Genomic DNA, 110,382 nt, shown 5'->3' on the forward strand with positions numbered 1-110,382 from the left:
CCCCCTCTATATACACAGCCCCCCTCTATATCCACAGCCATTCCTCTGTCAAGGCTTCTACTCACCTCTTCATAAAAGCAAATTAGATTGGTTTGACAACTTCTATCCTTAGTAAACCCATGCTGGCTATCACTTATAATACTATTATCCCCTATGTATTCCTGTATGTAATCCCTTATAAGTCCTTCAAACTATTTACCCACAATGCACGTTAGACTTACCGGTCTATAGTTTCCTGGGGAAGACCTAGAGCCCTTCTTGAAGATTGGCACCACATTAGCCTTGCGCCAGTCCCTTGGCACAATACCAGACACCAGAGAATCTCTAAATATCATGAACAAGGGTACAGATATTACTGAACTTACCTCTCTAAGAACTCTTGGGTGTAGTCCATCCGGCCCTGGAGATTTGCTTACATTTATATCACTTAACTTACCTTGTACCATCTCTACATTAAGCCAGTTCAGTACATTACATGATGTGTTACCAGCACTGACCTGTACATGATGTGTTACCAGCACTGACCTGGCCAATGTCAGCTCCTTCTTCCATAGTATATACAGAACTAAAGAACCCATTTAGTAGCTCCACCTTCTCTTGATCGCCCGTGACAACCTCCCCATTATCATTATTAAGGGGTCCTACATGCTCTGTCCTTGGTTTTTTTGCATTTATATATCTAAAAAAATATTTAGGATTAGTTTTGCTTTCTTTGGCCACCTGTCTCTCATTTTGAATTTTTGCTGTTTTTATTACATTTTTACATATTTTATTAAGCTCCTTGTACTGTTTAAATGTTATCGCTGACCCATCAGATTTGTATTTTTTGAAGGCTATTTTTTTGTTGTTTATTGCTCTTTTAACCTCATTTGTCAGCCATGTAGGATTTAGTTTTAATCGTTTATATTTGTTCCCCTTTGGTATATATTTAGCTGTATAGTTATTTAGAGTTGATTTAAAGATGTCCCATTTACCTTCTGTATCAGTATTTGAGAACACCTCCCCCCAGTCTATGTCCTGTAGTGCAGCCCTCAGCCCAGGGAAGTTTGCCTTTTTAAAGTTATATGTTTTTGCCTTCCCCGCCTGTCTTTGTTTTCTACATTTTAAGTGAAAAGTAACTATATTGTGGTCGCTATTACCAAGGTTTTCCCGCACAGTTACATTACCAACCAGCTCTGCGTTGTTGGAAATGATCAGATCCAACAAGGCATCACTTCTTGTTGGGTCCTCCACAAACTGGCTCATAAAATTATCCTGCAATAAATTTAGGAATTGTCGCCCCTTTGTAGTTTTAGCCAACCCCGGACCCCAATCTATATCTGGATAGTTAAAATCTCCCATTATTACCACTGTACCTGCCCGGGCGGCCCTCTCTATTTGTTTATGAAGCCGAACTTCTATCTCTTCAGTGATATTAGGGGGTCTGTAGATTACCCCAAATATTATTTTTTCAGTATTTCCCTCCTTTTGTAATTCTACCCACAGTGATTCCACCTCCTCAGAATCATCACACACTATGGCATCGTTCACACTGACTTTCATACCACTTCTTACATACAGACAGACTCCACCACCTTTTCTGTTCATTCTATCCTTGCGAAACAATGTAAACCCCTGCAGATTAATGGCCCAGTCATGCGAGGAGTCCAGCCATGTCTCAGTGACCCCAACTATATCAATATGTTCCTCCAGTATCAAGGCCTCAAGCTCCCCCATTTTATTTGCTAGGCTTCTGGCATTTGTGAACATACACTTTACATTTCCATTAAGTTTTACACATATAGTCTCACTAATGGGATTTTCAGAGTTATTGGGGTTAATGTTATATCTATGTATTATCTATCTATCTCAAATATATCTATCTTTCTCATATCTATCTGTCTATTATCTATCTCATATCTATCTATCTCATATCTATCTATCTCATATCTATCTATCTCATATCTATCTATCTATCTATCTATCTATCTCATATCTATCTATCTATCTCATATCTATCTATCTTATATCTATCTATCTATATTTCTATCTATCTCATATCTATCTATCTACAGTATCTATCTATCTATCTATCTCACATCTATCTATCTATCTAGACAAAGAATAAGTCAGCCAGCACTTTAGTTGATGCCAAACTATTACATGGACCTGGCCTACAGGTGCACGCTACTAGGCTAAATATACAGCAACAGAAGAATGCAGCAGCACACTGCCAGCACAAGGATATAGGTGAAACATGAACATGCAGATAAAACATAGAAAGCTATACAGCTATGGTGTAATAGATGCAAATGTGAAACTATGAGATAGTGAGGCACTTAGCTCGCAAATTTGTCTCCGCCGGCGGTCAAATAGCTTGGACCGTCCCACCGCGATAAGGTGGCCTCATTGGGACGGACCCTACACAAATTTGTGAGCTAAGTACCTCACTATCTCATATTTTCACATTTGCATCTATTACACCATAGCTGTATAGCTCTCCATGTTTTATCTGCATGTTCATGTTTCACCTATATCCTTGTGCTGGCAGTGTGCTGCTGCATTCTTCTGTTGCTGTATATTTAGCCTAGTAGCGTGCACCTGCAGGCCAGGTCCATATAATAGTTTGGTATCAACTAAAGTGCTGGCTGACTTATTCTTAGTCTGCATTACATATACGGGGGAGTGGCTACCTCCATGTTGGCCTTACACCCCACCTACCTCTATCAGGTGTGTATAAAGGTGTCTTGGATGTTCCAGATCCTGACATGCTTACTGAACTGTTCACACAGAGGCATATTCACAGTGTAGGGTCCATCCCAATGAGGCCACCTTATCCCGGTGGGACGGTCCAAGCTATTTGACCGCCTGCGGAGACAAATTTGCGAGCTAAGTGCCTCACTATCTCATAGTTTCACATTTGCATCTATTACACCATAGCTGTATAGCTCTCCATGTTTTATCTGCATGTTCATGTTTCACCTATATCCTTGTGCTGGCAGTGTGCTGCTGCATTCTTCTGTTGCTATCTATCTAGCAACAGGAGAATACAGCAGCACACTGCTGGCACAAAGATAAAGATAAAACATGAGTATATAGATAAAACATGAAAAGCAGCTGTAGTGCAACAAATGTGAAATTATGAAACAGTGAGATACTTAGCTTGCAAATTTGGCGGCCAAATAGCTTGGACCGTCCCACCACGGTAAGGTGACCTCATTTTGGGACGGACCCTACACTATGAATATGCCTCTGTGTGAACAGCTCAACAGGCATTGCAGGATCTGAAACATCCAAGGCACCTTATATACACCTGATAGAAGTGGGTGGGGTGCAAGAACCTCTATCAGGTGTATATAAGGTGCCTTGGATGTTTCAGATCCTGCAATGCCTGTTGAGCTGTTCACACAGAGGCATATTCATAGTGTAGGGTCCGTACCAAAATGAGGTCACCTTACCGTGGTGGGACGGTCCAAGCTATTTGGCCGCCAAATTTGCAAGCTAAGCACCTCACTGTTTCATAATTTCACATTTGTTGCACTACAGCTGTATAGCTTTTCATGTTTTATCTATATACTCATGTTTTATCTATATCTTTGTGTGCTGCTGTATTCTCCTGTTGCTGTATATTTAGCCCAGCAGCCTGCACCTGTAAGCCAGGTCCATATAATATTTTGGAATCACTAGTGCTGGCCAACTTATTCTTTGGTTCTATCTATCTATCTATCTATCCCATATCTATCTATATCATATGTGTGGTGTTCTCTAATAAGAATATCTTTCCAACTTGCATTTATAGTCCAAAAGCCAAGGCAAACAATCAGCTCACCACAGGAAGAGAGGAGTCTATGAGTACACGGATATACCACAAGTGTAGCATACGTTTACGATTAAGTGGATCACCAAGAAACATTTCAGGTCCTCTGCGTTTTCTGTCTTAACCCCTTAAAGAGGCACTGTCATTGTTAAAAACTTTTCATATATTGCAGGACTGATTATAATATCACATTTCACAATATACACCTGTTAACATTTTTTTACATTTTCACCTGAAATTCAAGCTCAAAATAGCCACCACTAGGGGTCGCCTGTATTTTTAGCCAGACAGACTAGTCTAGATTTTACAGCATACTGGATACCGGCCATAAAGCATACCGGTATCCAGTATAGGAGATTTCTATTGTGTATGCAAAACTACAGATAAAGGATGTGTGGACATGCTGGGAGCTGTAGTTTTACAACAGCTGGAGGCAACACTGCTCTAACACAGTTATTTACAAACATTGCAGCTTCAGTTGTTACTAAACTACAACTCCCAGCATGCTGAAATAGTCAAAGCTTTCTCGGAATCCTGAATGACAAAGAAGTTGATCAGACATTCAGGAGTCTGTGAAAGATGAATGACACACATAGTGACAGCTATGCTGATTAGCATCCAGCTTTACTAGGAGAAGATAAAACAGATAGAACATTTATTCATAAAAATGCTGTACTTTTATCTAAAAAATCCTTGCACCAATTTTATAAACATCTATTCTTATATTTCTACATTTTATCCTGTTATAAATTCACAGTAATGTCTTCTGATTACTGCAGGCAAGCTCCAAGTATCTTCCTCTGACACATGACACAGCATAAAACCAGAGAGGAAAGGGTTACAGAGTAGAGAGTACTGATTGGCTGACTGCCCAGGCTTGCTCCTGTGAGGGAGACAGACTGACACGCCCCCTCCAGCCTGCACAATGAAAAAGTAACTCACCAGCAGATAAATGCTCATATCTCTGGATATATAGGTCTGAGACACATAAAAATTATATGCACATGATCAGGATTGGGTCCTGAGTAACATATCACTTTTTTTCTTTTTTTTGCACTATGACAGGTACGCTTTAAGGACGCAGCTCATTTTCACCTTAAGGACAGAGCCATTTTTTGCAATTCTGACCACTGTCACTTTATGCATTAATAACTCTAAGGCTGGGTTCACACCACGTTTTGTTAAATACGGCTCCCGTATACGGTTGGGAGGAGGGGGGCGGGGCTTAATTGCGGCGCCCGCACTCAGCCGTATTCGGGAACCGTATTTAATGTATGTCTATGAGCCGACCGGAGTGAACCGCAGCCTCCGGTCGGCTTCGTTTTCGGCCGTATGCGGTTTCCCGACCGCAGGCAAAAACGTGGCCGACCACGTTTTTGCCTGCGGTCGGGAAACCGCATACGGCCGAAAACGAAGCCGACCGGAGGCTGCGGTTCACTCCGGTCGGCTCCCCCCAATTCTGCCAGACATCCAGGGGCGTGCAGAGCGGGGGGTTTCCATGGTAACCCCCCCGTCTTCAACTGCCATTGGTCAGTAGTCATTGCTGACTAATGGCAGGGGATAGGAGGAGGTGGCACCACTGCAACCTCACTCCTATCCTTTAGGATGATCGGGGCTGTCACTGACAGCTCTGATCATCCCCATTTTCCGGGCGATCGGGTCACCAGAGACCTGATCAGCCCAGAATAGCGACAAATTGCAGATCTGAATTGATCTGCGATTTGCCGCGATCGCCGACATGGGGGGGTCTCAGGACCCCCTGGGCGATATGCCGGGATGCCTGCTGAACGATTTCAGCAGGCATCCCGGTCCCCGCCCGGTGAGCGGCGGGGACCGGAATTCCCATGGGCGTATCCATACGCCCTACGTCCTTAAGGACTCAGGATGCAGCGCATATGCATACAAGCATCGAGTTTTACGGTACCTTTGGATTGCTGGATCCTTTTTCTGTTAGTATTTATAGTGGGATGTACATCATCAGATCTAGAGATTAATTACAAAATTGCCTCTTGTCTTAGATTGGATGTTGATTTGGGTTCAAAATGAAATTTGTCAAAATCCAAACTTCAACCATGTTCACAGCTGTAATAGAGTAGTAGTCGAGCACAGATATCTCTTAAAATCCTCTTTATCAATCCATATTAAAAATACATGTCTTCAGTAAGAAAAGTCTCTTGTCACGTTTCGACCATACAACAACTTAATCATGTTCCCAGCTGGCTGCTGTTCCTTCTATACCGGGAGATTAACTGTAACTCTTCGATCCGGTGTGTGAACAAAATTCCTGTGGGTGTGAAAAAAAAAAAAAAAACCCATAGGCCAATATATTTCAAGTAGATATTTTATCTAATGAACATCTAAATAAATGTAAATATCACTCAATAGAGATTAAAAAAAACAACACTGAAATCTAATTGTTTTCTGTAGTTCACATATGTTTCCTTTCTGGAGCTTTGAAACATATAAGTATTTGATCAGACGGTATTATTTTGCCTTGTACCTCAGCCGCTACAGAAACGTAGAAATGCAAGATTAAAAAGCATTAAAGTTCAAAAGTAAAACGATTTGGTCGTAAAATGCCGGGATTATGGTTATTATCTTAAATAGGTTTCTACCGTGAGAAGTGTACATAAAGATTAAAGTCAAGGGAAGCCTTAGGCTCTGTCGAATATACCATAGAAGACGACGCAGCCATGGAGCACAATAGTGTTGGCTCATCCAGTTGTCGGCACACAGGCACCTGCCTAAATAACATGTGAGCTGATTAGCTTATGATTTGTCCTTCCTGTGATGTCTTGCTTTCCTGTCCACCCACACAATGCTGGAGGCTGAGAACTTCTGCAATCATTTTGCACAACAGCTGCATAACCTCCCGTGTCGGTGCACTGCCCATTCATGTAACCATCACGTAACATCATATGTGATGACTGAGCGGGGAGCTGAGATCACTCGCCAAATATCACCGATGACGCATTTACAGCATGAAATATAGATGAGGTGACATATTCAGCTTCCCCTTATTTGCCCTAAAATATCAACGTGGATTTCATAGCTGAAGGTTTGATTAGGAAGCCTGGTTCCATTGCTGGATCTCTATATACATGACATATCGTATACATTACAGAGTGTGTGAGGGTCTGGTTGCCTAGTAACAGCTCACCTGCCCGTCTGGGTGGCCACAGGGTCTGTACACGGTTACAGGAAGTTCTATTTCCTGCAATAATGTATAAAAACTCAATAAAGCGTTTGAAAGTTTGTATAAGGCCCCTCCCCTGAGGAACAATTAGAAAGCAAGAGTGAAAAGAGCAGGACCTAGGGAGAAAAGACATAAAATATCAACGTGGATTTCATAGCTGAAGGTTTGATTAGGAAGCCTAGTTCCACTGCTAGATCTCTATATACATGACATATCGTATACATTACAGAATCTGAGTGTGTGAGGGTCTGGTTGCCTAGTAACAGATCACCTGCCCGTCTGGGTGACCACAGGGTCTGTACACGGTTACAGGAAGTTCTATTTGCTGCAATAATGTATAAAAACCTCTATAAAGCATTTGAAAATGTGTATAAGGCCCCTCCCCTGAGGAACAATTAGAAAGCAAGGGTGAAAACAACAGGACCTAGGGAGAACAGGCATAAAAATAAGGATGTTCTATTTTATTGAGTGATGATTAGTTGAGAACACATTGTCTTCAGACCTTTTTTTGTGGTCAGTGGGGATCCCAGTAGTAAATTGTATGTGAAAACGTCCTCAATTCAGTATTTCTCTCATTGGCACTTTTTCAAACTTACAGGAGTCAGGAAAGGGAGGTATAGGGAGCTGTTTAACAGGAACATCCCACTAAACATAAGGTGGTCACTACTCTTAGGATTGAAGGTGTCACAGGATAGGTGGCAACTAGCTGATCGGTGGGGCTCAGACCGCTTGGACCCTCATCAATCATAAGAATGGAGGGTTCCTTGTGTGACGGTTAAATGAAGGTACTCTGCCTCTAGACATCTTATCCCCTATGTAAAGGATAGGGGATAAGGTGTCTGATCACGGGAGCCTCGCCGCTTGGGACCCCGCCATCTCGGTTGCAGCACCCCAGACATCCGGTGCACGGAGCGAACTTCGCTCCGTGCCGGATAACTATTGATGTGGGGTGGAGGCTCGTGATGTCACGGCCACGCCCTGCTTGTGATGTCATGGCCACGTCCCCTCAATGCAAGTCTATGGGAGGGGGCGTGACGAAAGTCACGCCCCCTCCCATAGACTTGCATTAAGGGAGCGTGGTCGTGACGTCATGAGCAGGGCATGGCCGTGATGTCACGAGCCTCCAGTGCTGCACCCAACACTCTAAACGAATGCCGGGTGCAGCAGGGAGATCACAGGGGTCCCCGGCGGTGGAACCCCCGCAATCAGACATCTTATCCCCTATCCTTTGGATAGTGGATAAGATGTCTAGGGGTGGAGTACCCCTTTAAGCTCCAATCACTCTCTATGGAACTTCTGACGATAGCCGAGTACAGTGCTCGGTTATCTTGCCATAGAGAAGGAATGTGGCAGTGCATGCATGCTCCTACTTAATTAACCGGGGGACCTCCATTCTCGTGATCGAGGGGGGGCCCAGTGGTTGAACCCCTAAAGTTTACATAGTTGTCATCTATCCAATGGATCGGTAATACCTGTTAATTTTAAGACAACCCCTTTAGGGTCTATTGACACGTACAGTATCCTACACATATTTGATGCACAGGATTTGAAGCTGCAGATTATAAGCAGCAGAGTTCAATGTAAACTAAATGACTGAACACAGCTTCAAATCCTGCGCATCAAATCTGCGCAGAATACTGTACGTGTGAATAGACCATTAAGGATCCACATGGAATTATTTGTTGGGCCCACAAAGCTACCATTATGTTTGTGAAAGAAAATGATCGATGACAACCAGCTCTTCAGTATGAGAACTCGGCCAAATTAAATCCTCCTTACTTACAATTGAATTTATGATGTTTGGCATAAATTATAATAATTTATCATTTTTAATGATACATATATAGTTTCATGTCAGTATGATTAGGTCATGAATTGGGGAAATAAATAAATAAAAACATTTTTTGGATTGTTTTTTATTTCCATATTATGGACCCCTAGGTATTGTGTGTGCTGCCATATGGTGCTTTATTAGGGGCCATATTATACCCTAGCACTGCTTCTCATTAAAGGGGTACGCCGGTAGAATATATATATTTTTTTTAAATCAACTGGTGCCAGAAAGTTGAACAGATTTGTAAATTACCTCTATTAAAAATGTTTTACCATCCCAGTACTTTTTAGCAGCTGTATGCTACAGAGGAAATTCTTTTCTTATAAAATGTATTTTTTGTTCTGCCCACAGTGCTCTCTTTTGACACCTTTGTCCATATCAGGAACTGTCCAGAGCAGGAGAAAATCCCCATAGCAAACCTATGCTGCTCTGGACCGTTCCTGACACGGACAGAGGTGTCAGCAGAGAGCACTGTGGACAAGACAAAAAAGAAATTTAAAAGGAAAAGAATTTCCTCTGTAGCATACAGCTGCTAAAAAGTACTGGAAGGGTAAAGATATTTTTTATAGATGTCATTTACAAATCTGTTTAACTTTCTGGCACCAGTTCATTTGAAAAAAAAAAGTTTTCCACCGAAGTTCCAATTTAAAGGGGTATTCCATGATAAAACTTTTTTTTTTTCATATCAACTGGCTCCAGAAAGTTAAACAGATTTGTAAATGAAAAACATCTAATCCTTCCAGTACTTATCAGCTGCTGAAGTTGAGTTGTTCTTTTCTGTCTAACCACAGTGCTCTCTGCTGACACCTCTGTCTGTCTCAGGAACTGTCCAGAGTAGGAGCAAATCCCCATAGCAAACCTCTCCTGCTCTGGACAGTTCCCGAGACAAGCAGAGATGTCATCAGAGAGCACTGTTGTCAGATGGAGAAGAACAACTTAACTTCAGTAGCTGGTAAGTACTGGAAGGATTAAGATTTTTTAATAGAAGTGATTACAAATCTGTTTAACTTTCTGGAGCCAGATTCTCTTTGATTCTCTTTGACTTCATGAGAATATAAACTCTCTGCACCTGATATAAAACAAGAGGTACAGTACGATCCATGGGCACGCAGGACGCCACACGTACTCTTGTGCAGTTTGGTCACCGGGGAAGATCCGTCCTTATGTCAGCGCTTAGGAAATGACTAACAATGTGTCACACAAGATGTTTAGGTAAGAGAAAGCACTGACTATTATGTTGTGGAGCTTGTTTGGTGAGTTGTGTCAATTAACCTATTGATGCGCAGTGTCCTGAGTGTTATGTATTCTTGTATAAGAAGACCGGGGGCACGTTTATCCGGGCCGTCACTGGGTACAGTCATTTATATGAGTGATGTGTGTACATAGTGTCATAACAGAGAACCTGGAAATTAACATTTCTAAAACCTTTTTATGTCACCCTATGAAGGTCCTTACAGATGTTGTACCGTTTACGGTGCCCCGTGTGCTCCGGTGATGGTCTCCTACCTCTCCTCGGGGCTCCGTTGCGTCCTCTTTGGGATCCCCTGCATCGCCGGAGCTCTCCATCGTCGTCATCACGTCGCCGCGCACGCTGTCCCGTCATCCAATAGGAGCGGCGTGCGTAGTGATGTGATGACGGCGACGTGAGAGCGACGTACCATGGCAGCAGAGACGTTCCGGAGCGGCGGGGACACCACGGGGATGCGACGACAGCGATGGACCAGTGCAGCGGTGACGGGTCCGGAGCGGTAGGGACAGGTGAGTACAACTTCCTCTACTTTACATTGCACGGATCCCTCAACATACGATGATTTCAACAAAAGATGGTTCATTTGGAACGGATTACCATCATATGTTGAGGGACCACTGTATCACCAAAAAAGTACATAAAGTATAAGTAAAAAGAAAAAAAGATATATATACGTACAGTATATACCAGTTTTAACTGACAACTAGTTTTAACTGTAACACATACACACACACATATAAATATATATATATATATATATATATATATATATATATATATATATATATATACATACACATATATACAGGGTGGGCCATTTATATGGATACACTTAATAAAATGGGAATGGTTGGTGATATTAACTTCCTGTTTGTGGCACATTAGTATATGTGAGGGGGGAAACTTTTCAAGATGGGTGGTGACCATGGCGGCCATTTTGAAGTCGGACATTTTGATTCCAACTTTTGTTTTTTCAATAGGAAGAGGGTCATGTGACACATCAAACTTTTCTGACCACTTATAAAATGTGTTCAATGTGCTGCCCATTGTGTTGGATTGTCAATGCCACCCTCTTCTCTATATACTGCTATATACTACTATATACACCGCACGAGAAATGCTAGCACAGGCTTCCAGTATCCGTATACACTGCTATATACTACTATATACACCGCAGGAGAAATGCTAGCACAGGCTTCCAGTATCCGTATACACTGCTATATACTACTATATACACCGCAGGAGAAATGCTAGCACAGGCTTCAAGTTTCTGTATACACTGCTATATACTACTATATACGCCGAAGGAGAAATGCTAGCACAGGCTTCCAGTATCTGTATACACTGCTATATACTACTATATACACCGCAGAAGAAATGCTAGCACAGGCTTCCAGTATCTGTATACACTGCTATATACTACTATATACACCGCAGGAGAAATGCTAGCACAGGCTTCCAGTATCTGTATACACTGCTATATACTACTATATATACACCGCAGGAGAAATGCTAGCACAGGCTTCCAGTATCCGTATACACTGCTATATACTACTATATACACCGCAGGAGAAATGCTAGCACAGGCTTCCAGTATCCGTATACACTGCTATATACTACTATATACACCGCAGGAGAAATGCTAGCACAGGCTTCCAGTATCCGTATACACTGCTATATACTACTATATACACCGCAGGAGAAATGCTAGCACAGGCTTCCAGTATCCGTATACACTGCTATATACTACTATATACACTGCAGGAGAAATGCTAGCACAGGCTTCCAGTATCCGTATATACTGCTATATACTACTATATACACCGCAGGAGAAATGCTAGCACAGGCTTCCAGTATCCGTATACACTGCTATATACTATTATATACACCACAGGAGAAATGCTAGCACAGGCTTCCAGTATCCGTATACACTGCTATATACTACTATATACACCGCAGGAGAAATGCTAGCACAGGCTTCCAGTATCTGTATACACTGCTATATACTACTATATACGCCGCAGGAGAAATGCTAGCACAGGCTTCCAGTATCTGTATACACTGCTATATACTACTATATACACCGCAGGAGAAATGCTAGCACAGGCTTCCAGTATCTGTATACACTGCTACATATTACTATATACACCGCAGGAGAAATGCTAGCACAGGCTTCCAGTATCCGTATACACTGCTATATACTACTATATACACCGCAGGAGAAATGCTAGCACAGGCTTCCAGTATCCGTATACACTGCTATATACTACTATATACACCGCAGGAGAAATGCTAGCACAGGCTTCCAGTATCCGTACACACTGCTATATACTACTATATACACCGCAGGAGAAATGCTAGCACAGGCTTCCAGTATCCGTATACACTGCTATATACTACTATATACACCACAGGAGAAATGCTAGCACAGGCTTCCAGTATCCGTATACACTGCTATATACTACTATATACACCGCAGGAGAAATGCTAGCACAGGCTTCCAGTATCCGTATACACTGCTATATACTACTATATACACCGCAGGAGAAATGCTAGCACAGGCTTCCAGTATCTGTATACACTGCTATATACTACTATATACACCTCAGGAGAAATGCTAGCACAGGCTTCCAGTATCTGTATACACTGCTATATACTACTATATACACCGCAGGAGAAATGCTAGCACAGGCTTCCAGTATCCGTATACACTGCTATATACTACTATATACACCGCAGGAGAAATGCTAGGCCAGGCTTCCAGTATCCGTATACACTGCTATATACTACTATATACACGGCAGGAGAAATGCTAGCACAGGCTTCCAGTATCTGTATACACTGCTATATACTACTATTTACACTGCAGGAGAAATGCTAGCACAGGCTTCCAGTATCTGTATACACTGCTATATACTACTATATACACCGCAGGAGAAATGCTAGCACAGGCTTCCAGTATCTGTATACACTGCTATATACTACTATATACACTGCAGGAGAAATGCTAGCACAGGCTTCCAGTATCCGTATACACTGCTATATACTACTATATACACCGCAGGAGAAATGCTAGGCCAGGCTTCCAGTATCCGTATACACTGCTATATACTACTATATACACTGCAGGAGAAATGCTAGCACAGGCTTCCAGTATCCGTAGTCTCAGGTGCTGCACATCTCGTATCTTCACAGCATAGACAATTGCCTTCAGATGACCCCAAAGATAAAAGTCTAAGGGGGTCAGATCAGGAGACCTTGGGGGCCATTCAACTGGCCCATGACGACCAATCCACTTACCAGGAAACTGTTCATCTAGGAATGCTCGGACCTGACACCCATAATGTGGTGGTCACCATCTTGCTGGAAAAACTCAGAGAACGTTCCAGCTTCAGTGCATAAAGAGGGAAACACATCATCATGTAGCAATTTCACATATCCAGTGGCCTTGAGGTTTCCATTGATGAAGAATGGCCCCACTATCTTTGTACCCCATATACCACACCATACCATCAATTCTTGTGTTCCACCAGTCTTGGAGGGATCTATCCAATGTGGGTTAGTGTCAGACCAATAGCGGTGGTTTTGTTTGTTAACTTCACCAATTCACATAAAAGTTTCCTCATCACTGAACAAAATCTTCTGCGTAAACTGAGGGTCCTGTTCCAATTTTTGTTTTGCCCATTCTGCAGCACCTGAAACTACGGATACTCGAAGCCTGTGCTAGCATTTCTCTTGCGGTGTATATAGTAGTATATAGCAGTGTATATGGATACTGGAAGCCTGTGCTAGCATTTCTCCTGCGGTGTATATAGCAGTATATAGCAGTGTATACGGATACTGGAAGCCTGTGCTAGCATTTCTCCTGAGGTGTATATAGTGGTATATAGCAGTGTATACGGATACTGGAAGCCTGTGCTAGCATTTCTCCTGCTGTGTATATAGTAGTATATAGCAGTGTATACGGATACTGGAAGCCTGTGCTAGCATTTCTCCTGCGGTGTATATAGTAGTATTTAGGAGTGTATATGGATACTGGAAGCCTGTGCTAGCATTTCTCCTGCGGTGTATATAGTAGTATATAGCAGTGTATACGGATACTGAAGCCTGTGCTAGCATTTCTCCTGCGGTGTATATAGCAGTATATAGCAGTGTATACGGATACTGGAAGCCTGTGCTAGCATTTCTCCTGCGGTGTATATAGTAGTATATAGCAGTATATAGAGAAGAGGGTTGCATTGAAAATCCACCACAATGGGCAGCACATTGAACACATTTTATAAGTGGTCAGAAACTTGTAAATAACTCATGAAAGAATAAAGTTACGTTAAAACCAAGGACATCATTGTTTATCTTGTGAAATTCCCAATAAGTTTGATGTGTCACATGACCCTCTTCCTATTGAAAAAACAAAAGTTGGATTCAAAATGGCCGACTTCAAAATGGCCACCATGGTCACCACCATCTTGAAAAGTTTCCCCCCTCACATATACTAATGGGCCACAAACAGGAAGTTAATATCACCAACCATTCCCATTTTATTAAGGTGTATACATATAAATGGCCCACTCTGTATATGTATATATATCTACAAATTCATTAATGTGCACATCAAATAGACATGTATAAAAACACAAATATAGTCTACTAGGAGAACCTCTTTGAGATCCAGAAAAATAAATTCTGTTCTAAGTATTCAGACCCTATGATGCTTGAAATTCAGCACTGGGAGCCTCCCGTTTCTCTTGATTATGTTTGAGATGGTTTTACAGCTTGATTAAATCGATTGGACGTGATATAGAAAAACCCAGCCATGTAGATATTAGGTCTCTGACAATGTAAATTAAAGCATAAACCTAACCATTTGGGGGGGAAAGAACTGCCTGTAGAGCTCAGAGAGATGATTGTGTGGAGGGACAGATCTGGAGAAGGGGACAAAAACATTTCTATTGCACTGAAAGTTCCCGAGAGCTCAGTGGCCTCCATTATTTTTAAATGGAAGAAGTTTGGAACAACCAGGAGTCTTTCTAGAGCTGCCGCCCCCACCAAACTAGGTAATCATCGGGGAAAATAGAGAAATAGAGGTGACCAAGAAGCCAATGGTTCCAGAAGGTCAATGCAGCCTTCACCAATCTGGGTTTTATGGCAAAGTGGCCAAACAGAAGCCTTTCCTCAGGAAAAGCCACATTAAACACCTAAAGGACTCTCAGACTGTGAGAAACAAGATTCTCTGATCTGATGAAACCAAGACTGACTTTTGAGGCCTCAATTCTAAGTGTCATGTCTGGAGGAAACCAGGCCCTGCCCATAATGTCCATGAAACATGGTGGGGGCAGCATGATGGTGCATGGGGGTTGTATTGCCCTGCCACAGTACCAGAAAATCCTACGGTATATCAAGGCTCTGACACAATCATGGCCCCAGCAGAGGACAACCCTAGTTGGAGATAACTTTGGAGCCATCACTCGCCACTGGGTTCCATTTCTAATGAGGATCTTGTAGCCAACTAAGAAATGATGAGGGTTATGTTCACAGTAGTAGTCCTCAATGTATAAATCACATTGTGGGATGGTGTACTAACCCAAATGCTCCTTTGTGACCCCAACCCTTTTTTAAGTGAATGTGTTCCCCTTAACAAAGTTTAGGAATAAGGCTTGTTTCACACTGCAAAATTACTCAGTTTTAAAGATCTGTATGAAGTTCTGTCTGAAAATCAGCTGAAAACGGCAGTTACAAAAGTGCATGCACTATTTCTCCCGTTACTATCTTCCATCACAAAATATTGTCCGTTATTAACCTCTTAAGGACGTAGGGCGTACCTGTACGCCCTACACCCGGTCCCGGTGTTTAAAACGGGGTCACACCATGATGCCGCATCACACTGGGTTGGTCCTGGCTGCTATTCATAGCCAGGACCCTGGGCTAAACGCGCACGGCACCGATCGTTGTGCTGCGCGCTATTAACCCTTCAGACGCAGCGATCAAAGTTGACCGCCGTGTCTGAAAGTGAAAGTAAACGCTTCCCGGCAGCTCAGTCGGGCTGATCGGGACATCGCGATAAAATCGCGATGTTCCGATCAGCTGGGACGCAGGCGGAGGTCTCCTTACCTGTCTCCGCCGCGTCCGATCATGTTTGTTTGCTCCAAGCCTGAGCTACAGGTTTGAGCAATCGAGCCCCTATCTCACTGATCCATGCAAAGCTATGGCTCTGCAGGGATCAGCATAAGATATCAGTGTGTGCAGTGTTAGAGGTCCCTATGGGATAACAAAGATCAGTGTGTGCAGTGTTATAGGTCCCTATGGGATAACAAAGATCAGTGTGTGCAGTGTTATAGGTCCCTATGGGATAACAAAGATCAGTGTGTGCAGTGTTATAGGTCCCTATGGGATAACAAAGATCAGTGTGTGCAGTGTTATAGGTCCCTATGGGATAACAAAGATCAGTGTGTGCAGTGTTATAGGTCCCTATGGGATAACAAAGATCAGTGTGTGCAGTGTTATAGGTCCCTATGGGATAACAAAGATCAGTGTGTGCAGTGTTATAGGTCCCTATGGGATAACAAAGATCAGTGTGTGCAGTGTTATAGGTCCCTATGGGATAACAAAGATCAGTGTGTGCAGTGTTATAGGTCCCTATGGGAGCTATAACACTGCAAAAAAAAAAAGTGTAAAAAAAAAGTTATCAAAGGTCATTTAACCCCTTCCCTAATAAAAGTTTGAATCACCCCCCTTTTCCCATAAAAAAAAAACTGTGTAAATAAAAATAAAAATAAACATATGTGGTATCGCTGCGTGCGAAAATTTCCGAACTATAAAAATATATCATTAATTAAATCGCACGGTCAATGGCGTACGCGCAAAAAAATTTACAAAATGACATTTTTTCTTCAATTTTGTCGCACAATGAATTTTTCTTCCGTTCCGCCGCGGATTTTTGGGTAAAATGACTATTGTCACTGCAAAGTAGAATTGGTGGCGCAAAAAATGAGCCATCATATGGATTTTTATGTTCAAAATGGAAAGGGTTGTGATTTTTAGAAGGTGATGAGGAAAAAATGAAAATGCAAAAACGGAAAAACCCTGCGTCCTTAAGGGGTTAATAACGGGCTATAACGGGTTGAAACGGCTATTAGAAACATCCCATAGACTATAATGGGATTTTCTAACGGCCGTATAGGATTTTGTAACTACCGTTTTACAGCTGATTTTCAGACGGAACTTCGTACGGATCTTTAAAACGGAGTAATTTTGTAGTGTGAAAGGGGCCTAAGACCTCTTGACACTAAAGATTCCATGAAACTTTACTGAACTCCGTGAGCAAATCCAATATACCGTATTTTTCGCCCTATAGGACGCACCGGTTGGAGACCACTGGTATAGGAGGTAATACTCACGTGTCCCCGCCGCTCCGGACCCGTCACTGCTGCCCTGGATGTCGCTCCATCGCTGTCGCCGCGTCCCCGTCGTGTCCCCGACGCCCTGGACATCTTCTTCCCTGGGATCCACGCTCTCCGTCACACTCATCACGTCGCTACGCATGCCGCTCCTATTGGATGACAGGACGGCGTGTGCGACGACGTCGAAGGAGAGCGCCGGCCATGCAGGGGATCCCGGGACGGAGCAGACACCGAGGAAGCAGGTAAGGTCCCTCCCGGTGTCCTGTAAGCTGTTCGGGACGCCGCGATTTCACCGCGGCGGTCCCGAACAGCTCGACTGAGCAGCCCGACTTTCCCTCCAGACGCGGCGGTCAGCTTTGATCGCCGCGTCTGAAGGGTTAATACAGAGCATCACCGCAATCGGTGATGTCCTGTATTAGACGCGAGTCCCGGCCGTTGATGGCCGCAGGGACCGCCGCGATAGGTGTGCATTTGGCGTATAAGACGCACCAACTCCCCCCCCCCCAGTTTTGGGGAAGAAAAAGTGCGTCTTTTACGGCAAAAAATACGGTAATACAGATGCTTTAAAACAGCTTGGTAGGTTAGATTCCTACTTAAGAGTAGCAATAATGAATATTTGGTCACTGTTGCTTTAATCAGAGCGTTTGTATCAGCTTTTACTAAATGTAGCAATCTTTAGGCACTTTTAGTACTGATATGTGTAATGTCTACAGCAGATGTATATGCAGGTGGTAATGTTAGCTGTTCTTTTAGTTCTTAGTCCAAAACTACTGAAACTACATTTTAGGATCTTCACAGGTTGGTTCACTGTCTTGCCAGGTACTCTCCCAGTGGTGACTTCTGTGAAGTTGACATATGCCAAAAGATGCATCCGGTTTAGTCCGTTTTGCGTCTTATACGGTTTTGTCAGTTTTTTCCCCCTACCCAAAACCATGGCCTACCACGTTTTTTGGTCCGGGTGAAAAACTGTATTAAACCGTAAATGTTTTTTTTAAACATGGGAGTCTATGGGAACCGTACAGAACTGTATGTGCGTACGTTTCCATCCGGTTTGCACCATACGGTTTTTGACTTTGCACAGTTTTTTTTTTCTTGGAATTTCAATCAAACAAGTGAAACTTTATTCACAATGGAGTGAAAAGTTAAAAACGTATACATTTTTTTAAATAAAAAAAAGGATGCAACCGGACATCATTTTTTAAGCCGTATATGGTTTTTAACTGTATACTGGTTAAAATTTTTTTGATACAGTTTAGTCCAGTTTTGAGGAATCCGTTTTTCATCAAATACCTGATACGGGAACTGTATTGCAAAAACGTGGTGTGCATGTACCCTAAGAAAGGCGCATACAGGAAAGTTTCCCTGACGTGTCAGACAGGCAACAATGACCCAATCGTACAGCAATAAAAGACCAATGTAATTCAGAGAGGCCCTTGTTCAACTTCTTTTCTCTTATGAGGTTGAAATTCTCACTCTCAGAGGCAGAAATATTGTAAGATGTTATCCTTATAGTGTGACTTTATTGTACTGACTGGAACTCTCCGTAAGTGCAGGGCTAGGATATGTTACTCTTGCCAAGGCCAGGCCTAGATTGACCAGTTCTAACAGGTTCAGGCCTTCCCCTTCTCCCAGGAGAGAGAAGCTGAACTACGACTTTCTTATGCAATTATTGGCTAGGAGTTACATGTGACCAAAGCATCATTCTTCTGTGTACAGTATATGGAAGTAATGTTAACCCTTGACACTATGCAAGATCTCAGTGTATGCAATGTATTGAGAACAATGCACAAAAATCCATTTGCAAAACTCTGCAGTACCTGGTGTACATTGTATGCATAAAGCAAAGGTTAGGATCTGAATCTTAGGATGGTAGCTGGAACAGTCATACCGGGATGCTACAGGACGATCACAAATAACCTATTGGATTTTATTGGTGTCACAATGTCCTAGTGATTCAAACAATTTTTACAATAGATTTATAGAGGGCATGTACATAATCTGTATAAATGGAGAGTGGGCATCAGAATCATCTCCTCTGTGGACTTAAAGGGGTACTCCTCCCCTAGACATCTTATCCTGCAATCCATGTACTAGTTTAGTAGCTCTTCTTTGAACTCTCTCTCTAGAATATCTATATCCTTCTGGAGATACGGCCTCCAGTACTGCGCACAATACTCCAAGTGAGGTCTCACCAGTGTTCTTTACAGCAGCATGAGCACTTCCCTCTTTCTACTGCTTATACCTCTCCCTATACATCCAAGCATTCTGCTAGCGTTTCCTGCTGCTCTATTACATTGTCTTCCTACCTTTAAATCTTCTGAAATAATTACTCCTAAATCCCTCTCCTCAGATACTGAGGTCAGGGCTGTGTCAAATAATGTATATTCTGCCTGAGGGTTTTTACGCCCCAGGTGCATTATCTTGCACTTATCCACATTAAATTTCAGTTGCCAGAGTTCTGACCATTCTTCTAGTTTGCCTAAATCCTTTTCCATTTGGTGTATCCCTCCAGGAACATCAACCCTGTTACATATCTTTGTGTCATCAGCAAAAAGACATACCTTACCATCAAGACCTTCTGTAATATCGCTAATGAAGAAATTAAACAATATTGGTCCCAGTACAGATCCCTGAGGTGCCCCACTAGTGACAAGACCTTGCTCTGAATATTCTCCATTGACTACAACCCTCTGTTGTCTGCCACTCAGCCACTGCCTAATCCACTCAACAATATTGGAGTCCAAGCTCAATGACTGTAGGTTATTGATAAGTCTTCTATGTGGGACAGTGTCAAAAGCCTTACTAAAATCTAGATAAGCGATGTCTACTGCTCCTCCGTCATCTATTATTTTAGTCACCCAGTCAAAAAAATCAATAAGATTTGTTTGACATGATCTTCCTGAAGTAAACCCATCCTGAAGTTGTTTTTCATCTTGCAATCCATGGGATTTTAGATGTTCCACAATCCTATCCTTTAGTAGGGTTTCCATTAACTTCCCCACTATTGATGTCAGACTTACTGGCCTATAGTTGCTTGATTCCTCCTTACTACCTTTCTTGTGAATGGGCACAACATTTGCTAATTTCCAATCTTCCGGGATGGCTCCTGTTACCATTGATTGGTTAAATAAATCTGTTAACGGTTTTGCTAGCTCACCACTAAACTCTTTTAATAATTTTGGGTGTATCCCATAAGGCCCCTGTGATTTATTTGTCTTCACTTTAGAAAGCAAACGTAGAACCTCTTCCTCTGTAAAGACACATGCATCAAACGATTCCTTGGTTTTTCTCCCTAATAGAGGTCCTTTTCCTCCTTAAAATAAAAACACTCCTGGTCTCTGCTTATCCCCGTTATCTCCTGGTGCATGGTGATGCATCATCTCCGCAAGAAGTGCCGCTTAGCTGCTGGGTCAGTATCTGCAGGGTCCACACGTCGCCAGGAAGTACGATCCTCAGGAAGGACATACTATGGCTTAGAGACTTTAGGGCACCATCATTGATGTTCTTATGAATGATTTGTTCCTATAGTTGTGGTTTTCGCCTTTGTTAAAGATCGCAGTGTAAGCTGCCTGACCACAATACGTAGAGTATTTACATAGATGTCAGGCGTTTAATCACCATGACAGATGGGATTTGTATACACACAGCCCAGGGGTACAACAATTTGTTCTATGGATCTGACTTTCGGCAAAGCCCCTAGGTTGGCAGACAGGATGGAGATTGTAGTTATACGACTCCTTGGGAGGCCCACGTTGCCCCATAATACTGTGAAACCTACAGACCTCTGATCATATCCGACAAAGGTACAGACGTAGCAGAGCTGATCTTTACAATATATGTAGTAGTTTATCTACAGTTTATCTATCAGAGGGGGGAATGATGTGGCATGGGGGGTGATAAAGAGGGGATTGAAATGGCTCAGGACAGATTAAAGGGGGGAATGATGTGGCACAGGGGGGATCAAAGAGGGAGAAATGAAGTGGCAAAAGGGGCGATAAAAGGGGGAATGAGGTGGCACATGGATGGATTCGAGGGGGGAAATAAAGTGGCATGGGGGGCATCAAGAGGGAAAATAAGTGGCACAAGGGAGGATCAATGGTGGGAATGAAATGGGATAGGGTGATGAGGGGGGAATGAAATGGGATGGGGGTAATGAGGGGGAATGAAATGGGATGGGGGTTATGAGGGGGAATGAAATGGGATGGGGGAGATGAGGGGGAATGAAATGGGATGTGGGAGATGAGGGGGAATGAAATGGGATGGGGGTGATGAGGGGGGAATGAAATGGGATGGGGGTGATGAGGGGGAAGGAAATGGGATGGGGGTGATGAGGGGGAATGAAATGGGATGAGGGTGATGAGGGGGAATGAAATGGGATGGGGGTGATGAGGGGGAATGAAATGGGATGGGATGATGAGGGGGAATAAAATGGGATGGGGGTGATGAGGGGGGAATGAAATGGATGGGGTGATGAGGGGGAAGGAAATAGGATGGGGGTGATGAGGGGGAATAAAATGGGATGGGGGTGATGAGGGGGGAATGAAATGGATGGGGTGATGAGGGGGAATGAAATGGGATGGGGGTGATGAGGGGTGAATGAAATGGGATGGGGGTGATGAGGGGTGAATGAAATGGGATGGGGGTGATGAGGGGTGAATGAAATGGGATGGGGGGATGAGGGGGGAATGAAATGGGATGGGGGTGATGAGGGGGAATGAAATGGGATGGGGGTGATGAGGGGGGAATGAAATGGGATGGGGGTGATGAGGGGGGAATGAAATGGGATGGAGGTGATGAGAGGGAATGAAATGGAATGGGGTGATGAGGGGAAATGAAATGGGATGGGGGTGATGAGGAGGGAATGAAATGGGATGGGGGTGATGAGGGGGGAATGAAATGGGATGGGGTTGATGAGGGGGAATGACATGGGATGGGGGTGATGAGGGGGAATGAAATGGGATGGGGGGATGAGGGGGGAATGAAATGGGATGGGGGTGATGAGGGGGAATGAAATGGGATGGGGGTGATGAGGGGGGAATGAAATGGGATGGGGGTGATGAGGGGGGAATTAAATGGGATGGGGGTGATGAGGGGGAATGACATGGGATGGGGGTGATGAGGGGGAATGAAATGGGATGGGGGTGATGAGGGGAAATGAAATGGGATGGGGGTGATGAGGGGGGAATGAAATGGGATGGGGGTGATGAGAGGGAATGAAATTGGATGGAGGTGATGAGGGGGAATGAAATTGGATGGAGGTGATGAGAGGGAATGAAATTGGATGGAGGTGATGAGGGGGAATGAAATTGGATGGAGGTGATGAGAGGGAATGAAATTGGATGGAGGTGATGAGGGGGAATGAAATGGGATGGGGGTGATGAGGGGGGGGGGAATGCAATGGCACAGGGGATAGCAGCCACATTTGTTATACTGATACTGTAATCACTTGTTTGTCGTAGTACATGCAACCTGATACATGCAATTGGGGGTATGGCGGGGCTATGTCACCAAACTATGCATGCCAAAAAAGGGGGTTACCAACATGAAAGGTTTGAAATGCTCTGGCCTAGTGGGACATCGGTGGGCAGGCTGGGCCATGTAGGTCCACAGCCTTGTCACAGATCACGAGCATGAGGGGTTCCCACAGATGCTCCCTGTCCCTAAGGAGGGCTGTAGTAGGTGTGCGGCACTTTACCACATCTAGCATACTCAGCTCTGCGTCATCTCTTTATATAGGTTTATGAATAAGATCAGTAACTTTTTAAAGAAAGACAAATCAATCACAGCAAATACATGTTCATTATATTCAGTTTATTATTCTTATTTACAGGCAGTCCCATCAGTGCAGAGGATATATTTCAGTGATATCTTAAATTTTATTTTACATTTTATTTTCTTTATTCTATATTATTCCATATACTGTGTCATGAGAAAAATAATATCCTCTATAGCTGCCTAATGTATTTATTATGGAAGAGGATAACACTTCTGGTCTATCAATGAGATGACTATGTTATAACTAGGTAACCGGCAGAAGGCTATCGACATTCATGTCCAGACTGATCCATTCATACTCAAGGTGCAGGACCACCAATTTTTGAGAAAGCCACATACCGGAAGTGAGATGCTAACATGATGTACATTATGTGTATGCCTCCCCTTGACCATCTTGATTCAGGACTCAACATGTCCGAGCATTACACAGACAGCACGCTGATTTCAATTGACACTGTGCATTGCTTAAAGGGGTTATCCAGGAAAAGAAAAACATAGCTGGCTACTTCCAAAAACTGCACCACACCTGTCCTGAGGTTGTGTGTGGTATTACAACTTGGCTCCAATCACTTCAGTGGAGCCAAGCTGCAATGTCATACACAACCTGAGGACAAGTGTGGTGCTGTTTTTGGAAAAAGAAATCTGCTCTGTTTCTCTAATTCTGGATAACCCCTTTAAAGGGGTACTCCAGAGGATTTTTTTTAAAATAAACTGGTGCCAGAAAGTTAAACAGATTTGTAAATTACTTCTATTTAAAAATCTTAATCCTTCCAGTACTTATCAGCTGCTGTATGCTCCACAGGAAGTTCTTTTCTTTTTGAATTTCCTTTCTGTCTGACCACAGTGCTCTCTGCTGACACCTCTGTTCGTGTCAGGAACTGTCCAGAGCAGGAGCAAATCCCCATAGCAATACTCTGCTGCTCTGAACAGTTCCTGACATAGACAGAGGTGTCAGCAGAGAGCACTGTGGTCAGACTGGAAAGAACTACACAACTTTCTCTGGAACATACAGCAGCTGATAAGTACTGGAAGGATTAAGATTTTTTAATAGAAGTAATTTACAGATCTGTTTAACTTTCTGGCACCAGTTGATTTATAAAACATTGTTTTCCACTGGAGTACCCCTTTAAAAGGAACCAATCAGCAGATTTTAGCAAATATAATGCTTGACAATGCGTTATATGTGCTAAAATCTGTATCCTCACTATCCCCAGAGGGCATTTTTACCCCCAGGGATGTTGAAGTTATAAAGTCCCCCCCCCCCCCCCCCCCCGGCTGCCCCGTAAGTAGTCCCCTGGGCAGGGACTTATACTTACCAGGTCCCGTCGTTTCGGCTGTAATCCTGCCTCCTTGTCTTCATTGACGGCCTGCGTCATCGCTCTTCTCCCTAAGTAGATGGCATCAATCAAAATGAGGGGACAGGATCGCTGCCGGAGCAACGGGACCCGGTAAGTATCAGTCCTTACCCAGGGGACTACTTACGGGGCAGCTGGGGGGGGGGGGGGGGTCTTTATAGCTTCGTATCCTAAGCTGTTGCAAAAGTACAACTCACAGCATGCACAGACAGCTGTTTGCAGCATTCCCCCATAACATGAATGGTCAGATCATATGAGCATGCATATTTATCTAAAGCAGTGGTCTCCAAAGTGTGGTCCTCCATGTGTGGCAAAATAACAACTCCCAGTGGCTGTCCGAGCATGCTGGAAGTTGTAGTTTTACAACAGCTAGAGGTCCACAGATTGGAAACCAATGTTCTAGAGGGACAAGTGATCATGCATTTTGGAACATTTAATGCATGATTTTTCTGCCAGTGATGGACAATGGGGGGACTGATAGGCTGCCCCTTCACAAGTTGCCGATTCTGCTAGATATGTATTCTTTTAAGACCACCATATTTTTTGGTAGCCCACCATATTGAACCATGCCCACCATATTGTAGCCCACCATACTGAAGCATGTCAGGTCTCGACTGAAGAAGTTCATCCCTAAAATGTAATGTGGCAGAGAACATGTAGTCATTTTGTCTAAAAGAGATGCAGACCTTCATAAGATGATGTTCAACAATCAATGCCAGCTTTACTTTACTAAACAGGTATAATAAACCTGATATATGACCCTCATTTGTGTATATAGTCTGGCTAACCCCTAGGGTGAGCAGACGATTGACCGATCTCGTCTCTGTTGAAAGTATTGGTGGTCGTCCAAACAAAGTCAAATTGCATTATACTATCACTCAATTCTGGTGCAACCCAAACTGAAGCCACTTGATAACCCTTAACAGGTGTTAAACAATGTACGGCCTATGATTCCAAAAAAATTCTTGACCTCACTTGACATCCTACAAGATTTTGGTCAACAGTCCAAAGATACCGAATGTTTTCCTATGTGAAAACAGTGAAGAGTAAATTATCCTACGAATACGATGTAATTGTAATTTTGGCCAATTTTGCAGTAAATTCTATTTTAAGTCTTATTTAAGTAATTGTTGGCTTAGAGAATAAGCTCCATCCTTGGGTGAACCTTGATAGTGGGGTTGAGTCTTCTCTATGGGTTCTCATGGAGCGGTAAATGTTGTTGTTGTTGAAGGGATGTGCAGAGTGTGTGGAGTTTTCTGACGGATAATTCCTTTGGAAATAGTTCACTGGGTAGCTGGTTTGGGGTGGAGGTGACCTCAAGACGGAGTATCCGTGAAAGGAGTTCATCCTCTGAAGCGGAGACTGAGCTGGAGTTGGGGTAGGAGGAGATGAAGGGCACTGGGAAAGTTGGGAGATACTGGTAGCTGGGGAGCCGCTCAGAAGGTCAGAGGTGGTGTTTGCACTCTCCTGGGTGCTGCTGTCCGTCATGGCACTCTTGACACTGTCCTCTCTTCTCAACACTGGCTTCATTGGTGCCGGAGACGTTAACCCCATCACCGGTTTGGATGACGCGTAGAGATGTCTGAACTCTTCATCGAATAACTCAACCACCTCTCCAGTAAACTTGGTCAAAAAGTTTCTATGAACCTGCCCGGAAAGCCAAGTGAAGCTGGAAACACAAAAGGAGACATTGTTAGTGTCAAAATTTGGTGAACCTTTGGTTGTTTTTGTCCTATTTTTGGAACATGTAAAATTGAAAGCTGAGTTTGTTATTTGGCAAAAGTCATGAAATCATGATGTTACTTTACACGTGACTGTAAAGATACCTGTTTAGATACCTGTAAGTTTTCTAAACTCGTGACATGTCAGGAGTTATGATCGGTGGCGGTCAGACTCCTAAGATCACACCACCAATCGGTAAACCGAAAGAGCAAAGCATGCAGTGTTTAGATTCATAGAAGTCTCAGAGCTATGCAGTAATAACGGGGCATGGCATAGAAAAAATAGCGATTCTTCACAGCGGCGGGCAAATGGGAGGGAAGTAACTATGCTGCAACCGAGTCCATACTGACTGCATGATGTCCTTTGGTTATAAAGGACCGGTGGTGTTCTACATTTTGGAGATGCACAAATGAAACTGTTGTAAAGAAAGATAGGTGGGATTCACCACATCCATCCGTGGGTAATTCTTCTGTAGCCACAACGTTCACGAGGCAACAGCTGTTTTGTACGTCAGCGCATACGCGCTGAGACTTTAAAATGATAAGGGTCAGGAGAAGTAGCTGTAGACAGAATGAACGTTTATCTGATAGCTGTACTCTTTGTAGTAGATCATTAGTCATTATACCCGTTTTTGTTGCCTATTAGTTCGGGTCAATAGACTTGCAGCCGTAATATGGAAGCGAAAATACACCTATAGAATACTCCTGTGAAACCGGTCTTAGGGGAAGAACAAGCTATAATGTTGTATAATTCAAAACACTTTAAGGAGTTGTCCCATCTTTAAGACTTATCTTCTATCCACAGGACTGAAGATGAACATTTCAGGGGTAGTGGGTTCAGACCCTTTGGATGCCCTGCAATTTAAAAAAAATAGGGGTAGCTGCATGTTTGGCTATCTCTGGAAGCTCCATAGACAATGAATGGCATGGCGGTGCATATGTAAAACTGCTGCCCTGTTTTGAACGGACACTCAGGATTGTGGGAGCAGGGTCAGACTCCCCGTGATCAAACACCTATCCCCTATCTTGTGGGTACAGAAAGGAATATCCAACAAATGGCATGCATAGCAAGATGTCTAAGGTCCCTTTCACAGTACTGTTATGTTCCTGAAAAAACTCCTGTCATGAACCCCCGTCAGAAAGTCAATAAAACGGTCATCAAAAAATTCATGTCAATTGGGTTTTTTTACCATCCTTTAGCATCAATTATGTCCCGTTATGACTAAGGGTGCTTTCACACTACGATTGTAGTGTATGGTTGCTGGATCCGGTTGGGAGGGGCAAAAATCGGCCGCTCCCGTATCACAGACGGATCCGGCCCGAACCCCATTCATTTCAATGAGCCAACCAGAGTCAAACGCTGACTCCGGTTGTCTCATTTTTGCTCCGTATACAGTTTTCTGACGGACCTAAAACCGTGGTTTTACCACGGATGGGGGACACGTTTTTGATCAAAAAAGTGCGCTAAGAGCCTCAATTTTTTGACCAAGAGTGCTGCTGCAATCTTCTTTTTTGTATACTCTGTATTTGCCACAGCAGTGTGCACCCGTGTATTAGGTTGTTGTGCTGGCTAATTTTCTTTTTGCTTGTATTTACTACACAGGGGGAATGGCACCCTCTTTAGCTGTGCACCCCTCCCCCTTTCTCCCAAGTGGTGTTTTAAATTGTATATGGATCCAGCATGTCACCCAGTCAGAGGCTATATGCCCAGCAGAGGTGAGTTGGTATCTGAGTGTTAGGCTCAGAATGTGTGTTAGGGTCCCATCCTGAATGAGGCCACCTCCCCGTGGTGGATGGGGGACACGTTTTTGATCAAAAAAGTGCACTAAGAGCCTCAATTTTTTGACCAAGAGCGCTGCTGCAATCTTCTTTTTTGTATACTCAGTTATTCTATGATTTGCACCTGTAGATAAGTCTTAATGGTGGGACAGCCCGTTTTATAACATAAAAGCTGTAATATAATTAAATTGTGCTTCGGAATAACTTGCTAATGCCCCTTCGAGCACCAGGTCCTGGGTGTGACTGCTATTACGCCCCCCTCTGGATTCGCATATGGAGCGATGGATTCCAATTGTTTAGTATCTGCTCGGAGCTATCACATATTACCGCTTGAAACAAAATGGACGAGAAGGAAGAGGAAACAAAACAAATAAAAAAAAACATCCCTGTGCAGTTTTGACATTGGCCCCCTCCCCAATGACCTTTATATGTATGCTGAGTATTGACACAAGAATGTAAAAGTCAAAGCACAACATAGTCCTGTCATGGCCGGGTAATTATCAACGTGTAGAAACAGGGACGGAGATAGGGATAATCTTATCAACACTTTAGCCGCCTCTTACATTTATTTACCCTTGGGGGTAAACACAATGTCAGTATAGTACAATGAAATAATGGGAAACGTTCAACTTCAAGAAATAAACACCAGAACTACCTACAGGAGAGGAGGCAAAACTCAGAATAAAGCCAGAATCTTGGCACCAGTCTCACCGGTGCACCCACCCAACATGGAGGTTATGAGTTGGGGGGCTTTCTTTATATTAATGCCATGTATCTGATGTAGCTCATTTTAACCAGTTCTCTTGTTTTATCTCACTTCTTTCTAAGAAACTTTCTATTTTTATTGTTTTTCTGTCACGTTGTTCTAAGAGGTCTTCTGTTTTTTTGTGCTTCAGGTTACATTTTCTTTTTGTACATTTCTTTCCGTCTTTGAAATTCTGTGTTTATATAAAAACATTTTTTTACAACATGCAGAAAATGTCATTCCACCATTATAGTTTGACTACTTAATTTTGCTTTACATGTATTGTATAGCTTGCAAGTATTAAGAGAATACATACTGTATATAGGTTTTTATTGTTATTATTTGTGTGCTGCATATGTATAAAAAAAAAACAAAAAAAACACACAATTGGCTTTGTCGTGTCCCGGTACAGTCCTAAAGTCCTCTCAGGTAGAGTCCCTCAAGTCCTCAGGGCTCTCCTGCAGGATCCCCCTAGGTCATTATTAGGGTATTTTATTGTATATTAATTATGTACATTTATTATATGTATTGTACAGTGAATAGAAGCTATGTACAAAGGTTATTAGGATGTTTACACTGTATAGGACCTTCCTAAGGTCATGTGACATGGTCATGTGATATGTTTTCACTTGATATCCAGAGTTCCAGAGGCCCAGGTAACCATAGGCAACCAGCTACCAATGGGCTTTAGTCCAGCCCCCTGATATATAAAGGGCTGTAGTCTCTTGGCTCTTTCTCTTACGTCCTGAACACTAAAACAAGCACAAGTCCTGTACAAGTCAAATCCAGAACAACTAGGCCAAAGCCTACAAGTCTGCAGCCACATCTAATCTGTAAGTCTCATCTATGTTTACAGGTCAAGTCTCTACTGTCCCTACCAAAGTCATAACAGTAGCACAGTGGCCTTAATCATTATTATTACTGCAACTACAAGTCCAAGCAAGCCTGAGAGGTTCCCTGTGTCCTGGTCCCCTCTGGGGAAGTTGGCTATTTGTAAAGACTGTTATACTGACTCCTTCAGTAAAGTTCCAGTTGCATCAAACCCTCCTTTGGACTCATTTATAGGCCGTTTTGGGTTGGTTGTCGGCCCCTTAAGGACGCAGGGTTTTTCCGTTTTTGCATTTTCATTTTTTCCTCATCACCTTCTAAAAATCATAACGCCTTCAATTTTGCACATAAAATCTCATATTATGGCTTATTTTTTCCGACACCAATTCTACTTTGCAGTGACATTAGTCATTTTACCCAAAAATCCACGGTGAAAAGGGAAAAAAATTCATTGTGCGACAAAATTTGAAGAAAAAATTTCATTTTGTAACTTTTGGGGGCTTCCGTTTCTACACAGTGCATTTTTCGGTAAAAATGACACCTTCTCTTTATTCCGTAGGTCCATACGATTAAAATGATAATGGATCAAAGTGATGAAGTGGGATCCAGCTTCCAGGTGCGAATGAGAACTAAAACTTAACCTTTATTAGGTCCGTTAAAATAGCAAGTGCAGGGATACAAAAATATGTGACATGTCACATTAAAAACGTGGGGGAAAGCCGACGCGTTTCGAGACTAAGCTCTTAATCATGGCATGGCTCTTTCTCTTACCTCCTGGACACTAAAGCAAGCACAAGTCCTGTACAAGTCAAATCCAGAACAACTAGGCCAAAGCCTACACGTCTGCAGCCACATCTAATCTGTAAGTCTCATCTATGTTTACAGGTCAAGTCTCTACTGTCCCTACCAAAGTCATAACAGTAGCACCGTGGCTTGAATCATTATTATTACTGCAACTACAAGTCCAAGCAAGCCTGAGAGGTTCCCTGTGTCCTGGTCCCCTCTATGGAAGTTGGCTATTTGTAAAGATTGTTATACTGCCTCCTTCAGAAAAGTTCCAGTTGCATCAAACCCTGCTTTGGACTCATTTATAGGCCGTTTTGGGTTGGTTGTCGGTGGTGCCCACACCATACAACCACATCCTGGCGTCACGAACACTAGGGGTTAACAACATCTTGCCCCGGGGTTAATACCATCCGACCCTACAACTCACACCGCTACACCCTGTGGTCCCGCCATACACCGTGGGTCACCACAGCGTCATATACTAAGCCGCCCCCATGGTGCACTGCGCACAACAATGGTGAGTTTGCTCAAAAATAGCCATTTTTGTGCAAAACATTGTGACTTTGACAGCATGTACACCGCTATGGGTAATGGGGAGTGAATGAGGGAGTGAATGAGGAAGTGCCACTCACAGACCCCCATTACAGAACCTGCCACACGGTCCCCATTACATCACCAGCCATAGGCATCCAGTACGGCGCTAGCCACATCACCTCCATTATAGCATCAGCCACAGGGCACCTATTACAGCGCTAGTCACATGACCCCCCCATTACATCATCAACCATTGGGCCCCCCATTACAGTGCCAGCCACAAGGCCCCCATTACAGTGTCAGCCACAAGGCCCCCATTACAGTGTCAGCCACATGGCATTTATTACAGAGCTAGCCACATGGCGTCCATTACACTAACAGCTTATGGGCCTCCATTTCAGCACCTGCCATTGTACCTCCATTACAGTGGCAGCCACAGGGCCCCCATTACAGCACCAGCCACAGGGCCTCATAACAGTGTCAGCCTTAGGGCCCTCATAACAGTGCCAGCCACAAGGCACCCATTACAGCGTCAGTCATAAGGCCCTCATAACAGTGCCAGCCACAGGGCATTTATACCAGTGCCAGTTACAGGGCATCCATTACACTGCAAGCTAATGGGCCCCCATTAAGCCTTTGGTTGTCCTGGCATACTGGCAGTTGTAGTTTTGCAACAGATTCAAAATCAAATCAAAAACATTCCTTTACTTCTGTGGTAGAGGGTGTGATACAAAGGGCAGATGTTGTTACCCTAGGTGCAGAGGGCATTAACCCCTTCTATTCGTGATGCCAGGGCATGGTTTAGCCTATAACCACCCGAAGGTATACCAGTGGATCCCGGGCTAGGCACGGGGGCAATAATGACTCTGACGCCAAATTACAGACAACCGTAGCTTTACTGAGGGTAGACAGATGGTAAAGTCTATACAGTTCAGCCAGGGCCCAAGGAGGTGACCAGGGACACAGAGACCTTAAGGGCTTGCTGGGACTTGTAGTAGGACTGGACAATTGAATGCAGACCACGCTGACTTGACAGATGACAGGGACTGACTTGACTTGACTCATAAAGCGGTGACTTTATCTTACTTGACTTGATGGCGGCTGCAGGACTGGACTTTGAGGTCTCCAACACTCTGGACACACACACTAGACAAGACTGCACTGGACCTCAGCAGGAAGAGAGAGAGAAGCTCCACCCAGGGCTTATATGGGGGAGACTAGCAGGGAGCCCATAGGTCACTCTTGGGATCACCTGGTTACTGGTACCTCCTGGGTAACAATCACATGACATAACTCTTAAAGATACAACACATTTTATAATACAATACAATACACTGCAGAACATATGTACAAGGGGGAAACAGGTGCAAGGGGCCCTGGGGACACTGAAGGAGGCTGCCTGACAGGACAGCAAGGGTACAGGGCAACATCTCGCATACTGGGCCTCCACATATCTATAAAATACCCCCCATGGAGGCGATGAAAAGCACTTCACAGGATCTAGTGAATGAAGGGAACATATTGATAGCACGTACTCGTGTGCACGCCATACACCTGTACCTATAAATTAATGGAGGATTCATGTAATAATGATGGATAACCATGCCAGCTGCAGAGCCTACACCCAGCCCTGGCACATACCACCGGAGTCTCTGCCAAGCTGCACATTGCTTTAAATGGACGCCAGCCAATATAATACCTTCTCGTGTCAAGGGGATCGTAAATAAATCACAAACATTTAGGAAAAAGAAAGAATTAATCAACACATCATAGAGAACAATTAGCTGCAGAAAATTTAGATAAATTGGTATTAGGCATAAAAGGTGTGAAAAGGAATAATGTATTAGGCCGTGTTCACATGTTGCTGCTAAGTAGCGGTGCCGTAACTAATTACCATATTAGTGTTTGCCACAAATGACCAAAATGGTTGTAAAAATTACAATTATTATTAGAATTAGAATTGTAGTAAAACGCATAATTTATACCACGATTTAGGACATTTGCACCAAAGAAACATCCAAAACACATGCTATAATTAATTGCGGTATTGCTAATACACTGAAACGTGTAAACATGACTTAAAGTAGGATCCATATTGTACAGGATAACATGTGGCCCAGGAGCAGGGAGGGTTTTATAAATAATGGACAAGAAATTAGGACCCTCCATTTGCTTCTCATAATTCAGCTTATATAATATCCAGTACCCAGATAATACTGTCATATATAACACACATAATACCACCATATAGTACCCATATAATACTGTCATATATAACACACATAATACCACCATATAGTACCCATATAATACTGTCATATATAACACACATCATACCACCATATAGTACCCATATAATACTGTCATATAGAACACACATAATACCACCATATAGTACCCATATAATACTGTCATATATAACACACATAATACCACCATACAGTACCCATATAATACTGTCATATATAACACACATAATACCACCATATAGTACCCATATAATACTGTCATATATAACACACATAATACCACCATATAGTACCCATATAATACTGTCATATATAACACACATAATACCACCATATAGTACCCATATAATACTGTCATATATAACACACATCATACCACCATATAGTACCCATATAATACTGTCATATATAACACACATAATACCACCATATAGTACCCATACAATACTGTCATATATAACACACATAATACCACCATATAGTACCCATATAATACTGTCATATATAACACACATCATACCACCATACAGTACCCATATAATACTGTCATATATAACACACATCATACCACCATACAGTACCCATATAATACTGTCATATATAACACACATCATACCACCATACAGTACCCATATAATACTGTCATATATAACACACATCATACCACCATATAGTACCCATATAATACTGTCATATATAACACACATCATACCACCATATAGTACCCATATAATACTGTCATATATAACACACATCATACCACCATATAGTACCCATATAATACTGTCATATATAACACACATAATACCACCATATAGTACCCATATAATACTGTCATATAGAACACACATAATACCACCATATAGTACCCATATAATACTGTCATATAGAACACACATAATACCACCATATAGTACCCATATAATACTGTCATATAGAACACACATAATACCACCATATAGTACCCATATAATACTGTCATATATAACACACATAATACCACCATACAGTACCCATATAATACTGTCATATATAACACACATAATACCACCATACAGTACCCATATAATACTGTCATATATAACACACATAATACCACCATACAGTACCCATATAATACTGTCATATATAACACACATAATACCACCATATAGTACCCATATAATACTGTCATATATAACACACATCATACCACCATATAGTACCCATATAATACTGTCATATATAACACACATAATACCACCATATAGTACCCATACAATACTGTCATATATAACACACATAATACCACCATATAGTACCCATATAATACTGTCATATATAACACACATCATACCACCATATAGTACCCATATAATACTGTCATATATAACACACATCATACCACCATATAGTACCCATATAATACTGTCATATATAACACACATCATACCACCATATAGTACCCATATAATACTGTCATATATAACACACATCATACCACCATATAGTACCTATATAATACTGTCATATATAACACACATCATACCACCATATAGTACCCATATAATACTGTCATATATAACACACATCATACCACCATATAGTACCCATATAATACTGTCATATATAACACACATAATACCACCATATAGTACCCATATAATACTGTTATATATAACACACATCATACCACCATATAGTACCCATATGATGAAAATTACAGGCCTCTCATCTTTTCAAGTGGGAGAATTTGCACAATTGGTGGCTGACTAAATACTTTTTTGCCCACTGTATATAACACATATAATACCACCATATAGTGCCCATATATTACTGTCATACATAACATAGATAATACCACCATATAGTACCCATATAATACTGTTATATATAACACATATAATACCACCACATAGTAGCCAGATAATACTGTTATATATAACACATATAATACCACCATATAGTAGCCAGATAATACTGTTATATATAACACATATAATACCACCATATAGTGCCCAGATATTACTGTCATACATAACATAGATAATACCACCATATGGTACCCAGATAATACTGTTATATATAACACATATAATGCCACCATATAGTAGCCAGATAACACTGTCATATATAACACCTATAGTCCATATTACAGAAGATTCCCTTTAAAAACAATGTCCAATGGCACAGAAGGGCCTGGTGTATATTTTCCCTTTCCTCCCCATGGTCCATTGGTCTATCACCCCCCCCCCCTCCATTTATTTGCTGACAATGCAGTTCCCTGGAGAGAGGAGTTCTGCACAGTATGTTATCAATAGAAAAAGGAATGGGATCAACCAGGATGGGGCCCCCTCTCTCCAAGGGCCCCATAAGAGCTGAATGGTCTGCCATTATGGTACAGATGCCCTTGGCCAACAATGCATAGTGAATTATGGGCTGAAAATTGGGTCACACAAAATCTGTCTTAGGGTGGTCTTGTTGAAGAGGGGGTCATAAGAGAGGATTCGCTGTATTAGTTTGTTATACACAGATTTTTGTTGTGTCGTCTGGGGAAAGTTCTTCATATCTTCTTTCTGAAGCAACTTGTACAGTTTAGAATTTTTTCCATCATTTTACGCTGCTCAAAAAAATAAAGGGAACATTTAAACAATCAATTCAGGGAACACTTGACAATCAATTTCACATGCTGTTGTGCAAATGGAACAGACAACAGGTGGAAATTATAGGCAATTAGCAAGACACCCCCAATAAAGGAGTGGTTCTGCAGGTGGTGAAATCCTGAGGGAAGCCTAAGAAAATCTCTTCTCAAGTCAGCCCCGCCATTCTGCCAGTGTACCCCCATACAGCGGTGAGTCAAGCCCTGGCGGTGATAGTAAATGGACCCTAGTCAGTGCGGCATATCTTCCAGTCTAAAGTCTATATCAATCAAGTGGATGAAAAGCACCATAAGTCCCAGCAAAGCAACAGAGCTCCCAAAAGTTACAGTGCATCCCTTCTACTCTGAACTGTGTCTAATACCATCTGCACCTGCTCAGTAAAAGGCAGTTATCCGTATCCCGAGGTCAGTGTGTTTCTTACCCCCGTGTCTGGCCCAGGAGAAGCTGTCTCCACCTCGGATCGTGTATAGGCTAACGGTGCCCTGGTGTCACAAAGTGATAAGGATTCCTTGCACCCCCTTGTCACCACATCTGGTATTGCAGTTCTCTACAATTTACTTAGATGCTGCAATATCAGATGTAACCTATGGACATAGGTCCATGGTGTCAGTTTTTTATGAAAAAAAAGAGAGAGAGCTCAAATTAAAACAATGACCCAAAACTAATGCAGTTTTGCCCCTTCCTTCCACAGCTGTGGTGAAACTACAACTCGCACTATGAGAGCACTGCTACATGTGGGTTTGGTTCTTTTACCTATAGTAACTTACGATAGTAACTAACCATACACAATAGCGTAACATAAAGCTCCTGGTTCCCAATGTATACTAACTACAGTACAGTGGTCCCTCAACTGGCCTCAGGCTACAATATTTTCAGTCTTTTCTGGACCATTATAACTTGAAACCAGACTCACCGTACAATGCTACAGACAGACCAGATCTACAAAATGTGTCAATGGCTGGAAGATCTGACCAATCAGAATGGACATTTCACTGGTAAAACCCCTGTATTACTGAAGTGCATGCACTGACTGGTGTCTGGTAGCGCCCCATACAGTACAGTGAGGTATTACATGTTCTGTAATTCTCTTTACCTGTCCCAGGGTTAGCTGCAACTTTGGACACCAGGTTACCATGTTACTTTTTTAGGACACTGTGTGTACTGTACAGGACCCTGAAGAAGCTCCTGTCCTCTACATAGACAGTGATTACAGCTCCCAGCAGATCTTTCTTACTTATATGTAAGGACTTGATTTATATCTATTAGTTATCTACTTATATGTAAGGACTTGCTTTATATCTATTAGTTATCTACTTATATGTAAGGACTTGATTTATATCTATTAGTTATCTACTTATATGTAAGGACTTGATTTATATCTATTAGTTATCTACTTATATGTAAGGACTTGATTTATATCTATTAGTTATCTACTTATATGTAAGGACTTGCTTTATATCTATTAGTTATCTACTTATATGTAAGGACTTGCTTTATATCTATTAGTTATCTACTTATATGTAAGGACTTGCTTTATATCTATTAGTTATCTACTTATATGTAAGGACTTGCTTTATATCTATTAGTTATCTACTTATATGTAAGGACTTGATTTATATCTATTAGTTATCTACTTATATGTAAGGACTTGCTTTAAATCTATTAGTTATCTACTTATATGTAAGGACTTGATTTATATCTATTAGTTATCTACTTATATGTAAGGACTTGATTTATATCTATTAGTTATCTACTTATATGTAAGGACTTGCTTTATATCTATTAGTTATCTACTTATATGTAAGGACTTGCTTCATATCTATTACCATATATACTCGAGTATAAGCCTAGTTTTTCATCACGATTTTTGGTGCTGAAAACGCCCCCCTCGGCTTATACTCAAGTGAACTCTCCGCCTGTCAATCCCTTCTCAGTGGTCTTCAACCGGCGGACCTCCAGATGTTGCAAAACTACAGCTCCCAGCATGCCTGGAAAGCCATCGGTATGCTGGGAGTTGTAGTTTTGAAACATCTGGAGGTCCGCAGGTTGTAGACTACTGCGGCCTTCGTCATCATCCAGACCCCCTTTAGTTTTCTACTCACCTCCCCTCGGTGGGAAGGAAGGGTGAGCTGGTCTGTGACGTCCCTGCGCATTAACGTCCCGGGGCCGGCCCGGAGCGGAGAAGGGGGCCTCCCGGTGAAGATGAACGACAAACCCTCTCCACAGGATGGTCCCTGCAGCATAGATGGCCCGGACCAGCGCACCTTCCTTCCCACCGAGGGGAGGTGAGTAGAAAACTAAAGGGGGGTCTGGATGATAATGAAGGCCGCAGTGGTCTTCAACCTGCGGACCTCCAGAGGTTTCAAAACTACAACTCCCAGCATGCCCGGACAGCCATCGGCTGTCCGGGCATGCTGGGAGTTGTAGTTTTGCAACATCTGGTGGTCCGCAGATGTTGAAGACCACTGATGAAGGGATTAACAGGCGGTGATGATGTATTTCCCACCTTAGGCTTATAGTTGAGTCAATAACTTTTTCCTGGGTTTTTGGGGTAAAATTAGGGGTCTCGGCTTATATTCGGGTCGGCTTATACTCGAGTATATACGGTAGTTATCTACTTATATGTAAGGACTTGATTTCTATCTATTAGTTTTATACAAATTTTTCTTTAATCCTCACTTTCTCCTATTTTTGGATGACACTTTGGTGGCTTCAGAACCAATTGCCAGGTTTCCATAGAGTTATAGGGGGGATATTTATTAAAGGATTTACACTGGTTTTTCCTGTCTAAATTTGTCGCACAGAAAGTCGCAGTCTAAATATGTGCAACTTTTCTGCGACTTTTTCTTTAGAGGATTTTTAGTACATGATGCATTCTAGTCTATTTTAGTGCATTCTAGTCTATTTTAGACAGAAAAATGCATTGGTGCTGAATTTATCAATAGTGACTTTTCAGCGACAAGTCGCATCGGCTGAAAGTGCGCCGAAATGTCAGACCATGTTGGGGCAGGTTTAAATACAGTCTAAAGCATAGATCCCGAAGTCTGTGCGCAGAATTTATCAAGAGCGTCAGGCCTTTGGATAAATTAGGCGCACAATAGACCAGCCAAACACTCTGTAGTTTGGTCTATATTGATGCCGGACATAGACAGCTCTGATAAATCCCCCCCATAGTCTCAACATACAATGGTCTCAACATACAATATTGGTCCAGGAAACAATTAATATTGTAACTTGAGGGACCACAGTACTATGGAGCAGAGAGGCCTTGGAATGACCCTCTCCTCTGCACCCCCTGAAGTTACGTCCCTCGCTATACGATTCAACATACAGAAGCCGCCAAGTGTTTACGGGCCGCCTCCCCATAATCCCTTCCCTTGAAATGCTCTATTATAAAGGATTTTTTCCCATCGTTCACACAACCCGTCAGCTCTCTTTGTTTTGACAGTATAATTGAGGTGTCAAGCTGGAGACAAGCGCAAGCGAGTGATTGGACCCTCCCTCATTGTGATATCTCCTTGGCATGTCCATCCTCATATATGTCATGTGAGCGTTTCCCAGCGAGCTGAACATATGGCTGCAGAGCTGACGCTCATTCCACATTTCATAGGCAGATCAGCCCTGGGGTATATGTCCTGTCATGCACGTAGTCGGCTCTGCTGCATCCACCTTCACTGCTTGTGCTACAACCCTCACCTTATACAAGTCTTTCCCAACTAGGATGCCTACAGCTGTCTGGGCATGCTGGGGGTTGTAGTTTTGCAAAAGCTGGAGTCACCCTGGTTGGAAAACACTGCCTTATACAGTCGCATTTGGGATTCCTATGAGTACATATTAGGCTGCATTCACACCACGTTTTTGCATACAGTTCCCGTATCAGGTTTTTGATGAAAAACTGATTCCTGTATACGGTTTAAAAAATGATGTCCGGTTGCATCCGTTTTTTAAGAAAAAACTGTATAAGTTTTTAACTTTTCACTCCATTTTGAATAAAGTTTCACTTCTTTGATTGAAATTCCAAGAAAAAAAACTGTGCAAAGTCAAAAACCGGATGGGGAAAACCGGATGGAACCGTACGCACATACAGTTCTGTACGGTTCCCATTGACTCCCATGTTAAAAAAAAAAAAAAAACGTATACGGTTTAATACAGTTTTTCACCCAGACCAAAAACTGTGGTAGGCTGCGGTTTTGGGTAGGGGGAAAAAACTGACAAAACCGTACACGCAAAATGGACACAACCTGATGTATCTTTTCACATACGGTTTTCAATAAGGTTCCATGCGGTTTTCACATAGAAAACGTATACGGGAACTGTATTGCAAAAATGTGGTGTGAATGCACCCTTACCCTCAGGGATCATAAGTGCCATATAGCGCCATTATGTGGCACCATATTGTGCCCCTTCTAGGGCAGAACGCTTTGTAATACAACTTGCCATGGCACAAATGTTTTTGGGATTCTGTCAATGAATCAAAGATCGAAATGGTCCCGCTATTATGGTACGGAAAGACCTGGGGAGGATTCATCGATGCTTAACAACCGGAAAACTTGTGTGAAAAATGTTTTCACACATATAACTTTTTCGCATAAATCAATTTTTCCCACAAATAAGTCTCTGCTCAAAAATTTGCAATGATTTTTCGCTAAAATCTACTCAAAACACATAAATAATCCCCAGGGCTGAAGAGCAGTGGGCCGGTTGCCCATAGCAACCAGTCAGCTTACTTTCATTTTTTCAAAAGGGTAAGAGCAATCTGATTGGTTGTTATGATCGACTGCTCCACTGATCCTCCCAGCGATTGGCTGTAATCTGTGGGGAAGCCCGCCAAGCGTTTAGTTTCCCTACAGCGCCACCACAGGAAAAATCAAGCATTACACCGTGCCCATTCACATTATTGAGTTGGGTTCACACCACGTTTCGTTAAATACGGTTCCCGAATACGGCTGAGTGCGGGCGCCGTGATTAAGCCCCGCCCCCTCCTCCCAGCCGTATACGGGAACCGTATTTAACGAAACGTGGTGTGAACCCAGCCTTAAGGCTTCCTTCAGACACACTTTATGTTCATAGTTTGTTGGCTTAAAAAAAACTTGCCCCTCAGTTTTTATGGTGTTTTTCCCAAAATGATGTATATTAGTAAAAAACATTTTTGTAGCCTTTTTTTTTTTCAGTAATGAGTTTTTCTCATTACAAGTCATGTGATTTTTTTCAGGTGACTCAATGATCATGTGATTCAATGATTTCTGTTGAAGAAAGCGAAGAGAAAAAAAAAAAACACCACATGCGTGCACTTTTTTTTTTCTTTTTTCCCTCAACCCATAGAGGTCTATTAGAGGGAAAATGCCAATGTCACATCATGCAAAAATTTTATAAAACTGCCGATTACTTAAAAAAAAAAATGACACTAATAAGAGAATAAAAAAATGCAGTGATATTGACCAAGAAAAATCATGTGTAACCAATGGATTTTTTTACTGTGTTTTTTTTTTTTTTGGAGAAAATGCTGGGTGTGAAGATACCCTAATACAGGTCAGGTCCTCTATAGCATAATACAGTGTTCCCCAACCAGAGTGCCTTCAAATGTTGCAAAACTACAACTCCCAGCATGCCAGGACAGCCTTCGGCTGTCCGGACATGCTGGGAGTTGTAGTTTTGCAACACCGGGAGGCACACTGGTTGGGAGACACTGGCATAAGCTCTAAATTCTGATCAAGAGATAATGGTCCTTAAAGGAGATCTCCGGCAAAAAAATAACATCCCCTTTCCACAGGACCGCTGGGGACCCCTGCGATCACCGGGACGTGAACCGGCGCACAGTGAGGAGCGTGTGCTGCCTCATTCCTATGGAAGCGCCAAAAAGACCCGAGGACAGCTCTCGGGGATCACCGTCTCTCCTATAGAAATGAATGGAGTGCATGCCGTCTACCAGTAGATCACCGGGACGTGATCCGGCGCACAGTGAGGAGCGTGTGCTGCCTCATTCCTATGGAAGCGCCAAAAAGATCCGAGGACAGCTCTCGGGGATCACCATCTCTCCCATAGAAATGATTGGAGCGCATGCCGTCTACCGGTAGATCACCGGGACGTGAACCGGCGCACAGTGAGGAGCGTGTGCTGCCTCATTCCTATGGAAGCGCCAAAAAGACCCGAGGACAGCTCTCGGGGATCACCATCTCTCCCATAGAAATGAATGGAGCGCATGCCGTCTACCGGTAGATGACACGCTCTCCTCACTGAAAGCGCCGGTGTCCTGTCCCGGTGATAACGGGGGGCTCCAGCGGTCAGACCCCCCACGATCAGCTACTTATCCCGTGCTGTGGATAGGGGATAAGTTAATTTTCGCCGGAGTACTCCTTTAACAAAGGACTTGCCTATTAATACAATATTTCCTAATGGGACGTAAGAGATAATGGTTCTTCTAAACCGGACCACCCCAATGATGTATATGTAGTGTTTTTCTATTTATAAGAATAGGCCCTTACAATGAATGGGGCAGTTGCTTAGCATGGGGGCCACCATAGGGACCACCATTTGCATGCTTACGTTTGACTGTAATTTGGTGCAGGGACGTGCACAGGTGGACTAGAAAGGGTGATTGAGCCCCTGCCCTTTTCATGTTCTTCCTATACTGTAATCATTATGTGGGCATTTATATAAATAATTACAAGAAGTGCCCCTGCCCCTCAAAATGTCTGTGCATGTCCCTGATTTGGTGGACAACTAGATACAGCAGTATATCCCTTGTGCTCACAAATTCGTACTTGACAACAATGTCAATTTAGTCAGGACAACCCCAGGAATCGGGCCACATAAGGGCTGGGGATTGGGTAAACTTGGCCCCCGAAGTGGGACAGAGATCGAATTCATTAGCTACCACAGTGTATAAAAATACCCAATTCTCCCTATGTCAAGCCCCATGCATATCGAGTCACAAACGTGGCAGAGGGCATATCCATGACATTCTGTACATGTTCTGGAATGTAGATATATGTTGCAATATCACAATTATCTCACTGAAGAAGCAATTTCCATCCCGAGGCTTCGGAGCCCCTCACTCCTCCTCTCTTCACCCGTATAAATACCTCTGGGTGTAATGGAATTCTATATGAAACCAAGTCTAAACTACAACTAGGTGCTGTGAGACAGCAAAAGGAATGTTGGTCAGGGATTGATATATTTAAACAAGGCACCTGTGATATGGACCAAATAGGTTTCAGGAGACGTATAACTCATCCAGGGAAGGTTGGGTGACATATTGGAAATTCCAATAAAGAGTTAAATATATAGCCGACCATAGAGGCTAGGGACTTGGTAAGTCCTATTTTTGGGCCTGTTTTTTTTTTTTTTTTAATTAAATGAAAGGTAGGATTGGTAGTGGGGCCCTTCAGTCCTCTTCCTTCAATTAGTCCAGATCAGCACAGGTGCTGAAGTCAGCTGGTCACTGAGCAATAAGAATAGCTGAAAGTCAGCCTGCTTAAAGAGGCTGAGATGAACCTGACCTTCTGATGGGAGTTGTATTCTGGAAGGCTATAACCTTTAAAGGGGTAGTCCAGTGGTGAAAAACTTCCCCCTAGCCTAAGGATAGGGATAAGTTTCAGATCGCTTGGGGTCCGACCTCTGGGGCCCCCTGCGATCTCTCTGTGCGGGGCCCCGGCTCGCTGGCCAGATAGTGCGTGTTGACCACTGCACGATGCGGCGGCCGACACGCCCCCTCAATACAATTCTATGGCAGAGCCGGAGATTACCGAAGGCAGCGCTCCGGCTCTGCCATAGAGTTGTATTGAGGGGGCTTGTCAGCCGCCGCTTCGTGCAGTGGTCAACACACCCCTTCCCGCGGGCTGTCGGGGCCTCGTACAGGAGATCGCCGGGGGCTCCAGCGGTCGGACCCCCCTCGATCTGAAACTTTTCCCCTATCCTTAGGATAGGGGATACGTTTTTCACCACTGGATATCTGCTTTAAAAACGGACTTTGTGGCAATTGCTAGTTGTGTAAGGTAAGACATTTGTTTCTGTTTTGTTGTCAGGTGGTTGGCAGTAAAATACCTGAATATTTCGGGCAAGTTAAAGACTACGGCTTCCTGCCATTTGAAATGTTGAGATGTAAAACGTCCAAAAAACATCAGCGTTACATCTAAAAAAAAAAAAAAATTCTGGACATTTTCTCACTCCTTTTTGGGCTGTGTATGTCCCCAAAAATATCTAGTTTGCAAATTGCATAACGGCATTTGCTGTAGAAAAAAACTACGGAGAAAACATTTTTTAAAATGTGTAAAAAAATGCATACCATAGTCATAGTTCTACCTTGTACGTGACCAAGAATAATTTAATACAGTGGTTGTAGTGGCAGAACATCCACAGCAGTATTGATTGTCTTTACTGGGGTATATCAGATCTTCTTATTGCCCAGTGACCAGCTGAATTCAGCACCTGTGCTGATCTGCACTCTGGGCGAGGGAGTGTAATGAAAGACCCCACTACCATTCCTGCCTTTCATTCCATTAAAAAAAAAAAAAAAAAACAGGCCTAAAAAATCTAACTAACCAATTCCGTGGCCTCTATGGTCTGCTATAGAATTAAAGGGGTATTCCAGGATTTTTTTTTATTTGACTATCCTACAGGGGCTGTAAATATAGTGTGGTTCATAATATAGTGTCTGTAGCTGTGTGTGTGTGTGTGTGTGTGTGTGTGTGTGACGGTTTTCTCACAATTCTTCTGTGATTTTCACCCCAATATTTAATTTTAACACCATACAAAATTACTGTTGTCTCAGATTTTTGCAATGCAGACGAGACCTGACATCACTAGTCAGCTGATGACAGGGAGCCTGGCTACTTCAATGAATGGAGCGATCGCTTGGAGGGAGAGAGATCAAGCTGCAATTAATGCAACAGCTGTAGGCACCCTGATTGAAAACCACAGGTCTTTTGAATGGATGCAGCTCATTTATGTTTCAATGGGTGGGGTGGCTGATGTGTGGGAAGGAGGAAAATGGAATTATGGGATTTGTAGGCAAGAAAAGGAAAACTAACAGGAAATACCAGCTCACAAAAAGCTAGGCATAGTGTTATGGTAATCTCGCAACATAGCCCTTTATGCCCAAGCATGTCCATTACTGTCTGCCAGGTATGTACTAAAATCACCCTATGGTGGATAAACCCTTTAACTTTTTACTGGAATTTCCATCCTTGGGGGGGGGGGGGGGGTGTAAAGTGCCACATTGAACATGAACTTGCTTGTCCAGCACTAACTAAATACTTTAACTTTTCCTAACTATACAGGTAGCTATGGGTTCATGACCCCTCCAGAGCCCTGGGCTTCCCCCCCAGAAAAGTGTAGGAGGTGATTTATGCAGACGGTTCGATCAATGTCTAGAATTGGTTGCTACAGCCAGAGGTTGATCCTAGGAAAAAATTTCAACACATGATCTTTCCATGTATTTGACAGGTTCTGACAGTAGTTTCGTTGACCCGACTCTTACCTTAGTGTACAAAATAGATGGCCAGTTTATGTAGTGTCATTCTTAAGTATGAGGAGCCCCGGAGCTATGACAGATGGGACAAGGTGTTTTTTGAACTAGACCAGTGCAGGGACTATGTCAGGTTATAGAACATCCACATGGATGGAACCCAATAGAGAAACATAAACCCTAATGAGGAGCGTGCATTTAAAATGTAATTTATAATAGTCAATCATTGCAAATACCACGAATATAAATTAAAATTGAGTGACCTAAAATTACAAAAACAAAATTTTTTAAATTCGCAGCAAAGTATAGACTACCAGTCACAATCTTAATTGTATTGGTCTTGTTTACCACTGGTGCAAGTGATGTGGTCACCAGCTGGGGATTGCAGCATTGAAAGGATTTGGCAGGTTGTTGTTTAGGGGCACACTATCTCACTCTAACCTCCTTACCATATTACCGGTACACCCTTCTTGGCTAGTGTTTCTCGGCCTTAGAAGGAGGTCCCAAACTGGAACCTGACACTCCTTACACACTAAATTCCCTGACCTCCCAACGTGTTTCTCTCATCTATTGCAATGGTGTCCTATGGGGATTAGTCTAGGGAGGAATACTCAATGTGGTTACAAAAATGTAAACAAAAGCATATAGTGAAAGATGATAACACAACTTGTGGATAAAAGCATAAAATGACAGACCAAAGTATAACAAGAGTGGCTCAGTCTTGCTGCGCTGGGGTCTTAGGTTGAAATCCCACAAAGGAGAACATCTGCAATGAGTTTGTATGTTCTCTCCGTGTTTGCATGGGTTTCCTCCTACACTCTAAAAACATACTGAAGGTCAATTTGAATGTACAGTGCAGAATCTGTGTGCACTAAAGAATTATTATTATTCTTAGATTATATAACCTACAAACACACCAAACTACAGTGTCTATTTTAGGACATTGTCAGTCGTCAGCTGTAACTCCGTCCTGCGTCAGGTGAAACAGTGTCCCGCCTCCTCCCACGGACCTATCTCCGTCAGGCGTCAGCCGCAACTCCCTCCTCCCTCCTCTCCATCCTAAACTCCCTCATCCGAAACTCCGTCATCCCGAAACTTTCCTGCCATGTAGCAGAGCCGAGTCAGTGTCGGCTCTCTGCTCTACGGGTTCTGCTATACACGCTATATTCAGTGTCGGTTCTGCTATACAGACTCTGTAACACATGTAGTGCCTGTAGTACACGTGCAAGTTTCACAGTTTTGACTCTGCTATACATGCTGTGCAGCATCGGCTCTGCTATGTGGAAGGAAGTAATGTCTGAGGGGGGATCGTCTGAGGCATGACAGCGTTTTGGACAAGGGAATTTTGGATGAGGGAGGAGGGAGTTGTGGCTGAAGGATGATGGCGATTGGTATGAGGGAAGAAGTGGGACGCTGTTTTGCCTGACGGGATGGAGTTGCGGCTGACGACTGATGGCGATTGGTCCGAGGGAGAACGCTGTTTCGCCTGAAGCAGGACGGAGTGACGACTGACGATGTCCTAAAATGGATGCCTTACCTAACAACTCTTGTCGAGTGGTCATCACTAAATCAGAGAGGTACTGTTCACAGACTGAAAATTTGGGCTAATACCACACTAGCTCTTTGAGAACGATAGTATACAACACTAACCCTTAGATAGACTCAGTGCCATGTCCCAAATATAAATGTATGTGGTATTCATATGTCACCTCACTATCCTGTATATGTAAGAAAACAATCAAAGTACTAGGGACCCTAATAGCCACAAATCCACGGCACATGGTCCCAACTACTCGGGGTTACCCTGTGGCACTACATTGGCTAAATGGGTACAATGGTACCTCTCAGGACGTACTCCTCAGGGTTTATGTTGACTTTGATGCCGAGGACCTATGTGTTTGACATCTGGGAAACCAAGCCAGATTTATCTCCTATGTAGAATAATAACCCCAAAAGAGAGAATACAAATAAAAATAAAAAAACAACCATCATGCAGCTACCCTAATGGAAAAATGAGGAAGTTATGGCTGTCACAAATATATCATATGTGGTGAGCCACAGGGTGTGAAGGTGAGGTGTATGGGGCAGATGGTATTGACCCCTAAATGTTCGTGACACCAGAGCGTAGTTTTCCTGATAACCACCCAAACGGAAGTACCGCTATCCCTAGGTTAGGCAGGGTAATAATAGTTCAAGACCAGGTTAGGGTTAACGTTTTTTTTTTCCTTAAAGGTTCAGGTATCTCTTTTAAAATGGATTCCTCAAAAAAGGAACAGCGTTCCGATGCAGATGTGAACTTAGCCTAAGGTGTCGAAATAGGCTTATGGAATCTATGTTATGCGCTATCCTCTCTCCATCAGCTTAGAAGCTGTAGTTTTTCAAACAGTGTGCCCCCAGCTGTTGCAAAACTACAACTTCCAGCATGCCTGGGCAGCTGGAACTGTTCGGAAAACACTGCCTAAGGGTACGTTCACACGAGCGGAACCCACCAGCGTATTTTAAGCTGCAGATCCGCCGCTAAAGGACCCCTGCACGGTGGCTTTACATGTGCCTGCTCAGAGGAGGCAATTCTCCGCTACGAGCAGACACACTGTGATGTGCGAGCCGCAGTGCACATGCGCAGTATACTTGCTCATGGCTGCAGCTCTCGGCCTAGCTTATGGAGCAGGGTTAGCGGCCGCGATGTGTGCAAGTACACCGCGCATGCGCGGCAATTGGCACATCGCAGTGTGTGCGCTTCGAGCAGGCACATGTAAAGCCACCATGCGGCGGATCTGCAGCGCAAAATACGCTGTGGGCCCGCTCGTGTGAACGTATCCTTAGGCTAAATTCACACTACGGAATTTCCCCTCGCAATTCTGCTTTGAAATTGCTTACTAAAATGTATAGTGTAGGGAATGGGTTTCCGTTCACAAATTCACACTTCGGAATTTGTGAAGCGGAATTTGGGAATAGAAAATCCGCTTGAAAATTTCCACCTGAAAAATGGCGTCACTCATTCTTGAGGTAGAAATAGTCACGGAACACATTGCAGTCTATTGGAGACTGCAGTGTCCGTGCGGTCCTAGCGCCGACTGAATCAGTCAGCGCTGGCTGCACTCAGAATCTCCGGGCGTAAATTTTCTGCCCGGAGATTCCGCAGTGTGAACCTAGCCTTGGACTCGGCTTGTTCTTTGTCTCCACAGATGGGTGAGACCCATGGTGATTTTGCAGGTGACGAATTCATGAAACCTTAAAGGGGTATTCCGGGAATTTTTTTTATTTGACTATGCTACAGGGGCTGTAAAGTTAGTGTAGTTCATAATATAGTGTTTGTACCTGTGTGTGACGGTTTTCTCACAATTCTTCTGTGATTTTCACCCCAATATTTATTTTTAACAGCATACAAAATGACTGCTGTCTCAGATATTTCCCAGGTTGCAATGCGGCCGAGACCTGACCTACTAGTCAGCTGATGACAGGGAGCCTGTCTGCTTCAATGGGTGGAGGGATCAATCTGCAACTAATGCAACAGCTGTAGGCACCCTGATTGAAGACCACAGGTCTGCAGCTCATTTATGTTTCAATGGGTGGGGTAGCTGATGTGTGGGAAGGAGGAAAATGGTATCATGGGATTTGTAGGCAAACAAGAAAACTGAAAACAGGAAATACAAGTTCACAGAAAGCTAGCCACAGTGTTATGGTAATCTCACAGCATAGCCATTTAGCCCCAAGACAAGCGCAGATCCTTCCTAAGCATGTCCATTACTGTCTGCCAGGTACGTACTAAAATCACCTTATGGTGGAGAACCCCTTTAATATTATTTGAGAAACTAAGTAGACACTTAAAGGAGAGAGGAAAAGTTGCCCAGTTGCCCGTAGCAACCAATCAGCTTGCTTCTTTCATTTTAAACAAGGCCTCTGCAAAATGAAAGAAGCGATCTGATTGGTTGCTATGGGCAACTTTTCCTTTGCACAGGTTTTGATAAATCTCCCCCTTAGGCCATGTTCACACAGCATAAAATGTGCGGAATGTCCGCCCGGAGAACAGGCCGGACATTCCACACATTTGCGCGATCCGGAGGCCGCTAGGACCGCTCGTAAATGCGACGTCACATAGACGGCAATGCATTTTCGATTGAAATCCGCAAAAAGAATAGACAAGTCTCTTTTTTTTTTTTTTTTTAGCGGATGCCGGAATCGGCATTTTCACAACAGAAACATCTACCGCGTAAACAATGCAGCAGAATCCCAATGAAATGAATGGGACTCCGCTTCATTGGAATGTCCGTGTGGAATATTCTGCACGGACATTTCGCCGTGTGAACATGCCCTTAGGTTGGAGACCTGTATCTTGATCTACACCCCAGAGCTGGTTACTTCCAAAATTACAGTAAAATATGTTTTGCCTTTATCATGTACACAATGTCTCATTATTATTCTCTGGTTCTCATAAACCTCTGTATATTAAATAGTAATAAAAGTTTATATATTTTTTTTTTTTTTTACATACCAGTGCACCTATTCTGCTATTACACCCATTAAAGAGCCTCCCCCGGGGCGCGCGTTTTAGTGATTATATGATATTACAGTATCCAGTTCCGAAGCGCTATAGGAGCTGGCGCCAGTACTTCTCCTATAAATGACTGGCCGCGGGTTATGTACTGTGACTAAATTGAGGTAATTATAGGTAATTTTTTAATTTTTAAAATTATTTTAATAATATAATGATCATTCCTATTAAAGGTTATATTTATTATATGGTATATTTTGAAAAGTTATGAAAAAGGAAATTCAGTTCAAATAAAAAACAAGACCTGAATTTATCATTTAACTCAGCGGTCTTCAAACTGTGGCCCTCCAGATGTTGCAAAACTACAATTCCCAGCATGCCCGGACAGCCGTTGGCTGTCCGGGCATACTGGGAGTTGTAGTTTTGCAACAGCTGGAGGGCTACAGTTTGAAGACCGCTGATTTAACTGTTTACGTTCGCATGTACACAGATTTGATGCGCAGGATTTGATGCGCAGGATTTTCTGCTGCAGATTTCAATGTAAACTAAATGACCGAGCACAGCTTCTAATCTGCATTTACAAATCCTGTGCATCAAATCTGCGCTGGATCCTGTATGTGTGAACGTTCACACGCACGGATTTTTTTAGCTAGTTTTCAGCTGCGTATTTGAAAGTGGGCGGGCTCTTCTCGCCTGTCCTCAGACGAGAAGGACAGAGGACAGACGGAATAAGACTCAAAACTTAAAGGGGTACTCCCGTGGAAAAAAAAAAAATTCAAATCAACTGGTGCCAGAAAGTTAAACAGATTTGTAAATTACTTCTATTAAAAAATCTTAATCCTTCCAGTACTTTTAAGGGGCTGTACACTACAATAGAAATGCTTTTCTTTTTGGATTTCTCTGGTGTCAGGACCACAGTGCTCTTTGCTGACCTCTGCTGTCCATTTTTGGAACTGTTCAGAGCAGTAGAAAATCCTCATAGCAAACATATGCTGCTCTGGACAGTTCCTAAAATGGACAGCAGAGGTCAAAAGAGAGCACTGTGGTCCTGACATCAGAGAAATCCAAAAAGAAAAGCATTTCCTCTGTAGTATACAGACGATAAAATGTATTGGAAGGATTAAGATTTTTTAATAGAAGTCATTTACAAATCTGTTTAACTTTCTGGCACCAGTTGATTTAAAAACTAAAGTTTTCCACGGGAGTATCCCTTTAAAAAAAAAAAAAATTATACAGAATCACTAAATGGCATATCTAATAGTGCTGGGGCATGTTTAAAAAATTCTCAAACCAAAAACTGACAAAAAAAAATAATTAAAAAAAAATGACATAAAAAATATCAGCTCCTATGTCAGGAACTCCAACTGTTACATGTGTTGCTCTATGGCTTATGTCTCGTGCTGTCTAATGTGACATCATGTCCAGCGGTCAATAGGTTTAATATCTGCAGAATTTCTGTGCCAAAATCCACAGCGGATCCGAACACGCAGAATTGTTACAGAATTTGGTACAAAACATGCAAAATAAAATCAATGAGGAAAGCTTTATCCCAGGAGCCGAGGCGCGTGCTCTCTATCACCCAAAGTGCAGTAAAAAGTGCAAGCGTGTCACACAAAAAAAACGTGCACAAAGGATGCGGTCTATCGCTAAGCCCTTCTCCAACAGGAGAGAGGCCCCCCAACAAACCTACCCTTCACCTCCGGGCCAGAAGGCACCTGCAAGGATCCAGGTTCGATGCCCCTTTTCGCCGAAGCTCCTGGCTTCAAACTAGGCGTTAGCCAAGGTATCAGCCAAGGAGCCGTATACTGATACTTTGGTCAAGATGTCCAGGGGTTACAGGGAGGTGAAGAACCTAATGGCCACACACACCTCCCCTTGACCGCTAGGAGGGACACCCAGAAGGGCTACCGCATCCTGCCAATCCAGTGTACAAAACAACACATAAAAGTAGCACAGTGACAAAACACAAAAAATAAATAAGTGGTGAGTGCAGATATACTGCCCGGTCATCCAGCCGGATCTATAAAAATTTCCCGGATCCTAGCCAGAAGGCCGGGATACCAAGGGTGAGTGCCAAAGGTGAAGAATATGGTGCAGTGCGTTCACTCAGTGAGCTATAACACCCAGTGAGTTTCAGCACCTCAGGGTCACCACTCCCCGAGGCACAGAAGTACCTCGGCTCTACACCCCCCAACCTCATGGCGAGACCCGGAGGAAACAGGTCACTTCAGGACAGCCGTAGAGCTGATTCCTCAGAACCAGCCCCGGTACCCCTGCCCCCTCCATGCAGCACCCATCCCCACCAGCCCAAAACCGGTGTCATTCGGGCATGAAACTGATAAGAACAGATACTACACTTGATCTTAGCCAAAAGGCCGAGAAGCGATGTAAGCGCCTATTCACACCATGGAATATCCATGGGGACATTCCACGTGCAGCAGGCGCCACTGTTATCAAACGGCGATAGGACATAGTGGACATGTGCTGTCGACCTTGTGGACATGCGCTTTACCTTGGTGTCCAGCTGGCATTTGGGCTTGATAAAGAAAGAAATATATATAACAATATATATAACCACAAGGCTGTGAACGGGTGCAGGCTACATCACAGAGCATACGCCCAGCACCTGCAGCTCTGCCGTCCGCACCTACTGAGCCTCATAAATTATACATGTTCTCCAGGAACACATCGGAGGATAATAGGTGTTCTCTACGTGAAGTTCCTTAAGGGCCTTTGATGTTTCCTTTCACACATTTTTTACATGGCCGTGTATCATCATGTAATAAATGTTATCTACATGTCCATAGATAAAATAGAAGATAAACCAGCTGAAGCCAGTCTGATGAATGGGACCTGGGCACCTATGTGTTATCCCTTATTTATCTGTGATAAGAGTAATTATATATTTTAATTAAGGTTAAACTAATTTCCTTAGATGGTAGCGCCCCTATTTACTCCCAAACTCCTCTGATAGGGAATCAGTTTGAAGTCAATTGTAAATATATTGATATAGAAGATTGCTTTTAGACCTGTGGGAAATCCCAGGTCAAGTGGTCCCATCCTTCTTCCTTGTTGGTTTCATGTCAAGCAGTTGTCTCCAAACTGTGGACCTTCAAATATTCCAAAAACCTCCAGATGGTGCAAAACGAAAACAAGGTCTTCGAGAACCTCTGCCTACCCTTGGGGCTCCCTGTCTGTTCTCCACTCCATATGTGTCTATTGTGGAGCACAGGGTGGACCACAACAAGGTACAGACTTTGAGGGATCAGTAGGCCCTTAAAGGTTTCTTGGTTATCATAGCAGTGGAGCTCAACATTGACCCTCAGTAGCTTTGCCCACTATGCCAAATCTTTGAAAAGCAACCTTAATGGGGCAGGTCTGGGCTGACTTTATACTTTGTGTTCCACCACCTGCTCAGTTGTGTGTTCTTCCATCTGCTCAGTTGTGTGTTCTGCCACCTGCTCAGTTGTGTGTTCCACCACCTGCTCAGTTGTGTGTTCCACCATCTTCTCAGTTGTGTGTTCCATCACCTGCTCAGTTGTGTGTTCTGACATCTGCTCAATTGTGTGCTCTGCCACCTGCTCAGTTGTGTGTTCTGCCACCTGCTCAGTTGTGTGTTCTGACATCTGCTCAATTGTGTGCTCTGCCACCTGCTCAGTTGTGTGTTCTGCCATCTGCTCAGTTGTGTGTTCTGACATCTGCTCAATTGTGTGTTCTGCCACCTGCTCAGTTGTGTGTTTTGCCATATGCTCAGTTGTGTGTTCTGCCTCCTGCTCAGTTGTATGTTAGGCCACCTGCTCAGTTGTGTGTTCTGCCACCTGCTCAGTTGTGTGTTTTGCCATATGCTCAGTTGTGTGTTCTGCCTCCTGCTCAGTTGTATGTTAGGCCACCTGCTCAGTTGTGTGTTCTGCCACCTGCTCAGTTGTGTGTTCTGCCACTTGCTCAGTTGTGTGATATGCCGGGTGATCAGTTGTGCGTTTTGTCACCTGGTAGTAGTCAACAGTTAGTTCTTTGATCCCATAGAGCAACTCAAAGCCAAGGGTGCAGCCCTTAAAGGGGTACTCCGGTGAAAACCTTTTTTCTTTTAAATCAACTGGTGGCAGAAAGTTAAACATATTTGTAAATTCTGTATCAAAGGGAGCTCGGCACCAGTCTCTGTGTATGAAAAGGACGGGAAAGGCTAGGACCCTTGATAGCTTCTCCCCTTGCAACTGCTGGAGGTACATACAGGTGCTACCACGCTGATAGACAATGTTAAATTCCAGTAAAAAAGATGAAGCGGAGCACTCACCAGAACTTGAATGCAGATGGATTTTATTGACCGTTTTGATCAAAGACACATCAGGGGGGGAAGAGGTGGTACAGACAGGGGAGTGTGACTTAGAGACGCGGGGGTATCCTCTCGAGAGGATACCCCCGCGTCTCTAAGTCACACTCCCCTGTCTGTACCACCTCTTCCCCCCCCTGACGTGTCTTTGATCGAACCGGTCAATAAAATCCATCTGCATTCAAGGTCTGGTGAGTGCTCCGCTTCATCTTTTTTACTGGAATATTTGTAAATTACTTCTATTAAAAAATCTTAATCCTTCCTGTACTTATTAGCTGCTGAATACTACAGAGGAAATTATTTTCTTTTTGGAATGCTCTCTGATGTCATCACGAGCACAGTGCTCTCTGCTGACGTTATTATAATAATAATAGCGCTTTATTTATTGTTGTCCTTAGTGGGATTTGAACCCAAGTCCCCAGAACTGCAAGGTAGCAGTGCTAACCACTGAGCCACCATGCTGCCCTTAGCATACATCTGCTATGCATCTGCTATGCATGGTTGCTAAAATGGACAGAGATGTCAGCAGAGAGCACTGTGCTCGTGATGTCAGCAGTGTTCCAAAAAGAAAGGAATTTCCTCTGTAGCATTCAACACATAAAAAGTACTGGAAGGATTAAGATTTTTTAATAGAAGTAATTTACAAATATGTTTAACTTTCTGCCACCAGTTGATTTAAAAGAAAAAAGGTTTTCACCGGAGTACCCCTATAACATAGGGTAGTCCACTAGGTAGTTTGTAGGCCCAACCTGAAGATCCCCATTAGCAGCTGGCCCCACAATGTTTAAAAAGTGATGGCATATCCAAGCATAGTTTTCTACATTTTAAAAGGCAATGGGGGAGATTTATCAAAACCTGTCCAGAGGAAACCTTGCCCAGTTGCCCACAGCAACCAATCAGATCGCTTCTTTCATTTTTAACAAGGCCTCTGCAAAACTAAAAGAAGCGATCTGATTGGTTGCTTTGGGCAACTGGGCAACTTTTCTTTTGCACAGGTTTTGATAAATCTTCCCCAATATATTTTAACCCCTGCCCCTAGACCGCCCAGGAATGCCTCCCATATGCTTACTTCTCGTGAGGTTTACAACAATTCTGATTGTTGTCTGTCTGTTTCTCATAACAAGTATGTTCCAACCATTTGTCATCAATTGATGATATTGGAAAACTCCTTTTATAAGTGGCTTTCTACTGATCACCCAGGATGCAGTATATACAACCCTAATTGACAACAGGGGAAGGTGACGGTCATGCCCCCTATAGGCATAGAAAAGCATTGCTTTTTTCTAGCACCATTATCTTAAGTGATCGCACTAGTCTGATCTGAAGGTGGAGTTGGTTGGCCAGCATCTTCTAACTGGTCTCCTCATGCAGATAGGGAAGGTTATTGCCTGAGGTGAGCGGCTCATCTTGCCACATGCATAGTATGACCCTGGCCAATGGTATTATTAGAGGAACCTTGACAGCTTTGGATGCTGCCATGAGATGGTGAAAGGCTTAGTATTGTTTTAGGACGTGCCACTGCAAATAGCATTCTTTGAGCTTCTTGCCATCCTCTGTTAAGGGACAATTATTGCACAAATTTGTTATGTATATCTTGACATAGTTTTTTCTTTCCAGTAACTACAAGAGAAATACAATAAGGATATAGAAAAAGGTCTCGTACCTGTATGATCCAGAGAGGACAAACCTCCAGTCAGATATAATAAACTTTTCATGAATTTGGCCAAAAAACTTCTTGCCCGATTTTGCACAGTAAACTTCTCCATTTACACTCCTGACGGATATGTTCTGCAAGCATAAGAGGATGATATCAGGACATGATGTAGTTAGAGAACACCTCAGTCCATGTCAGGAACTGTCCAGAGGAGGAGCAAATCCCCATAGCAAACCTACCCTGCTCTGGACAGTTCCTGACACAGACAGACAGACAGAGAACTGTGGTCAGACTGGAAAGAACTGCACAACTTCCCCTGGAACACACAGCAGCTGATAAGTACTGGAAGGGTTAATATTTTTTATATAGAAGTAATTTACAAATCTGTATAACTTTCTGGCTCCAGCTGGTATGAAAACATTTTTTTCCCTTTGGAGTACCCCTTTAACCCTTAGGCTATATTCACACGGCAGGATGTTCATGTGGAATTCCGTGAAAGAGTTTTGCTGGAAATTCTGAAACAATGTACTGCCCATTGACTTTAACAGGATTCTGCTGTCCCATTCACACAGGGGAAATTCCGCATTCCGCAAAATTTAAAGACCTGTATTTAATTATGTGGAATTCCGTGGCGGAATGCCATTGAAGTCAATGGGGCCTTGAATGTTAGCAGAATTCAGCAGAGTTTTGAAATCACAGAATTCTGTTGCAATTCCGGCAGAATTCTGCAATTCCGTTCAGTAAACTTTGCTGTACAGAATTTTAGCGGCATTGCGGAATTCTGCCGTGTTAACATAGCCTTACTCACTAATTTGCCCAGAAACACCTGCAAAGTTCCCAGAAGCACCCATTTTGGCCACATTTGCATAAGCCACTCCCCTCTCAGGCCTGTTTCATATACTCTGCCTCTGTGGTAGTTAAAGGGGTACTCCACTACACCAGTGTTGGGAACATTTAGTTCCGAGTGGCGGGTGCAGGCTGCAGGGGTTGAGACATCACGTCATGCCCCTCATGACGACACGCAGTGGAGTACCCCTTTAAGACATATGCAAGATGCAGCTCCCTCATCTATCTTCTTTCTGAATAGAATGAGTCAATGATTTCTTAGACATAAGACGCTGCATTATATAAAGACTGATGGCGGAGGACGCTCCGTACCTTGAGGTGCACGTCTTTGACTTGTAGTTTCTCGCACATGTCCATAAAGGGCTGGATCTTGCTGGCATCAAGGAGCAAGTAGACAAACACGTTCCTTTTGTTCGCAGCTTCTAATACGTCACAGAATATCTCGGCGTCAGTGAATTCATCCATCATTATAGCGATGACCTGGACACAATGTGACAATGGGATTAGTCTCCCGTTTTATATCTTATGTGAGAAAAATAATCACTAATAATTATCCTAAAATACAGGTGAGGAATACATAAATAATCACAGAAAATTATACATGGGATAATGAAAACACCACAATTAACAAAAAGGTGACCAAGGAGTCTTATGCAGAACATTATGGTACACACCTCAGCTGCTGTAAAATATCATCATACACACATCAGCTGCTGCAGAACATCATCATACACACCTCAGCTGCTGTAAAATATCATCATACACACCTCAGCTGCTGTAAAATATCATCATACACACATCAGCTGCTGCAGAACATCATCATACACACATCAGCTGCTGCAGAACATCATCATACAAACCTCAGCTGCTACAGAACATCATACTATACATCTCAGCTGCTACAGAACATCATAATACACACATCAGCTGCTGCAGAACATCATACTATACATCTCAGCTGCTACAGAACATCATAATATACACTTCAACTGCTACAGAACATCATCACACACACATCAGCTGCTACAGAACATCATCATACACACATCAGCTGCTACAGAACATCATCATACACACATCAGCTGCTACAGAACATAATAATATACACTTCAACTGCTGTAGAACATCATCACACACATCAGCTGCTGCAGAACATCATACTATACACCTCAGCTGCTACAGAACATCATAATACACACTTCAACTGCTGTAGAACATCATTATACACACATCAGCTGCTGCAGAACATATAAGAATATAAGTCAATGGGAAATAAATGCCATAAAGCAGCATCCTTTTTAGCATCCGTTAACATATATTTTTTTTTCCTAAAAAAAATTCCTAAGTTTCCTTATTTAGCATTCGTTAAAGTAGATGTTTTTTCCTAAAAAAAATTCATAAGTTAAGCGGAAACAAAAATGCAGTGTGAACACATCCTTAGACTGGCTTTTAAATGCCACTCGTAATAAATCTGTAGAGGTTCTCACCCTTCTGGGCTACCTCTTTCTATGGGCCCCATGACCTGCCGCGAGGCAATATACACCCTCCATGCATGGGGAGAGCCAGGGCGCTGGGAAGGAGATTGCAGGGGTCCCAATGTTTTTGATGGATATTGGGGAAGATTTATCAAAACCTGTGCAGAGGAAAAGTTGACCCGTTGCCCATAGCAACCAATCAGATCGCTTCTTTCATTTTTCACAGGCCTTTTCAGAAATGAAAGAAGCGATCTGATTGGTTGTTATGGGCAACTCAGGAACTTTTCCTCTGGACAGGTTATGATAAATCTCCCCCAATGGTTCTTCTCTTTATTGCATATGCTCCATATATCACTTTAATAGCCCAGTATTACACATAATTACACATAATGAATTCAGACACTTGTAAGGTGCACCCCGAGCCACAATGACAAAATATAGGTTGCTCTGTCTTTAGGAACCTTATAATGTATACATTGGTCTGACAAATAGCATTAGGGTATATTCACACTCTGCGGATCCATTGCAGATCAGTTGCAAAAAAATGTACAGTGTTTTTTAGCACCAGAACAAATCCGTGCCTGGATACAAAAGCTCAGATTCTGTTCCTGAGGATAGACCATCAATTGTTTTTGCCTGGAAAGCCACTTTATATGGTCACTTTCATTTCAGAAAACTCTGATAAATCAATAACTCAAGAGAATATTTAAAAACTCTGTAATATATCTTATCAGAGAAAAACTCAACTTTCTCTACTTATCAGGCTCCTACCCTGCTCCCCTACTAAACTTACAATTTACTCAAAAAAAACAAGAAAAAAAAAACAGGCCATTGCCCTTTTATCCTTGATAAAGCCACTGCTGTGGCGAAACGTCGGACGGGTTATGCGTCTTAGATTTTAAAGTTCTGCCCCAGTTCTCAGTAAGAAGTTAGGTATAGACTGCAGCTATATCACTTTACAATATTCAGCACATATGCAGAAAAGCTGCAAATTCTTAATAATACAAGCACAATGATAACTGTGTGTTATATATATTTTAAACTTGTTTTGGCAATAAAAGTTACGCTTTATTAATAATGTGAATGGGAAAAAAAGGATATCTGTGGTCTCCCTAGTGACCAATTGTAAAACATGTGATACCTCACTAAGCCAGCAGCTATTTCCAAATGCGGGGAATAACAGTCCTAGCAGCTATTAGAAGACAATGAGCTAATCTAGGGGATGTTCAAGATGGCGCTCGTGGAAAAATAGACAACAAGACCATTTGAGGTCTTTACTAACGGAAAGTGCGGTCATTCTGTTAACATCACTAACAACATGGGACCAGAAGGAGTCTTGTTTAGGGCAAGTCAACCAAATGTGGGTCATGGTCCCCCCTGGGAGTCCACATCTCCAAGGATGGTATATTTCTATTCTGGATAACCCTTAAAGTGCTGCTGAGATGTCTGGTGCTGTGAGGACTTTTCTGCTTGCTTGTCACTGCATGTAGAGTACCATCTGAACAAGAACTGCCTCTGTGAGAGCCAGGCCCATCGCTACAGGACAGGCAAACCAAGCAATTGCTTGGGGCCCCGAGCTGGCCAGGGGCCCCGAGCAGAGCCAGTGCTTTCCCATCCTGTAGCGACGGGGCAATTTCCTCCATCACTATTAAGGACATCCCTGTGTCCCGAAAGATGTTTTCAAACACTGCCTGCCTAATGTGGGGGAACACTGCCAGCCTAATGTGGAGGAACACTGCCAGCCTAATGTGGGGGAACACTGCCTACCTAATGTGGAGGAACACTGCCAGTCTAATGTGGGGGAACACTGCCTGCCTAATGTGGGGGAACCCTGACAGCCTAATGTGGGGGAACACTGCCTACCTAATGTGGGGGAACACTGCCAGCCTAATGTGGGGGAACACTGCCTGCCTAATGTGGGGGAACACTGCCAGTCAAATGTGGGGGAACACTGCCAATCTAGTGTGGGGAGAACTATGCTGCACCTAATATGGGGAAACACTGCCACCCTAATGTGGGGAGAACTATGCTGCACCTAATGTGGGGAAAGCACTGCCAACCTAATGTGGGGGGAACACTGCCAACCTAATGTGGGGGAAACACTGCAAACCTAATGTGGGGGAAACACTGCCAACTTAATGTGGGGAGAACTATGCTGCACTTAATGTGGGGGGAACACTGCCAACCTAATGTGGGGGAAACACTGCCAACTTAATGTGGGGAGAACTATGCTGCACCTAATGTGGGGGGAACACTGCCTACCTAATGTGGGGAGAGCACTGCTGCACCTAATGTGGGGCGAACTCTGCTGCACCTAATGTTGGGGAACTCTGCTGCACCTAATGTGGGGGGGACTCTGCTCACGTCTGCTCCGCTCATGTCGCACTCCCAGAATTCAAGAGCCCGCGTTACAAGTCATGGAGCTGGCCCTAGAGCGTGACAAAGGGGGGGGGGGGGGGGGGGGGGGGTAGCCATGTCCATTTTGCTTGGGCCCTCAAATTCCTTCAAATGGCCCTGGTGAGAGTTGGACTGAAAAAGGGTCTGGGCTGGTGCAGGGCCATAGCTTTAATAGTAATTGCTATGGGGGACAGGGAGAGGACCCCCTGACTGTGTGTGCAGCCTTTGCTCCGCCATAATCTTCTTGCAGGGAGGTCACCACCCAAACCCTTCGTGTTACAACTTTATCTGTCACCTCCTACACACTAACCTGTCATGCAGTTTATGTTCTGGGTTAGGTGGGGTCAGGGTCATAGGACTGTGTATCTCTACAAGTTGGTTCCCATTTGATAATATTATAGAACAATAGATCCTATGTAATTACTGTGTATTTTGTGTGTGGGTATATATATATATATATATATATATATATATATATATATATAGATATAGCATTATACTGTACATTCATACAATATGACCAATCCGATAGGTAAGTGAGTGATGCATGATATGTAAGTGGCTGAACAATAACACCATTAATGTACCACAACTAACAAAGCCTTGATATTTTTTATTTTTTTTTATTTCAACGATAAGCTTTATTAAGCAAAAAAAGAAAGGAACAATATCACACACCAGGTTCACAACATGTACATATAAAATAAGCCTAGCAAGCAAGGTACAGCAGGGGCAAAGCTGTGCCTTATAGGGAGAACCAATACTCATCCGAGTAGTAACATTAGTCTAGTAAGTCTGAACATAGTAGGCAAGTAATGGGGTAATCATTGCAATCGGTAGTGGGTGGGGTGCTGGGGGGGGGGGTGTAGGGAGGGAGGCGGGGTCAGGGGGGGGGGAGTGGGGCTGGACAGGTGAGCGAGAGGAAAAGGAGGGGGTTCAGGTGAGGCCATATTGGAGGAAGCTGGGTGAGGCCGCAAAATCCAGCCAGTGGCGCCAGCGCAGGATATATCGGTCGGTGGAGGCATTCAAATCTGCTAGACATTCCTCCAGCCCCTGAATGTGCAGGACTTCGCGAAGCCAATCAGTAGTCGTGGGGGGAGCGGTGGTTTTCCATCGTCTAGGGATGACTCGTCTGGCCGCTGCTAGTAAAACACCTGTGAGACTTTTCCGCAGGGAATCTGGTGACCCGGGCAACATCGAGAGGAGGAGCATCTGAGGAGTATCATCTAATTGCATACCCGTAATTTCCGATATGAGAGCGCGGACCGAGGACCAGTAGGAGGCTAAAAGCGGGCATGAGTGCCAAATGTGCGTGAGGGTTCCCTTGGTTTGTCCACACCTCCAGCATGCCTCCGGGACCGAGGGATAAAAACGGTGAAGTAAGGCCGGAACCCTATACCACCGAGAGAGCAATTTATAATTAGTCTCCTGAAGGGCAACTGCTCTAGAGGCTTTATGGCACAAGAGGTATGAGGTGTCCCATTCGGCAGTGCTGGGGGTGTAGTCCAATTCTTTCGCCCAGTTCCGTTGGTAAGGCAATAGGGAACGAGAGTCACGAGTGCGAAGCAAGGAGTATACTAAGGATACTGTATGAGTGGGTCCAGACTGAGCTAAGCAAAGTTTCTCGAATGGGGTAGGATCCCTGTGCAGCTCACCCGGGGCTCGCCATGTGTTGTATAAATGCCGGAGTTGAAAGTATTGGAAAGAGTGGAACTGTGACAGTACGGAATCCCCTAGGATGTCAGGTAGCGTCTTCAAAGAGGAAGCCTGAAGGACCCTAATAATCGGGCTGACGTCGCGTAGAGTCAAGAAGCCACCCGGAAAGGAACCCGGGGAAAAGTCCGGATTGCCAACCAGGGGGGTTAAGGGGCCTAGGGCTCTGAGGAGGTTGAGTCTGGAGAGATGTGTTAGGCAGCAGTTGAGAATAACCCTTGAAACAAACGGAAGAGGGCCTTTGGTGGCCATCGTCCAATATGCAGGGCGAATCCATGGGAGGGAAGTGAGGGGGAAAGGGGAAAGTCTATTTTCTAGTTGGACCCATAATTTGGTAGGGGAGGAGTGGAATCCGTCGAGTATACGGGTCGCTAGCGTAGCTATATAGTACGTGTATGGATCGGGGAAAGCCAGGCCACCATCTGTTTTAGGCTGAGCCAGGACAGTCTGGGAAAGACGGTGCCGTCCATTGGACCAGACAAAATTAGAGAAGAGAGAGGTCAGGGGCTTGAAATAAGCACGTGAGAGCATCACTGGCAGAGTCTGGAACAGATAGAGCAAACGCGGCAGTAGATTCATTTTTAAGATATTGATACGCCCTATCCATGAGAAATCCTTTCGGTCCCACTTAGCAAGGTCACCCTTAAATCTGGATATCAGGGGGGTGAGGTTCATTTCCACTATCCGAGAGAGGTCTTTGGGGATCAGAACCCCAAGATAGCGAAACGAGGATGGGTGCCAGGAGAAGGGGTATAGTCCCTGTAATCTGAGGGCAAGGGAGGGGTCGAGGGATACGTTCATGGCTATACACTTGGAGATATTGATTTTATAATTACTCAGAGCACTGAAGTCCTCCAATGCCGACATAAGAGCGGGGAGCGACGTTTCAGGAGATGAGACATAAAGAAGAAGGTCATCTGCAAATGCAGAGCATTTAAAATTCAAATCTCCAACCTGAATGCCACAAATGTTACCATCAAGTCTAATGGCTTGGAGCAGGTGCTCCATAACCAATACGTAGAGCAGGGGGGAAAGGGGACATCCCTGTCGGGTACCATTACGGATCAAAACTGGGGGGGAAAGGGACCCATTGATTCTAATTCTAGCTGTGGGGTTACGGTATAGGGCTAATATGCGACCTAGGGCTGTGGGCCCCAGACCCATTTGTTGCAGCACACCCCTCATGAAGTCCCATCCCACCCGGTCAAAGGCTTTTTCAGCATCCAGGGACAACACCATACAGGGAAGATTGGAAGATTGGGCATGGTGAAGCAGGGTAAAGGTTTTGAGAGTGTTGTCGCGGGCCTCCCGAGAAGGGATAAACCCTACTTGATCCAGGTGTACTAGGGACTCCAAGAGGGGGGTGAGGCGGAGAGCCAACATTTTAGCATATAGCTTGGCATCCAAGTTTAGTAGGGAGATGGGACGATAGCTCTGGCAAAGATTGGGGTCTTTGCCCTCCTTCGGGAGTACCGTGATGTACGCGGCTAAGAATGAGTCGGGGAAACCTGAGGAGGGGGTAATGGCATTGAAGGCTGTTAAAAGGAGGGGGGAGATCTCAGTTTTAAGAGCCTTGTAGAACTGGGCGGTGTAGCCGTCAGGTCCCGGGGATTTACCTGAGGGGGAGGAGGAAATGGCAAGGTCCAGTTCCTCAGCAGTGAAGGGATCCTCCAGACTAGCTACAACCTCAGGCGATAGGGACGGTAGAGCCGTGCGGCGAAGATATGAGGATATGAGGATATTGCGTGTGGAGGGGAAGGAGGAGTCCCAAGCCTTGATATTTTTATGTTTTTCTTCATATACTCGCCATGGATAAAGCTACTTATTGAAAACGATCTCTATGTTCATCCTGAGCTCCCTGGTTTATCTACAGTACTGTGTAAATTCTTTAGGCAGGTGGGGGAACAATGCTTTAGTTTATTTAGTATCAGTTCAAAAAATGCAAAGTGAATGAACAGAAGAAAAAAAGAATAATACATTTTTTGGGGTGTGATGGTGGAGGCTTTCCATTGCTTCTATGAAAAATTGTAAAAATAAAAACACCAATAAAAAGCATCTAATTTAAAATAAACAAAAACAAAAAACAATTATGCACCAATGAAGGTGGTTACATGTCTCTCAGCCATGGTTCAAATAGAGCCCAAAACTCTAACCCCATTTCTCATATCATATATTGCTAGACATAACAGAGAAGATCAAAAGACCCTTATTATCTGGCAAATAAGCGTTTCTGGGAACCCTCGATCCCAATTATCAGACCGTGTAAAAGGGGCCAGTGATCAGCCGATGGACAATTGAAAGCTTGTTGGTTAATAGGATCTTTTGTATGGCCATTTGTATTATCACAATTGGCTACACAATTATCACTATGAGCTGGACAATTATTGCTATAGGCCACAGGATTGGTCAAACCTTGTGATTACTACGCCATTGATCGCTGATCGCTGAGATCCATGCTTGTCAGCCCATGTAAGAGGACTCAAAGTCAATAGAAGCATCTGGGCACAATATGTAATGGCTCTCTCTTAGGCTCCTTTCACACTGCCGGTATGCTTTGGTAAATTTTGCCGTCAAACTCCCTCTTTTTATATATTTTTTGCATTTTGACAGCCGGAATTTTGCCAGAGCATACCGGCAAACAACAGGTCCCGATGAACCCCATTGTATTCAATAGCAGCTGTTATTTTTGGAGAGAAAAACCGGAGAAATAGACGGTGCAAGCACTATTTTTTCTCGGGCTTTTCTCGATCCTAAAATAACGAGCTTCACGCTGCCGGAAACAGCTGACAGTGTGAACGTAGCCTTATATGTGAACGTAGCCTTATATGTTTACAGGATAAAAGCCATTGTGACTACTACCATACATTGTTACAGCCATGCATTGTCTTTATAGTAGTGCCATATGGCTTCTAAGTAGTGGTAACATTCAGTGCCTAAATTATACTGCACTTTGTCCTACAATACAAGTTTATAATGGAAACATGGCCATACACTAAAGATTAATATCAACCGAACGCACCAATTTCAGTGGGACTGTATATGGAAGTATTAGTGTTTTTTTTCTTTCCACATACAGAGGGGCCTTTTTTGTCAGGACCAATTGTACTCTTTAAATACACCCTTCATTTTATTATATAATGAACTGCATAACAGAAAAAATACATTTTGTGGGTGTAAATAAGACAAAAAATTAAATAATTTTTTTATTCTGAAGATCAGTACGATATTTATCTTTATTCTGAGGATCAGTACGATATATTATCTTTATTCTGAAGATCAGCACGATATGTTATCTTTTATTCTTAAGATCAGTACGATATGTTATCTTTTATTCTTAAGATCAGTACGATATGTTATCTTTATCCTGAGGATCAGTACGATATATTATCTTATTTCTGAAGATCAGTACAATATGTTATCTTTTATTCTTAAGATCAGTACGATATGTTATCTTTTATTCTTAAGATCAGTATGATATGTTATCTTTATCCTGAGGATCAGTACGATATATTATCTTATTTCTGAAGATCAGTACAATATGTTATCTTTATCCTGAGGATCAGTATGATATGTTATCTTATTTCTGAAGATCAGTACGATATGTACACTAAAGATTTATGTCAGCCGGACCCACCTATTTCAGTGGGACTGTATATGGAAGTATTATGATGTATAGGTATAAACAGTATACAGTGCCAATGTGCTGCGCTGCCTCCCCCAGTAGGGATTATCTGTGCTGGGTGGGGGGAAAGCTGTGTGTAATACACCAACACCGCCAGACATTTGCAGGAGATATATATGCACCGAATAGTGTGTAAAGTGCTGCGTGATTTGTTGCTGCTGTATAAAGAAATTTTATTATAATTTTTATTATGATTACAGTTCATCACTACAGAACGATAACTTGATATTTAGTGCCCTACAGACCGTAATGCAGCAAACCTTAACCCCTTCCCCCATAAGTGATTTTACTATGTTTGTATCTCAAGAGCAATAGCTTTTTTTTTCCACATACAGAGGGGGCTTTTTTGCAGGACCAATTGTACTTTTTAAATATACTGTCACGATGCCGGCTGGCAGGAGGTGGATCCTCTGTGCCAGAGAGGGATAGCGAGGACCGTGCTAGTGGACCGGTTCTAAGACACTACAGGTTTTCACCAGAGCCCGCCGCAAAGCGGGATGGTCTTGCTGCGGCGGTAGTGACCAGGTCGTATCCACTAGCAACGGCTCACCTCTCTGGCTGCTGAAGATAGGCGAGGTACAAGGGAGTAGGCAGAAGCAAAGTCGGACGTAGCAGAAGGTCGGGGGCAGGCGGCAAGGTTCGTAGTCAGGGGAGATAGCAAAGTTCTGGTACACAGGGTATAAACACACAAAAACGCTTTCACTAGGCTCTAGGGCAACAAGATCCGGCAAGGAAGTGCAAGGGAGGAGACTAGATATAGCCAGGAAACAGATGGGAACCAATTAAGCTAATTGGGCCAGGCACCAATCATTGGTGCACTGGCCCTTTAAGTCTCAGGGAGCTGGCGCGCGCGCGCCCTAGAGAGCGGAGCCGCGCGCGCCAGCACATGACCGCAGGAGACGGGAACGGGTAAGTGACCTGGGATGCGATTCGCGAGCGGGCGCGTCCCGCTGTGCGAATCGCATCCCCAACGGCCATGACAGGGCAGCGCTCCCGGTCAGCGCTGACCGGGGAGCTGCAGGGAGAAAGGCGCCGTGAGCGCTCCGGGGAGGAGCGGGGACCCGGAGCGCTAGGCGTAACAGTACCCCCCCCCTTAGGTCTCCCCTTCTCTTTATCGGGTAACTGCCTCCCCTGGGATGAGGACACCGGGAAAGGAAGGAGGGATTCCTCAACGGCAGGCAGAACCGCAGGAGTAGGAATGGGGAGAGAGGGCAGAGGGCGAGACCTGGCACGGGGCAGTGTGACACCAGGACGAGGGCCATGAGGGGACACAGAAGCTTGCCTGGGAGGGGGGGAGGGGCATTTCCTGTGGCAGGCAGAGTCCTTAATGACCTTAGGGGGACCGGATACAGGAGGAACCACAGAGTTACGGCAAGGGTTACTGGGAACCGGTTTTAGACAGTTCTTGGCACAAGAGGACCCCCAACTCTTGATCTCCCCAGTGGACCAATCCAGGGTTGGGGAATGAAGTTGAAGCCAGGGAAGTCCAAGGAGAATTTCCGAGGTGCAATTGGGGAGGACCAAAAGTTCAATCCTCTCGTGATGAGATCCGATGCTCATAAGAAGGGGCTCCGTGCGGAAACGTATGGTACAGTCCAACCTGGCTCCGTTGACCGCGGAGATGCGGAGTGGCTTGACAAGACGGGTCACCGGAATATGGAATTTATTCACAAAGGACTCCCGAATAAAATTCCCAGAAGCTCCAGAGTCCAGACAGGCCACGGCTGAGAGGGGAGGGCTGGCTGAAGTGGAAATCCGAACAGGTACCGTGAGACGTGGAGAAGCCGACTTGGCATCAAGAGATGCCACACCCACGAGAGCTGAGTGTGAGCGTGCGTTTCCCAGACGTGGAGGACGGATTGGGCAATCCACCAGAAAATGTTCAGTACTGGCACAGTACAAACAAAGATTCTCTTCCTTACGGCGATTCCTCTCTTCCAGGGTCAGGCGAGACCGATCCACTTGCATGGCCTCCTCGGCGGGAGGCCTAGGCGCAGATTGCAGTGGAGACTGTGGGAGAGGTGGCCAGAGATCTAAGTCTTTTTCCTGGCGGAGCTCTTGATGCCTCTCAGAAAAACGCATGTCAATGCGAGTGGCTAGATGAATGAGTTCATGCAGGCTAGCAGGAGTCTCTCGTGCGGCCAGAACATCTTTAATGTTGCTGGATAGGCCTTTTTTAAAGGTCGCGCAGAGAGCCTCATTATTCCAGGAAAGTTCAGAAGCAAGAGTACGGAATTGTATGGCGTACTCGCCAACGGAGGAATTACCCTGGACCAGGTTCAGCAGGGCAGTCTCAGCAGAAGAGGCTCGGGCAGATTCCTCAAAGACACTTCGAATTTCCGAGAAGAAGGAGTGTACAGAGGCAGTGACGGGGTCATCACGGTCCCAGAGCGGTGTGGCCCATGACAGGGCTTTTCCAGACAGAAGGCTGACTACGAAAGCCACCTTAGACCTTTCAGTAGGAAACTGATCCGACATCATCTCCAGATGCAGGGAACATTGGGAAAGAAAGCCACGGCAAAACTTAGAGTCCCCATTAAATTTGTCCGGCAAAGACAGGCGGAGGCTAGGAGTGGCCACTCGCTGCGGAAGAGGTGCAGGAGCTGGCGGAGGAGATGGTTGCTGCTGCTGTAGCTGAGACTGAATCTGCTGTAGCTGCGACTGGAGTTGCTGAGTCATGGTGGTCAAGTACGACAGCTGGTGATCTTGTTGGGCAATCTGTCGGGCTTGCTGGGCGACCAGTGTGGGGAGGTCGGCGACAACAGGCAGAGGAACTTCAGCGGGATCCATGGCCGGATCTACTGTCACGATGCCGGCTGGCAGGAGGTGGATCCTCTGTGCCAGAGAGGGATAGCGAGGACCGTGCTAGTGGACCGGTTCTAAGACACTACAGGTTTTCACCAGAGCCCGCCGCAAAGCGGGATGGTCTTGCTGCGGCGGTAGTGACCAGGTCGTATCCACTAGCAACGGCTCACCTCTCTGGCTGCTGAAGATAGGCGAGGTACAAGGGAGTAGGCAGAAGCAAAGTCGGACGTAGCAGAAGGTCGGGGGCAGGCGGCAAGGTTCGTAGTCAGGGGAGATAGCAAAGTTCTGGTACACAGGGTATAAACACACAAAAACGCTTTCACTAGGCTCTAGGGCAACAAGATCCGGCAAGGAAGTGCAAGGGAGGAGACTAGATATAGCCAGGAAACAGATGGGAACCAATTAAGCTAATTGGGCCAGGCACCAATCATTGGTGCACTGGCCCTTTAAGTCTCAGGGAGCTGGCGCGCGCGCGCCCTAGAGAGCGGAGCCGCGCGCGCCAGCACATGACCGCAGGAGACGGGAACGGGTAAGTGACCTGGGATGCGATTCGCGAGCGGGCGCGTCCCGCTGTGCGAATCGCATCCCCAACGGCCATGACAGGGCAGCGCTCCCGGTCAGCGCTGACCGGGGAGCTGCAGGGAGAAAGGCGCCGTGAGCGCTCCGGGGAGGAGCGGGGACCCGGAGCGCTAGGCGTAACATATACCCTGCATTTTATCATATAACTAGTTGAGTACCCGGTGTTGCCCGGTTTTTCCTTCCTAATCCTTGTTGGGGAGGAAAATAAACAAAGGAGGAAGCTTTTGACTTCATATCCCGTCCTCATATATTGTTGTCATATCCCGACCTCCTATCCCGTCATCGTATCCTGACCTACTATCCCGACCTCCTATCCTGTCCTCCTATCCCGTCCTCCTATCCCGTCCTCCTTTCCCGTCCTCATATCTCGACCTCCTTTCCCATCCTCCTATCTTGACCTCCTTTCCCGTCCTCCTTTCCCATCCTCCTTTCCCGTCCTCCCATCCCATCCATCTATCCCGTCCTCCTATCTCGTTCTCCTATCCCGTCCTCCTTTCCCGTCCTCATATCTCGACCTCCTTTCCCGTACTCCTTTCCCGTCCTCCTTTCCCGTCCTCCTATCCCGTCCTCCTATCCCGTCCTCCTATCCCGTCCTCCTATCACGACCTCCTATCTCGACCTCCTGTCCCGTCCTCCTATCACGACCTCCTATCCCGTCCTCATATCTCGACCTCCTATCCCGTCCTCATATCTCGACCTCCTATCCCGTCCTCCTATCCCGTCCTCCTATCTCGACCTCCTATCCCGTTCTCCTATCTCGACCTCCTATCCCGACCTCCTATCCCGACCTCCTATCCCGACCTCCTATCCCGACCTCCTATCCCGTCCTCCTATCCCGTCCTCCTATCCCGTCCTCCTATCGCGTCCTCCTATCCCGACCACCTATCTCGACCTCCTATCTCGACCTCCTATCCTGACCTCCTATCCCGACTTCCAATCTCGACCTCCTATCCCGACCTCCTATCCAGTCCTCCTATCGCGTCTTCCTATCTCGACCTCCTATCGCGTCCTCCTATGTCGACCTCCTATGTCGACCTCCTATCCCGACCCTTAATATGTGACCAGTTATTGAAATATCTCCAGCCGTACAGAAGTTACGTGGGAACATACATTTCCCATTGATTTGCATGGAACTTTAAACAAAAACCCCGATCCTCACAAATGGGGGTAGTTAAGGGTTAAATTAACTACCCTATATTTTAAGTGGACATATAAGTAACATGTGGCCAAGTATTATCGAAATATCTCCAGATGTTTGGAAGTTATGCAGTAACATATATTTCCCATTGACTTGTATGGGACTTTAAACATAAACCCTGCCCCTGGCAAATGGGGGTGAGTAAGGGTTAAATTACCTATCCTATGTTTGTTGTTAACATATAAGTAACATGTGAGCCAAGTTTCATGTTAATATCTTTAGCCGTTTGGACGTGATGCTGGAACATACACACATACATACACACATACATACATACATACACACATACATACATACATACATACATACACACATACATACATATATACATACACACATACATACACACATACATACATATATACATACACACATACATACATATATACATACACACATACATACACACATACATACATACACACATACATACATATATACATACACACATACATACACACATATATACATACATACACACACATACATACATACACACATACATACATATATACATACACACATACATACACACATACATACATATATTCATACATACATACCATACATACATATATACATACATACATACATACACACATACATACATATATACACACACACATACATTCATACACACATACATACATACACACACATACATACACACATACACACACACATACATACATACACACACATACATACACACACACATACATACACACATACATACACACATACATACATACATACACACACACACATAGTTACATATAGTTACATAGTTAGTACGGTCGAAAAAAGACTTATGTCCATCAAGTTCAACCAGGGAATTGAAGGGTAGGGGTGTGGCGCGATATTGGGGAAGGGATGAGATTTTATATTTCTTCATAAGCATTAATGTTATTTTGTTCCAGGAATGTATCTAATCCTGTTTTAAAGCTGTACATTTTTCCTGCTGTGACCAGTTCCTGAGGTAGACTGTTCCATAAGTTCACAGTTCTCATAGTAAAGAAGGCGTGTCGCCCCTTGAGACTAAACTTTTTCTTCTCCAGACGGAGGGAGTGCCCCCTCGTCCTTTGGGGGGGGGGTTTAACCTGGAACAGTTTTTCTCCATATTTTTTGTATGGGCCATTAATATACTTATATACGTTTATCATATCCCCCCTTAAACGTACATACACACACACACACACACACACGCATGTTGAGTTTTATATATATAGATGGACTGCATAACAGAGAAAAAAAATTGTGGGCAGAAATACAGAAATAAGACCCCCCCTCCCCCCCAAAAAAAAAAAAAAAAATGTGTAAAAAAAAATATATATATATATATATATATGCCGTGAAATTCTGCAACTTTTCAGAGAATTTCTTTTTTGTGCCACAATATGCCATCTTTATCCTGGAGTTCAGTACGATATGTTATCTTATTTCTGAAGATCAGTACAATATGTTATCTTTACCCTGGAGATCAGTACGATATATTATCTTATTTCTGAAGATCAGTACAATATGTTATCTTTATTCTGAAGATCAGTATGATATGTTATCTTTATTCTGAAGATCAGTACGATATGTTATCTTATTTCTGAAGATCAGTACGATATGTTATGTTTATTCTGAAGATCAGTAAGATATGTTATCTTTATTCTGAGGATCAGCATGATATATTATCTTTATTCTGAAGATCAGTACGATATGTTATCTTTATTCTGAGGATCAGTACGATATATTATCTTTATTCTGAGGATCAGTATGAAATATTATCTTTATTCTGAAGATCAGTACGATATGTTATCTTTATTCTGAGGATCAGTATGATATGTTATCTTATTTCTGAAGATCAGTACGATATATTATCTTTATTCTGAGGATCAGTACGATATATTATCTTTATTCTGAAGATCAGTACTATATGTTATCTTTATTCTGAGGATCAGTACGATATATTATCTTTATTCTGAGGATCAGTATGATATATTATCTTTATTCTGAAGATCAGTACGATATGTTATCTTTATTCTGAGGATCAGTACGATATATTATCTTTATTCTGAGGATCAGTACGATATGTTATCTTTATTCTGAGGATCAGTATGATATATTATCTTTATCCTGGAGATCAGTATGATATGTTATCTTTATTCTGAGGATCAGTATGATATGTTATCTTATTTCTGAAGATCAGTACGATATGTTATGTTTATTCTGAAGATCAGTAAGATATGTTATCTTTATTCTGAAGATCAGTACGATATGTTATCTTTATTCTGAGGATCAGTATGATATGTTATCTTATTTCTGAAGATCAGTACGATATGTTATCTTTATTCTGAAGATCAGTACGATATGTTATCTTTATTCTGAAGATCAGTATGATATATTATCTTTATCCTGGAGATCAGTACGATATGTTATCTTTATTCTGAGGATCAGTATGATATATTATCTTTATTCTGAAGATCAGTACGATATGTTATCTTTATTCTGAAGATCAGTATGATATGTTATCTTTATTCTGAAGATCAGTACGATATGTTATCTTTATTCTGAGGATCAGTATGATATGTTATCTTTATTCTGAGGATCAGTATGATTGTGCTGCCTTCGCAATGTATTTTACATGCTTGGCACTCAGCAGGGTCTGTTCCTTTAAGACCCTCCATTTTCTTGAAGCCTAGAGGCGGGCCTTCTCTCTAAAGCATAGGACTAGCTCCGGCATGTCTCATTCATTCCAGCTCCAGCCACCACAGTGACCAGATCCACAGGACTTCTTAAAGCTAATACAGACTGCAAATCTGATAAATACCAAAGCCTGTGAGTACGGAATTGTTAGTTAGCCTGTGTAGAGAGATGCTAGGCATTTGTAGATAGATAATGTGTTTTCAGTGTGTAGTAAGTGAGCACATGTTAGACCCTATCTATGTATTAGCTATGCATAATGTAAGGCACTTGAATAGCCATGCTTATATTTGTCTTTCATATGTTTGTTTTACAGTTTTACCGCACTTTCATTATATCTCAGTAAAGATTACATCAGTTAAGCAAACCAGCGTGTCTTTCCTTGAGATTCGGTATAAACTTGATGTGAAGCTGTGTCCACGAGACAGCGGAGACATTATAGTAAAAAGGCTTTTAAAACGTTATCAGAAGCAGTTAATCAGCTTTGAATCGTCCGCAGCAGTAAAAAAGACTCATAAATCCTGTGCCCTGCAGTCTGTGTCGGAGTAAGGGCGCGAAGCACTAGAAAGTGAAACTAATTCTCTCACGTGCTATAACACCGCTGTGCTGTGTCCAGTCATCATCATTATCTACGCTGCCAGCTAAATCAAGATGCAGAACCCAGAGAACAGCACTCTGACAGTTAACCCTCAATGCTCCTATAAAGAGGAAGACACCTTGCCAAGAAGTAGATCTAGGTGCACAACATTGTCTAGAGCGTCCAGTCAAACAAATCTAACTTCGGTTAGCGCCGATGCATCAAGATTTAAACGCCATAGTTCTAGACACTCAAGCACCACCAACCTGTCATCCGCTAGCGCCATAGCAACTAAGGCAAGAGCGAAAGCAGAGGCAGCTTGTGCAATGGCGTCCTATGCAAAGCAGGAAGCTGAATTGATGAAAGAACAAGCTGAAGTGCAAGCATCTTTACACTTACTGCAACAGCAGAAAAACGCTGCAGCAGCCTTAGCCGAGGCAGAAGTTCTCACAAGGGCTGCCGAAGCTCAGTTCGCTGACATAGAAACCCAGATGTCACCCCTCAGCGCAAGCCAACGTACCCGTGAGTACATACAGTCACAAGCAACCATGTACACTGACCAGCAGTTCAATTATGCACCAAGACCATCAATAAGCAACTTTGATACTATGCAACACTGCAAGACTGAATTAGAACCTCAGGGTAGGAAGTCAAGTGGTCGCATGCTCAGAGACCAATCTGCCAACCTGACAAGAGTGCAAACGGATGCTGATGTACTCCCTCCTCAAGCAAATACAAGTCTGGATTATAGCAGAAAGACTTACAATAGAGGAGAACAAAGCAGACTTAGTCAATTACCTGATCAGCCTTACCAGCCGCAGCCATACCCTGAGTTTACACCCAGGAAGTATTCACCAGATGCAGCAAGAGCTACAGAGGTAGCAAGATTCCTGATGCGCCGTGAGATAGTGAGCGCTGGTCTCATGAAATTCGACGACCGTCCAGAAAACTACTGGGCCTGGAAGTCATCTTTCCTAAGCGGTACCCAAGACTTAGATCTGACAGACAGAGAAAAGCTTGATCTGCTCGTCAAATGGCTAGGACCAGAGTCCACTGAGCAAGCCCAAAGAATCAGATCAGTACATGTTCATGACGCAGCAGCAGGACTTGCAATGGTGTGGAGGAGACTAGAACACTGCTATGGGTCACCTGAAGTGATTGAAGATGCTCTTCTGAAGAGGATAGAAAACTATCCAAGAATGACAAACAAAGACAATCAAAAGCTGAGAGGGTTTGGGGACCTACTCTTAGAAATAGAAGCCGCTAAGTCTAGTGGACATCTGCCAGGTCTCTCATACTTAGATACAGCACGTGGAGTTGATCCCATAATCGAGAAACTTCCTTTCAACTTGCAGGAAAGGTGGGTCACTCAAGCATCAAGATACAAGAAAGAACATCGAGTCGCATTTCCACCATTTGCCTTCCTTGCTGAATTCATCGTAGACCAAGCTGAAACACGCAATGATCCAAGCTTTGCTTTCCTGAACAAGAGAACTGCAAGCTCCCCAAAGGTAGAGCAAAAACATCCAACGCCTTACAAAGAACGCAGAGCAACAGTTTCTGTACGGAAGACAGAAGTCTCGCCTGAGTCTGCAGTCAATCAGGAAGACAACACAAGTAAGAAAGTTGAGGAGCCAGACAAAATATGTCTCATCCACAACAAGCCTCATCCACTAAGAAAATGTCGCAGTTTCAGAAGTAAGACGTTAGAAGAGCGCAAAGCTTACCTTAAAGACAATCACATTTGTTTCAGATGTTGCGCTTCAATTCAGCATCTTGCAAAAGACTGTACAAAAACAATAAAATGCACAGAGTGCAACAGTGACAAACACCTGTCAGCACTGCACCCAGGACCATCACCATGGAAACAAGAAGTTCCAGCAACTCAAGAAGATCATGGTGGGGAGCAAGGCGAGAGTACAACGCCAGCAGTAACCTCAAAGTGTACTGAGATCTGTACAGAGCAGGGCCGCCCCAGATCATGTTCCAAGATATGCTTAGTCAAGGTGTATCCTGCAGGCTTCAGAGAAAAAGCAATCAAGATGTACACAGTCTTGGATGAACAGAGTAACAGATCTCTGGCAAAAACAGAGTTCTTTGACCTCTTCGGTGACAAAGGAAGTCCAACTCCATACACCCTGAAGACTTGTTCTGGAGTTGTAGAGACAACAGGGAGAAGAGCAAACAACTACATCATTGAGTCATTAGATGGAAAGACAAAGGTGACTCTTCCTACCCTCATAGAATGTGATGAGATACCAGACGACAGGTCAGAGATCCCCACACCTGAAGTTGCTCGTCATCACCCCCATCTGGTGCGAATAGCAGACCAGATACCAGCACTAGATCCAGATGCTGCAATCATCCTTCTACTTGGGAGAGATATCCTCGGACTGCACAAAGTCAGAGAACAGTACAATGGGCCACACAATGCACCATTTGCACAACGCCTTGATCTCGGATGGGTCATCGTTGGAGAAGTATGTCTAGACGGACTCCACAAACCAGAAAAGGTAAATGTCTACAGAACACATCTGTTACAGAATGGTCGTACATCTTGTCTTTGCCCATGTACCAACAGTCTACACATTAAAGAGAGACTTGTAAACCCAACACATCATCGGAGTATCCAGAGGTGCATGGAAGACTTAGCCTCAACTGGAGATACAGATGAACTGGGCTGTAAGGTGTTTGAAAGAACACGAGATGACGACAAGCTAGCACCCTCGGTGGAAGATACTCTCTTCCTTGAGATCATGGACAGAGAAGTCTACAGAGACAAATCAGGCAGCTGGGTAGCCCCTCTACCCTTCCGGTCACCACGCCATCGCCTTCCTGACAACAAAGTACAAGCAGAGAAACGCTTCACCTCGTTACAGCACATGCTACAAAGAAAGCCAAATATGAAGAAACACTTCCAAGCCTTCATGCAGAAGATCTTTGATAACGATCAAGCTGAAAGGGCACCACCACTACAAGAGAACCAAGAACACTGGTACTTACCAATATTTGGGGTGTACCATCCTCAGAAACCAGGCCAGATACGCGTAGTATTTGACTCTAGTGCGAAGCACAAAGGCATCTCACTAAATGATGTCCTTCTCAGCGGACCTGACCTGAACAATACACTCCTTGGAGTACTCATCAGGTTCAGAAAAGAACTCATAGCAGTGACAGCAGACGTACAACAGATGTTCTACTGTTTCCTTGTTCGTGAAGATCACAGAGACTACTTAAGGTTCCTGTGGTATACAGACAACGACTTTAACAAAGAAATCACAGAGTACAGGATGAAGGTACATGTGTTTGGAAACAGCCCTTCTCCAGCTGTAGCTATCTACAACCTGAGACGAGCAGCACAGCAAGGTGAAAGACATGGTCAAGAAGCCACACAGTTCGTCATGAAGAACTTCTACGTAGATGATGGACTTGCTTCTTTCTCCAGCAACGAAGAAGCTATCAACGTCCTGAAAAGTACAAGAGAAATGTTGGCAGAATCCAACATAAGACTGAACAAGGTAGCTTCCAACAGCAACAGAGTCATGGAAGCATTTCCAATGGAAGACCGTGCTAAAGACCTCAAAGACTTGGATCTAGGAACAGAATCACCACCCTTGCAAAGAAGTCTTGGGATTAGTTGGGACCTGAAGACTGACAGTTTCACCTTCAGGGTCTCCAGAGAAGAGAAGCCATTCACAAAAAGAGGTGTCCTATCTACAGTCAACAGTCTTTACGACCCCCTGGGGTTCGTAGCACCCATCATCATGCAAGGTAAAGCTCTTTTGAGACAGATCACTACTGAGCAAGAACAAAGTGACTGGGACATACCTCTACCTGAAGAGAAGGAAATGCAGTGGAAGTTGTGGAAAGACTCATTGTTAGAGCTTGAACAACTCAACATCCCTAGACCATACGTATCTGTTTCCTTGTCTGCTACAAAGAGAAGAGAAATATGCATATTCTCTGACGCCTCCACTATGGCTATCGCATCTGTCGCCTACCTTAGGGTAATAGACACTGAGGGACAAAGCCATGTCGGGTTCCTCATGGGAAAATCTAAGCTGGCTCCCAGACCGGCTCACACTGTCCCACGTCTAGAACTTTGTGCTGCTGTCTTAGCTGTAGAAATGGCAGACATGATTACAACAGAACTGGACATCGAGATCCATGCAATGAACTTTTATACAGACAGCAAGATTGTGTTAGGATATATTCACAATGCTTCAAGAAGATTTTATACATACGTGGCCAACAGAGTGACACGTATCAGAAAGTCTACAAGTCCAGAACAGTGGCATTACATCAGCACTGACAAGAACCCCGCTGATCATGGGACAAGACTAGTGCCAGCCGCTGCGCTCAAGCAAACTAACTGGTTTGTAGGTCCATCCTTTCTTCGTAAACCAGAAACCAAAGAAAATACTCAGGTAGAGACCTTTCAGCTCATAGAACCAGATCAAGACAAAGAGGTAAGACCTCAAGTGACAGTTTGTAGGACTATAGTTACAAGAGACAGTCTGGGCGCTCATAGATTTGAAAGGTTTTCCAGCTGGAAGTCGCTGACCCGTGCAATCGGAAAACTTATCTGTCTAGCCAGATCCTCCTGCAGAGCTACCAATACTGATCAGCATAGCAATGACCACCTTGAACAAGCCAAGGTCACGATCATCAGATGCATCCAGCAGGAAGTCTTTAAAGAAGAAATCCAAAGCCTTATGAAAAAGGAAGAGATTTCTCGACACAATACGCTAAAGAAGTTGAACCCTATCCTCGACGAAGATGGAGTGTTAAGAATTGGAGGTCGCTTGTCGGCAGCAGATACAACTATCCAAGAGAGACATCCCTTCATCATACCCAAAAATCATCACATCGCTCTTCTTCTGGTGAGACATTATCACGAGCAAGTCGCACATCAAGGTCGACACTTCACTGAAGGAGCGGTACGGTCAGCAGGGTTGTGGATCATAGGAGGTAAGAGACTAGTCTCCAGTGTGATCAGCAAATGCGTGACCTGCAAGAAGATTAGAGGGAAACTTGAAGTTCAGAAGATGTCAAACTTACCTGCGGACAGACTTTCTTCAGATCCTCCATTCACTCACGTAGGTCTAGACGTTTTTGGCCCTTGGAACATCTCTTCTCGCAAGACCAGAGGAGGCAGTGCCGAGAGTAAACGTTGGGCTGTTCTGTTCTCCTGCCTGAGTACCAGAGCAGTTCACATTGAAGTGATTGAATCTTTATCCACTTCAAGTTTCATCAATGCCTTGAGAAGATTCTTCTCTATCCGAGGACCAGCAAAATTGATTCGTTCAGACCGTGGCACAAACTTTATTGGGGCTTGCAAAGAGTTGAAGATCATTTCTACAGACTCTGAAACAGGTTCCTATCTTCAAAACCAAGGATGCACTTGGACTTTTAATCCTCCACACGCATCGCATATGGGAGGAGCCTGGGAGAGGATGATAGGAGTAGCTCGTCGCATTCTGGATGCCATGCTCCTGAAGGTTGGGTCTACTCGCCTCACACATGAAGCTTTGACTACGCTAATGGCTGAAGTCATGGCCATTATGAACGCCAGACCTTTGGTTCCAGTGTCCACAGATCCGGAGATGCCGGCAGTCTTGACACCTGCAATGCTGTTGACTCAGAAGATGGAACCAGTGACAGCCCCCACAGGAGACTTTGACCTCAAGGACTTGTACACCAAGCAATGGAAACAAGTTCAAAGTCTTGCGGACATTTTCTGGAAGAGATGGAGACAGGAATACCTGGTGACACTCCAGCCACGCAAGAAATGGCAAGATGACAAGCCCAATTTACAAGTTGGAGACTTTGTCCTACTGAAAGACTCTCAGGCCCACAGGAACGAGTGGCCTATTGGACTCATTGTGGGGACTGATCCTAGTAGTGATGCTAGAGTTAGAAAGGTTGAAGTTAGGATTGTTAGACAGGGCATTCCCAAAGTGTATGCAAGGCCAATTTCTGAAGTAGTTTTACTTCTGTCCAAGGGTTAGTGGCATAACAAAAAGTATGCCAGGTGGGGAGTGTGCTGCCTTCGCAATGTATTTTACATGCTTGGCACTCAGCAGGGTCTGTTCCTTTAAGACCCTCCATTTTCTTAAAGCCTAGAGGCGGGCCTTCTCTCTAAAGCATAGGACTAGCTCCGGCATGTCTCATTCATTCCAGCTCCAGCCACCACAGTGACCAGATCCACAGGACTTCTTAAAGCTAATACAGACTGCAAATCTGATAAATACCAAAGCCTGTGAGTACGGAATTGTTAGTTAGCCTGTGTAGAGAGATGCTAGGCATTTGTAGATAGATAATGTGTTTTCAGTGTGTAGTAAGTGAGCACATGTTAGACCCTATCTATGTATTAGCTATGCATAATGTAAGGCACTTGAATAGCCATGCTTATATTTGTCTTTCATATGTTTGTTTTACAGTTTTACCGCACTTTCATTATATCTCAGTAAAGATTACATCAGTTAAGCAAACCAGCGTGTCTTTCCTTGAGATTCGGTATAAACTTGATGTGAAGCTGTGTCCACGAGACAGCGGAGACATTATAATGATATGTTATCTTTATTCTGAGGATCAGTACAATATGTTATCTTTATTCTGAAGATCAGTAAGATATGTTATCTTTATTCTGAAGATCAGTACGATATGTTATCTTTATTCTGAGGATCAGTACGATATATTATCTTTATTCTGAGGATCAGTACGATATATTATATTTATTCTGAGGATCAGTATGATATATTATCTTTATTCTGAAGATCAGTACGATGTTAACTTTATTCTGAAGATCAGTAAGATATATTATCTTTATTCTGAGGATCAGTGCGATATATTATCTTTATTCTGAAGATCAGTACGATATGTTATCTTTATTCTGAAGATCAGTACGATATGTTATCTTTATTCTGAGGATCAGTACGATATGTTATCTTTATTCTGAGGATCAGTATGATATGTTATCTTTATCCTGGAGATCAGTACGATATGTTATCTTTATTATGAAGATCAGTATGATGTGTTATCTTTATCTTTATTCTGAGGATCAGTACGATATATTATCTTTATCCTGGAGATCAGTACAATATGTTATCTTTATCTTTATTCTGAGGATCAGTTTATAGCCCAGTGTTTCCTAACCAGTGTGCCTCCAGCTGCTACAATACTACTACTTCGGCTGTCCGGGCATGCTGGGAGTCATAGTTTTTCAACAGCTGTAGGGACACTGGTTAGGAAACACTAGTATAGCTGTTTGCAGAGAGAATGACCTTATATGTGCACCTACCAGGCAAATGGGGTACAGGGGTCATTGAATGTAATGTGAGACCCCTGCATTATTGGAAATTGAACCCTCTTGAGCAGATGTATATCAATAGTATGTAAAATGATATATCCCAAAAGACCATGGGGGAGATTTATGAAAACCTGTCCAGAGGAAAAGTTGCTGAGTTGCCCATAGCAACCAATCAGATCGCTTCTTTCATTTCTGAAAAGGCCTCTGCAAAATGAAAGAAGCGATCTGATTGGTTGCTATGGGCAACTCAGCAACTTTTCTTCTGGACAAGTTTTGTTTAATCTCCCCCCATATTTTTTGCCCTACACTTTGTTAAAGTTACATTGGGATATCATTTTTTGTTGGTAGGAGAATTACAAAAACTTTTTTTTTAAACAGAGGAACTCTTTGTTGCCCCTGACAACCAATCACAGAGCAGCTTTCACTTTGCATCTGCTGTGCGATTAGTTGCTATGGGCAACAAAGGCAGTTTGTGTTTTTTTTTTTACTTAGTTTTTCTTTTCTTTTATAAATCAACTATATATATATATATATATATATATATATATATCTATACTGCAAGGGTTACCTGTCATAAGAAAACTATTATGTCATACAGACAAATTTTTATCGGTCTGTGTCTGAGGGTTAAGACCCTGACCAATCAGTAGAGTGAGCCAAGAGAAGTGCGCGTTTAGTGCGTTCGCTGCCTGCACCCTGTCCCGTGACCAGGACATTCTAATAATGTAAATCTATGGGACCGTTCTGCTCACATAGACACAGAGCGAGGAGGAAAGTGCGCAGCTGCCGATTGGTCGGGGTCTCAACACTCCGACTGATAAAAACCTTTGATATGTCCTAGGACATGGCAACCAAGGGGCAGATGGACTCCTAGCCTATGGCTTATGCTTGTAAATGTATAAATGTTTCTATGTAGTAGTTTATTTTCCAAGGGTTTTGGTTCCAGGCATTAGAGGGTTATAAGTCCTTAGTTGGTGCTAGGACTTCTACCTTTCTTGCAAAAAAAATATAATAATAATAATAATTATATATGGGTGACATCACAGGATACACATATGTGGGGAAAATTTAGTCCTATTCTGCCTGTATGAGGGCTCATTTTTTGCGCCCCAGTCTGTAGTTTTTAACAGTATCATTTTTGTTTTGATGTGACTTTTGATACACGTGCGTTCTCAGTTAAGCTGACCATGCATCTATGGTTCACACCACGTTTTTCAAGTACGGTTCCCGTATACGTTTTCATTATAGAAAACGTATGGAACCGTATTGAAAACCGTATGCATAGACAAACAATTGAAAACTGTATGCATCCGGTTGCGGACGGTTTGCATGCAATACGTTTTTTTTCCGTTCTCAAAACCGTGTTTGACCACGGTTTTGTCTCCGTGTTAAAATCTGTACTGCAACCGCATACGTTTTTTTTTAACATGGTCGTCAATGGGAAATGCACATGTATACGGTTCCATATGGGAAACCGTATACGTTTTTTACTTTGCACATGTGCATTTGCATCCTAAAGTTAACATTTTTAAAAATGTATTTATTTTAAATAAAATTTTCAAAAACATATGGGTTTTATTTTAATAAAAACGGACGGAACTTTAGGCACTTTAAAAACGCATACGGTTTACTTTTTCCCATATGGTTCCATATGTTTTTTTTTTTTTACGGTTTTCTTTAGAAAAACTGATTGAAAACAGTATGGCAAAAACGTAGTGTGAACCCAGCGGGGTGATGCTGCCAGACACCTCAAGCTGTGGCTGATCTCCCAGATAACAAAAGGTTTGGGCATGTTAAAGGGGCCCTCCAGTGGAAAACTTTTTCTTTTTTTTTTTTTTTTTTTTTTTAATCAACTGGTGCCAGAAAGTTAAACCGATTTGTAAATTACTTCTATAAAAAAAATCTTAATCCTTCCAGTACTTATTAGCTGCTGAATACTACAGAGGAAATTATTTTCTTTTTTGTAACACAGAGCTCTCTGCTGACATCACGAGCACAGTGCTCTCTGCTGACACCTCTGTCCATTTTAGGAACTGTCCAGAGCAGCATATATTTTCTATGGGGATTTTCTCCTACTCTGGACAGTTCTTAAAATGGACAGAGGTGTCAGCAGAGAGCACTGTGTTCCAAAAAGAAAATAATTTCCGCTGTAGAAGCTAATAAGTACTGGAAGGATTAAGATTTTTTAATAGAAGTAATTTACAAATCTTTCTGGCACCATTTGATGAACAAAAAAAAAAAAAAAATTTTCCATTGGAGTACCCCTTTAAAATTCACCAGTCCAATCCTTATTACCCAGACATCTGCCATGGGGTAAGAATAGGGATATACACATTAGGCTGCATTCACATTTAAAACCCTACTTGCGACTACACATCAGCTGCCTGTCAAAAAGGGATGCCGAAATGTAGCCCGACGTCTTGTGCCATCAGACTTCGAAGGACCTAATATAGTCTAATTGTGACTATGCTTAATCCATTGCTTAAAGGAGTACTCTGATGGAAAACCTTTTTTTTTTTTTAAATCAACTGGTGCCAGAAAGTTAAACAGATTTATAAATTACTTCTATATAAAAATCTTAATCCTTCCAGTACTTATCAGCTGCTGTATACTACAGAGAAAGTTCTTTTCTTTTTGAATGTCTTTTCTGTCTGACCACAGTGCTCTCTGCTAACACCTCTGTCTATGTCAGGAACTGTGCGGAGCAGGATAGGTTTGCTATGGGGATTTGCTCCTGCTCTGGACACTTCCTAATATGGACAGAGGTGTCAGCAGAGAGCACTGTGGTCAGGCAGAAAATAAAATAAAAAAAGAAAATAACTTCCTGTGGCGCATACAGCAGCTGATAAGTACTGGAAGGATTAAGATTTTTAAATATAAGTAATTTACAAATCTGTTTAACTCTCTGGCACCAGTTGATTTAAAAAAAAAAAAAAATATATATATATATATATATATATATATATATATATATATATATATGTATACACTGCCTGTAAGGAACTCAAAAATGTAGTTGACCAATTACAGTCCATTTGGCTCATTGAAGTCTTAGGGCCAGTTGGCAACATGTTGGATACACGTCGGCGGGTGAATACACACATGGCAGATCCCCTGCAGAAGTTTCTGTTCACACATCGTCACATTTTCTGCCGCATTTTGTTTTACAGATGCACATGCAAAAAATAAACATTTTTTTTGACAATTTCGAAGAAAGACATGCAAGCGTAGATGTGTGAACTTAGCCTAAATCAGTTCCACGAGGGTTCCACTAGGGTTGCCACCTTTCATCCCCCCCCCCCCAAAAAAAAAGACCATGCTAATTTGCATAATCAATTATATATATATATGCGTAACATATATGCGGGGGAAGTTCTGACCCCTATAACTTTTTTATTTATCCTTATACGGGGATGTATGAGGGCTAATTTTTTGCGCCCCTATCTTTAGTTTTTAACAGTACCATTTTTGTTTCGATGTGACTTTGATCATTTTTTTTTTATTAAATTCAGGAGTTGCAGTTAGTTACTAACTACAACTCCCAGCATGCCCTGATACAGCCTGTGACTCAGCAGCTGCCCCAAACGAAAACCTCAACTCCCAGCATGTTGTACCATATAATAGTATATAGTATAGGTCAGTGTTTTCCAACCAGGGTGCCTCCAGCTGTTGCAAAACTACAACTCCCAGCATGTTGGACTATATAGTAGTATATAGTAAAGGTCAGTGTTTCCCAACCAGGAGTGCCTCCAGCTGTTGCAAAACTACAACTCCCAGCATGTTGGACCATATAATAGTATAGGTCAGTGTTTCACAACCAGGGGGGCCTCCAGCAGTTGCAAAACTACAACTCCCAGCATGCCCAGACAGCCTTTGGCTGTCTGGGCATGCTGGGAGTTGTAGTTTTGCAACAGCTGGAGGCCCGCTGGTTGGGAAACACTGGTATAATATATGGTGCAACATTCTGGGAGTTGGAAGATTGGTTAGGTAATTACCGGCCATTGCATTCCCTGTACTTTTAATATAAAAATACCAGCATGGTGGCCAAAATACCGGCCAGGTGGCAACCCTAGTCTTCTTGCCTCCCTGGCTATGATCCCTGGGTAGATGGAGGTTACATCCCAGGGGCAGTAAGTATCTAGGGCTGAACTGATCCTGACGCTGTGAGATCCCATAACAATCCTGTGGAGACCTGTTGGCGTTGTTCACCTGCTTTACCCCGGGGTTATGGCACTGACCTATACCTTTTAGTGACCTCATGTAAATCAATTACTGAGGACTTGTCTCTGCCGGGCATAGATTGTCCCTGACAAATGACACAAGGACTTGTAAGATGCACATGAATGAGAAGGATCAGATAAACAGAAACAACGTAAGAAATGTAAAAAAAAAATATATAAAATATATATATATATCTTAAAATGTAAATAAAAAAATATATATATATATCTTACAACGTAAGAAATGTAAAAAAAAAAATATATATATATCTTAAAATGTAAATAAAAAAAAAATATATATATATATATATCTTACAACGTAAGAAATGTAAAAAAAAAAAAAAATATATATATATATATATATATATATATATCATTTTTGACATTTTATTTTACTAAAAGAATAGTAGATGTTTGGGACAAACATCCAGCAGATGTGGTTGGTAAATCCAATAAGTGAATGTAATTATCATTTATCTATCCTAGGAAAGAAATAAATAGGAGGAGACAATATAATGGCGGACTAGATGGGCCAGGTGGTCTTTTTCTGCCAAAACCTTCTTCGTTTCTATGTGGAAGATGAAAAAAAGTAAAACATTTGCAAACCTATTCACATTATTGTGGTGGCCCAGTGCGGGAGATGTTACCCCGTACCCTTGCTGTCCTGTCAGGCAGCCTCCCTACAGTGTCCTCTGGGCCCCTGTGCATCTGTTCCCCCCATATGTAAATATGTTTCCAATGTATTATACCATGTAATGTGTTCAGAAAGCGTTGTCACTTTAACACTATTATCATGTGACTTGTCATGTGATTGTTACCCAGGAGGCACCAGTGACCAGGTGATCCCAGGGGTGACCTATGGGCTCCCTGCTAGTCTCCCCCATATAAGCCCTGGGTGGAGCTTCTCTCTCTTTCTTTCCTTACAAGTCTTTGTTGAGGTCAAGTCAAGTCCTAGAGTGTCCAGAGTCATCAGAGCCTCAAGTCCAGTCTGCGGCCACAAGTAACCACAGTCTCAGTATTGTCAGTCAAGTCAGTCACAGTCATCATCTGTCAAGTCAGCGCGGTCTGCATTAAATTGACCCCATCTGCTACAAGTCCCAGCAAGTCCCTAACGTCTCTGAGTCACTTGGCATCTCTGTTGCCCTGGCTGAACTGTATAGACTGAACCATCTGTCACTCAGTAAAGCTACCGCTATCCGTAACTTGGCTTCAGAGTCATTATTGCCCCCGTGCCTAGCCCAGGATACAGCGGTATACCTTCAGGTGGTATCAAGGATAAACCATGCCCTGGCATCACGAATACAAGGGGTTAATGCCATCTGACCCTAGGGTAACAACATCTGCCCTTTGAATCACACCCTCTACCACATTATATATTAATTGCTATAGGAAAAGTTACATAAACCATCACCTAAAGCTCAACTAGAGCCGAGGGTCACCGAACCGGTTCCGGTACGGATCCTAGGTCACTCAAGGTCGGCTTTGATCTGTGCCATATGTGATCCTTATCACACAATGGAAATTGTCAAGATTATTGCTATTATCCCAAAGGTAGAAGGACGTTACCCCCCCCTGGGCAGTAAGTTGTTAGAAGTTGTTGAACTGATCCTGACCCTGGTCCTACAACAATCCTGTAGGGACCAGTTCACCAGCTTTACCCCGTGGTTACGGGATTGACCTATACATTTTGGTGACCCCATGTTAATACGTTACTGACTTGTCTCTGCCGGGCAGTGATTATCCCTGACAAATGTCACGAAGGCTTTTAAACATCGTTTTAAGCCTTTTAGGAGTTACATCTGTTTCTGGGAAAGCTTGGTGACAATCAACATACAGTCCTCACAGGAGATCTCACCAAGCTTTTCCATTCTTCTGATGGACACTTTTCCATTCTTCTGTAATAACACATCCCCTGTTTCGGTAAGGTTGTTAAATCGGGGTCAGATTTGCCATTCATATGTCTGGAAAAGATGGATGCTGTGACAGCAAGTGGGCACTTCCGTGAGTGGTGGTGCTCGTGGTGGGTAGAATCCAGAACATAGAACAGAAAAATCCCGGCACTCACCAGATCTGCATGAGTATTTGAAGTTTTATTCACATCGTCGGGCTACAGATACAGGCCGCATTTCAGCTATGACAGCAGAGGAAGGCCACAGCCGAAACGTGTCCTGTATCTGTAACAGGACGATATGTGATGTGCGATGTGAATAAAACTTTAAATACTTATGTGATCTGGTGAGTGCCGGGATTTTTCTGTTCTATGTTCTGGATTCTACCCAATACGACCACCACCATTCACGGAAGTGTCCACTTGCCCACATACCATCCATCTTTCCCAGACATATGAATGGCAAATCAGCCTATTTTTGCAAACATAGGTGTGTCCATCAGAAGTATGGAAAAGCTGGGTGAGATCTCCAGTGAGGACTGTATGTTGATTGGCACCCAGCTTTCCCCAGAAACAGATTTAACTCCCCTGTAGCTCAGTTGGCCACCCAGCTTTTGTACCATTGATGTTACCATCATGGACAGATGTAGCAGAGCTGGGTTAGCTGGCTTTGGGCTGAGCTTAATATTGAGTTTTTTCCTAAGTGTACTAGCATTTTTGGGTCCTGAGCAGATAAGTCAAAGTTGGGGTGGGGGGCTACTGAGGTACTTGCCCCAAATGCAAAACATAAAGGGGGCACAAGCTGGTTCCATTATAGCGGTATTTCCCAACCAGTGTACGTCCAGCTGTTGCAAAACTACAACTTCCAGCATGCCTGGACAGCCGAAGGCTGTCCAGGCATGCTGGAAGTTGTAGTTTTGCAACAACTGGACGCAGACCGATTAGGAATAACCACCCTATTGGATCACAAAAACCCTGTTCTTACGATCGATAATGGTCCCAGACAACAATGATAACCCTTACCAGACACTTATCTCCTTACCAGAGGATAATCCCTTTAAAGGGGTACTCCCCTGGTAAACATTTTTTTTCTAAATCAACTGGTACCAAAAAGTTAAACAGATTTGTAAATTACTTCTATTAAAAAAAAAAAATCTTACTCCTTCCAGTACTTATCAGCTGCTGTATGCTCCACAGGAAGTTCTTTTCTTTTTGAATTTTTCAATTTCCTTTCTGTCTGACCACAGTGCTCTCTGCTGACACATTTGTCCATGTCAGGAACTGTCCAGAGCAGGAGAGGTTTTCTATACGAATTTTCTCCTACTCTGGACAGTTCCTAAAATGGACAGAAGTGTCAGCAGAGAGCACTGTGGTCAGACAGAAAGAAAATTCTGTGGATCATACGACAGCTGATAAGTACTGGAAGCATTAAGATTTTTAAATAGAAGTAATTTACAAATCTGTTTAACGTTCTGGCACCAGTTGATTGACAAAAAAAAAAAAAAAAAAAAGTGTTTTGCAGTGGAGTACCCCTTTAACCAGATATTTACAAAGAGTATGATAAATTAAGTTCTACCTGATACTACAATGAATATATATTCATTGTAGTTCAGTATATATGTAGTTCAGTATAGTGTATGTCGACCTACCTGACCCGTCCGGTGTATACTCCTCCTGATGGTCTCCCGGATGTTATTGGTCTTATCGGTCTGGAAGTAAACAGTGGCACTGGACTTGTCCTTCAGGTAAGGCTTCTCTTCCGAACTCCAGTTGTGGAGCGGCGTGGCGGTCTCGCTCTTATCCGAATTAATGGGGTAATAACTCTCGGACTGGTGGGATTGATTCCCGTTTTGCACCGAGCCGTTCTCGCCGTTCTCCGCGTGGCTTTCGTTGGCGTAGTAGGGTTCCTTCACGTTGCCCATTATGTACTTAACCTCTTGCTTTGATAAGAAGTCCACCTCGCCTTCTTCTGCAAGGACCTTTTGGTAAGCATCGGATCCACCGTCCAAGAGGGCATCCGTAGCCAGCCTGGCACTCTCATTGTGGCAGAACTCCGGCTTGCTCAGCCTTGCCCACTTGTTCTTGGCTTCGTCGAGTCTTCTCTTGATCTTCCCCAGTGCCTTGGACCTATTCATATTTCCTGGTTTAGATGAATCGAGAAGGTTCCGTCAAGGTTCCCACCAGCTTTCCTGTAAGACTCTCTTAGTAGAAATGTTCAGGGGAACCTCGCCATGACACGTCAGGCACAAATCTTCACTTTGTCCCAGCAGTTGCATAAACTGACCGAGGCAGCAGAGCTGGGATCAGAGGGGGAAGTGACAGCCCTTTAATCTCTCCCTTATCTAGGTAGAGCCACGCCTTATACCTGTAGGCTACACCGGAGCTTCTGTAACACCCCCCTGTCACTCTCGCTGTCATGTACACTCGCTCTTAACTTACTTGTCTAACATGTCAATGGAGCAGATAATTGCACAGGAATGAGCCGCTCCAGTTCCGGGGCTTATGACAAAGATGTCAAAAAAATACTGAACCATTTTTCTTATTATTTTCTCAAAACTGAAAAAGATACAACAATAAACGCAAAAAAACTGATAAACTTACACCGGGCTGTGGCTAACTAGGCAGCTGCAAATCAGGACAAGTTGTCTCACTTTATGACCGTTGCAAAAAAAAAGTTGCCCACAGTGATAAGAGGGACCTGGCAACAAGCCTATAGTTTCCCAGCAGTGTCCCCACAAGGGAAACAAAGCATTTTAAGGTTAATCCCTTAAAGGGGTTCTCCATAGGGGGAAAAAAAATGTTGGAAACTTATGTAGGTTTCTAAATTACTTTTATTTAAAATTTTAAATCCTTCCAGTACTTATCAGCTGCTGTATGCTCTAGAGGGAGTTGTGTAGGTCTTTCTAGTCTGACCCCAGTGCTCTCTGCTGACACCTCTGTCCGTGTCAGGAACTGTCCAGAGTACAAGCAAATCCCCATAGCAAACCTACCTCCTGCTCTGGACAGTTACTGACACGGACAGAGGTGTCAGCGGAGAGCACTGTGGTCAGACTGAAAATAGATTCAAAATTAAAAGAACTTCCTGTGGAGAATACAGCAGCTGATAAGTACTGGAAGGATTAAGATTTTTAAATAGAAGTAATTTACAAATCGGTTTAACTTTCTGGCACCATTTGATTTGAATGTTTTTTTCCTCCAGAGTACTCCTTTAAGGCCGCAGCTATTTTTCATTTTTTTGGTGGGGTTATTTCTACGCAGTGCGTTTTTCCATTAAAATGACACATTATCTTTATTCTCTAGGTCAATAGGATTAAAATTATACCCAATATATATAGGTTTTGTTTTATTTTACTACTTTAAAAAAATTGATAACAATATGTTGTGGTGTCCCGGTACCGGATTGCATACCGTACCTTGGTTAGGGGTCCCCAAAGTCAGAGTTCCTAGTGACTGTGGGATTCCGCTTGTTTAGTCTTTTCCTAGTCACCCCTCAAATAGTTAATATATTTCTAAAATAAATGTAAATACTGTATAGAAAGTGTATACTTACCTTGCATGGCGTTGCAGGACCTGCGGGTCATGTGACTGTGGTTTAGTCTCTATGGTAGGTAAAAGGACCTTTGGAGGTTCATGGGACATGTGATACCCACAATGCCTTGTAAAGCTGATTGACAGATGGTGTGGACCAATCCTTAAACGGCCAGCCCCTGCCCATATAAGGGAGCTGCAGCCAATGGTCTTGCTTCTTGTTCCTGCGCTGCGAAGCAAGCAGCATCTCTTGGGTTGCTGACAATTCATGAGGTGGGACCTCCACAACTTACAATGACTGCTACTAGGCCCAAGCCTGCCGGCCTTGACCTGAAACGAAACAGTGAGTTCCTAAAACTTCCCCGCTACTTCTAGCAAGGACCCTGGACCTAAACATAACCCTAAATCCAGCGGATCTGCGCATACTAAATCCTACTAAGCTAAAGAACTTACAAAAGTCCCAACCATACGTCAATCTCAGCTAAGCTGTATATAGACTCTGTTATAAAGAGTGTTCCTGTATTCACGTGTTACAGAAAATCTTCAGTAAAGTTTACGCAAGTTTTCAGCAAAGCTCTGGTTGTGGACAATACTTTATTCTGCATCTACCTATCGCTCTTAGGAAGGGTGGCGATAGGCCAAGCCATACAGCATTTAACCCTCACCCTGGCGTCACGACTGACAAGAGTTAATTATAACCGTGATTTACTTCACAGCAACACCCCAACTGCCATACACCCCCCCAAGGCACCACAATGTAAAAAAATGAATATGCTTACATTTTCCTCTTCTGATCCCTATAACTCTTATATTTTTTTTGTACACGGGGATGTAAAAAAACAGCAACACCAATATGAATAACACCCGGTATACCCCAACCACCAACATGGTGCACAGAATTGTTACGGTGTGCTGTACAGCTGGTAGACCAGTCTTGAAGTAACACTTCAGGGGCAGGAGGGGGATCTACTTTTTGTAAAATGTCAGATTGAATATATACAACAAGAAGGTTGGAGGCAGGGCTGGTGCAAGGATTTTTGCCACTCTAGGCCACAGCTAATTTTGACACCCCTTGACCCCACCCATTGGCTCTGCCCTTTGACACGCCCACCTTACTACTAGGGTATCACGCTGTAACAAACCTCCTCGTCATGTAATCACCTTACTTATGGGGTGACACACTGTAACAGACCCACTTCTCATGTAATCTCCTTACTACTGGGGTGACACACTGTAACAAACCCACTTCTCATGTAATCTCCTTACTACTGGGGTGACACATTGTAACAAACCCACTTCTCATGTAATCTCCTTACTACTGGGGTGACACACTGTAACAATCCTCCTCCTCATGTAATCTCCTTACTACTGGGGTGACACACTGTAACAAACCTCCTCCTCATGTAATATCCTTACTACTGGGGTGACACACTAACAAACCTCCTCCTCATGTAATCTCCTTACTACTGGGATGACACACTGTAACAAACCTCCTCCTCATGTAATCTCCTTACTACTGGGGTGACACACTGTAACAAACCTCCTCCTCATGTAATCTCATTACTACTGGGGTGACACACTGTAGCAACTCTCCTTCTCATGTAATTACAATACTACTGGGGTGACACACTGTAACAACCTCCTCCTCCTCATGTAATCTCCTTACTATTGGGGTGACACACTGTAACAAACCCACTTCTCATGTAATCTCCTTACTACTGGGGTGACACACTGTAACAAACCTCCTCCTCATGTAATCTCCTTACTACTGGGGTGACACACTGTAACAAACCCACTTCTCATGTAATCTCCTTACTACTGGGGTGACACATTGTAACAAACCCACTTCTCATGTAATCTCCTTACTACTGGGGTGACACACTGTAACAAACCTCCTCCTCATGTAAACTCCTTATTACTGGGGTGACACACTGTAACAATCCTCCTACTCCTCATGTAATCTCCTTATTACTGGGGTGACACGCTGTAACAAACCTCCTCCTCATGTAATCTCCTTACTACTGGGGTGACACACTGTAACAAACCTCCTCCTCATGTAATCTCCTTACTACTGGGGTGACACACTGTAGCAACTCTCCTTCTCATGTAATTACAATACTACTGGGGTGACACACTGTAACAACCTCCTCCTCCTCATGTAATCTCCTTACTATTGGGGTGACACACTGTAACAAACCCACTTCTCATGTAATCTCCTTACTACTGGGGTGACACACTGTAACAAACCTCCTCCTCATGTAATCTCCTTACTACTGGGGTGACACACTGTAACAAACCCACTTCTCATGTAATCTCCTTACTACTGGGGTGACACATTGTAACAAACCCACTTCTCATGTAATCTCCTTACTACTGGGGTGACACACTGTAACAAACCTCCTCCTCATGTAAACTCCTTATTACTGGGGTGACACATTGTAACAATCCTCCTCCTCCTCATATAATCTCCTTATTACTGGGGTGACACGCTGTAACAAACCTCCTCCTCATGTAATCTCCTTACTACTGGGGTGACACACTGTAACAAACCTCCTCCTCATGTAATCTCCTTACTACTGGGGTGACACACTGTAGCAACTCTCCTTCTCATGTAATTACAATACTACTGGGGTGACACACTGTAACAACCTCCTCCTCATGTAATCTCCTTACTACTGGGGTGACACACTGTAACAAACCCACTTCTCATGTAATCTCCTTACTACTGGGGTGACACACTGTAACAAACCTCCTCCTCATGTAATCTCCTTACTACTGGGGTGACACACTGTAACAAACCCACTTCTCATGTAATCTCCTTACTACTGGGGTGACACATTGTAACAAACCCACTTCTCATGTAATCTCCATACTACTGGGGTGACACACTGTAACAAACCCCCTCCTCGTGTAATCTCCTTACTACTGGGGTGACACACTGTAATAATCCTCCTCCTCATGTAATCTCCTTACTACTGGGGTGACACACTGTAACAAACCTCCTCATCATGTAATCTCCTTACTACTGGGGTGACACACTGTAACAAACCTCCTCCTCATGTAATCTCCTTACTACTGGGGTGACACACTGTAATAATCCTCCTCCTCATGTAATCTCCTTACTACTGGGGTGACACACTGTAACAAACCTCCTCATCATGTAATCTCCTTACTACTGGGGTGACACACTGTAACAAACCTCCTCCTCATGTAATCTCCTTACTACTGGGGTGACACACTGTAACAAACCTCCTCCTCATGTAATCTCCTTACTACTGGGGTGACACACTGTAACAAACTCCCTCCTCATGTAATCTCCTTACTACTGGGGTGACACACTGTAACAAACCTCCTTGTCATGTAATCACCTTACTACTGGGGTGGCACACTGTAACAAACACCCTCCTTATGTAATCTTCTTACTACTGGGGTGGCACACTGTAACAAACCTCCTCCTCATGTAAACTCCTTATTACTGGGGTGACACATTGTAACAATCCTCCTCCTCATGTAATCTCCTTATTACTGGGGTGACACGCTGTAACAAACCTCCTCCTCATGTAATTACAATACTACTGGGGTGACACACTGTAACAACCTCCTCCTCATGTAATCTCCTTACTACTGGGGTGACACACTGTAACAACCACCTCCTCCTCATGTAATCTCCTTATTACTGGGGTGACACACTGTAACAAATCTCCTCATCATGTAATCACCTTACTACTGGGGTAACACACTGTAACAAACCTCCACATCATGTAATCACCTTACTACTGGGGTAACACACTGTAGCAACCCTCCTTCTCAAGTAATTACAATACTACTGGGGTGATACGCTGTAACAAACATACATAATCCTGCACATAAACATGCTGTAAGAATCCGCACACCACACCGCCATCATTGTCCTCTATAGCCCGAGTGTTGGGGAGGGGTGGAGACAGAGTTGTGATGTCATGAGGCAGAGGACGTCAGTGATCATGTCTGTCTGCCTCTGAGGAGCACATCGCCCCTGAAAGCAGTGCTCCTCCAAGGCAGACAGATGTGATAGATAAGGAGCCGGGGGTGGGGGGGTGTTGGTGTTGGACAGATGTATGAATGCGGGCGCTGATGCTGGACGGACCTGACCTGCCTGACTGCCTCAGAGGTGGCACTGCGCTCCTCCAGCAGGCTGAAGATTGCACATTATTATTGTACTGGGGAGGGGGGATGTGGGTACTTCGGATGAGCGGTTGGTTCGGATGCTGGCTGGCTACTAACTTTCTTGCAGTGGGTAGAGCGGCGTCCCCATCAAGAGGCGCTCTAGGCAGCTGCCTATTTTGCCTATAGGCTCTGGTTGGAGGTATCGCAGGCTCTTGGAGGATTCAGAAATTTGTTAGTGGATCTTGGAGTTGTTGGAGGGTCTTTGAACTGTATTTGACATATTTGAGCTTCTTGGAGCTATCAGAATTTCTTTGAAGTCATGAATGTTCACAGAGGTCTTGTTGGAGATTCATAGAGGTGGTAAAGGCTCTTGGAGGTGCAGAAAGTTATTTAAACCTTTGGAGGTTCTTAGGAGCACTGGAAATTTTTGGAAGTGTTCGAGGTTCTTGGAGATGTTTTTGGTTGTTCGAGGTATCAGAAATAAATTGATTAGTTTTCGCAGGGCTAAAAAAAAGTTCTGCAGGAACTCATGGGAACGGAGTTCCTGCACTTTTTTCTCCACAGCAGGAAAGCAGTTCCCATTAGCAGGAGTGAACTTCACTCCGTGCCGAATGACTGGCGAAGGGGGGCAGAGGCTCATGACATCATGGCCATGCCCCCTCAATGCAAGTCTATGGGCTTGCATTGAGGGGCTGTGGCCGTGACGTCACGAGCCTCCGGCGCTGAACCCAACGCTCTAAACGAATGCCGGGTGCAGCAGGGAGAATGCGGGGGTCCCAAACAGCGGGACCCCCGGGATCATACATCTTGTCCCCTATCCTTTGGATAGGGGATAAGATGTCTAGGGGCTGGGTACCCCTTTAAGTGGAAATCTAGGGTGAGTTCCCACACTTTTTTTTTCCAGGACTTGACCCCTGAGTTTTAGGTTCTTGGAGTTGGGTTTTTGAAGCAAGGAGGTTGCGATTTGTTTTATTAGAAATCTTTTGAAATGTCAACAGTTTTTTGAGATGCTGGAAACTTTTGATACTGTTTGAGGTTCTTGGAGATGTCATATTTTGAAGGTTTAGACTCTAACTTTAGAGGACTCTGGACTTTAGAGATTCTTTGAGATGTAGAAAGTTCTTGGAAGTATGGGAGGTTCGTAGAAATGTTGGAGATTCTCAATGGGGTCCAAGCTTCCTTTAAAGGGGTACTCCGGTGGAAAAAAACTTTTTTTCAAATCAACTGATGCCAGAAAGTTATACAAATTGTAAATTACTTCTATTTAAAAATCTTAATCCTTCCAGTACAGTAACCCCCACGACATGCGATGGCCCCGACATATGATCAAATCGGCATATGATGATTTTATATGTCGGGGCCATCACATTAACTGCTATCCGACAGCGCAAAATGCTTAATCTGCTGTCGGATAGCAGTTTAAGCATCCCGGACAAGTTCACTTACCTATCCCCGCTGCTCCGGGTCCACTTCACGATCCTCCGGCATCTTCTGCATCTTATCCAGGGTCCGGGCCTCGCTTTCCGGCGTCGTTATTACGTCGTTGCGCACGCTTTCCCGGCGCAGCAACGTAATAACGTCACCAGAAAGCGAGGCCTGGACCTTGGAGAAGATGCGGAAGAAGCCGGAGGATCCCGAAGAAGATGCCGGAGCAGCGGGAACAGCATCGGGAGCCCCTGGGACAGCATCGGGAGCGGTGAGGACGCGGTCCGGAGCGGCGGGGACAGGTGAGTATTAAATGCACTTTTTACATTGCACGAATCCCTCAACCTACGATGGATTTGACAAATGATGGCTCGTTTGGAACGAATTACCATCGTATGTTGAGGGACCACTGTACTAATCAGCTACCTTATGCTCCACAGGAAGTCCTTTTCTTTTTTGAATTTCTTTTCTGTCTGACCACAGTGCTCTCTGCTGACACCTCTGTCCATGTCAGGAACTGTCCAGAGCAGGAACAAATCCCCATAGCAAACCTCTCCTTCTCCGGACAGTTCCTGAGACAGACAGGTGTCAGCAGAGAGCACTGTGGTCAGACAGAAAAGAAATTCGAAAAGAAAAGAACTTCCTATGGCGCATACAGCAGCTGATAAGTAGTGGAAGGATTGAGATTTTTAAATAGAAGTAATTTACAAATCTGTTTAACTTTCTGGCACCAGTTGATTAAAAATAAATAGTTTTCCACCGGAGTACCCCTTTAAGTATCAGATTCCTCCTTGTCTGTTACAACCACAACCAAACGCATATATTTTCATTTTGTTCCGCTCTCAGGAGGGTAAGAGATAAGCAATATGCTAAACACTTGACTTGTAAAGTAAAATGAAGATAACATAGATATGTCATGAAGGTGTGTCTCTGATTGTAGATACCACTCCTTATATACAGCTATGTGTGTATACCGCAGTATATACATGTAGGGATATGACTGATTATATAAAGCATGGATCAGGATTTCATAACTCTCATCCTTTCAAAGGGGAGAAGATTTCTAGGAATCGGGAGAACAGGACATTAACTATACAAATCCTATAGTTCAGTGGTCTTCAACCTGCGGACCTCCAGATGTTGCAAAACTACAACTCCCAGCATGCCCGGACAGCCAACGGCTGTCCGGGCATGCTGGGAGTTGTAGTTTTGCAACAGCTGGAGGCACCCTGGTTGGAAAACACTGACCTATACTATATACTACCATATAGTCCAACATGCTGGGAGTTGTAGTTTTGCAACAGCTGGAGGCACCCCTGGTTGGGAAACACTGACCTATACTATATACTACCATATAGTCCAACATGCTGGGAGTTGTAGTTTTGCAACAGCTGGAGGCACCCCTGGTTGGGAAACACTGACCTATACTATATACTACCATATAGTCCAACATGCTGGAAGTTGTAGTTTTGCAACAGCTGGAGGCACCCCTGGTTGGGAAACACTGGCCTTTACTATATACTATTATATAGTCCAACATGCTGGGAGTTGTAGTTTTCATTTGGGACAGCTGCTAACCCACAGGCTGTATCAGGGCATGCTGGGAGTTGTAGTTAGTAACTAATTAAAGGGGTACTCCGGTGAAAACCTTTATTCTTTTAAATCAACTGGCTCCGGAAAGTTAAACAGATTTGTAAAATCTTAATCCTTCCTGTACTTATTAGCTGCAAATTACTACAGAGGAAATTCTTTTCTTTTTGGAATGCTCTCTGATGACATCACGAGCACAGTGCTCTCTGTTGACATTATTATAATAATAATAAGTCTTTATTTATTGTTGTCCTTAGGGGGATTTGAACCCAAGGCCCCGGCACTGAAAGGCAGCAGTGCTAACCACTAAGCCACCATGCTGCCCTTAGCATAAATCTGCTACGCACGGTTGCTAAAATGGACAGAGACGTCAGCAGAGAGCACTGTGCTCGTGATGTCATCAGTGTTCCAAAAAGAAAGGAATTTCCTCTGTAGCATTCAGCAGCTAATAAGTACTGGAAGGATTAAGATTTTTTTAATAGAAGTCATTTACAAATATGTTTAACTTTCTGGCACCAGTTGATTTAAAAGAAAAAAGGTTTTCACCAGAGTACCCCTTTAACTCAATATAATGATGGAGGTCCCAGCACTCACAGATGCAAGCAATTGATATTTTATTGTATATCCAAGTCACAGGACGCGTTTTGGCACTTAGCCTTCCTCTGCTGTCCTCAGCAGAGGAAGGCTAAGTGCCGAAACGCGTCCTGTGACTTGGATATACAATAAAATATCAATTGCTTGCATCGGTGAGTGCTGGGACCTCCTTCATTATATTGCATTACCTTTTTTCCTCGTGCACCACCACCTTTCAGATAGTGCTGACCATTGCTCTACCAGTAACTAATTAACTGAGTTGTAATTTTGCAACATCTGGAGGTCCGCAGGTTGGAGACCACTGCTATAGTTCTTTGTCAGCAGTATTCCCAAGAAATGGTCTCTTCAGAGTTCTTATTAATTCAGGACTGCTACAATAGTATTTACCCCTCAATTACTGATGTTTCTCATTAGTGAACATTTGTCTCACTAAATGGATTATTTGCTTTTTAAATAATATCTAATAATAAACAAATGGAATGTGTGTAATTATATAAAGAAACAACACTTCAAGGGTACGTTCCCATCTGGCGTATTTTGCTGCGTATTTGCTGCTGCGTATTTTATTTCCCATTGAAGTCAATGGGTAAGAAAATATGCAGCAGCAAATACGCAGCAAAATACGCCAGGTGGGAACGTACCCTAAAGAGTTATCACAAGATGAAAAGTTATCCCCTATCCATAGTATAGGAGAAAACTAGCTGATTGTTGCTGGTTCAACCACTGGGACCCCCAACAATTACAGAATGAGAATAGAAGTCAACTGTCCCCCGAGTGAATTTAGCTGCAGCAAACATGCTCCTCCTCCACTCTATTAATTTTCGATGGTGCTTCCAAACATACCTGAGCACTATAGAAAGGGAATGGAGCGGAGGCCGAGCATGTGCCCAGCCATTCCATTCATTCAGAGGACAAGGGGCCTTCATTCTTGTGATTGGTTGGGGTCCCAACCAATCAGTTAGTATAAATTTTAAGATAACCCCTTTAGGGCAGGGTCACATGGGGCGCATCTGCAGCATATTTCACGCTGCGGATGCGCCAACAGCAGTTCCAGAGGGACTGCAGAGCAAGATTCCCACTGCGGCCAGATAGCTCTGCGTGTCGGCTCTTGACGGTGGATTTCTACAGTGGAAAATCTGACACTCCGAGAGGACAAACAGCCACCCGGCTGCAGTGGGGAGCTCGCTCTGCAGTCCCTCTGTGCAGTCAGAGGTTCCGCAGTATGGAATACGCTGAAGATGAACCCCGTGTGACCCTGCCCTTAAACTGCAAAATATGTCCCCCACTTTGGAGTACAGGCCTGAACCTGTCACAAAACCAACTGTTGACATATGGTAGGGCCAAAGTTTTCATTGGCGGGGGTCTGAGTTTTCAGACCCTGATTGGTAACTAGAATGAGCAAGGAGAGAAGCGCTCAGCTGGTATTATGCGACTGTCTCGGTCACATGACACAGAGCCAGAAGAAAATGCATTAAGCACCCACTTCTCCCAGCTCGTTCTAGTGATTGGTCAGGGTCCGAACACTTAGACCCTGACCGATCAAAACCTTATTAGGGAGATTTATCAAATACTGTCTATAGGAAAGTTGCTGAGTTGTCCATAGCAACCAATCAGATAGCTTCTTTCATTTTTCACAGGCCTCTTTAACCCCTTGGGTTTCCCCGTTCTGCCCCGCCTATTGTGGGGGGGGGCAGGACGGGGAAAACGAAAGTTAACCCCCCCGCCCCCGATCGGCTATTGGTCGTCACTTCTGACTACCAATAGCAGGGACAGGAGGGGTGGCACCCCTGCCACCTCACTCATATCCCTTCAGGGGGATCATAGGTGTCTTAGACAACCGCAATCCCCCTTATATTCCGGGTCACCATAGACCCATATGAGCCAGAATCGGCGCAAATCGCAAGTGTGAATTCACTTGCGATTTGCGCCGATCGCCAACATGGGGGGGGATGACCCCCCCCCTGTGCATTTGCGCGCGGCGGGGACCGAAATTCCCACGGGTGTATGCATACGCCCTTTGTCCCCAACAGGTTAAAATTGAAAGAAGCGATCTGATTGGTTGCTATGGGCAACTCAGCAACTTTTCCTCTGGACAGGTTTTGATAAATCTCCCCCTATGTTTCTATGACAAAGCAAAAAAAAAATTGTAATGTCAGTGCCCCTTTAATTTACAAGAAAGCTGAATACTTCCTGCTGAGTTCCCTTGCAACAAAACAGATTGTCCAGTGGAGATCCCCTTTAAGGGCTATAGCTTATGGTTCTATCCATAATATCCATGAGCATTCTATTTAGTGCCAATATCTGGCATGAGATGGGATGAGAAGAGCCTGTGCCAAGCAAACTTCAAAAACATGAGACTCAATCATATGGGTGAGGCTATGTTTCCACACAGTATTTTGGCTCGTGTTTTGTTGTTGTTTTATGTTGTTACGTATGGAATTGAGTTTACAGATTTGGACATTTTTGCAACAAATTATTTATGTATGAACAAACCCTAAAGCAGAGGTCCCCAACTCAATCCTCAAGGCCACCATTTTCCCCAGTTCTGTCCCAATGGAGTAACTGAATACAGGGGCAGGGACTCCTGTTTATCCATTTGCCCCGTTCCTGTAATGCAAGACTTCAAGTCTCTATATGAGACTAATAAAAAGTGTAAATAAAATAAAAATAAAATTAGGTTAAGTAATTTGAAATGACACAGGGGAAAACAATTGAACAAACTTACGGATATTTCTTTAATACTTTGTATGGAGAAACTACACATGCATTGCTCTGGGGGGATTTTGTTCCATTCTTCTACACAGTCTTTAAATCTTGAAGGTTCTGTGGGCCTCTTCTATGAAGTATAATCTTCAGTTCTTTCCCAAAAAATGTTTTATGGGATTTAAATGGGCACTGTCAGAATCAAAAACTCTTTATATGTTGTACATCTTGGCAAAATATTAATCTTTCTAATACACTTCATAAAAAATGTTAGCTCCTTTTTGTATAAATAATGGATTATAAAAAAAAGACCACTAGGGGTCCCCATACCATCCAGAACATAATCCTCTCCGGCTGCAGCATCATATTTGTCCCAGCTGAAGCACAGGCTGGGACAAGGCCCAGGAAGTGAGGGCGAGACTAGCACTCCTCTGTGCTCACTCCTGTCCTATCAGACTGCAGCATGAAAACAGAGAGGAGGGGTTACAGAGCAGCCTGCAGTGATCGGATGAAGAGACCCAGCACTGCACAGCAGACTCAGGGAGGAAGTGAATGCATGGTGAGTGAGGGTGGGCTCAGTGCTTGCCTCAGATACACCCCTTCCTGAGCAGTGAATGTCATAATGAGTGAGCAGCGGAAGCTAAACACATAAAACTGATATGTAAAGTATCTGCATGACGTAGTGTGTAACATATAGAAGTATTATGGGGGACATTTATCAAGCTTTTTACACAGCTTTTTGGTGTACAACTGTTGCAGATTTCTCACACTTGCGCAAAAAGTGTGCAACTTTTTGCTAAGGTGAGTTTAACTAAAATGACTTAGGTACACATTTTTGCTTTTACACTTTGCAGCCGTAAGAGATTAATGAAGAGCAAATTTTTTTTTATTTTTTTATTTTTTATTTTTTTTAAAGTGTCAGATTTGTCGCATAGCCTTAAAGGGGTACTCGGCTGCTCAGCGTTTGGAACAAACTGTTTCGAATGCTGGAGCCGGTCGCCGGGAGCTTGTGACATCATAGCCCCGCCCCCTCAATGCAAGTCTATGGGAGGGGGCGTGACTCAGCAACTTTTCCTCTGGACAGGTGTTGATAAATCTCCACCAATATTGTGTGTATTATGGCACCAAACAGTGTCATGTTGCTCTTATGTGACCGCAGTATATTCTCCCAGGATTTTACCGGCTTTTCCTAATGTTTATATGCTTTATATTCAGCCTTGGAGTCTTGTGTGGTGAGCGTGCATACAGGCCATGGCGGTGGAGTGCATTACTTACGGTTTTCTTGGAGACAACAGTACCTGCTAATTCCAGGTCTTTTTAAAGGGGTACTCCGGTGGAAATTTTTTTTTTTTTTTTTTTTTTTTTATCAACTGGTGCCAGAAAGTTAAACAGATTTGTAAATGACTTCTATTAAAATCCTAATCCTTCCAGTACTTATTAGCTGCTGAATACTACAGAGGAAATTATTTTCTTTTTGGAACACAGAGCTCTCTGCTGACATCACGAGCACAGTGCTCTCTGCTGACATCTCTGTCCATTTGAAGAACTGTCCAGAGTAGGAGAAAATCCCCATAGCAAACATATGCTGCTCTGGACAGTTCCTAAAATGGACAGAGATGTCAGCAGAGAGCACTGTGGTCATGATATCAGCAGAGAGCTCTGTGTTCCAAAAAGAAAAGAATTTCCTATGTAGTATTCAGCAGCTAATAAGTACTGTAAGGATTAAGATTTTTTTAATAGAAGTAATTTACAAATCTGTTTAACTTTCTGGCACCAGTTGATTTAAAAAAAAAAGTTTTCCACCGGAGTACCCCTTTAAAGTTCTCCACAAGTGTCCTCGGCTCTTGGACAACTCTTCTATTTATTCTTCTCTCTCCTCTATCAGACATCTTGTGAGGAGCACCTGGTCGAGGCAAATTTATGCTGAAATGATTGTCTTTCCACTTCCGTATTATGCCCCAATGTGCTCATTACAACATTCAGAAGCTTAGAAATGCGCCTGTAACCAACGCCATTGTTATATTTTACAACAATTAGGTTGTGAAGGTCTGGAGACGGCTCTTTGCTTTTACCCATCATGAGATGTGTCATGTGTGACACCTTGGCAATGAGACCTTTTTGTAGCTATCAGATGGGACTGAACAAGCTGATATTAATTTGCACTGATAAGGGGCTGGGTTGCTTTTTAATTGCTGATAGATTTCAGCTGTTGTCTTGGCTTTCCATGCCCTTTTGCCCATGTTCAATTTATTTTGTTTCCGGTGTAATTTTCCATTTTTACACACAACCTAAATTTTTAAGCTTATTTGTTTTGGTTTCTTTGTTCGTTTTTCTTTGGAACGGTGATCTGTTCGATATTTTTTTCATTCCGCTGTTGAAATTTCCCCGGATAATACATCTGGCAGGTGTGACAGCTATAAAGTGAGTAGATTTATGGTTGCGTATGTGTTCTGAACTTGACAGTGACAGATCGGGATATAATACACACAGGATAAGTACACCTACAATGCCTATGGGGCTTGGAGCACATCAGGGCAAACAGGTTAAGGTCATGTCCTGGTCACGTATGGAGAAGACATGTAGAGGCTTTTCATTTTATGTAAACAGATGAATGTATGGAAAATAAAGACACAAGGAACTGGTTCTGCTTGTGTTATGCTGTAGATCTCTGGTAGCCGGGGCATGCTGGTAGGTGTAGTTATGCAGTAGCTGCTGACCTACAGGTTGCCGATCACTGCTATATGAGGCCCCATAAGGTAGGATAGTGACTATGTTAACCCCTTAAGGACCAGGCCATTTTATACCTTAAGGACCGGAGCGTTTTTTGCAATTCTGACCACTGTCACTTTAAACATTAATAACTCTGGAATGCTTTTAGTTATCATTCTGATTCCGAGATTGTTTTTTCGTGACATATTCTACTTTAACTTAGTGGTAACATTTTATGGTAACTTGCATCCTTTCTTGGTGAAAAATCCCAAAATTTGATGAAAAAAATGAAAATTTTGAATTTTTCTAACTTTGAAGCTCTTTGCTTGTAAGGAAAATGGATATTCAAAATAAAACATTTTTGGGTTCACATATACAATATGTCTACTTTATGTTTGCATCATAAAATTTATGAGTTTTTACTTTTGGAAGACACCAGAGGGCTTCAAAGTTCAGCAGCAATTTGGAAATTTTTCACAAAATTTTCAAACTCGCTATTTTTCATGGACCAGTTCAGGTTTGAAGTGGATTTGAAGGGTCTTCATATTAGAAATACCCCATAAATGACCCCATTATAAAAACTACACCCCCCAAAGTATTCAAAATGACATTCAATAAGTGTATTAACCCTTTAGGTGTTTCACAGGAATAGCAGAAAAGTGAAGGAGAAAATTCACAATCTTCATTTTTTACACTCGCATGTTCTTGTAGACCCAATTTTTGAATTTTTGCAAGGGGTAAAAAGGAGAAAATTTTTACTTGTATTTGAAAGCCAATTTCTCTCGAGTAAGCACATACCTCATATGTCTATGTAAAGTGTTCGGCGGGCGCAGTAGAGGGCTCAGAAGGGAAGGAGCGTCAAATGGTTTTTGGGGGGCATGACAGCTTTAGGAAGCCCCTATGGTGCCAGGACAGCAAAAAAAAAACACATGGCATACCATTTTGGAAACTAGACCCCTCAGGGAACGTAACAAGGGATAAAGTGAACCTTAATACCCCACAGGTGATTCACGACTTTTGCATATGTAAAAAAAAAAAAAAAAATGTTTTACCTAAAATGCTTGGTTTCCCAAAAATGTTACATTTTTAAAAAGGATAATAGCAGAAAATACCCCCCAAAATTTGAAGCCCAATTTCTCCTGTTTCAGAAAACACCCCATATGGGGGTGAAAAGTGCTCTGCTGGCGCACTACAGGTCTCAGAAGAGAAGGAGTCACATTTGGCTTTTTGAAAGCAAATTTTGCTCTGGGGGCATGCCGCATTTAGGAAGCCCCTATGGTGCCAGAACCGCAAAAAAAACACATGGCATACCATTTTGGAAACCAGACCCCTCGGGGAACGTAAAAAGGGGTAAAGTGAACCTTAATACCCTACAGGTGTTTCACGACTTTTGCATATGTTAAAAAAAAATATTTTTTTTTACCTAAAATGCTTGGTTTCCCAAAATTTTTACATTTTTAAAAAGGGTAATAGCAGAAAATACCCCCCAAAATTTGAAGCCCAATTTCTCCCGATTCAGAAAACACCCCATATGGGGGTGAGAAGTGCTCTGCTGGCGCACTACAGGTCTCAGAAGAGAAGGAGTCACATTTGGCTTTTTGAAAGCAAATTTTGCTCTGGGGGCATGCCGCATTTAGGAAGCCCCTATGGTGCCAGGACAGCAAAAAAAAAAACACATGGCATACCATTTTGGAAACTAGACCCCTCGGGGAACGTAACAAGGGGTAATGTGAACCTTAATACCCCACAGGTGATTCACAACTTTTGCATATGTAAAAAAAATATATATATTTTTTACCTAAAATGTTGGTTTCCCAAAAATTTTTGATTTTTATAAAGGGCAAAAGCAGAAAATACCCCCCATAATTTGTAACACAAATTCTCCTGAGTACGGCGATACCCCATATGTGACCCTAAACTGTTGCCTTGAAATACGACAGGGCTCCAAAGTGAGAGCGCCATGCGCATTTGAGGCCTAAATTAGGGATTGCATAGGGGTGGACATAGGGGTATTCTACGCCAGTGATTTCCAAATAGGGTGCCTCCAGCTGTTGTAAAAGTCCCAGCATGCCTGGACAGTCAGTGGCTATCTGGTAATACTGGGAGTAGTTGTTTTGCAACAGCTGGAGGCTCCGTTTTGGAAACAGTGGCGTACCAGACGTTTTTCATTTTTATTGGGGAGGGGAGGGGGGCTGTGTAGGGGTATGTGTATATGTAGTGTTTTTTACTTTTTATTTTATTGTGTGTTAGTGTAGTGTTTTTAGGGTACAGTCGCACGGGCAGGGGGTTCACAGTAGTTTCTCGCTGGCAGTTTGAGCAGCGGCAGAAAATTTGCCTCAGCTCAAACTTGCAGCTGGATACTTACTGTAATCCTCCGCCCATGTGAGTGTACCCTGTACGTTCACATTGGGGGGGGGGGGGGGGAACATCCAGCTGTTGCAAAACTACAACTCCCAGCATGTACGGTCTATTAGTGCATGCTGGGAGTTGTAGTTTTGCAACAGCTGGAGGCTCCGTTTTGGAAACAGTGGCGTACCAGACGTTTTTCATTTTTATTGTAGGGGTATGTGTATATGTAGTGTTTTTTTACTTTTTATTTTATTGTGTGTTAGTGTAGTGTTTTTAGGGTACAGTCGCATGGGCGGGGGGTTCACAGTAGTTTCTCGCTGGCAGCTTGAGCTGCAGCAGAAAATTTGCTGCAGCTCAAACTTGCAGCCGGATACTTACTGTAATCCTCCGCCCATGTGAGTGTACCCTGTACATTCACATTGGGGGGGGGGGGGGGGGGGGGGAACATCCAGCTGTTGCAAAACTACAACTCCCAGCATGTACGGTCTATCAGTGCATGCTGGGAGTTGTAGTTTTGCAACAGCTGGAGACACACAGGTTGTGAAACATCGAGTTTGACAACAAACTCAGTGTTTTGCAACCAGTGTGCCTTCAGCTGTTGCAAAAGCTACAACCCCCAGCATGTACGGACAGCGGAAGGGCATGCTGGGTGTTGTAGTTATGCAACAGCCGGAGGCATACTACTTTGGCTGGGGATGCTGGGGATTGTAGTTATGCAACAGCTGGAGACACACTGGTTTGCTACTTAACTCAGTGTGCCTTCAGCTGTTGCAAAACTACAACTCTCAGCAGTCACCGACAGCCAACGGGCAGGCTGGGAGTTGTAGTTATGCAACCAGCAGATGCACCACTACAACTCCCAGCATGCCCTTAAGCTGTTTGTGCAAGCTGGGAGTTGTAGTTACACAACAGCTGAAGGTACACTTTTCCATAGAAAGAATGTGCCTCCAGCTGTTGCAAAACCATAAGTCCCAGCATGCCCATAAGTGCATGCTGGGAGTTGTGGTGGTCTGCCTCCTCCTGTTGCATAACTACAGCTCCCAGCATGCCCTTTTTGCATGCTGGGAGCTGTTGCTAAGCAACAGCAGAAGGCTGTCACTCACCGCACAGGTCAGTCCCGCCGCCGCCGCCGTTGCTCCTGGGGCCCCGATCCCAACATTAACGCCGGGGATCGGGGTCCCCAGCACCAGGGGTGCACGTCCCGCACCCGCTCACGTCCTCCGGAAGAGGGGCGGAGCGGGTGCGGGAGTGACACCCGCAGCAGGCGCCCTGATTGGTCGGCCGGTAATCCGGCCGACGAATCAGGGCGATCGTGAGGTGGCACCAGTGCCACCTCACCCCTGCAGGCTCTGGCTGTTGGGGGCCGTCTCTGACGGCCCCGATCAGCCAGTAATTCCGGGTCACCGGGTCACTGGAGACCCGATTGACCCGGAATCGCCGCAGATCACTGGACTGAATTGTCCAGCGATCTGCGGCCATCGCCGACATGGGGGGGCATAATGACCCCCCTGGGCGATATGCCGTGATGCCTGCTGTACGATTTCAGCAGGCATCGGGCACCGGCTCCCCTCCGGCTAGCGGCAGGGGGCCGGGAGAGGACAGGACGTACTCCTACGTCCTCGGTCCTTAAGGACTCGGAAACGGGGGCGTAGGAGTACGTCCATTGTCCTTAAGGGGTTAAAGGGGTACTCTCCCCCTAGACATCTTATCCCCTTTCAAAGGATAGGGGATAAGATGTCTGATCGTGGGGGTCCCGCCGCTGGTGACCCCCGCGATCTCGGCTGTGGCACCCCAGACATCCGGTGCATGGAGTGAACTTCGCTCCGTGCCGAATGACTGGCGAAGGGGGGCAGAGGCTCAAGACACCACCGCTGGGGACCCCTGCAATCTGCCTGCTGCACCCGGCATTCGTTTAGAGCGTCGGGTGCGCACTGGAGGCTGGTGATGTCACGGCCACGCCCCGATCATGACGTCACGGCCACGCCGCCTCAATGCAAGTCTATCGGAGGGGGCGTGATGTCCGTCACGCCCCCTCCCATAGACTTGCATTGAGGCGGCGTGGCCGTGATGTCACGAGCCTCTGCCCTGCATCACCAGTGATCTGGCCCGGAGCGAAGTTCCCTCAGTGCATGTCTGAGTGTCTGGGGTGCTGCAGCCGAGATCCTGGGGTCCGCAGCGATCAGACATCTTATCCCCTATCCTTTGGTCTATGGGTGGAGAACCCCTTTAAGTGGCTGTATAATAACATCATAAAATGTTAAAAATATTAACTTACAGGTCATCATACAAAGCCTATTGTAATTTTATCAGGACTGGATAGAAATATTAGAGCTGTTAATAAATACTGCACACAGGTTCCAGATAAATAATGTCATATAGCGTGCGGTTGAATAGTGCAAACAGAGTCCAGATACATCAAGTGCACTGTGTTCAGATAAATACTGCAAACAGCTCTCAGATAAACATACAATATCCAGATAAATAGAGCACACAGAGTCCAGATACAATAAGATAAAATCAGATAAATACTGCACACAGCTGCCAGATAAATAGTGCACACAACAAGATAAATAGTGCACACAACAAGATAAATAGTGCATACAACAACAAGATAAATAGTGCATACAACAACAAGATAAATAGTGCATACAACAACAAGATAAATAGTGCATACAACAACAAGATAAATAGTGCATACAACAACAAGATAAATAGTGCACACAACAACAAGATAAATAGTGCATACAACAACAAGATAAATAGTGCATACAACAAGATAAATAGTGCATACAACACGATAAATAGTGCATGCAACAACAAGATAAATAGTGCATACAACAAGATAAATACTGCACACAGCTCCCAGATAAATAGTGCATACAACAAGATAAATAGTGCATAAAACAAGATAAATAGTGCATACAACAAGATAAATAGTGCATACAACAACAAGATAAATAGTGCACACAACAAGATAAATAGTGCACACAACAAGATAAATAGTGCATACAACAACAAGATAAATAGTGCATACAACAACAAGATAAATAGTGCATACAACAACAAGATAAATAGTGCATACAACAACAAGATAAATAGTGCATACAACAACAAGATAAATAGTGCACACAACAACAAGATAAATAGTGCATACAACAACAAGATAAATAGTGCATACAACAAGATAAATAGTGCATACAACACGATAAATAGTGCATGCAACAACAAGATAAATAGTGCATACAACAAGATAAATACTGCACACAGCTCCCAGATAAATAGTGCATACAACAAGATAAATAGTGCATAAAACAAGATAAATAGTGCATACAACAAGATAAATAGTGCATACAACAACAAGATAAATACTGCACATAGCTCCCAGATAAATAGTGCATACAACAAGATAAATAGTGCATACAACAAGATAAATAGTGCATAAAACAACAAGATAAATAGTGCATAAAACAAGATAAATAGTGCATACAACAAGATAAATAGTGCATACAACACGATAAATAGTGCATACAACAAGATAAATAGTGCATACAACAAGATAAATACTCCATACAACAAGATAAATAGTGCATACAACAAGATAAATAGTGCATAAAACAAGATAAATAGTGCATACAACAAGATAAATAGTGCATACAACACGATAAATAGTGCATACAACAAGATAAATACTGCATACAACAAGATAAATACTGCATACAACAAGATAAATAGTGCATACAACAACAAGATAAATAGTGCATACAACAACAAGATAAATAGTGCATACAACAAGATAAATAGTGCATGCAACAAGATAAATAGTGCATACAACAACAAGATAAATAGTGCATACAACAAGATAAATAGTGCATACAACAACAAGATAAATAGTGCATACAACAAGATAAATAGTGCATACAAGATAAATACTGCACACAGCTCCCAGATAAATAGTGCATACAACAAGATAAATAGTGCATACAACAACAAGATAAATAGTGCATACAACAACAAGATAAATAGTGCATAAAACAACAAGATAAATAGTGCATACAACAACAAGATAAATAGTGCATACAACAACAAGATAAATAGTGCATACAACAAGATAAATAGTGCATACAACAACAAGA

General features: G+C 43.4%; 2 protein-coding genes and 1 pseudogene across 2 annotated transcripts; 1 reads left to right on the forward strand and 2 right to left on the reverse strand.

The window, feature by feature from the left end:
• Positions 1 to 24,842: 24,842 nt before the first annotated feature.
• FAM83A (family with sequence similarity 83 member A) lies at positions 24,843 to 89,340 on the reverse strand. The gene is made up of 4 exons (XM_056522713.1): positions 88,855 to 89,340; positions 56,981 to 57,148; positions 55,832 to 55,956; positions 24,843 to 26,271 (listed from the first exon to the last, which is right to left on the reverse strand). The coding sequence occupies exons 1-4, from the start codon at positions 89,338 to 89,340 to the stop codon at positions 25,722 to 25,724; spliced, it is 1,329 nt and encodes a 442-aa protein (XP_056378688.1). The 3' UTR covers positions 24,843 to 25,721.
• Positions 52,126 to 52,228, reverse strand: LOC130275259 (U2 spliceosomal RNA; annotated as a pseudogene).
• LOC130274405 (uncharacterized) lies at positions 73,133 to 79,895 on the forward strand. Its single transcript, XM_056522712.1, has 2 exons — positions 73,133 to 73,343; positions 73,525 to 79,895. The coding sequence occupies exon 2, from the start codon at positions 73,860 to 73,862 to the stop codon at positions 79,794 to 79,796; it is 5,937 nt and encodes a 1,978-aa protein (XP_056378687.1). The 5' UTR covers positions 73,133 to 73,343; positions 73,525 to 73,859; the 3' UTR covers positions 79,797 to 79,895.
• Positions 89,341 to 110,382: the final 21,042 nt, after the last annotated feature.

Source organism: Hyla sarda, chromosome 5 (genome assembly GCF_029499605.1).
Source record: "Hyla sarda isolate aHylSar1 chromosome 5, aHylSar1.hap1, whole genome shotgun sequence".
NCBI classification, from domain to species: Eukaryota; Metazoa; Chordata; class Amphibia; order Anura; family Hylidae; genus Hyla; species Hyla sarda.

What these genes read in the sequence shown, in the direction of transcription:
- LOC130274405 (XM_056522712.1), top strand. Translation starts at nt 73,860, where the DNA reads ATGCAGAACCCAGAGAACAGCACTCTGACAGTTAACCCTCAATGCTCC.
- FAM83A (XM_056522713.1), bottom strand. Translation starts at nt 89,340, where the DNA reads ATGAATAGGTCCAAGGCACTGGGGAAGATCAAGAGAAGACTCGACGAA. An exon ending in GTATACACCGGACGGGTCAG is followed by an intron (nt 57,149 to 88,854) that starts GTAGGTCGACAT and finishes CATTGTGTCCAG; the next exon opens with GTCATCGCTATAATGATGGA. An exon ending in GTCCTCTCTGGATCATACAG is followed by an intron (nt 26,272 to 55,831) that starts GTACGAGACCTT and finishes TTGTGTTTCCAG; the next exon opens with CTTCACTTGGCTTTCCGGGC.